Source organism: Salvelinus sp. IW2-2015, linkage group LG8, assembly GCF_002910315.2.
Source record: "Salvelinus sp. IW2-2015 linkage group LG8, ASM291031v2, whole genome shotgun sequence".
In the NCBI taxonomy this organism is placed as follows: Eukaryota; Metazoa; Chordata; class Actinopteri; order Salmoniformes; family Salmonidae; genus Salvelinus; species Salvelinus sp. IW2-2015.
Genome location: NC_036848.1, coordinates 13,684,796 through 13,828,974, shown reverse-complemented (window position 1 = coordinate 13,828,974; position 144,179 = coordinate 13,684,796). Strand labels below are relative to the sequence as shown.

At 43.1% G+C, this 144,179-nt stretch overlaps 4 protein-coding genes across 4 annotated transcripts in view; 1 reads left to right on the top strand and 3 right to left on the bottom strand.

Annotated features, from left to right (window-relative positions):
* LOC111967454 (ligand of Numb protein X 2-like) overlaps positions 1 to 21,225 on the top strand; it is a 25,673-nt gene extending 4,448 nt beyond the window's left edge. Inside the window, 12 exon segments of the mRNA XM_070444749.1 lie at positions 5,441 to 6,084; positions 7,031 to 7,227; positions 9,767 to 9,963; positions 15,835 to 15,957; positions 15,959 to 16,079; positions 16,082 to 16,156; positions 16,159 to 16,271; positions 16,460 to 16,600; positions 17,533 to 17,707; positions 17,944 to 18,184; positions 18,420 to 18,578; positions 19,808 to 21,225. Coding sequence (XP_070300850.1) covers positions 5,660 to 6,084; positions 7,031 to 7,227; positions 9,767 to 9,963; positions 15,835 to 15,957; positions 15,959 to 16,079; positions 16,082 to 16,156; positions 16,159 to 16,271; positions 16,460 to 16,600; positions 17,533 to 17,707; positions 17,944 to 18,184; positions 18,420 to 18,578; positions 19,808 to 19,943 — 2,103 coding nt within the window. The 5' untranslated portion in view covers positions 5,441 to 5,659 and the 3' untranslated portion in view covers positions 19,944 to 21,225.
* A 4,166-nt stretch (positions 21,226 to 25,391) lies between these two features.
* On the bottom strand, positions 25,392 to 30,114 carry LOC111967453 (cysteine-rich hydrophobic domain-containing protein 1-like). The gene is made up of 6 exons (XM_023992491.2): positions 29,902 to 30,114; positions 28,927 to 28,981; positions 27,664 to 27,819; positions 27,251 to 27,307; positions 26,095 to 26,154; positions 25,392 to 25,908 (listed from the first exon to the last, which is right to left on the bottom strand). The coding sequence occupies exons 1-6, from the start codon at positions 30,042 to 30,044 to the stop codon at positions 25,858 to 25,860; spliced, it is 522 nt and encodes a 173-aa protein (XP_023848259.1). The 5' UTR covers positions 30,045 to 30,114; the 3' UTR covers positions 25,392 to 25,857.
* Positions 30,115 to 31,750: 1,636 nt separating this feature from the next.
* LOC111967452 (homeobox protein CDX-1-like) lies at positions 31,751 to 35,379 on the bottom strand. The gene is made up of 3 exons (XM_023992489.2): positions 34,740 to 35,379; positions 32,667 to 32,812; positions 31,751 to 32,555 (listed from the first exon to the last, which is right to left on the bottom strand). The coding sequence occupies exons 1-3, from the start codon at positions 35,176 to 35,178 to the stop codon at positions 32,325 to 32,327; spliced, it is 816 nt and encodes a 271-aa protein (XP_023848257.1). The 5' UTR covers positions 35,179 to 35,379; the 3' UTR covers positions 31,751 to 32,324.
* Positions 35,380 to 50,651: 15,272 nt separating this feature from the next.
* Positions 50,652 to 126,098, bottom strand: LOC111967451 (vascular endothelial growth factor receptor kdr-like). The gene is given in 30 exon segments (XM_023992488.2): positions 50,652 to 51,547; positions 56,025 to 56,125; positions 58,181 to 58,259; positions 59,371 to 59,492; positions 62,746 to 62,851; positions 68,908 to 69,007; positions 71,416 to 71,527; positions 72,048 to 72,170; positions 72,752 to 72,849; positions 73,992 to 74,145; positions 74,836 to 74,924; positions 75,101 to 75,214; positions 77,901 to 78,005; positions 78,537 to 78,660; positions 86,612 to 86,718; positions 88,655 to 88,777; positions 90,018 to 90,164; positions 90,436 to 90,723; positions 91,967 to 92,075; positions 98,814 to 98,928; positions 103,243 to 103,399; positions 104,898 to 105,067; positions 105,276 to 105,402; positions 105,875 to 106,058; positions 106,149 to 106,285; positions 106,386 to 106,545; positions 107,779 to 107,906; positions 109,884 to 110,086; positions 111,448 to 111,535; positions 125,836 to 126,098. Coding segments are annotated over 30 exon segments (3,915 nt in total). The 5' UTR covers positions 125,897 to 126,098; the 3' UTR covers positions 50,652 to 51,363.
* Positions 126,099 to 144,179: the final 18,081 nt, after the last annotated feature.

Here is a 144,179-nt window from a genome sequence, read left to right as displayed (position 1 = left end):
TAACCAGGGGATGTGTAAAGACAGTAGTAATAACCGGGGGATGTGTAAATGCAGTAGTAATAACCAGGGGATGTGTAAAGGCAGTAGTAATAACCAGGGATGTGTAAAGGCAGTAGTAATAACCAGGAGACGTGTAAGCAGTAGTAATAACCCGGGAATGTGTAAAGGCAGTAGTAATAACCAGGAGACTGTAAAGGCAGCACTATACCAGGGGATGTGTAAAGGCAGTAGTAATAACAAGGGGATGTGAAAGGCAGTGTAATAACAGGGATGTGTAAAGGCAGTAGTAATAACCAGGGGATGTGTAAATGCAGTAGTAATAACAGGGGATGTGTAAAGGCAGTAGTAATAACAGGGATGTGTAAAGACAGTAGTAATAACCGGGGATGTGTAAATGCAGTAGTAATAACCAGGGGATGTGTAAAGGCAGTAGTAATAACCAGGGGATGTGTAAGGCAGTAGTAATAACCAGGGATTGGTAAAGACAGTAGTAATAACCGGGGGATGTGTAAATGCAGTAGTAATAACCAGGGGATGTGTAAAGCCAGTAGTAATAACCGGGGATGTGTAAATGCAGTAGTAATAACCAGGGATGTGTAAGCAGTAGTAATAACCCGGGAATGTGTAAAGGCAGTAGTACTAACCAGGAGACGTGTAAAGGCAGCACTATTACCAGGGATGTGTAAAGGCAGTAGTAATAACCAGGGGATGTGTAAAGGCAGTAGTAATAACCAGGGGAGTGTAAATGCAGTAGTATAACCAGGGGATGTGTAAAGGCAGTAGTAATAACCAGGGATGTGTAAAGGCAGTAGTAATAACCAGGGAGATGTGTAAAGGCAGTAGTAATAACCAGGGGATGTGTAAAGGCAGTAGTATATAACCAGGGATGTGTAAAGGCAGTAGTAATAACCAGGATGGTAAAGGCAGTAGTAATAACCGGAGACGTGTAAAAGCAGTAGTAATAACCTGGGAATGTGTAAAGGCAGTAGAAATAACCAGGGAATGTGTACAGGTAGTAGTAATAACGGGGATGTGTAAAGACAGTAGTATTAACATAGTGATGTGTAAAGCAGTAGTAATAACCAGGGAATGTGTAAAGGCAGCACTATTACCCAGGGATGTGTAAAGGCAGTAGTAATAACCAGGAGACGTGTAAAAGCAGTAGTAATAACCCGGGAATGTGTAAAGGCAGTAGTAATAACCAGGAGACGTGTAAAGGCAGCACTATTACCCAGGGGATGTGTAAAGGCAGTAGTAATAACCAGGAGATGTGTAAAAGCAGTAGTAATAACCCGGGAATGTGTAAAGGCAGTAGTAATAACCAGGAGACGTGTAAAGGCAGCACTATTACCCAGGGGATGTGTAAAGGCAGTAGTAATAACCAGGGGATGTGTAAAGGCAGTAGTAATAACAGGGATGTGTAAAGGCAGTAGTAATAACCAGGGGATGTGTAAAGGCAGTAGTGATAACCAGGGATTTGTAAATGCAGTAGTAATAACCGGAGATGTGTAAGACAGTAGTAATAACCGGGGGATGTGTAAATGCAGTAGTAATAACCAGGGGATGTGTAAAGGCAGTAGTAATAACCAGGGGATGTGTAAAGGCAGTAGTAATAACCAGGAGACGTGAAAAAGCGATAGTAATAACCGGGAATGTGTAAAGGCAGTAGTAATAACCGGAGAACGTGTAAAGGCAGCACTATTACCCAGGGGATGTGTAAAGGCAGTAGTAATAACAAGGGGATGTGTAAAGGCAGTAGTATAACCAGGGGATGTGTAAAGGCAGTAGTATAACCAGGGGATGTGTAAATGCAGTAGTAATAACCAGGGGATTGTAAAGCAGTAGTAATAACCAGGGATGTGTAAAGGCAGTAGTAATAACCAGGGATGTGTAAAGCAGTAGTAATAACCAGGGGATGTGTAAGATGCAGTAGTAATAACCAGGGATGTGTAAAGCAGTAGTAATAACCGGGGATGTGTAAATGCAGTAGTAATAACCAGGGGATGTGTAAAGGCAGTAGTAATAACCAGGGGATGTGTAAAGGCAGTAGTAATAACCAGGAGACGTGTAAAAGCAGTAGTAATAACCAGGGATGTGTAAAGCAGTAGTAATAACCAGGGGATGTGTAAATGCAGTAGTAATAACCAGGGGATGTGTAAAGACAGTAGTAAATAACCGGGGATGTGTAAATGCAGTAGTAATAACCAGGGAGATTGTAAATGCAGTAGTAGTAACAGGGGATGTGTAAAGGCAGTAGTAATAACCAGGAGACGTGTAAAAGCAGTAGTAATAACCCGGGAATGTGTAAAGGCAGTAGTACTAACCAGGAGACGTGTAAAGGTAGCACTATTACCCAGGGGATGTGTAAAGGCAGTAGTGAATAACCAGGGGATGTGTAAAGGCAGTAGTAATAACCAGGGGATGTGTAAATGCAGTAGTAATAACCAGGGGATGTGTAAAGGCAGTAGTAATAACCAGGGGATGTGTAAAGGCAGTAGTAATAACCAGGGATGTGTAAAGGCAGTAGTAATAACCAGGGGATGTGTAAAGGCAGTAGTAATAACCAGGGGATGTGTAAAGGCAGTAGTAATAACCAGGGGATGTGTAAAGCAGCACTATTAACCCAGGGGATGTGTAAATGCAGTAGTAATAACCAGGAGATTGTAAAAGCAGTAGTAATAACCGGGGGATGTGTAAAGGCAGTAGTAAATAACCAGGAGACGTGTAAAAGCAGTAGTAATAACCCAGGAATGTGTACAGGTAGTAGTAATAACTGGGGGATGTGTAAAGACAGTAGTATTAACCAGGTGATGTGTAAAGGCAGTAGTAATAACCAATGGACTTTTAAAGGCAGTGGTAATAACCAGGGGATGTGTAGTGGCAGTAGTTATAACCAGGGGATTCTGTATGGTAGCTAGGCTTGTGGCGATATACCGTATATACCGGGGTATATAGACATACCGACGGTATGATTTTCAATACCGTAAAAACAAAATGGGTGCCACGCCACTGCTTATAAATACAAGTAAATTATCTAAGATGTTATATCCAAAATTATATCCAGCTCAGGGCTCCAGCTATGCATTTGGTTTGCTATTTGCTTGCTAGGTGGCAAGATCAAGCTTCTTGGTTACAGCAGAGACATTCAATCCCTTCCTGGATCAAGATCCATGTTGCTTAAATWATTTTGTGCGTCAAAAAATACAAGTAATAATGGCGTTTCTTGTGTGCACATCCGGTAATACRGTATACCCTGGTATGGTACAAAAACTGTATGACGGTATGAAAATCTGTATACCGCCCCAACCCTAATGGTAGCTAGTCTCACCCTTGCCATGAGCAGTGTGCATCCTTGAGGAACAGCCACAACATCGTAAACCACTGCAGTAGTGTGTGTCTAGGGGGGAGTGGACGTTGACACATGGCTTCCCAGCTGTCCCTACTTGGTATATGAGAGGGCCTGCACCATCCAGAAAGAGCTGGAGTGGAGGGGCTAAGGGGCTGAGCAGGCCATCCATCACATCCTGCCTGCCTGGCTCCTCAGTGGCCCACTGCCTTTAATAACAGCAAGTGCTGCCTCCTCAATGACACTCAATGGATCCTTACATTCCTTAAGACACATTCTCTGTCCAGCTTTCTCCTATTAAACATTTATAGACAATGTGCTTTTATGCTATGGCAAATATGCATATCAAAGATTATGAGGAATTWTATTTAGGCTAATCTCTGTCTTGGTCAMGCAAGTCTAAACATGCATGTGCTGAAAAGGAGGCATTCCACTCAAGTGGGTAGTGTTTGTTTTGTTATGTACAGAATTCCAATATAGGACACCCTTGACCTTCATCTGAAGTAGTCTCAGGTCAGATTGATTATTTGTAGAGCCATGGGGCCTGGTCATGTGAATTCCCAAATACTGTAAGTGGGGCAGAACCTTGGTTATGCTTCCTCCGCCCAGCCATAGGATCCATGATCCTTATCCATTACAAGATGAGGGATCACTTGAGTAACAAGAAAGAAAGGCGAGAGAGTGGGCCGTCCTGTTTGACCTCTGTGTGTGTGTGTGTGTGTGTGTGTGTGTGTGTGTGTGTGTGTGTGTGTGTGTGTGTGTGTGTGTGTGTGTGTGTGTGTGTACACCAGCCTCAGTGTAATTGGTCAGCCCTCGGTTTGGTCTCCGAGTGTTTTGCCTGAGCTAGTGCGACATCAGCAGTCTTAGTCCCCCTCCACTCCTCCTCTCCCCCCTCTTCAGGAATCGACGGAGGCAGGCTGAACGCCTCTCTGCCGAGCTCCCCTGTGCCTAGTCACACCACTCCCCCTCAGTTTGCCACACACGCAAACACACACACACACACAGATCCACTGACTGCGTGCCGGGATGTGGAGCTCAGGTTTCAGTCAGGCTGCAGGCAGCCAGTACAGCTGTTGGGTTTGAGGTTCTTGTTTGCATGCGGTGGCTGCCGACCGGCCGGGGTTCTTGACAACGCTCATATCAGCTTCTCAGGTAGGTGGAACAAAGCTAATGACGAACAAGATAAAGAATCCGTCTGCTCTTTCACCTTGCTGACCTCTCAACGGGGTCAGAGAGGAGTGCTGGGACCGGTGAACGCAGGGAATCTGATCTTAACCATGTGACAAAGTGGAACAAGAAATGTTGGCATGTAAACACATCTCAGTATTTGCATCAGTAATGTTGGAGAGGCAATCCTACACAGTGTACTTTGTAAACACAGGAGGCTGYTGAGGGGAGGACGGCTCATAAAAACGTCCGGAACGGAGCAAATGGAATGGCGTYAACGTGAAACCATGTGTTTGATGTATTAGYTACCATTCCACCGATTCCACTCCAGACATTACCACGAGCCCGTCCTCCCCAATTAAAGTGCCACCAACCTCCTGTGTTTGTAAGATGTTGATATATGCTTGTTAGTTTGTTTTGCAGTTTGTGGGTTTTACGATTCATTTGACGAGAGTGTTGATTGAAACGTACAAATCGMCTCCTTTTCTTTGCACATGTGTAGAGTTTGTTGCCAAAAAACCTGTTGCCGAAGAATGCATTTATAATCAGCCTCTCCTAAAGAGAGGGAATTAGTGGAGAGATTAGAAGCCTCACAGAGGGATGGAGACCTCTGCTGATTGGGCATGAGGGGGTCATTAGTGATGGGGATTGCATTTCTGCCCAGTTCATTCAGAGTTCTCATTCTCTCCCAGTGCCATGCCTTTGTTCCTACCATTAGCACAGTTTTCACTTTTAGTCATTTTTTCTCCTTTTCTCGCCTCATTTCATTTCCTTTAGTTCCTCAGGAAACCGGCTGAGAGGAAACAGCTGCGGCTGGCCACCATATTGTTGCCGCTCTGTGGATTTGTAATTTCCTGTTGTGCCGGTCGGTATGAGTAGGAAAAGTACCAACTCTAACAGCAGACCTCTTTGTGCTCCCCTCAACAGAAATCCAGGATGAAGACATGAGGAGGAGAGGACGAACAGTGGATCAGGGTTTCAACCTCAACCCTTTCAATGGATTCAGTCTGGGATGTTTGCCCCCTTATGAAATCATCTAAGCAGGCATTTCCTTTCTGGGATCAAGAGTGAGTGCAGGAACAGAGAAAGTTGGACAGTGGAACAAAAGAAGTTGAACTTGCTAGATAGCTATTCCAGCCAGTGGCCATGACGGAGCCCAATGTCCCCAACAGTAGCAGCAGCATCAGCAGCAGCATCAGCAGTGCTGGCCTGGCATGGGCAAAGATGTGTAAGGACTGTGGCCAGCAGCATGAAGGGGGCCAGGAGAACCACCTSTATGAGTACCAGGATGAGGTAGATGATGAGCTGGTGTGCCACATCTGTCTGCAGCCCCTGCTGCGGCCCATGGACACGCCATGCGGACACACTTACTGCTTCCAGTGCCTCAGRAGCTTCCTGAAGGAGCAGGACTTCTGTCCCGTGGACCGCCAGCGGCTGCAGCTGCACCAGTGCCGGCCTTCCAGCCTGCTGGTCAGGAACCTGCTGGACAAGCTGACCGTGCTCTGCCCACACCACGCTGAGTGCCAGCAGCAGATGCAGCGMTGCGAGCTGCAGCCCCATCTGCACAACAGGTAAAGAGGGTTATGGCCGGGGCACAAGTAAGCGGGAGTTGGAGATGGGAAAGATATTTTGTTTAGAGTTAAGCTTAAAATGTCTGCTTTGCAGCAACAGTAAAAAAGCCAAAATAGGAACTGTCTTTTTACACTGGTTTAAATGTGTCTATTTCCCTCTGCCTGAATTTTTTTATGCCTATACCTGACATGTCTTTTCCTACGCAATTAATTTAGAGTTAATGGGTACACAGGCCTGTCAAATGTTAACCTAACATGGATACACTGACCATAAGTCAGTCACGTTTAGACTTCAATGAAATAGCTTTAATTACATAGTACCTGGACTTGAAGGAGAGGTTCAGTCTCAAATATCATACCCTCCGGGAGGAGTGTAATTTATGGATTAGTCTTCCCTTTCATCACGTGGCCAGTGTGGTGCTTATCATCTTAGTGGTTAGCGAGCAACAATGACGCAGTCAGTAGTGGGTAAAGGTTGTTTTGTGATAGCTGGTCATGCTGCAGCCATCCGCCCAGTGCAAACAGAGAGGAGGCAAAGTTCAGACAGCAGGACCAGCAGCAGTAGCTCTCTCTCTGACTTAATCACACTCGACCTGTCCCCCCCTCAGACTCCCTGCAATGCAGTAAAATAGCCTCCTCATCTGCATAGCTCCTCTCCTCTTCCCATAGTCTCTCTCTCTTTAACTCCCTCACCAGTCACTAAATCTATTCATTTCCACACCTCTAGCTTGAGCCCCATTTGGCATTTTAGAATGATCCTSCTCACTGAAACAAATGAATAAACATCAAATCGTACTCTCTTTTTTTCTGGTGAATACTTTAGGTTACCTTCACTGACTGTTTTGGACAAATGTCARGAGGGTTAAATAAAAGGACTATTGAAGGTTGACCTCTCTTTTTCTCTACCTCYTCTTCTTTCCCTTTCTCCCACTCCTCCCTCTCTCAGATGTCCTGTTTTCAGAAGGCTGAAGGAGGAGGCGGAGAGGAGGAAGAGACCCCACCGGAAAGCTCTTAAGGGGAACAGGGGCGAGGGGGAGTTGGATGCTGATGCCATACACACCCCTACGATGACCCGCACCCCCACCCGGGGTGTCCTGCCAGAGCCTGGCCTCATCAACCCCGCCTTCGAAGAGAGCGAGGAGGGTAAGATGTCACACGTCACTCACTCCCTACTCTGCCCACACCGCAAACAGTTAGACGTCACACTGACGTCACTATGTCTGAAGTCTGATTTTATGTGTATGATAATGATAGTCTGTCAGTCTAAGTAAATAGCAGTGAGCTCCCATTGAAAACATTTTAACTTCTTAAGAATGGAAAAATCTATATCAGTTTAGGGCTGTGGCGGTCACGAAATGTTGTCAGCCGGTGATTGTTAAGCAAATAACTGCCGGTCTCACGGTAATTGACCGTTAATTAACATAAACACATTTAGKATTTCCTGGCTTCCACACACAGCCTACAAGCCACTGATACAGACCTTAGATTTATTAGACMTTTTAAAATGTAGATGTTCCTATGTAATATAGCCTACACCTTCACAATAAATCCATTATTTATTTTAGACAGGTCTAAWGAATCATGATATGAAGAAAATGTAGTCTATTTCAGACGAACAGAATAGCATACTCTGAGTTGTCGTTATGTTAGGTCCTGATATGGCTATGCCATATGGCTGTGGGCTACACTAGTTCATTTAGCAGACAAGATTTGCTTAGAATTCCATGGCATTATTTTATATAATTTTATAGWATGAAGAATAGAATTGAACAAAGCTGAATAAAATAGAAAGGATATGCCCCCTAAAAAAATCCATTCCTTTTGCGGCCAGTGGCCGTTGTGCCCTTGGGCTAAATATAATAATTATAATTCCCTTATCCCTGAGTGCTGCATGCTCCGAAGCACCTCTCACTCWCATMGCTCTCCATCAACTGATCGGGTATTTCTCACAGGCTACAAGTGAAGACAGACACATCGGGGACGCAACTGTGTGCGTCCTTATCCAATTCCGAGGTGCATATTGAAGATATTCGAAGAACTGMCCACATTTACTTTTCGTCAGCCAAGAAGATGAGTAGACCTAACGAACATCAAAAGCACTAGCCTATGTCAATCTACTATCCTCCATAGTACAAAAGTTGACCAATTCTGTGCGAGAAATAAATATTCCAAACATAGTCTGGGACAGTTGTGGAATGCGCTAGATCCCAAATTAATACAACCACTAGCATAAAAACACAACTTTTTTACACAACGTTGATAAACTATTAAGCTATTTCCTCACATTATGAGCGTAGCAATGCGCACACGACTATGATTCAAAACAGTTGCAAAAAAAAGGTATTGTTTCTTGCCTTACGCTGGGCATCATTCACAAGTGATAGGRTAATATTGTCACCCATCAGACTATTATTGATTTAATCTCGTCTTTACATACAGTATATTATTTAGTATATGTGTGAAATTTGTTTTGATTTAGAATGGACCATTATCATGCACCTGTCTCGGAACAGGGGCAGGGTAAAAATACATGTCATCTATGCACTTGAATAGCGAATGGAGGACACTTTTCCCYTGGGTCATTTTCATACCAGCCAGGTAGGCTATACTCCTGTTGTAAAGAAAAGCGATTTGCTTCATATTAGTAAAGTTGAGAAATAAATATAGTAGTCCTAGCCAATAGAAAGCTGATGGGATCCTCCTCTTTGTAATAGAGGCCATCACTCAGTTTTTTTTSGCGCAATTGCATAGCCTATAGAAATGTAGCGCAACATGAGCTCATGGGCTCTCATGAAGTGTTTGATTTGATTTTCGATTACATTTGCGTTGATGTCAAAGTGATTAGAGGGAAAATAGAATGCTGAGTACCAGGCAGTTAGCAAGTTTGGTAGGCTACTAATGACCATCAACAGCATCAGAGCTTGGAGAAGCCTAATTACAGTGACTAAACGGTCACTTGGAATTTGAATGCCTTTGTGACTCGTGACCGCCGGTGWGGCGGTAATACAGTCACCGTACCAGCCCTAACAGTGTTAATTGGGTCAACGAAGATGTAAGGAGTTTATGAACGACCCAAGGGAACGGAAATMAGCYGAAACAGTCTGTCAGCTGTGTTGACTTTAGGGAAAACCCCAAACCCCTTTAATGTGGCCATCCCTGGCAAGAGAGCTGTCTAAGCTGGAGAAGAGGAGTATTCCTGACATCGTTAATTTAGCTGGGGGCTTTGGATTTCAGACACTCGGGCCAAATCATCGTCTGAACATTCAGAACGTGTATCAACCAGTCCTCCTACAGCTCCTCCCACCAGCCTCCCCTGGTATCAAATCTAAACTCTGTCTGGTCTAGCCTTAGAACCCCTTGAGGCATTTTGTAATCCAGTACCGTGGAACGAAGTTCATCAAAACAAAGTTACCTGGCAACTGGCGATTGATATCACAGAAATGATTACCTCATCGTGAGTGTTTCTTGGGGAATAGGTTGCTACCCGCCCTACTTGATTCAAAACCAGGGCTGTGTGTTGGAATCGGACACACAATAAAACCATGGACCATTGATGAAATGTGTTTGAGCATATATGAATCTGTGTGTGTGTGTCAGGTTGTATGTCTCAGGTTGTTTGTCTCTATATATGTAAACATGTGTACCTCCATTTGCCCATGTCCGTCCCCTCGTCTCTCCACAGAGACCCCCCTGCGGTCCAGCCTGGTGGCCGAGACCAACGTGGTGGAGATGTTTCGGGAGCAGCAGGAAGAGGAGTTGGGTCTGCGTATCGTGGGAGGAAAGGACACGCCCCTGGGGAACATAGTAATCCAGGAGATCATCCGTGACTCATTGGCAGGCCATGACGGCAGGCTGGCCCCAGGGGACCACATTCTGGAGGTGAGACAGTTTCTTCACTGTAAATAAGAGGGATAATAGGTCACCTGGAAGATATGTTCAGTCCTCTCCCCTCCTTCCCATCCTCGTGTWGCTTTAGTGCTGTAGCTGTATACTTTGAAATGAACGCCTTGACGATGGTAATGGCTGCACTTTGTGTAGATAGTGCTTGTTAGGAAGCTTTGACCTATCCAGTCAGGATGCCCCCCCCCCAAAAAAAAAAAACATACAGTGCCTTCAGAAAGTATTCATACCCCTTAAATTATTATTAATTTMAGCAAATCTATTGAAAATAAAATACATAAATATCTAATTTACATAAGTATTCACACCGCTGGGTCAATACTTTGTAGAAGCACCTTTGGCAGCAATTACAGCTGTGAGTCTTTCTGGGTACACACCTGGATTGAGCAACATTTGCCCATTATTCTTTTCAAAATTCTTCAAGCTCTGTCGCAAGAAAACTATTTTAAGGTCTTGCCGTAGATTTAAGTCCAAACTGTAACTCAGCCACTCAGGAACATTCACTGTCTTCTTGGTAAGCAACTCCAATGTAGATTTGGGCTTGTGTTTTAGGTTATTGTCCAGCTGATAGGTGAATTCATCACCCAGTGTCTAGTGGAAAGCAGACTGAACCAGGTTTTCCTCTAGGATTTTACCTGTGCTCYGCAACATTCCATTTTTTTTTTATCCTGAAAAACTCCCCAGTCCTTAACGATTACAAGCATACCCATAACATGATGCAGCCACCACTTGAAAATATGGAGTGTTGTACTCAGTAATGTGTTGTATTGGTTTTGCCCCCATCATAACACTTTGTATTCAGGACAAAAAGTTACTTTAGTGCCTTGTTGCAAACAGGATGGATGTTTTGGAATATATTTATTCTGTACAGGCTTCCTTCTTTTCACTGTCAATTAGGTTAGTACTGTGGAGTAACTACATAAAATGCTGTTGATCCATCCTCAGTTTTCCATTYAACTCTGTAARTGTTTAAAAAGTCACCATTGGRCTGTTGGTGAAAGGATGCCTGTATCTTTGTAGTGGCTGGGTATATTGATACACCATCAGATGTGTAATTAATAACATCACCATMCTCAAAGGGATATTCATTGTCTGCTTTTTAAATGTATACCCATCTACCAATTGTTGCCCTTCTTTGTGAGGTGTTTGAAAACCTGGTCTTTGTGGTTGAATCTGTGTTTGAAATTCACTGCTCAACTGTGGGACCTTACAGATAATTGTATGTGTGGGGTACAGAGATAAGGTAGTCATTCAGAAATCCTGTTAAACACTATTATTGCACACAGAGTCCATGCAACCTACGATGTGACTTGTTAAGATTTTTTTTACTCCTGAACTTATTTAGGCTTGCCACAACAAAGGGGTTGAATACTTAATGACTCAAGACATTTCAGATTTTCATTTTTTATTAACTTGTAGAAATCAAAAAAAAAAAATGTAATTCCTCTTTGACATTACGGCATATTGGCCAGTGACATAAAATCTCAATTTAATCCATTTTAAGTTCAGGTTGTAACACAACAAAATGTGGAAAAAGTCAAGGGGTGTGAATACTTTTGGAAGGCARTGTAAACCCACTTTCTTGATAGGATGGGTCTTATTTGGTTCCCTACAAATGAAAGTGGACACTAGTTGGTAGAGTAATGTGGCTATTTGTATATTCTGTGACCTTTCAGAATCTTAATGGTTTATTCAAATGGATACATTGTGGAGAGTAGATCCTGAACTATTTCAAAACAGATGTAAACAGTGCATTCACCTGGTTTTTATCCAGAGCGTACAACTAGGGTACAGAGATAGTACTGTATGTCTTTGAAGGGGGTTTCACAAAGATGCAGCTTCCTTTCTTCCCACGATCTTGCTCCCTCTCTCCTCCTTGGATTTCTCCTCCCCCCGGCTGTCCTGGAATGTGGCGGTGCTACTGTAAACTGAGCTGACACCAGTTCACTCTACTCTGGCAGGGGTGCAGGACAATGCCTGAGCCCATCTCTTCCTCTGAGCTGACCAATCAAAAAGGTGGAATTTGGAATGAAAACTCCTCTCATCTAACCTCACTGGCTGCCTCGGGAGCAGTAATATAACCCCCCACTTTTTGGGTCTTTTGTGGACGGCTGGCTAGTGGCTATAAAGAGATACTGTATGCGTGAAGGAGCGGAGATTGCATTCCTAATTTGTTGCAATTGAATCTCTCGCTTCCCCTTGAGTCGATCCATTGATTTTAAGAAGGGCTTCTCTTGGATGATGTTTGTAAAGCTGGAATTGCTCTAAATTGGGACCAACTATTTTGTACACCTATTCTACAGGAGGTCGGTACAATACAAGGATACCTTTTACCTTCAGTGCTCGGTTGTCTCCACAGGTCTGTCCCCAAACAATTTGATTTGCTGGTTATAAGCATTAAACTTTTAAATAGCTCTTTGTTGACTGTTGCTGGGTGCTATTGTCCTCCATCAGCACCGGCCTGTACCCTTCCTGCTCTAAGCTCTCTCCTGGCCCCTTACACTAAGTCTGAATTTGTCCTGCTTGGTGACCTAAACTGGGACATGCTTAAACCACCTGACCAAGTCCTAAAGAAATGGGACTCCCTAAATCTTTCTCAGATTATTACCAATCCCACAAGGTACGACTCCAAACACCCAGAAAAGGCTTCTCTCCTCAATGTTATCCTCACAAATAATCCTGATAGGTCATTACAGAAAACACCAGACTGATACCTTAGTGATCACTATTATACAGCCTGTGTTCGTAATGGCTGCTCAGTGAAACGACCTGTCCTGATTTGTCATAGACGCTTGCTAAAAAACTTTAATGAGCAAGCCTTCCATCATGATCTGGCCTCTGTAAAATGGTATAGAATCAGCTTGATCCCCTCTGTCGAAGACGCTTGGACCTTATTTTTTGATATTTTCAGTGATATTGTTAACAAACACGCCCCCATAAAGAAAATTAGAATTAAAAACAGGTTCAGCCCCTGGTTCGACCGTGATCTTGCAGAGTTACTCCACCTCAAGAATTGCATTTGGAGAAAGGCTCGGCACACGCATACTCAGGCTGACTGGCTATCGTTCAGGCAAATGAGAAATAAGTGCACTCAGGCTGTCCAGAGGGCAAAAGTGAGTTACTTTAAGGAGCAGTTCTCTCTCTGTGGGTCTAACCCCAAGAAGTTCTGGAAAACGGTTAAAGACTTGGAGAATAAACCCTCCTCCTCACAGCTGCCCATGTCCCTTAATGTTGATGATGTGGTTGTTATTGACAAGAAGCACCATAACATCCATAACCGGAGCTCTTTAATCACAACTTCATTAAGTCAGGATCCCTATTTGACTCAGCTATGCCTCCTTGCCCGTCCAACATGTCCTCATCTCCCACCCTTTCTAATGCGACTATCCCTGATGCTTCTCCCACTTTTTCCCCTGCCCCGCTACAAAGTTTCTCCCTGCAGGCAGTCACTGAGTCCAAGGTGCTAAAGGAGCTCCTTAAACTTGACCCCATAAAACCATATGGGTCAGATTGTTTAGACCCTTTCTTCTTTAAGGTTGCTGCCCCATCATCGCAAAGCCTATCTCCGACCTTTTTAACCTGTCTCTCCTTTCTGGGGAGGTTCCCATTGCTTGGAAGGCAGCCACGGTTCATCCTTTATTTAAAAGGGGGAGATCAAGCTGATCCTAACTGTTATAGGCCTATTTCTATTTTGCCCTGTTTATCAAGTGTGTTGGAAAAACTTGTCAATAATCAACTGACTGGCTTTCTTGATGTCTATAGTATTCTCTCTGGTATGCAATCTGGTTTCCGCTCAGGTTATGGATGTGTCACTGCAACCTTAAAGGTCGTCAATGATGTCACCATTGCCCTTGATTCTAAACAATATTGTGCTGCTATTTTTATTGACTTGGCCAAAGCTTTTGATACGGTAGACCATTCCATTCTTGTGGGCCGGCGAAGGAGTATTGGTGTCTCTGAGGGGTCTTTGGCATGGTTAGCTAACTACCTCTCTCAAAGAGTGCAGTGTATAAAGTCAGAAAATCTGCTCTCTCAGCCACTGCCTGTCACCAAGGGAGTACCCCAAGGCTCGATCCTAGGCCCCAAGTTCTTTTCAATTTACATCAACAACATAGCTCAGGCAGTAGGAAGCTCTCTCATCCATTTATATGCAGATGATACAGTCTTATACTCATTTGGCCCCTCCCCGGATTTTTGTATAAAATGCTCTACAACAAAGTTTTCTTAGTGTCCAACAAGCTTTCTCTATCCTTAACCTTGTTCTGAACAACTCCAAAACAAAGGTCATGTGGTTTGGTAAGAAGAATGCCCCTCTTCCCACAGGTTTTATTACTACCTCTGAGGGTTTAGAGCTTGAGGTAGTCACCTCATACAAGTACTTGGGAGTATGGCTAGACGGTGCACTGTCCTTCTCTCAGCACATATCAAAGCTGCAGGCTAAAGTTAAATCTAGACTTGGTTTCCTCTATCGTAATCGCTCCTCTTTCACCCCAGCTGCCAAACTAACCCTGATTCAGATGACCATCCTACCCATGCTAGATTACAGAGACATGATTTATAGATCGGCAGGTAAGGGTGCTCTCGAGGGGCCATCAGATTTGCCACCAATGCTCCTTATAGGACACATCACTGCACTCTATACTCCGTTGTAAACTGGTCATCTCTGTATACCCGTCGCAAGACCCACTGGTTGATGCTTATTTATAACACACTCTTAGGCCTCACTCCCCCCTATCTGAGATATCTACTGCAGCCCTCATACCCCACATACAACACCCGTTCTGCCAGTCACATTCTATTAAAGGTCCCCAAAGCACACACATCCCTGGGTCGCTCCTCTTTTCAGTTCGCTGTAGCTAGCGACTGGAACGAGCTGCAACAAACACTCAAACTGGACAGTTTTACCGCAATCTCTTCATTCAAAGACTCAATCATGGACACTCTTACTAACAGTTGTGGCTGATTTGCATGATGTATTGTTGTCTCTACCTCCTTACCCTTTGTGCTGTTGTCTGTGCCCAATAATGTTTGTACCATGTTTTGTGCCTCTACCATGTTGTTGTTATGTTGTGTTGCTGCCTTGCTATGTTGTTGTCTTAGGTCTCTGTTTATGTAGTGTTGTGTTGTCTCTCTTGTTATGATGTGTGTTTTGTCCTATATTTATATTGTATTTACTTTTTATTATTAATCCCAGGCCCCCGTCCCCGCAGGAGGCCTTTTTCCTTTTGGTAGGCCGTCATTGTAAATAAGAATTTGTTCTTAACTGATTTGCCTAGTTCAATAAAGGTTTAAATTATTTATTTTTTAAATCAATGGAGGTACCTGCGGTTTTTGTATAGCACATGTCAAAGATAAATGTTTCCCCTATATGCATTTAGCAGCGGCGCACTGCCACTGCTAAATCGTGGCAGCCACTGCAAAAAATAATTAATAATTAAAATAATTATATTTTTTTATAATAATAAAAATGTCATGGCAAGGCGCCCCCATTGATTTTGACTTGTCATTTTATCCCTACCTAAATGTACATATCCACCTCAATTACCTCGTACCCCTGCACATCGACTCGGTACTCCCTGTATATAGCCAAGTTATCGTTACTCATTGTGTATTTATTCCTTGTGTTATTATTATACATTTTCTCTCTGCATTGTTGGGAAGGGCCCGTAAGTAAGCATTTCACTGCTCGTCTACACCTGTTGTTTACGAAGCATGTGACAAATAACATTTGATTGGATTTGAATTATATCTTGAAGAGGAAAAAAGTGGGACCAGTCAATTCCCACAGCTGTTGATACTCTGTGTATATTTAGTCCAGCTGCAGTGTTACTGACCATGTGGTGTTTCTAGGTGAATGGCGTCAGCCTAGCCTCTATCCCACACGGCCGGGCCATCTCCGTGCTGCGACGGCCATGTCCTTTGCTCAGACTCATCGTCATGCAGGAGAAGGGCTTCAACCCCCCGTCACCCACAACGTCCTGGCCTCGAGCACCACCCGCCCCCCTCCCCCAACATGGCCACTGCCTCCCCTTCCTCTCACAGTCCCCACGGCACTGCCCACAGCCAGGGCACGGTGATCCAGGTGACGCTGGTAAAGAGGACCGCTCGGATCCGCTGGGGATCAAACTGATCCGCAAGTCGGAAAGAGATGGAATCTTCATTCTGGACCTGCTGGCGGGGGGCTGGCAGCCAAGGACGGGAAACTATGTAACAATGACAAGGTGCTGGCCATCAACGGGCAAGATCTGAGACATGGCACCCCAGAGAGCGCAGCACAGATCATACAGGTATGTTCTTATGTAGACAAGTTACAGCACGGCTATTTCACGGAGACAAAGAATGGAAATAGGATTCATTATAATCCCTTAAAGAAACATTGACTTTTATGTTAGCAGACGTTCCCAGGATAGATTTGCTGGATGTGTATTGAATGTGAGGCCTGAACGACGTGTGTGTATAATGTGTGTGTCTGCAGGCCAGTGAGGTGCGGGTGAACTTTGTGGTGATGAGGCACCCGGAGCCCCAGGAGGAGGGGCAGCGGTGGAGAGGGGCAGGCCGAGTGGCCAGGAGGGCTCCAGAACCCCAGTACTTCAGACGGCCCTCCACCTACATGAAGGTAAACAATCTCCTCCCCCGGCGTTTAGAACTTACAAATCACTGTACCACAAACTGCTGTATATCTCAGTTAGATTGTGTATGCTAGTGTAAGTTAGTGTGGACACAAATGATTATAAGAGCCTGTCATGTTTACATAGTGTAAGTAATCATGGCACCACAGTCACACCCCAGCCCTCTGTTACCAGTCCAGACTACCTAGCACTTCCACAGAAGCCCTCCTCACTCAGACAGAGGTGAAAGGGCCTTGGGAACAGACGCCTGTGTCCCTGTTCTAGAGATGAAAGCCCTTCTCTGGGGCCTGCTCACTCCAGATCAAAAGGCCCAGGGTGCTGCCTCACTCTGCCGCTGCGGGGCCACCACTACGTTTTGTTTGTTGCTTTGGGTGGCAGAGGATCAAAGCTGTGCAGTTAGCTTTCGCCTGCAGAGCCAGGCTTTGAGTGTTACTTGGGGGGGGGGGGCGGTTCCCTGCTGGGGGAGGAAGAGGGAGGGCTCTCCTCCCCATCCCCTCTGAAGATTTACAGTCTCCAGAGAGCGAGAGAGAAACAAGGAAGCCGGCAGGAGCCGTGGATTTCGGCACGTGCACTCCGCTACGAGAGTCAAGTGTCGACCTCTGGGTTCGAGTCCGCAGCTGCATCCGAGATGCTGCCTCACATAGGTTTGGACAAGCGGTTTCACAAGGAATCAATTAAGTCAAAAGATCCTTCTCACTTCTAGGTAATAGAGAGGGGAAGATAATAGCGGCACAGCCCAGAAGGGATGTAGTGTCAGGCAAATTGTGCCCGTCTTCTTTGACGCCAGTCTTCTCTGTTGGCCAGAAAGAATTCTTATGAAGTAGTTTTGATCTTAAGAACAGGAAGTCAATCTGAATGGACTACTGTATGCACCTAATGATTGTAAAGCAAATTAAGGGTTCTTCCTGGTTTTTCCCAGGATCCTCCAGGGGGCTTCTCCAGCCAGGAGAAGACAGTGAGTCTGAAGAAGGAACCGAGGCTCTCCCTAGGCATCACCATCGCTGGAGGGAGGGACTGCCGCAGCCGCTTGCCCATCTACATCACCAGTGTCCAGCCTGTCGGCTGCCTGCACCGAGACGGCACTATCAAAACAGGTACTCCTGCGATCTTTGCTTTCCTACAACCACATGACAGTTTTCATTCCATACCTTGACCCCATGTAGTATGGCTAATGTTCAGATTTAAATGCCTAAGGGGATATTTATGTTAGTGATGGGGAAGACAATATGCATACCTCTTGCACATTTAACCGGAAGACCTTTTGATGTAAAACCAGCTTTGCATGCAGAGACTACGTTTTCTTGACTCGCTTCTGGTTTCGGTTGCCTAGGGGATGTCCTGATGAGCATCAATGGTGTGGATCTGACCCAGCTGACCTACAATGAGGCGGTGTCAGTGCTGAAGGCCCAGACGGCCCACTCCCAGGTAGTCCTCAGAGTCATCCAGACCATCTCAGAGGAGCCTGAGGGGGAGGGGGAGGCTGGCAAAGAGGAAATGGAGTCTGTGGAGAACCTAAGGGAGGATGATGTCAACTGGGCCCCGCTGTGGACCCACTGGCTGGGTCTGCCAAGGTAAACAACATTCTAATCATTGGTTTGGAAAATAACTCACCTCAAGTTTGCATGCCTTCAGTTCACATTCATCTGTGTCATAGTGAGTGATAATGTTCTGTACAGAATGAAAGAAATGAACCTATCAATTGTTTCAGGTAGCCATTTAAAACAATGGAGGTTTTCATTTTGTGCTTATGAAATGACACTGACACTTTAGAGATTCGAATTGGTCCACTTCCTCTCCTCCTTACAGTCACATGCACTGGTGCCGTAACATTGTGTTGCTGAAGACCAATCAGGAGAGCTGGGGCTTCAGCATTGTGGGTGGCTATGAGGAGAGCCACGGACAGCAGCCCTTCTTCATCAAGACCATCGTGCCTGGTACACCCGCCCACTTCGACGGACGCCTCAAGTGAGTTGCTTCACATGGACGATGCTAGTTTAATAATAAACCTCAGTGAGAAAATACGTGTCGTTACTATCTGTGCGGGTGAAATGAAGGAGAGGTGACGAGTTGTAAGGAGGGGGTTATGTTTCGGTAAGCCTGCAAAGTTCTTTGATAAGTAGTATGTACTCCCTTTCAGGATTGAGATCAATTCCAATTCAATTCAGAAAGTAAACCAAATTCCAATATCAAATTTTCCTCATTTAAAGCTACAATATGTAATGTTTTGGGGGATCCAACCAAATCCACATAGAAATGTAGTTATAGATCTCATTTGTATTGAAAGTAAGTCTAAGCGATAGATCTGTTCTATGTACGCTATCTCTATGTTAAGTTTCATTTTTGCTAGTTTTCCTTTCGGTTTTGTACACCAGCTTCAAATAGTTGAAAATACAATATTTTTTTATTGACAAGATATTGCACAGCAGTTTAGATGGTACAATGATTATCTACACTATACATTACTTGTTTTGTCACATAAACTGTAATTAGGCAAACTATTAAAATCGTTGCAACCAGGAAATGGCAGAGCAATTCTGCATATTGCACATTTTAAAGCACACATCAATCTAAGTAACACAATAAAAAAAAATCCCCTTCAAAATCCCTCTGTTTAAGCTAGAGATATGTTTTTGCATGGGCTGCGTCTCAATCCACCGTATCCTCCTGTCTGCATTGCACATCCGTGGTGGAAGGTGGCAGAGACCACAGCGGTGTTTGTCAGACCATGAGACATCCCAAAAATCAGTCTTCTCACGAAAACGTCTGTAGCGTCTGAACGGTTTGGCCTAGAGGTTAAATGATTGAAGGGAGTTGGAATTGGAATTTCAGTATACTTCCTGAATTTAAATGGAATTGACCCCAAACCTTCTTCTTTTTGTGCAGGCCTGCCTCTCCAAGGACAGGATTTAATAGAAATAAATACATGCTTTCAACATAAATTAAACTGAGTGTAGAGATGGAGCCAGCCTAGTCTCCAGGTTACATTAGATGTGTGATTCTCCTGTAGAAGTCCATTGTACTGTATTTAGACCTTACTGCACAGCGGTTAGGAGACTGATTAGAATTTGTTAACTGACTTGCCTAGTTAAATAAAATATAAAAATTAGGGTGGTGGGTAGGTCATTGTGTTACATGTATTGTACCCATCCCTGCCCCATGTTTACTGACTGTCCCTCCCTCTGGGTTGTCTCCAGGTGTGGTGATGAGATTGTAGCTGTGAACGGAGCCACCACGGTGGGCATGAACAACTCGTCCCTTATCCCCATGCTCAAACTGCAGAAGAATAAAGTTACACTGACTGTGGTGTCCTGGCCGGGGAGCCTGGTGTAGACACACACACACAAACACCCTGCCCTCCTCAGCTCATGTCTCCACTGAGTCTCTTGTCATCTCTGCACACAACACCCTAGAATCTCATTGGTGACATTCTTAGAAGGTTTGTTGTATTGTTATTTTCACTACATAATCTCTTCTGATGTGGATTGTAATATAAATGGTCAATTTGCACATTGCCCTAGCTGACTAGTGGGACTGAATTACACATGAGTTGATTCACTGCGTTGATTATTGTTGTTACTCAAAAGGGCAGTTGATGTGTGATTGTGAACAAATCGGGATAATCAGGGTGGAAGATGAATTGACAATCAATTAACTATATTTCAAGGTAAACTGGAAGGATCTTTATCGTTTGGAAGAATTGTTTTTACCCTGTGTCTTGAACGCTTTATGCATTTGTTTTCAGCAGATTTGACTTACTTGTTCAATACACATTTATGTTTGTTTTCCCACATTAGTTAATGATGATTTGAAAAAATGCTACTGGCCTATTTGTATTAGCCAAAACTGGGATATATATGTAGATCTCAGATTCCAAGTGAAAAGGGCCTAATTTAGGCTAGGAAATATGTATCCCTATCATTTCACAGTTAATGAAGAAAATTGATTTAATATACCAAATTTATTAGGAAAGGGAGACTGTTGACTATGTAGAAAGATGCCAGTCACACATGTACCCATCCTCTCCAACACCTTTACCTTTTGTTTTTGTACTATTTAGATTTTAACAGATACTGTGTTGTTTTATCCATATATAAGGACATTCTAGTGGCTGCTGGTTTTTAATAATGATTTAGTTGCTAACTGTACTGTAGTCATCTCTTCAATTTCTGTGCAATGCATCATACCAAATGTCTTTGATTAATGTGGGTGCCTTGTACATGTTAAAGGACAAATCAAAGTTTGAACACTTGCCTTAATTGCCACAACCAAAAACATGTTCTTTGTTCTTTAAGCTCCCACCTCTCACTTTCTTACCAATGAGAACGTGGAGGATCTGTTCATTATTATCTAGCATATTGTAGTTGTAATGTTCACAAGAGGAGGAGACCAGAGCTGCTGGCCTTAGTTGGAGCATTCATTAGATTCACTTCAACTGTTCTTTTCAGGGTGTCATAAAAACACTAGAGGTCTCTCATTGAATCCTGAGAATGTTATGGGAACCCTCTGTATAGTTTCATATTTCAGTTAAGGGAAATATAGGCATTATATATTGTGTAAATGGACCATCCCCTGTTTTGTAATGTTCTAAAACCTCAATAATATGTGTACTGTGTCTTTTTGTATTTTATACATAATATTTCCAAAGCACTTACAGCATCCCAGAAGAGCTTTACAATAACAGTATGGTTTTACAGTAGGCCTAGGTATGGGATTGAATATGTTTTCAAGTCCAGCACTTAAAAAAACAAGTATATTCCTGCATGGCTGTTCCCCCACAGGCCTGTGTTGTGTTATCCCCTCAATGGGGCTTGCTTTACTATTGGTACCCTGCTATCCTCTCAATGGGAATTGCTTTACTATTGGTACCCTGGCTCTGGCTGTACTGTGGCTGGGGGGATATCAGTCATCTGGAGTGGCATGATGCCACAGGAGCACTTTAGGAAGAATGTAAATCAAGACGATGGAGTCGCAGAGCAAGCAGCACTAGATAGAGGACATTTGCTTTAAATCAACCCTGGCTCTCCAGCAAGGATCATGGCCTCAATTTCAGCTCAGTGAAAACTATAAGGGATGAAATGGTTGGTTAGAAACGGTTATATTAGTATCGTTATTGATCAATGAAAAGATTCTACTTGTTGCCTCTTGTTTTGTATCGTTACTGCAACGTGGTAATGAAAACATCAGGGGTTATGGGTGTTTACTGCAGAGGATGTTGAGAAACAGCTGTTGTGCTAGAATACTGAGACGCCGGTAGAAACAGTTCTTCCCTTAGCTATCAATCATTCAAAAAGGTTGTTCTTGAATTGCGGTGGCATTTGCGTGTTTAGACCTTTATCGTGACTCAGTTCCATTACATTACACATAAGAGTCATTGGACGAAGTTGCGTTCTGTAGGGGGAGTTGTTAAAAAAAGCCCTGACGCTCATTCTGAACATTAACACGATTCGCCTGCAGTACAGGTTTTGAAAGCGTAAGAACAATTTAATATCAGCGACAAAAATTGTTTTTATTGATACGCACCTTTATAGGGTTAGTGTTCACACACTGCCATATCTCCATGTTACAGTGCTTGTTTACGGAAGACGGACGGAATACAGAGGGACTAGCATGCTCGGAACACCTGTGTGTAATCGAGTCACGTTCAGATTTAGTTTTGGCTGCCAAAGCCAGTCAACCTCTGAAAATAACCTATAAGGTCCTTGAGGAGCAACGGTAGGCTCCTTTAAGAGTATATCTCGGGCTATTGCATCCTTTGTCTTTTCAACCATGAAGAACACTAAAATGACAAAAAGTTCTAGTTATTTATATAAGTTTGATTATATTGAACTGTTTTTCAATGATAAAACAATGCAAGTATTTAATATTGTATAGATCAATAAAAACATAAGGCTATTAATATATAGTTTTAATTACTAGTATATCTGTCTTTTTATGTCATTGGTGTTACCGCCTTGAAAGTCACTCATTACAAATATACAAGGACCTTGAGCATTCCCTCCAGTAGCTAACTGTAGTCGGGGGAGGGGTCTATAAAGACAATTATTGGCTAATCACACCCTTTTAGTATGTCATACATTTGAGGACTCTAAATCCAGTGTCACTTGGGTGTTAGTCAATTTAAATGAAGGGACATTACATTGTGAGCTAAATTACTAACCATATCACTTTAGTAAATTATTTTTAAAGGGTTAATTACCTTAGATTTGAGCATCTGTGGCCTCCATTTAAGAACATCCTGAATTACCATTTGTTCATTGGTGTTGCTACTCCTACTGGTGGCACAATGTTATTATAATGGTAAAAATGATTTAAACGCATTATGCTGCCGTGTTAGAGGATTTAGAATGGGAAGATTTCCCATAAGTAATGTGATGCATTTGTTACATAATGATGTGATTGCAAGTACACTCAATTAACTTCAACACTCGATATGTGATACTTTCAAAGCATTTAAATCATGTTTGTGGGGGAATATTGGTCCTTGTTTCTTCTTCTCATACTGCGATCAGGAAATGTGGAAATGTAGCTTTAAGGGTCAGATTTTATTCAACGAGACAATTTAGCCGAGACGTGACATGAATACAAAAGTGTTAGACCTGCGGTGCACTGCTACACACTCATAGCTCATCTCCTCTCATAGTGTGTCAGTCTGCCCTCTGGAGGACAGAGGAAGAGAACCAGCCACCCATCTCCATATATCTGAATTGTCACAAACTGCCTGAACTAAATCCCCCCAATTAGTTGTATATGATCTCTGATGGTAATGTTAGGCTTTTGGAAAGGGCACTAGAGGTCACACAACCCAAAGTGTGGTACTCCATTAGATACAGTAGGTGAAGTGAAGAAAGACAACTTCCCTCGATCCTCTAGACCCTTCAAACTCAACTCTGGACCTGGAAGTCAGTTCCACTGCATTTTTTTATTGTTCCCCTCTAATCAGGGACTGATTTAGACCTGGGACACCAGGTGTGTGCAATTAATTATCAGGTAGAACAGAAAACCAGCAGGCTCCGGACCTCATAGGGAAAGAGTTGAGTACCCCTGCTTTAGACCTTTCCACATCCCAACTCCAATGGGACAATAAATCCAAGAACAAAGGGGTCTATAAAACAACACTACTCATTACAGTGAAGCCCACCACTCCAGTGTATGTATGGGGATTGTGATATAGCAACGTATTTGATTTTGGCCCCAAACTTAGGGGCCACAGTTCCATGTTGTGAAAGTGCTAGCTATTTATGGTAATCGTATTCCAGAGTTTTACAAATGTGTCAAGTAATTACAGGCCATCTTGTTAAGTTAACGATTCAACACCTTGTTAAACATGACAAATAGCCAGGTATCAGTAGCAGGCTCTGGCCAAAGTACATTACCACATGTCAATTAAGATGATCTGTATAACTTAGATGATGCTGAGTAATTCACCATATGGCAGTAAGGTAAGCATGTCAACAGTTAATGTCAGCTTGTGGTTTTCAGTTGGACAGATGGACAAACTTGAAGACTCAAAGATTCAAAATCAACAATATATTTTAGCTTTCCATAGGTATTGAGTTGTCATAACAAACATTTACAAGTACTCTGTAACAGGGCCAATACTGGGAAGAGGGCCAGGGCTCTCCACAATACAAGTGAGCAGATGTCAGTCTTCACAACCACACCACTTCTCTGGCTGCGGTTCATCTACCATTCCAGAGGCACTATAATGCAGCAAAACTCTCAGCTACAAGTGAAGGAGACAACTCTGGACAAAATGAATAACAAAGGAAACGTTTATCTGAATATGTAATGTAGGTTGCACGTGGTTTATAACAACTAACAGAAAGACAAAACACAGTATAGGAAAATAAAAACTATAAAATGAACAAAGACAAAATTGCAATAAAAAGTTTGACAAAAAACAAGAGACATGGAGGTGCCAGGTTGGAGTCTGTTTCCAACAGTACATCATAAAGACAAGAAGCGATCTCACATTGAAATGGATGACACTTTTTTTTTAGTTGGCAAAATCACATAACATGCATCACTAGTATCATTGTAAAATTATTAAAAACCTCAGTTTGAAATCATTCTCTGAAATCCTGACATTTTGATAAACTCAAGTGCAATTTTCAATCCTAACTCTGGCATCACATACATTGTAAATGATATGGCTTACTAAGTAAACAGGTCCATATAAACTGGAAAGAGACATCTTTCATAAACAAAACTATGGTATAGCATTATCTTGGCAAAACAAATCAAAGATCTAAATAACAATGTAAACAACAGCATACCACTGTAGGCCTACAGTTTATACTAACATATTTACAGTTTTCTTTTTAAAGTTCCCTGTACAAAGGGTCATTTCTGAAATGAAAAAAAAAAAAAAACATGATGCGGACTTACATCGTATGTTTGGCAAATTCAAGCATCCCATCTACTTTTTGTCACAGAGACGAATTGATTTGAGGAAAGTAACCCTAATAACCAGCATTTGAACTTGCTGAGCTACAAAATGTTTGTCTCCTGTCTTATATATAAAATGGCTTGTTTTACATAAGGCAAGGATGCTCTAGGATAAAGGGGTGTCAAATTCATTTTGCCCCGCGGGCTGCGGGTCGCACTTAAAATGTATTATATTTCCTTGCCATCAAAATTGGCTAAAAATAGTTTCAATGCTCCCGGACTGTCTAGCTTTCGTTTCAATGACTGTTAGAAAGCTGGACAGAGTGAAGAGACTATAAATGTAGGTCTATTATCATTACTACACAGTTTCCATTAGTTTTCCCTCATTTCAAATGTCCCAAAAATTATAATTACAACAATGTTTATTTTTTTTTACTCAAACCACCCACGGATTGAATGTGCTCCGGCCCACGGGTCGTAGGTTTGACACCCCTGCTCTAGGAGGTGTCACATGTTTTCCCAAAGCAATAATGATATGATACATGGACTCAATTGATGATGGCTCTTTGGGCTAAATGCACTTTTCAACAGTGTTATTTTTTCAATCACTTGTTGTCATATATGTAACAAAAGCAAAGTATTAGTGTGCAACAAAGAGCATTTTTCTACTTCATCAGGAAATGTGCAAAATCTGCTCTAAAGAAAAGTGACAGTGTTGCAATTTGTAATGTACAAGGTACCGGGAGATGTAAGGGACACCGAGACACAGGTGCAGACCCTCATTCCAACATTTATACAAGGCACTAAGGATAGGAGTCAAGGGCCACACTGCAGGTCTCCCAACAGCCTCCTCAGCTCAGTCCGGTCGGAATATAGGATATTTGGGTAAGAATTCTATAAGAATTACCTGTGGAGGGAAAAGTTCATTTCATTTAACACTTTTCTTTCACCATTGAATATTTCCAGTGGGCACTCTTCTATAACACATTAATGCCCATATATTTTGACTCTGTTGTGATTTGAGTTTTTAATACTCAATAAGTTGGCAAGAATCATATTCTGTTTTAAGGGAGCATAAATGTGTTACACTCACGTATTCCATCATATTGCTGCTTTCACATTTCCTTTTGCTGAGTTTCCAGTGCAGGCCCAGCTAAAGAGAAGAGGTGAAAGTAAGGACAGACATAAGAGCGCACACGCACAGACACCCATATACTGTCTGGGTAGCAAATCTGTCAGATCTCCCCTAGTGTGAGGGGAATTTAGGAAAGGCTTTAAAACTACAGTGTGGTCCATATATATTGGCAACCTTGATAAAGATTAGCAAAATATACTTTATAAAACAAATAATACAAATACTTAGCAGGTAGCCTAGTGGTTAGAGCGTTGGTTGGACTAGTAACCGAAAGGTTGCAAGATCGAATCCCCGAGCTGACAAGGTAAATAATCTGTCGTTCTGCCCCTGAACAAGGCGGTTAACCCTAGGCCGTCATTGAAAATAAGAATTTGTTCTTAACTGACTTGCCTAGTTAAATAAAGGCTAAAAAAAATTGTATGCTGAAAACATTTGAAGATTCAATTATTTTATACTAATACGACTGCTCAAATAAATAGATTTGTTTAAGAGGTAATACAAAAATTCTAAAAAAGATAAGCGTCAGAATATAGGCATACGTTTTCAGTACTTCAGCACCGTCCCCTCGCGAGGATAATGACCCTGAGCCCTTTTCTAAAATGTTATGAGATTGGAGAGCACAATGGGAGGGGTTTTAGACCATTCCTCCANACACACACACACACACACACACACACACACACACACACACACACACACACACACACACACACACACACACACACACACACACACACACACCGTCTGGTTAGCAAATCTGAGTGTGAGGGGAATTTAGGAACGCTTCAAACCATGTCTGGCTGGGGTCAGGTAGTGGCCAGACACCCTGAAGAGCTTCCTTCATTCTTCTGCTCAGTTACTAGCTGTCACTCATTGTTCCGAAACAAAACTAAATTAACATGCCTTTTACTGCTGACCTTTAGGTCTGGTCAGCCTCTGTCCACTATGTCAGATGAAAATAGCTTTGAGGGAAATTCGTTTTAAGGGTTAAAGTTGACATAATGAGTTAAAGACCATTATCCATCAGAAACCTGCTACTTTAACATCACTTAACCCTTCACAACTGACATACCTTGGTCTTTCAGACAGGTGCTAATATGCAATTTGTTCTTACCTTGTGATATAATTGGTTGTTTTCCCATTCTAACAACTTCTGAATAGATCTTCTCGCCTGTTGGGAAAGGAGCACATGCAATATCTTCTAGTATTAACCTCGACTTCACACTCTTTTATAATTGACAACAACCTCAGTATTATGACAAATTATGACCTCAGTATTACTTTTACCAGCTCGTAATTTCCACTTTGTTGTCAATAACACTGGGTTGGGGCACCACCTTTCAGTGATGTACCCTTCAGCAGTGCAACGTATCATTTCTACACACAGACCCTAATTCCACACAGGTTGCCTGCTTAAGACCAATACGGCTGATTGCTAAACTAGTCCATGAGTAATAAGTGGACATGCTGATTTAGAGAGAGTGGGACTGTGTAGCACACATCACGCGAGGGCAGACTGAGACTTACTCTCTTGTTGAGGCATATAACGGGCCACAGACTGAAGCCCACCGTACAGCAACAGCACAGGCAGCCGCAAAGAAGCCACTTCACATTGACAGGCAACGTCTTCTTCAAGCAGGCGTTCACTCTGCTGATGCTGGTTTTAAACTCCTCTGGAGACACCTGGAAAAGAAGGGGGAGAAGGGAGGATGAAATGAACAGGAAGAGTCAGACAGAGGAAAGAATGTGGTTGTAATGTATATAGCTTTTCATTTTATTATTGGCAATTCTCTCTCGGAGACAAATCAGATTCTTCATTATTTTCAATTATTTTGCGCTTAAAATCGTTTTCATCTGAAGCAGTAAGCAAAAACAAACCTCAAAGGAAAGTAGGAGAACGACAACCATTCCTTTGCTCTAGTCTAATGTACTGACTGAAGTGAAAAATGGCACCAATTGTTTCAAGAAAAACCTGTACTGTGGTCTGTAGAATCAAAGAGCCTTAGAAAACAAACAGGTAGCCTAGATACTTGGAGATGCTTTCCAGAGATCAGATGAGATCTCTCACTAGTACGGCTGTAACCAAGCTCTTGTCTATTCACGGCAGAGAGGAACTAAAGGGTGAGATAAGCTTAGTGCCTGTGGCAGCGGCCGTCCAAACAACATGAATGGATGCTCATTCCTCTCTGGGTCTGTACGCCATAAAACCGGGGTCGTAATATTTTATGACAGGATGCAAAGGTCTCTTTGCAAAGAGCGAAAGGCCTTAGAATAAGGGCCTACTGATCTGCACCCTTCAATCATCATAATTGTGACCTCTTCCATCACGTCACAATACTGGAGGGACTTTTTATTGCCCTGCACTTCCCTCAGCCTGCTCTTACCCCTTCAGCCTTTTTGTGTTGCAGTGTCCGACCCAGGAAGGTGCCCTTTCTTGTGTATGGCACAGTCTTTATTTCATTATTTTATCACCTGGAGCTGTGTCCTCCTGAACACTGGGCCCCCGACCAACTGGGCTCCAAAGACAGCTTACTCATTGACAGAGCTTCACTTCAGCTTTGGACGCACAGTGGTGTGTTGCTTGAAATGCATCAGCATCAGATAGAAGCCACTCAAGAGACTTGAAAGAGGTAATTCAGGGATGGTCTGATTTGTCAAAGGGGAAATAGAACAATAGAGCCACCATAATAGCTTAAATTGCTTGATTCACAGCCCAGTTTAAATCCGTTGGAAAGCCTAGCACAAGACATTGCTTAGGTAAAGTGCATACGAAGAATTTGGCTACTGTACCTTTCCCGTGAGAACTGAGGGAAACTCAGTGTCAAATTTGTTGCTCAATCCAAACCTGTCAAAAAGAGAAATACAAATGGTAAAGAAATTAAAAACTTTCCATTGAACATGTATAAAGTACTTCACTATGACTGGGCTGTCAAAGGAAACCTAGCAATGCTTTTTTTATGGGGATGGAATTAGACACTTTGTACTCTCAATAAATAAATACCTATAAAATGTAGACCTTGTGCCTAACACTTTACAATGTCTACAGACAGCAGAAATAAACAAATGAATGTCCTGAATGACCTGTAATTTGTTTCATTATGTGAATAGCTTCCCCTGTCGAGACAATTCTATAGGATGACAAGGATACATCATATGCATAATGCAGTTGTGGACACTAGAGGAAGTATACATAAGTATTATGTCATCATTTGGCAAGGTAATAGGTGTTGTGTCCATTGCTGGTAAGCAGGGAACTATAAAACAGTAAACAGAATGTTAGGCTATGGATGGTAGCTAGCAAGCTTGTTGGAAATAATATGCTTGATTCATCACCACCATTTGAATAAGCCAGCTGCTGGCAAAATATTCACTACAGTGGTTAGCTATAGCTACTTATTGAATATCATGCAATTAATATTCGTTTGCTGGCTTGTCATTTTTGTTAAAGCAGATGCTTTCTCATTTCAGGCTAATTTGCAGAAACCCAGTGTACCTAACGTTAGGTAGCTAACTAGCTAGTAAACTATAAAGCAGGGAATAGCAGGTACGCAATAGATAACCCTAGCCTCGTCAATTAAGGCAAATGTAACAGTTAACGTTACGTCCTACGATAGGACCAGACAGCTAGCTGACTGTTATTGCCACGGCCTAGCTAGTAAGTTAGCTAGTAAGTTGTATTTCACAGCAGGCATCGTTGTTAGCAGGCTAGCGTTAGCTAGTAACGGATTATAATGACAGCGTTAACAGTAGCTTTGAATTGCTTACACGGTGATGTGCCCGGACCCTCGCATAATCAGAGGTTCTGAGCAATATCTAACCAGGTGTTCTTCACTCACTACACGTTCATCTTCTTCGTCTAACTCATAGATTGTATCAAAGTCCGCCATGTTGGGTAGTAAGATGCTCATGACGTCTTCTTAACTGGCAGCATGACGTCAACAAGATATGCAAGGTGCTTTCAAGACAACTAGGAAAGCTCGGGGGGGGGGGGGGGGGGGGGGGGTGGGGGGGGGGTGGGGGGGGGGGGGGGGGGGGGGGGGGGGGGGGGGGGGGGGGGGGGGGGGGGGGGGGGGACTAGCTCAAAACATGAAGTCAGAGATCTTCAGGAACTGGGAAGTCGGAAATTTCGACTTCAATGCGTTCATGACTCCTGGGAACTCGAAAAAAAACGAACTTCGACTGGGGAAAAACTGTCTTAAACGGTCATCCAACTCTGAACTCTAAGTCGGAAACTCGGGCATCTTTATAGAGCTCCGACTTTCCGAATTGATGACCGTTTAAAACACTTTTTTCCAGTCGAAGCGCGTTTTTTTTTTCGAGTTCCCAGTAGTCATGAACGCATTGAAGTCGGAGATTTCCGACTTCCCAGTTCCTCGTTGTTTGAACGAAGCATCACACGACCACAAACATCCTCGGAAGCACTCAGTTTGAGTTCTGTAAATCTGTGTGCAAAAGTGAGGGATATCATGTCATATCACATAAGCTTATTATTTGGAAGAATACGATCAAATAGGCTTCCTAAACTAGCTAACAATTGCACAACTATAACTGTAGGCTACACACTCACTTGTTTATAGCATTTCATGGAAACCTATTATTGCCCATGTGACCTACAGATTTATCATCTGATTGAGGGTTAATTTACCCATATTCGATAAAGGATTAGGGCATACAAGTCATCATCCAAATGCCATACAACAATAGTCCACAATTAGTCTATAAAAATTCTCATTTTGCATTTTGGCCTAGGCTAAAGTGTCTCCAACACCTTCTTACCAATTTATAAAATACTGGATTTGTCTTTGTGGACAAGTAAATTGACCTCTGTCCAACAGGTTTGTTGAGGTTGTGCAGCACTTCTATATAGATCTCTTGCAAGTTTTTGGAATAGGCCTCGGCTATTTTATGAGGATGTTAATGTTTAATGACAGTCTTGGGTAACCTTTTTACAGGTTCATGATTGTAATCTATCCATACTACACTATGCAGCCCATCGCAGCCCATAGACCAGACACCCAGCACACAATGGTTGAATCAACGTTGTTTCCATGTCATTTCAATAACATTATGTTGAACCAACGTGGAATAGACCTAGAACTGACGTCTGTGCCCAGTGGGTATAGTCTATATTACATCATAATGGCTCAAAGGTAAACATGAATTGAGAAGACAGTTTGACAGTTGTTAGTTGCTGTACTTGGACGAGCATAGTAGGCCTAGTCTACAAAAATCAAAAACTTGACACTAGAGTCCTTTACAAAAAGTAACTGTCTAAATTGCATGTATATTGCTTTGGCTAAATTAAGTTGCTTGGGCCAATTGCACTTTTTCTGGTGCAATTTATTGGACAATATCTTCCGATTTAATGTTACACACCAACAATCAAATGTTGCCTTTGACACATGCAGGGCTGACAGAATCCCATCCTAATAGTTTGGAAACGAAATAGAAGGTTGATAAACTGACCAATTTTTTTTGCGGTTATAGGTATCAAATAATAAGAGTAGGTAAAACTATAAACAATGAAGTCTGTTTGAAAACAGTATACATACTCAGTCTGTTTTTTTGCAAAGTGAGCTATCCTTTTCCAGTCAATGAAATAAGTAGAAAAAGGTAACGTTAAAACACATTTTATTTACATTTTGAACATCAAACAAACGTTCTACCCGTATCTCACTTAAAACCTGATTCACTTGCCCCTGTAGAAAAAAGTTACGAAAGTGTGCTTTGCAATCAAATTGGAGCAGAAAATGCATAGTTTGTCAAGCTATTATAAAAGCTCCAAATTAATGATATCCCTTTTCATTCCAGATAAACTTCAAATAAAATGTACCTGATTTTTTATTTTATTTACAAACACTTATACACTTCATTACATAGTCTACAGAAAATTATATTTATATCTCAATAACTCAGACACAAACAAACAATTTAAGCATTACATGTCTGAACCATATGTTGATTTTTGTATGTTTTTTTGAATTATTATTAGAACTATTCTATAAAAACAATATTTCAAGAGCCTCCAGCATTTTGTTGCAGTTATAAATCATCTTGTTTCTCGAAATCTCCTAATCCACAACATGTTCTTCAGGACGTTTGAATAATCCATTGGAATCCAAGTCTTGAGGAACGGTCCTTTCAGCGTGTTGGAGTGCTCAGTTATGTTGGATGGTCTAAATTCGATTCTACTGAGTGACAGTAACTTGCTGTATGTTCCTAATAGATGGCAAGTTGTTCATTCCGGGGGGTGGGTAGAGAGAGCCGTGAATATCCGACGGACTGAGTGAGCCTGGTACGGGCAGAGGACTCACTGAACCCGGGTCACTGTGCACTGATCCTCCACTGCCATCAGATCCCATTTTCTTTTTGATTAATTTCCTCTCCTTGGCTCTGCGATTTTGAAACCAGATCTTCACCTGTAAATGTAAAAGGAAAAACTTGTCAAAATTGTTATTCGTTTCGTATTTGATTTATCATTTGATTTGTCAAGTCTAGGGCCCTAATGCTCTATCAATTAATTGGTTTACCTGTCGTTCTGAAAGGCCAAGGTTCCCCGCAAGTTCTGACTTTCTTCTGATAGTGATGTAACGATTAAAATGGAATTCCTTCTCCAGTTCCAGTCTCTGGTGATCGGTGTAAACCACTCTGTATTTCTCCTTCGTTCTTGTTTTGCCTGAAATTGTGAGAAATTCAGAGGATTCAATAGGCTATGCTTCGTATGCCTAATTTTTAAATAGCCGTCACACTGAACAACGAAAATGATGCAAACCAACGATGCAATTTCAGGGCATTCAAATTATTGATAAATACAGGGGCAATTAGCTATTTAAACTCTAAAGTTAATTATTGTTTTAAATTCACCTTTAAATATGTAATTATAGCAAGTAATACTAGAGAGGTAGGATAATCAACAGGCTACTTATCAAAACGCCTATTAAACTTTATACTTCGTTTATCTAATAACTCTCTAAATATGTATGACACGTCTTTAGGCGCTTTCAACTGAAGTGGTGGCTATCGTGTTAATCTAGATTGTGTTGCTTTGTTGGTAGCTATGCTAATCGAGCCACTGATCTTCTTTTGATGTCACTTTTTGAACAAACTGCAGAACAAAGAGTCTCAGAGATTTTACCTAAACTCCATTGATGTGTTAAGAGGCAACACACGACACATAAAGGAGTTACAAGGCAGACATTTCTCTAGCTTGGATCAGGTTGCTCTTGTAGATAAACCATAAACACGTCAGCACCTTTTCAGGTAGAAAATAATATTAGTCGTTTTGAACAACATTGAAACATTTTGATATTCATAGTTATAGCCTAGGTCATGCTTGGTAAGTTTTACAGGGCCAGAGATAGCCTCCTAGAATGAAACACTTGATAACAAATTTGATAGGCTTGCCTAACAAGAAAAATACACCTAGGCTATAAGATGGTATTTTCTGAATATTTAAATGTGGGTGGGGGGGATTTGACAAGTTAATAGGCTATAAAACTAAATTTACGAGTTAATTGAGGCTCATAAGTTACTATGACTTAATTGATAAATATAGTCTACAATTAATGAATTCTATTTTTTTTACACATTAAGAAATGTTGTGGTTTATTGCCCAGTTATAAAGCTTTGTATATATTCGTCAAATACATTTATTTGCTGTGAAAAACGCCACCCTTTCCGGCAATATAACTCTCGAAGAATGGGAGCCGAGGAAGACACTTTGGTGCATATCAAAGTAAAACGAGGTGTTGAAAGGGGTCGCCGCCTGAATTTGACGGATAACCCTCAAAACCAGAGACAATGTAGCAAGAAAAGTAGACCTCGCATCTAGTCGACGGGAGTAGAGAAATTAGCATTACAAGTAGCAACTGGCACCCTTTCTTGACACGTTCATCGTTTCCTCCACAAGGCTATAGGCCTGTATCAGAAAATAACTAAGATTGTTGTAATTGATATCATACTTTATCAGACCATTATCGCGATGGTAGGCTTACAGTTGCATTGCCCATAATTAATTTGATACGTTCGATCTAGTGCCTATCATTTTCCTATTTTCTCTTCTGTTTTGAGTCTGGTGCAATTTCCAATTTAGTGCCTTGAAGTTGCATCTTACATGTTTCAAAATAAGCCTAACACCAAACTGAATTATCAATTTCCAAACATTTCACATGCAACTGTGTAATTATGGTGACATCTCATTTAAAATGTGATTAGATGATTCGTTCTGAGACCACGAACAATTACAAATTAAAGGAGAATTAGCTATTGTTAGCAATTCGTTACGAATATTACCTAAAATGTGCCCAAATGTACTCATTACGTGTTATGCATGAGGTTATTCATTTTAACAGTGAGATTTATCACTTAAATTATGCAATTAATGTTTATATTGTATCCATTCTCTAAATACTACCTGTTGCACACGTTTATGAGCCAGCACAATTATGCATTTCCATGCAAGAGAAAACATAAAATGTCCGGCTCTTCTTAGGTAAATATGAAGATGTAGTTTGACATGAGTTGAGGCTGTGCTCATTGCACGAATCATTTTAACAGTGGCATGCATGTCGTGACACAATATAGTTGCTTGTGACATTTCTCACCCGTAGAAGATGATTGTACCGTTTTGCTCATCCACTGGTAAGAAGAATTGCGCCTTTCTCTATCCGGGGAAAGTTGAGCAACAGAAATATTATCTGGAGGTGGTTGCAATACTGCTGACCCTGGCGCGTGCATGGGATTGTATTCAGGTGAGCAATAGGAAGCTTGTCCCGGTGAGGAGTTGTTCATGGGCGTAGGAATAGTGTTTGGAGGCCCCAGACTATAGGCGCCCCAGTCCTCCCTCGGTGCGACATAAGGAGCCCCCCAAGCCCCCGAAGACTGTGTATGAGTATCCATGTTTGGCACATGATGGTATCCAGTAAAGTCGGAATATTGTGGCGTGGAAACAAAGTTCTGTGGTGGGATGTTGATTCCCGATCGTCTTACAGGTCCTTGGTGATACATGCTGCCTTCTTTATCCAAGAGGTATCCCACATACATGATTTGAAAAAAAAGTTACAAAAGTGACATTCAAGTCGACATAGTTTCCGGGCAACTCCTTCTGTAAATCTAAAAAACAATCCCCTTGCTATGGTTCTGATGTGTATAGTCCAATGGTGCTCCCCGAAATGAAATGCGAACTTGTTCCTGACTTGATACTGTCTCACATAATGTGGCGCTGTTGACAAGGTGGTGGTGCTAAAGGTATATTATGGTCTTCCTTCCTGACGTCAGATGAGTCTTCAAACCCTGACGATTTGCATTCAAAAGAAGAGTCAATAATGCTGCCAAACCCACTGTCCCCTAGCGCATTTTTTTAACCTATCACCCCAAAAAGAGCAAACCCTGCACTTCAACTCTGAAATATTGGCGGCATGCATCAAAATATAATTGCAAAATTGAACTGCAACTTCACCAACAAACAATATGCTTAAATGAATATGCTCCTGATCACGTTGGGCCTTACACCTATATCTTAGGCCTATGTATAATTGAAGTGTGCTTGAAATATATGTTCAATTTTCAACATTTGTATTTATTTAAGCCTACTCTGAAGCTGCATACATTATTCTTTAGAAAGTAAGATGTGATAGCCTGAGCCTAATTTTAATACAGGGCTATTACTGTGCTATAATACACTATAATTGTAGGCTACTAATGATATAAAGTGTAATTGTGGATGTCAGCTTCTTGATTGTGTTATTTTCATTGTGTTATGTGTCAGAGAATAATAAAAGACAGCATTAAACATTTACAGCGCTGTCAGAGCGTGCATGGTCACACTCCTCTCCTTTCGTTGAATGTCTTTGCGAACGCAACGTCTCCCACGCAACGTATCCCATGTCCGCAGCCACGTTTCACGCCTTCAGAGGCCGATCGTATTTGTTAAAGCTATTCACTTACAAAGGAGGTACAGCTAAGTATGATGATATTTTCTCCTGCAGCAAGGCGAACTATTCACATTCCTTCTAATTCGCACTTCATCACTTCAAGGTCGCACTTCGCAGCTAATTCCGGTTTAAAGGAACCTGAAGTATCACCTATGACTCAACGACAATGTGGTCTTGCTCCCGTGCGTGCCATTATATTTTGCATGATCTTGGTTGTTATCCATCCCTCTTTTGCAGAAGAGATTCCGTAATACATCTCAAATTAATTGCAATATCTACCATAAAACAAATCAACACAAATCGAATTTCAATTGTCAAACATATGCCTAGTCCCAGGCCTACTAATAACACATGTACCTTGGCCTACTAGGCTAACAGACATATACAACAAAATATACAATATACAAAATATACAATGTGGACCCACTTCCAAGTTTTAATTAAAACACGTCTTGTTTCCAAAGCGGTCCTCGATGGTACAAAACAACAACACGTGTAACTTGCCTAGTTAAATAACGGTTAAATAAAAAATTAATACAAATCATTATTAAAAGGCAAGACAAAATTACAAACAGCCACATTACATTCATTTATATTGACATCCTAAAAAGTGGCACATTTCAAATCAAATCAAATTTTATTTGTCACATACACATGTATTTCATGTATTTCCCTAACCTTAAAAAAACAATGTATTTATTGCATCATCCCTGCTGCCCTATATTTGTCCTCAAGTGTGCTTTTTTCTGTTCAAAGTATGCAAAGTGTGGAAACAAATAGAGGTCTGTATGGCATCTGAATCTCATTGACCATACACTGATACAGGCCAGGTGAATTGACTGACTTTAAGCAAGAAATTGCTTATTTCCTCAGGCCTTGGTGGAAGGATATTTTTGCTGAGATAATTGATGACCACTGCTCCCTTGTGGATGCATACAGAACTTCCATCAGTGGCCAATCAGAGGTGAAATCCATCCCTAACAACTGTCATGTAGTCCCCTCAAGAGGGCACCATCTACCAGAGAATGAGATACAGTTCACCATGGAGTATGTTTGGCAACTTGTGCGCAAGACACTGATGCCTTCAGCAAAGGTACTTATCGAGAGCCATTTACAGTTCTAAAGTGCTGAATTTATATTACAATTCAAATAATTGCTTTACAGTAGGCCTATATGGTGTTCTCCCAGACTTTAACGGCAAAAATAATATTCATTACATTAAATTAAGAATTTTTTAAAATCCCCTACTGAAACCAACTCATCAGCTGATATCCCTCTGTATGTACCTTGATAAGTGCATTCCATAGGTTTGTACATTGCGTAACCACAGGATGTGTTGGTGTTACTTCGACATTTTTGGGGCACTTTTATGTATGTTTTTATGTGTGGATTTAGTTATAAATACGTGTAAATAGAATCTTCATACAAAGGTATTAATTACAGAACAGTGTAGTTTGTGCAGCTCCCCGTGACAACTGCTTGTCAGTGATTGCCCTCTGCTGGTGACAGAGTGAACCCCTCTTTGCACATTCATTCCTCTGTCTCTGTAAACCCCAAATCACTATGGAAATTTAACATATGTGGTAATGTAGTCTCAAAATGCCAACACTTCCATAAGTCCAATGAATCCATATTCTCTCTCTCTCTCTCTCTCTCTCTCTCTCTCTCTCTCTCTCTCTCTCTCTCTCTCTCTCTCTCTCCTCTCTCTTAATATATATATATACAGTACCTGTCTAAAGTTGGATACACCTACTCATCCAGGGTTTTCTTCATATTTACTATTTTCCTACATTGTAAAATAATAGTGAATACATCAAAACCATGAAATAACACATGCAATCATGTAGTAACCAAAAAAGTGTTAAACAAATCAAAATATATTTTATATTTGAGACTCTTGAAAGTAGCCACCCTTTGCCTTGATGACAGCTTTGCACACTCTTGGCATTCTCTCAACAAGCTTCATGTGGTAGTCACCTGGAATGCATTTCAATTAACTCACACAAGGTGTGCCTTGTTAAAAGTTAAATAGTGGAATTTCTTTCCTTCTTAATGTATTTTAGCCAGTCAGTTGTGTTGTGACAAGGTAGGAGTGGTATACAGAAGATAGCCCTATTTGGTAAAAGACCAAGTCCATATTATGGTAAGAACAGCTGAAATAAGCAAAGAGAAATGAAAAGTCCTTCATTACTTTAAGACATGAAGGTAAGTCAATACGGAACATTTCAAGAACTTAAAAGTTTCTTCAAGTTCAGTCGCAAAAACCATCAAGCACTGTGATGAAACTGTCTCTCACGAGGACCGCCACAGGAAAGGAAGACCCAGAGTTACCTCTGTTGCAGAGGATAAGTTCATTAGAGTTACCATACTCAGAAATTGCAGCCAAAATAAATGCTTGACAGAGTTCAAGTAACAATCACATCTCAATATCAACTGTTCAGAAGAGACTGCGTAAATCAGGCCTTCATGGTCAAATTGTTGCAAATAAACCACTACTAAAGGACACCAATAAGAAGAAGAGACTTGCTTGGGCGAAGAAACACGAGCAATGGACATTAGACCGGTGGAAATCTGTACTTTGATCTGATGAATCCAATTTTTTGATTTTTGGTTCCAACCGCCATGTCTTGTGAGATGCAGAGTAGGTGAACGGATGATATCCGCATGTGTGGTTCCCATCGTGACCGCAGAGTAAAGGAAAAGCAGCCAACAAGTGCTCAGCATATGTGGAAACTTCTTCAAGACTGTTGGAAAAGCATTCCAGGTAAATCCCAAGAGTGTGCAAAGCTGTCATCAAGGCAAAGGGTGGCTACTTTAAAGAATATATTTTGATTTGTTTCACACTTTTCGGGTTACTACATGATTCCATATGTGTTATTTCACAGTTTTGATGTTTTCACTATTATTCTACAATGTAGAAAATAGTAACAATAAAGAAAAACCCTTGAATGAGTAGGTGTGTCCAAACTTTTGACTGGTACTGTAATGTAACAAAATGTGGAGTCAAGGGGTCTGAATACTTTCCGAAGGCACTGTATATACACAGAGTGTTCAAACCATTAAGAGCACCTTGCTAATATTGAATTGCACCCACTTTTCCCTTCAGAACACCCTCAATTCATCAGGGCATGGACTCTACAAGGTGTTGAAAGCGTTCCACAGGGATGCTGGCCGATGTTGAGTCCAATGCTTCCCACAGTTGTGTCAAGTTGCCTGGATGTCTTTATGTTGGTGGACCATTCTTGATACACACAGGAAACTGTTGAGCATTGAAAACCCTAGCAGCGTTGCAGTTCTTGACACAGTCAAACCGGTGTTCCTACACCTACTACCATACCCCTGTTCAAAGGCACTTAAATCTTTTGTCTTGCCTATTCACCCCCTGAATGGTACACACATACAATTCATGTCTCAATTGTCTCAAGCCTAAAACATCCTTCTTTAACCGGTCTCCTCCCCTTCATTTACACTTACTGAAGTGGATTTAACAAGTGACATCAATAAGGGATCGTAGCTTTCACCTGGATTCACCTGGTCAGTTTATGTCATGGAAAGAGCAGGTGTTCCTGATGTTTTGTGTACTCGGTGAACATGTTATATGTCAGCGAGGTTTTGTTGGAGAAACTATGTTTAATATAACTATATTATGTTGCAGGTGTTTTTAATGTTGTGTATTTCGTTTCTGCTACCATCCCAATATTGAACAGAAATGCGTCTTGAGATAAGGTTGGAGAAGCACAAGGTTTTAGTTGGTTGCATAAGTTCAGAGATGTTGTTGAGATGGACCCCAGGACATCACTGCAGGAGAAGTGCTCGAACATGACCCTGTGCTAGTATTTCTAGAGTCGCTGCTCTGACTGACCCATGTAAGGCCGATAGAGCAACAGACACTGGTTCTCAGTTTGTTGATGGGATGTAACGTCTTCACATGCACTCTCAAGTTCAAACAGGATGCTTGTTGAAGCCCAACTTAGGTTCAAGTATTTCAATCATTTTCTTCAGGGGATAACAGGAAAGGGGTGTTTTGCTAGCTTGTTGAAACAGCCTTTCCCTCCCTGTGTTTTATCATGAGATTTACAGTGAACACTTTGTGCGTCTACAGGACAGGATATGACAAGAGAAGTGAAGGATTTTCATAGAGGAAACATGTACAGGAAACTTCAAGTTGAAGACATCCCTCTCAGAGCACAATGTACTGTATGTGTATCAGCAGCTGCGCTTCCACTAGGTCCTGTCCTAGTCACCTATAGATTGATGAAACTTACTCTACACTGTTTAAGTGAGAGAAACAACTTACTCACAGGCTATAGTCATCAAGGAGTAATACAAGTATTTCATTCCATCAAATACAGTGCATTTCGGAAAGTATTCAGACCCCTTCACTTTTTCCACATTTTGTTACGTTACAGCCTTATTCTAAAATGTATTATTCAATAAAAAATGTTACTCATCAATCTACACACAATTTTACATTTTAAAATGAACCTTTATTTAACAGGTGTGTGCCTTTCCAAATCATGTCTAATCAATTTAATTTACCACAGGTGGACTCCAGTCAAGTTGTAGAAACATCTCAATGATGATCAATGGAAACAGGATGCACCTGAGCACAATTCTGAGTCTCATAGCAAAGGGTCTGAATACTTGCTTAAATAAGTTATTTAAATGTGCAAAAAAAAAAAAAAAAAAATAGATTTTCGCTTTGTCATTATGGGGTATCCAGGCTGTATCACATTCGGCCGTGATTAGGAGTCCCATAGGGCGGCGCACAATTGGCCCAGCGTTGGCCGGGGTAGGCCATCATTGTAAATAATAATTTGTTCTTAACTGGCTTGCCTAGTTAATATAATGTCCCACAGTTGACAGGGATTGTCAGAGCAAAAACCAAGCCATGAGGTCGAAGGAATTGTCCGTAGAGGTCCGAGACCGGATTGTGTCAAGGAACAGATCTGGGGAAGGGTACTAAAACATTCCTGCAGCATTGAAGGTCCCTAAGAACATAGTGGCCTCCATCATTCTTAATTGGGAGTCATTTGAAACCACCAAGACTCTTCCTAGAGCTGGCCCCGCAGCCGAACTAAGCAATTGGGTGAAAAGGGCCATGGTCAGGGAGGTGACCAAGAACCCGATGGTCACTGACAGAGCTCAAGAGTTCCTTTGTGGAGATGGGAGAACATTCCAGAAGGACAACCGTCTCTGCAGCGCTCCACCAATCAGGCCTTTATGGTAGAGTGGCCAGAAGGAAGCCACTCCTCAGTAAAAGGCACATGACAGCCCACTTGAAGTTTGCCAAAAGGCACCTAAAGGACTCTCAGACCATGAGAAACAAGATTCTCTGGTCTGATGAAACCAAGGTTGAACTCTTTGGCCTGAATGCCAAGCATCACGTCTAGAGGGAACCAGGCACCGCTCATCACCTGGCAAATACCATCCCTACGGTAAAGCATGGTGGTGGCAGCATCATGCTATAGGGTTATTTTCATCGGCAGGGACTGGGAGACTAGTCAGGATCAAGGGAAATATGAATTTAGTTTTTTATAAATTGATCAACATGACATTACATAACACTAATAACAACAAAAACCTAACACTCAACAAGACAGCAAACAAGACAGCACCTTTCAACCATATATCAGTGGTTGGAATATTAAACAGCAAATAAAAATAAATAACAATACTTTTTTTTAAACGCAAAAAAACCCACAAATTATATATATATTTGTTCTAACTTATGCCCTAGCTTCTCACCCGCACGTCCCTTATATAATTCAAAAAGTGTTCCCATATCTTACTAAATTTCCCTTTCCTCTCCTGTAATTTTGCTATCATTGATTCATAAGATGCCGTCTCCACCATGAGTTTGAGCCAATCTGTTGATTTCGGACTATCTGCGCCCTTCCAGTTACGTAGTATGAGTCTTGCCGCAGTAAGAAAACCCACTGAGGCAAGACCAAACTCTTCTTTGCTAATACCTGGTGGTAAAATATATATATCCCCTAATAAGCACAGCTGTGGGGACTTACAGAGATATTATTGGTGAAAACTTACTCCAGAGCGACAGGACCTCAGACTCAGACTGGGGAGTGGCTTCGGGACAAGTCTCTGAATGTCCTTGAGTGGCCCAGCCAGAGCCCGGACTTGAAACAGATCAAACATCTCTGGAGAGACCTGGAAATAGCTGTGCAGCGACGCTCCCCATCCAACCTCCCCAAATACAGGTGTGCCAAGCTTGTAGCATCATACCCAAGAAGACTCGAGGCTGTAATCGCTGCCAAAGGTGCTTCAACAAAGTACTGAATACATTTCCTTGTTTTTGAAAGAAAGTTTAAAAAATGGTCCATTAAAATAACATCAAATTGATCAGAAATACAGTGTAGACATTGTTCATGTTGTAAATGACTATTGTAGCTGGTTGAGTATCTGGAGCATCAGCATTTGTGGGTTCGATTACAGGCTCAAAATGGCCAGAAACAAATATGTTTTTTCTGAAACTCGTCAGTCTATTCTTGTTCTGAGAAATGAAGGCTATTCCATGTGAGAATTTGTCAAGAAACTGAAGATGTACTACTCCCTTCACAGAACAGCGCAAACTGGCTCTAATCAGAATAGAAAGAGGGGTGGGAGGCCCCTGTGCACAACTGAGCAAGAGGACAAGTACATTAGAGTGTCTAGTTGGAGAAACAGACGCCTCACAAGTCCTCAACTGGCAGCTTCATTAAATAGTACCCGCAAAACACCAGTCTCAACGTCAACAGTGAAGAGGCGACTCCGGGATGCTGGCCTTCTAGCCAGAGTTGCAAAGAAAAAGCCATATCTCAGACTGGCCAATAAAAATAAAAGATTAAGATGGGCAAAAGAACACAGACACTGGAAAGAGGAAGATTGGGAAAAGGTGTGTTATGGAAAGACTAATCTAAGTTTGAGGTGTTCGGATCACAAAGAACATTCGTGAGACGTAGAAAAAATGTCAAGCATGGTGGAGTCAATGTGATGCTCTGGGGGTGCTTTGGTGGTGGTTAAGTGGGAGATTTCTACAGGGTAAAAGGGATCTTGAAGAAGGAAGGCTATCACTCCATTTTGTAACCCCATGCCCTGTGGACGGTGCTTAATTGGTGCCAATTTCCTCCTACATCAGGACAATGGCCCAAAGCACAGCTCCAAACTATGCAATAACTATTTAGGGAAGTAGCAGCCAGCTGGTATTCTGTCTATAATGGAGTGGCCAGCACAGTCACCGGATCTCAACCCGATTGAGCTGTTGTGGGAGCAGCTTGACCGTGTGGTACGTTAGAAGTGCCCATCAAGCCAATCCAACCTGTGGGAGGTGCTTCAGGAAGCATGGGGTGAAATCTCTTCAGATTACCTCAACAAATTGGCAACTAATTTCATGTATGTTTTCATGGAAAACAAGGACATTTCTAAGTGACACAAAACTTTTGAAAGGTAGTGTATGTAAATGTGACATTTCAGTGATTTTATTTTATTTTATTCATTTGCAAAAAAAACAAAAAACTGTTTTTGCTTTGTCATTATGGAGTATTGTGTGTAGATTGATGAGGGGCAAAAAATATTTGATCAATTTTAGAATAAGGCTGTAAAGTAACAAAATGTGGAAAAAGTCAAGGGGTATGATTACTTTCCGAATGCACTGTAGCTTTGTCTAAATACTAGGCCATTGTAGGCCATTGTTGCTTTGGATAGAATGTGCTGGAAATGACTAATGACAACAAGCTAAAAGGAATGCGGAAAAACCGAGCACGATATGCATGTGTTCGACAAATGCACCTTAGAGCCAGCTCATTTCAAGACTGAATACTCTTCCAAATAAACAACAGCAAAGATCTCATTATATGTATGGTTCATCACTACTCATGTGTTGTGTATTAGGGAGATGAGATGGACATAGCTCAATTAGGATTTAAAGAAAGATTTTGAAAAACAGACGAGCGGAACAATGGAATGCCTGTGTGGAAGTCTGTATTTGTATCAGAAAGGCATGCCATTGTGGGAAACACTAATCAACTCAAAGAGATATTGCACAATGTTTACTCTATTCATGGCGTGTTTCCCTCCTGTCGTTCTCTATTTGTGTATCTGCGGGTAAACTGAAAACACACTACATGATTATCAGACAAACTGACTTAATCTGAAGATCTGCTTCCAGTTTTCACAAATATTACAGACTGCAGACTAAACTGGACTTGTAAACCTACATGATGGATTTGGTTTTCGTCCAAGATCTGTCAAAAACATCTTAGTCCTCACCGAAAATGTAATTGACTAAGTATGCCAACCATTAGGCAGAGAGAGAATGCCTGCATATTTATCCCTGCCAATCAAATGAAAAACTCAGTGAAACCAGCTCACCCGTGTTGCCACTGCATCAGGGAACACAGAGAGAACGCAGTGCTGAACCCATCAGGGGGGCATGGGAAAAATGCAGAGACTACTTTGCTATAATCAATTCCGAGGAACGCCGCAGCTATTTATGAGCACAAACCCAAGTTTGTGGCAGGCTGCGGCGCTAATCCTGGTTGCCCAGACCCCTCTGGCTGGGTCTGGTGGTGCTGAGGCTTCCATTCGGAAGACAACACATCCCGGCCGCCAACCCACCAACGCCTGCTCTGTGTCTAGGATGCTCCCTGTCAACTGGTCCCCATGTTGGACATCACATCACTACTTCCTGTTGTCTGTCAGCATCAACCAGCCGTCCTCAGATCTGTGATGGTGAACGTGCGGAGTTCGGTTTAGCCTCAACTCCTCTGGGTCTTATGCTACACAGTGCCAACATTTTCAGCAATTTTGTGTGGCTTAAATGATCATACATAATTCATGAATAAATGAATGAACGTGTAATCCCATCTCTCATTTTCCCTTGTATTGATTTGCAGGCCATTCTCTTCAATGTCAGGCAACAGGGGCGGTCTGTTTAAGACAATGCAGTTACAGTAGAACAGCTTTTGGGGGATTCTGTGGTCCAAATCAAATGATAAATTGGAGGGCTTTTATTTCTAGACCTCATTCTGCTTTGCCTTGAAACACTCTCGCAGATGCAATGCATTTTCTTTGCAGTCTAAATGGATTTTAGGAGTTTAAGTATAAAAAAGTGAAGACATTTATGTTCCCTTTAAGCCCCAAACCTCAGTCACTGTTTGTAGAGGAACCAGCTAATGTTTGCTGGAACTCTGATGGTCTATACACACAGTGATTCTTTCTCACACCCGTACACCTTGTTCTGCACCCCTGGAGTTTCCAAGTCCATTTTTGGGAGGAATCTTTATTTAGTTGCACTTATTGTTGCTTGTGATACTTCCTTGCTGCTTAAAGGTGGGGTGAAGCTCCAGCTAGTCTGTCTTTGCAGACAGCATCCGGGCCATTGTTCTGCTTCTAGGTGAGAGGAGGTGCGGACGTGACCCACAGTCCACCTTCTCGGGGCAAGGGGTCTGGGAATAGTTATTGGGCATTATTGTGTGGTGGATGGCTTCAAATGGGCACATGATAGGATTTCAAGCTGCTTTAATTTTCCCCTGATGAAGGGAATGTGTTTTGGCATGGTTTCAGAAGGCCCTCAATGTGTCGCCTCTGTTATAGTGATTAATGTAGAATTCTGCTACGAGGGGGGCGTCTGTGTTTGTGGAAGTAGGATTTCAGGGAAGGGGGGAAATTTCATAAATACAATAGTTAAAGGAAAGAAAGGAAAACAGAGCTCAATAGGTGAGGCCCTTTAATTAGAGGCAAACTGGATGGGTTTTTTTAGGGTCCGTTTTTAGTTGTTGTTGCAGAGTCCATTGGGTTACCTGGGGCAACACACAAACTGTGACTAACAGCTTGTTTTGTGTTGGCTTACAGTCAAAGCATTGTATTAATGATGCTTCATCACAAGCCCTGGGTGCTTCAGATGGCAGATTTATGTGTTTTTTTGTCATCTCTGTGTAGGTGGTTTATTAGTCATGTTTCTGATCACCAGGCAAACAATATACTCTGGTGATGGTGGGCTATGCTCACGACCTTGAGGAAAGCTGTTTTAGGGGCAACGTTCATGAGGAAAGCTGTTTTAGGGGCAACGTTCATGAGGAAAGCTGTTTTAGGGGCAACGTTCATGAGAAAGCTGTTTTAGGGGCAACGTTCATGAGGAAAGCTGTTTTAGGGGCAACGTTCATGAGGAAAGCTGTTTTAGGGGCAACGTTCATGAGGAAGCTGTTTTAGGGGCAACGTTCATGAGGAAGCTGTTTTAGGGGCAACGTTCATGAGGAAAGCTGTTTTAGGGGCAACGTTCATGTTTCACTGTACTATCAAGATGGATGTTTTCATTTGAGAGGTTCTGTTATGAAAGACCACCGCCACTCAATTTATTTGGTTTCTGCTTTAACAATGTTTTATGTCTTTACTGGCAGAGCAGTTCCAGTAATTACACATTTCTCCTAGATCTATCCACTCATTGCATCATACAGTGCATTCTGAGACTATTCAGACCCCTTGACTTTTTCCACATTTTGTTACGTTACTGTCTTATTCTAAAATTGATTTTTTTTTAAAGTCCCCTCATAAATCTACGCACAATACCCCATAATAACAAAGCAAAAACAAATTTTTGGGGAAATATCAAATTTACACAAGTATTCAGACCCATAACTCAGTACTTTGTTGAAGCACCTTTGGCAGCGATTACAGCCTTGAGTCTTCTTGGGTATGACGCTACAAGCTTGGCAAACCTGTATTTGGGGAGTTTATCCCATTCTTCTCTGCAGATCCTCTCAAGCTCTGTCAGGTTGGATGGGGAGCGTAGATGCACAGCTATTTTCAGGTCTCTCCAGAGATGTTCGATCGGTTTCAAGTCAGAGACTTGTCCCGAAGCCACTCCTGCATTGTCTTGGCTGTGTGCTTAGGATTGTTGTCCTGTTGGAAGGTGAACCTTCGCCCCAAGTCTGAGATCCTGAGCGCTCTGGAGTAGGTTTTCATCAAATAACTCTCGGTACTTTGCTCTGTTCATCTCCCCTCAATCCTGACTAGTCTCCCAGTCCCTGCCTCTGAAAAACATCCCCACAGCATGATGCTGCCACCACCATGCTTCACTGTAGGGATGGTGCCAGGTTTCCTTGGCATTCAGGCCAAAGAGTTCAATCTGGGTTTCATCAGACCAGAGAATCTTGTTTCTCATGGTCTGAGAGTCTTAGGTGCCTTTTGGCAAACTCCAAGCGGGCTGTCATGTGCCTTTTATTGAGGAGTGGCTTCCGTCTGGCCACTTTACCATAAAGGCCTGATTGGTGGTGCTGCAGAGATGGTTGTCCTTCTGGAAGGTTTTCCCATCTCCACAGAGGAACTCTGGAGTTCTGTCAGAGTGACCATCGGGTTCTTGGTCACCTCTCTGACCAATCATGTCTCGGAGCTCTACGGACAATTCCTTCGACCTGATGGCTTGGTTTTTGCTCTGACATGCACTGTCAACTGTGGGACCTTATATAGACAGGTGTGCCTTTCCAAATCATGTCCAATCAATTTAATGTACCACAAGTGGACTCCATTCAAGTTGTAGAAACATCTCAAGGATGATCAATGGAAACAGGATGCACCTGAGCTGAATTTCGAGTCTCATAGCAAAGGGTCTGAATGCTTATGTAAATAAGGTATTTCAGTTTTTTATTTTTGATACATTTGCAAAACTTTCTAAAAACCTGTTTTCATTATGGGGTATTGTGTGTAGATTGCAGAATAATTTAAGCAATTTTAGAATAAGGCTGTAATGTATGAAACTGTGGAAAAATTCAAGGGGTCTGAATACTTTCCAAATGCACTTTAGCTTATTGCAGCAATGGTGTCACATTGAATTCTGCCTGTATTATAGTGCCATCCAAGGATCATGGATGCATGTTAAAGGAATTGGTTTGTCGTATATTTTGAATTAACACAATACAACTTCCATATCCATACTGTACAGTGCACATTATGATAATATTTTTTCAATATTCTGCACATTATTAGCTTCAAATGCAGTTTTTGCAATGTCAATTGTCTTAGGAGATTCCTATTTGACCTTACTCAGAATTTCTGACTGCTTAGTACTCACAAAAGAGGCATTGTCTGTCCGGTGACCAGCCCTGAAGAAAGGCCCAGGGAGGTTTTCCTGCTTGTGTCTGTCTGTGGAAAACTACAGATGTATGATCTTAATTTGAGCCAGTTTGTTACAGCAGGAAAATAATCACACAGTAATAGGAAATGTGAACTATTACGTAAATTATAATTCATGGGCATTTTTGTAGGGTTTGATACAGTTTTTGTTTGGGCAAATCAAGTCTGAAATTTAAAAGTGAAAATGACAAACTTTAGAAGCTTTTGAAAACTTTTGCATTTCCTGATCAAATTAAGATCCTACATCTGTACTAGGTGTGTGCGTAAATACGCAAACCCTGATGTGTTAAGGTCCCTAACCCCCAACATGCTTCTATGTTTGTTTACACCCTATTTTCCAGAATCAGTTTACATCAGAGCTGAACTGCTTGGCTTGAGACTTCAATTATTCACTCCGTTGGTCCTGTACATCAGGAGTGTTTTTGTTAAGCATTCTCGATCACCTATCTGTAAACACAGTGAATCTCCAGAGTGATGAGCGGAGACAGTGGAGAGCCCAACCTGTTCTGCATGGCGTTCCCAGTGGACACACCCTGTGCCAGTAACATGGGTCGGGGGGGGGGGGGGGGGCACCGTGGCCTCGTAGGAAGCCCCCTGCGTGGTGACGTACCAGGATGATTAAGGGCCCCTTCCTTTCCCGCTTCGAGGGGCATTGTCCCGGTGACAGGCACATTTTGCCCCGCTCAGGAAGTGTGTCTCGCTGGTCCATGGAGCAGGACGAGGGGAGAGTAGCCTACTGATGACACACACCAACGGTGGACACACGCCTCACCCATCCCCACATTCCCAGCCAGAGACAAGTTGTGCTACACACATTTTTAGAGTCTGTACCGTTGTGCTAGGTGCTCAAATAGTGTTGATGACCTGGTGCCAGGACTTCAGAGGGTAGAAAACGGTAGAATGTCCTAGAGAAAGCTGAGGGTTGATATATTAATCAATGTTAGCAACTTCAGCAACTAGCAAAAAATATCTCTGGACTAGAAGTAATGCATAAATATATCGATCTTTATTCATTTATTCACTTCTTATGCTTAGTTAATAACACAAATACATTTAGAGTACAAAAATCTATATTTGATAGAAAACAAAATCAGTGCATACACTTTTTTCCTCCACAATGGACACAAGACCCAATCAGTCCACATTAACAATACAAACATCATTTGGCAGTATTTAAGGGTGTAGAGACAGCATTCATAATAAATCTTATAGAATTACGTATTGTGCGGCAAAATATTATCTAGCAGTTTACACACACAAGCTATTCCCTCTCTCATATGTGTAACGAAACACTAGCTGGAGTGACTGGAATTTTGATTGAACCAAACATTTTGAATTATCCAAACCTTTAGACTCTTCATCCTGATCTTTTTCAGCCTCGTTTTAAAGGCAAGTACGTAGGCTAAACGTGCTAAAGGAGTCACCAGTATAGTGACCAGCCTGGTGATAACAAGGAGGATTCCTGGAGCCTGCCCTGCAAGCTTTAGTCACACTTTTAGCACAACAAAATGCATCAGTAACAGAAGATTTCCATTACAAACATTCCTGCTTACAAACAGTACATTCCTTCATCTTTACTAATGTAATTATAGTGTATTCAGCAGTGCAAACGGAATATACATCTGGAATTAAATACTGGAATGTTACATATCGGGTTGTCAAGGAGGCAGCGGGTACAAATCCTTTGGTTAAATCTTCAGTGTGAAATTAATAAGTGACATTGTAGAATATAAACCTAAATAAATATGCATTGTTTATTTCACTGGTGCTTTCATAGACACTCTTCATATGAAATTGTAACCCAAGCTCATGTTTTTAACTAGCTTTGTACACATACAAATAAACCAGTCTCTCTCGTATCATCCAATTTCCCTTTTTCCACTCGGCCATAACAATAATACACAGAGTTAGTCCCATATCGGGATAGGGGAAGGAATCCAAATATAACTTTTCATTTCAAATGGCTTCACGGTAGAGATATAGTATTAAATCCAAAGCAGTGTGGTCTTCCTCTCTGTTCTGCCCTCTCCTGTCCTCTTCATGCCTTGACCCCATTCAGAGACGCTGGGAGCTGGGATTCTATTGGCTGTTTAAGCTATTACTACTCAGACTGAGCCTAAGGGACTATGGGCCATATCCATCTACTGTAGACAACCCTGTCAACCCATGTGTCTCTCCATCTGAGTTGAAGGGGAAAAAGATTCCAAACAACAACATGTTGACTGGGAATACTGGAGATTGCAGTACTCAGGTGAAAAATCTTTTCAGACGGGCACATTCGATTATTCACAAACTGTTCCTGTAATCTGTCTGACGGGCTCTTTTTTAAAATCAGGAGCTTTAGCTCAAGTCAACCTGAGGAATATGCTTGAAAAGATCAACTTTGTGACACAAATATTTCGTCAACCGTATATCAATAATCATTACATAATAAAATAAAATAGCACATTACTTTCCAGTTTTCAATTCTATAAAATATTTGTACAGAAATAAAATAGTATCAATGAAAACACCCTAATTCTCCCATCTTATTTCCTTCTCATCTACATTTTGTATCCCCATGGTAACACATTTTTCATTTACACTACAGTATAAACTGCCAATAATACATTTCATGGGACTGTCATTCGTTACAAGTCTGGAATCGGTTGTGCTTCTTGGTGTTGTTCACAGTGGATTATAGGAATACCTGAGGCTGTCTATAGGTCTACAGAAGTCTATAGGGATCTTTCTATAGGTAGCTGTATGTGTGGCTATCAGAGTGAGCTATGGAGAAGGCCAGCAGTACATAGGCGAACCTCTGGGTCAGGCTGAGACCTTTACAGAAGAGGGCAGGCTCTTCTTCCTCCTTCCTGCAGAGTGGGCTGATGGGAAGCAGGCAGGCTAAGTGCAGATCTACAGTAAGTTGTCTCAGAGTGTCCCTAAGTAACAGATCTCACGTTGTAATAAAGCGTCTCAAACGTGTCTCTCTCTCAAGCCTCGGGGAGGAGGAGAAATGGAAGAAGTTAAAAAGAGGGAGGCAGCAGCCATTTTACAGTGCGCTGTGAGGCCCGGAGACAGAGTCAGAACAGAGGAGAACAAAGGAAAGGCCTCGAGGCATTTAGTCAGATAGATTCTCCCTGGGGCGGAGGGTGGACGGAGGGGCGTCTGCCACGGCGACAGCGTGGGGCTACACAGGTGGGGTGGAGTAGCGCACTACATAGCTGTAGTCAGGGGGCGGGCTGTGGCACTCCAGACCGGGCTCCAGGGACGAGTCGTCCAGGGTGAAGTCCAGAGAGGAGACAGGATGAGGGTACTTGTCCTTCTCTCCCTCAGTCAGCACCGACTCCTTACTCCTACTCACTGCCTTCATCCTGGAGAGAGAGAGAGAGATGCAACGAGAGAAGAGAGAGAGAGAGAGAGAGAGAGAGAGAGAGAGAGAGAGAGAGAAGACAGAGACAGACAGACAGACAGACAGACAGACAGACAGACAGACAGACAGACAGACAGAACAGACAGACAGACAGACAAGACAGACAGAGACAGACAGACAGACAGACAGACAGACAGACAGACAGACAAAGAGACAGAGAGACAGAGAGACAGAGAGACAGAGAGACAGAGAGACAGAGAGAAAGGACAGAGAGAGAGACAGAGACAGACAGCGAGACAGAGAGAGAGACAGAGAGAGAGACAGAGAGAAAAACAGCACATACATGGTTAATAACAGACTCAGTAAAATATAATTGACTTAGCTGCTGCCTTGGCAGGAACTAATGGGGATCCGTAAAATACAAAAATATAACAATAATGCATTTCCATGGTAATTGTTCATAAAGCATATCATCAATCACGTTCTCTGGCCTCTCTCACGGATGTTGACTTCTTCTACTCCCGTAAATGCTCCAAATATGAGTAATTGACTACTATTGTCTTCTGGTTGCTAGGAGTTTTCCAGAACCTCTCTCACAGGGGCCAAGGTCGGCTCTCAGTGGGGTAAATCGCATGACTGACTGGCTGCATTGACTATGAGAGTGGTGAAATGACAGGGTGGTGTATTACAATGATTATATTTCTAGAATCGATCAGTAAATGTTAGATTGGCGAGTCAAGTACTGACAAATACTATCCAAGATTTCCACCACAATCTACAAGTGAGAGAGGAGAGATAGAGAGAGAAGATAGAGCTATAGAGAGAGGGAGCTCTACAGAGAGAGCTACAGAGAAGCGTATAGAGGAGAGCTATACAGAGAGAGCTATAGAGAGCTATAGAGAGAGCTATAGAGAGAACGATAGAGAGAGCTATAGAGAGGAGCTATAGTGAGAGCTATAGTGAGAGCTATAGAGAGTTATAGAGAGAGGAATAGAGAGAGCTATAGAGAGAGCTATAGTGAGAGCTATAGAGAAGCGATAGAGAGAGTTATAGTGAGAGCTAATGAGAGAGCTATAGAGAGAGCTATAGAGAGAGCTATAGAGAGAGCGATAGAGAGAGTTATAGTGAGAGCTAATGAGAGAGCTATAGTGAGAGCTATAGTGAGAGCTATAGAGAGAGCTATAGAGAGAGCTATAGTGAGAGCTATAGAGAGAGTGAGCGCTATAGAGAGAGCTATAGACAGAGCTATAGAAGAGCTATAGTGAGAGTTATAGTGAGAGCTAATGAGAGAGCTATAGAGAGCTATAGAGAGCAAAAAGCTATAGTGAGAGCTATAGAGAGAGCTATAGTGAGATCTATAGAGAGAGCTATAAAGAGAGCTATAGAGAGAGCTATAGTGAGAGCTATAGTGAGAGCTATAGAGAGAGAGCTATAGAGAGAGCTATAGAGAAGTTATAGAGAGAGCTATAGAGAGAGCTATAGAGAGAGCTATAGAGAGAGCTATAGTGAGAGCTATAGAGAGAGCTAGTGAGAGCTATAGAGAGAGCTATACTGAGAGCTATAGAGAGAGAGCTATAGAGAGAGCTATAGAGAGAGCTATAGAGAGAGCTATAGTGAGAGCTATAGAGAGAAGCTAGTGAGAGCTATAGAGAGAGCTATAGGAGAGAGCTATAGTGAGAGCTATAGAGAGAGTGAGCGCTATAGAGAGAGCTATAAAGAGAGCTATAGAGAGAGCTATAGAGAGCTATAGTGAGAGCTATAGAGAGAGCTATAGTAAGAGCCTATAGTGAGAGCTATTAGTGAGAGCTATAGAGAGAGCTATACAAATAGCTATAGTGAGAGCTATGTACGTGAGAGCTATAGAGAGGAGAGCTATAGAGAGAGCTATTAGACAGAGCTATAGAGAGAGCTATAGAGAGAGCGTATATAGTGAGAGCTATGTGAGAGCTATAGTTGAGAGCTATAGAGAGAGCTATAGAGAGCTATAGAGAGAGTGAGCGCTATAGAGAGAGCTATAGAGAGAGCTATGGTGAGAGCTATAGAGAGAAAGAGCTGTAGAGAAAGAGCTATAGACAGAGCTATAGAGAGAGCTATAGAGAGAGCTATAGTGAGAGCTATAGAGAGAGTGCTATAGAGAGAGAGCTATAGAGAGACCTATAGAGAGAGCTATAGACAGAGCTATAGAGAGAGCTATAGAGAGAGCTATATAGAGAGAGAGCTATATAGAGAGAGAGCTATAGAGAGAGCTATATAGAGAGCTATAGACAGAGCTATAGTGAGAGCTACAATGAAAACTATAGAGAGAGCTATATAGAGAGCTATAGACAGAGCTGTAGTGAGAGCTACAGAGAGAGCTACAGAGAGTGAGAGATATATATAGAGAGCTATAGTGAGAGCTACAGAGAGAGCTACAGAGAGAGCTATATAGAGAGCTATAGAGAGAGCTACAGAGAGAGCTACAGAGAAAGCCATAGAGAGAGCTATAGAGAAAGAGAGGGCGCTATAGAGAGAGTGAGAGCTATAGAGAGAGAGCGCTAGAGAGAGCGCTAGAGAGAGAGACAGCGCTATCGAGAGAGAGAGAGAGAGAAGAGAAAGAGAGAGAAAGAGCAGAGAGAGAGAGAGAGAGAGAGAGAGAGAGAGAGAGAGCTACTACAGCCCTCCCTTGTAAACCTCCAGAAGGGCAAAGGTGACAGTGATCGAGCGGCGACCCAGTGAGGGTTCTCTCCCCTCAATAAATAGATCATTCTCTGTATACCTCTGGTGACTGGTTCTCCCATGGCAGCGGCCATGGCAACATGGGTAAGGCTGTGGCTGTGATCACAGGTTGTGGTCTTGTCGCTCTCTGCCCAGCGTTGTGCATCACATAGGGGCACAGAGACGAGGGGAGCACTGTAAATGAGTTGATGGGTGTGTGGGGGTGGATTGTGGCTGGGAGGGTACAATGGTTGCCGAGGGAGAGGATCCAGAATGTTTTTAATCAAACCAACACCTTCTGGTATGTTCATTTGGGGTTCGGAAGAGTTTCATTAATCGTGGTGAAAGCCACCGGCCGGCCCCATAAAAATGATATCAAACTCCCTTTTATTTCACGCTCCCTTTCTGTCAGTTTAGGATTATTGCATAAAAAAAAAAAATCCTTTGTTAGCTGTCCTTGCTCATTTGAATATGCATTCGTACTAATCTTTTTTTTTGTCCAGGGAAGAGGTGTTTGTGAGCTGGGCATTTGAAAGATCTATATATCTATTTTTCACGCAATTCTGCTCCTTCAAGTACACAATGGATAATGTGTCATTTATGGCTGGGAGAGTATCTGCAGCATAACCTGTCCTCAGCCCTGGTTCCTCTCTATTCCACAGGTACGACGGGTTATGACAAGGAGTGGTAGTAACTCTAAAAGTGGGTGGTTGCTCGCTGTATCACGAGAGTAAACTCTCTATAACCCGAACGCATCCCCTTGTTTACTCAGCTTGAACGCTGCTCGTTCTCTGAGCATGTTGAGGACCAGAGTGTAAGGAGAGAGAGCCCAGGGGTGTGACCTGCTACATTAACCCTGCGATTGGCCGACATTCAAAACGATAAACAATCTCTCAGACCTAAATCATCCACACAATGTACAGGCTGATCTTGGACAGTGGGTGTCCAGTACATGCATAATTGAATGTTTTCTCTATCTGAACATCAGCTCTCAGGTCATTGCATAGTGGAGCCTCAAAGACGCAGGGCGATGGTAGACGTTTCCTCAGACACCACAGTCTGTTTATACCAGACCAGATAACATCCAGGGCGATAAGACACCTGAGTCCACAACTGTTCCTCAACCAATGACAGTGTTGTTCTGACGACATCTGTTATATTGACTCTGGACAGAGTCTGTATCACAAACCTCTTATGTCATCTCAAACTATGGCGGTTGATTGACGTATGAAAGACTGCCTCTACTCTGAACCTTGACAAGTAAGCTGTCGGAGGACGTCTCAATCAGGCCCGGGCAGCCTTTTGGCGAACGCCAAAGCGAGTTTTAGTGTGTGCTCTTAAACCACCCAGGCACTGAGTCACACTTCCACTGGGCTTTTGTTCCCTGTCGTTTGGGTTGTCACCTTGGGGCAATATTCCTCCCCCCAAGTCCTTTGTCTCGCTGGGGCTATAGCACGCTTTCTTTTGACAAAAGTGAAGACCAGTCATTGAGGTTAAGGGGGTGAGAGGGACTGTGTGTGTGTGTGTGTGTATGAGTGTGTGTGTGTATGAGTGTGTGTGTGACAATTCCAACATCGACATTCCAGGCCAGCAGGTGGGTTTCCAGGGCAGGGCCAGCGGCCTTCCTCTCCTTTTCCCCCTGGCACTTTCTGCCTCCCCTAACTCTTTATCCTGCTTCTCTACCCCTCCCTGCCTCCAGTGCCTCTGCATGTGGCTCCTCTGCCTCTTTCTGCCTCAGCCTGTGTCTCTGGATGCTGTCAGTGACAGGGATAATGTGGACTCACGCCAGGGCCATGATGCTGAGCGGTCGGGCCAAGGACTCCAGGCGCTTCAGGGTGTTCATATCATCAGACGACAGGCCCATCCCACTGTCCGACTGGCCCCCCTGCACGTGCAGACAGAGGGAGGGAAATGGGAAAGAGAGGGATAGAGAGAGAGCGCGAGAGAGAGAGAGCGATAGAGGGAGAAACAAGGATGAGAGAGAGGAAGAGAAAGTGTCAGAGTCCACCAAAATGGTCTTACATGTCTATTCTTATAGGCCAGATGTTTCACACCTTACTAACGGGGCAGCTCTGTACGCGTGGTTCAGAGAAATCACCATGTTAGCACGGCAAACCAAAATTGGTTCTGTGAAAGTTCCCAGAACATTCATTAGGTCGCGGCAAATGTTCTCATAAGGCAAAAACTTTCCAGTCTGCTGATGATCATAGAATGTTTGTATAAAACATTCGCCCGATATTGCGAGAACGTTCCTAGAAAAACATTTAATCTGTTCTTTAAAGGTTCCCATAATGTTTCATCAGGTGAATATTTTTTGCAACCTAAAATAAACATTGTAAATTCAGCAAAAAAAGAAACGTCCCTTTTTCAGGACCCTGTTTTTCAAAGATAATTCGTAAAAATCCAAATAACTTCACAGATCTTCATTGTAAAAGGTTTAAACACTGTTTCCCATGCTTGTTCAATGAACCATAAACAATTAATGAACATGCAGAGGCTGGACTGAGGGCTTGTAGGCCTGTAAGGCAGGTCCTCATCAGACATCACCGGCAACAACGTCGCCTATAGGCACAAACCCACCGTCGCTGGACCATTCAGGACTGGCAAAAAGTGCTCTTCACTGACGAGTCACGGTTTTGTCTCACCAGGGATGATGGTCGGATTCGCGTTTATCGTCAAAGGAATGAGCGTTACACCGAGGCCTGTACTCTGGAGCAGGATCGATTTGGAGGTGGAGGGTCCGTCATGGTCTGGGGCAGTGTGTCACAGCATCATCGGATTGAGCTTGTTGTCATTGCAGGCAATCTCAACGCTGTGCGTTACAGGGAAGACATCCTCCTCCCTTATGTGGTACCCTTCCTGCAGGCTCATCCTGACATGACCCTCCAGCATGACAATGCCACCAGCCATACTGCTCGTTCTGTGCGTGATTTCCTGCAAGACAGGAATGTCAGTGTTCTGCCAGCGAAGAGCCCGGATCTCAATCCCATTGATCACGTCTGGTACCCGTTGGATCGGAGAGTCAGGGCTAGGGCCATTCCCCCCCAGAAATGTCCGGGAACTTGCAGGTGCCTTGGTGGAAGAGTGGGGTAACATCTCAAAGCAAGAACTGACAAATCTGGTGCAGTCCATGAGGAGGAGATGCACTGCAGTACTTAATGCAGCTGGTGGCCACACCAGATACTGACTGTTGCTTTTGATTTTGACCCCCCCCCCTTTGTTCAGGGACACATTATTCAATTTCTGTTAGTCACATGTCTGTGGAACTTGTTCTGTTTGTCTCTGTTGTTGAATCTTGTTATGTTCATACAAATATTTACACATGTTAAGTTTGCTGAAAATAAACGCAGTTGACAGTGAGAGGACGTTTCTTTTTTTGCTGAGTTCATAATTATCCACACCACTGGACAGTTTTTTGTGTTTTGGGAACATATCTTTTGTGATGTTCCCACAATGTTTCCACCAGACTCTTCCCACAACCTAATGAAACATTCTGGAAACTTTTAAATTACAGATAAAATGTGTTCTGGGAACGTTCTTGCAACATCAGGCGAATGTTTTATACAATCATTGTATAATAATCAGCACGACTTGACAGTTGTTGTGTTATGAGAACATCTACCGCAACCTAACGAATGTTCTGGGTACTTTCACAGAACCAATTTTGGTTTGCTGGGAAAACATTAACACTCGGCTCCCGAGTGGCGCAGCGGTCTAAGGCACTGCATCTCAGTGCTAGAGGTGTCACTACAGACCCTGGATCGATTCCAACATTCTTTGAATGTTTTTGGGATGTTATCATGCTAATGTTAGATACAACCCTAACTAGAACTTCATGGGAATCTTAGCTAATGTTCTGGGAATGTTCCCGGTTTGCTGGGAGGTTTGGGTCACTTGGTGTTCAGCGTGAGAGTGGGATAGGGGTGATGGGTTAATTCACCTCATGGTTGTCGTTAGAACCGTTCTCCATGGTAACCTCATCAAAGGTCTTCACACTTGCTGGACGGATCTTAATGTTCCTGAAAGAAAACAATTTCTAAAGTCAGATCCTAATGTAGGAAAAATGTCCCAGTCAGGGAAATCCAAGATTACACAGGCGCCAAAAAGCATTGAAAAAACACAATAATCGGGAACATAATCAATTCAATCAACAATTACATAGTGTCGGGGGAATTGATCTTTTAAAATAAACCCTATTTTCTTGGCTTTCCAACACAGAGAGAGAATCAAATAACTGCTTAATTCAGCTTAAGGGATAACTGACATTAAAGCATTTTAATACATTCTCAATAAACCCACTCGTAGGACCTGTGAAAATACGAGGGTTTAACAAATATTATTTTAAGTGGACATATATCCTGGTGCAGGGTCTGTGGTTTGGGAGGAAAATCTTCGAAGGGGCCACAATGCTTTGGGCTCCCTCACCATCAGACTGCCAGGGTATATAGTTCTCATCCCAATCTTTATCAGGTCTTTCATTGTCCTCAAGCAGATCTACTTGCACTTCTTTAAGAGTAAGTACCTGACCCGCCAAGCAAAGCATATGTAAAGAAAATGGAGTGTGCTTTGGACAATGTACTGTATAAAGAGTGGGGAAATGATTGGTTGTTATCTTAACACTCAGTTCAGTTAAATATAACACAGATTTAAAGAGAGATTAACGTTACCATTAAGCCAAGATGCCCGTGGAGACATTACATTTCACTGTTGAAATTTCTCTATTAAATGGTATATAATGTACATAGACTTACGGCAGAATTCTTCAACTAAGCGCTCTTCAATATGTATATCGCTGAAGCGTTACAGATTGCGTGATAGAAATGTTAAGATAATTTCCCATTGAGCCGACTTATGCAGTGTTTACCGCGAATGCAGTCTCCACTAATGCGGGAACATTGCCTTTAGATTTCAATCACGCTGTAATGCTGAACTTCCACAATGCAGATTGACTAGAGCCCTAAATTGCAATACAATAAATGTGAGAACCTTATTCAATACTGTTGTGAGCCACAGGTGTGAGTGTGATCTTGTGTGTTAGGTTGAGGGTAATATCTCTCTGTTAGGTTGAGGGTAATATAGCTGGGTAATGTAGTGTACCGACTGGCCAGCTGACAGACTCATCCTTCTTACCAGGTGCTCCCTGAGTCGCGGTAAGAGAGTGGCCTGGTGTTGGTCTCCTCTGACAGGGCCGTATTGGAGGGGTCTCCCTCCTTAGACAGCAGGGCTGCTATAGGGATGTAATGCTTTCCCTCCTGAATGGACAGAAAGAGGAGAGAACACAACATGTCAGACCAGAGGCCTAGCTTGCAGCTATCATAGATGAGAGGTCTAGCTAGCAGCTATCATAGACCAGAGGCCTAGCTAGCAGCTATCATAGACTAGAGGCCTAGGTAACTGCTATCATAGACGAGAGGCCTAGCTAACTGCTATCATAGACCAAAGGCCTAGCTAGCAGCTATCATAGACCAGAGGCCTAGCTAGCAGCTATCATAGACCAAAGGCCTAGCTAGCAGCTATCATAGACCAGAGGCCTAGCTAACTGCTATCGTAGACCAGAGGCCTAGCTAACTGCAATCATAGACCAGAGGCCTAGCTAACTGCTATCGTAGACCAGAGGCCTAGCTAACTGCTATCATAGACGAGAGGCCTAGCTAGCAGCTATCATAGACTAGAGGCCTAGCTAACTGCTATCATAGCATGACGGAAAGCACATGTGTGTGATAAGCGTGTGAAGCTTAGGGAGATTTGAGCTTGATACTATTCGTGTGCTTCACAAAAATCCATCCAGGACTATCAGGGAATGTTGCCAAAGAAACCAAGGTCATGCCTAATAAATCCAATGTGGAATGTCTGAGGAGGGGGTGATGATGCTGGTGGAGACAACATCGCTGACTGGCCTGTAAAGGAATTAGTCTGTATGTAACAGACCTATATTAATGAAAGGGTTGAAATCCTCCCTGTTCAGCTCTTTTCTGTACTGTCAGGATGGGTTCCCATGAGGTTGGTTTTCAGCGAGAGTGATCTGTTATGTTATAGAGTGTTTTAGTTCTGTGGTTTTATTCTGATGGGAGGTCTGGCCTGCTATCATCTCTTTACTATCCCCACCACTGTCTGGTCTCATTTTAGTCCTGTCTGTGTGTGTCTGGTTCTGTCTGCAGTTAATGAACTATCTGGACCTGGGCCCAGTTGCATAAAACATCTTTTTTTTACATTTTTTTTTACCCCCTTTTTCTCCCCAATTTCGTGGTATCCAATTGTTAGTAATTACTATCTTGTCTCATCGCTACAACTCCCGTACGGGCTCGGGAGAGGCGAAGGTCGAAAGCCATGCGTCCTCCGAAACACAACCCAACCAAGCCACACTCCTTCTTAACACAGCGCGCATCCAACCCGGAAGCCAGCCGCACCAATGTGTCGGAGGAAACACCGTGCACCTGGCAACCTTGGTTAGCCCGGCCCGCCACAGGAGTCGCTGGTGCGCGATGGGACAAGGATATCCCTACCGGCCAAACCCTCCCTAACCCGGACGACGCTAGGCCAATTGTGCGTCGCCCCACGGACCTCCCGGTCGCGGCCGGCTGCGACAGGCATAAAACATCTTAAGTGTTACCTAAGTGAATTGTTTAATGACGTTGCATAGAGCCCCTCAAATATTTCCTTAGGTAAGGGCATACTTAAGGGGTTTTACGGTAGTTTCAAGGCATGTACGGCAGAAAGAGTATCTGTTTACCATGGATACGGCCTGAGATCGCATGTATTTTGTGAGATGGCAAAAAAGTACTTCTACAATCAAGACAGGATAACCAAATTGATTCAGAAGATAATAAAGCATGTTCTTGTAGGGATTTTTTCTCTCAACTTGTTTCTATTACTTTCTAGCACATCAAGTGAACTTACAGAGTAGCTAGCTATCTACGCAGCTACTATAGCTTTGTAGCCATGGATAGTGCACCTTCCATTGTTTAGCTAAGTAGCTAACTGTTAGCTAACTAGCTAGCTGGTTGATGTTTTCCTTTTGAAACCAGGGCAGAGGAAAGCAAGATTCACCTCCATTCTGAATGAAGCACCCGTAACTTGTTAACTTCATTTAAGGGGGAAATGCACCTTACAATATTTTGTGCAACTGACTTAAATTTAAGGAAACTTTAAGTTAAAATGAAAGCTAACTTAGGGTGTTTTATGCAACCGGGCCCTGGGCCTTATGTCTGGGAGAGAGGTGAAACTGGGAGCACGGCTGTAGATATCTGAGGAAGTCTCTTCCATTCTCTCAGTGACTTTGTTTTAAACTGTCTTTTAAACTCAAAGTTTTGGGCATTATAAGGACTTGATGGGAACCTATTGTTTTGTTCTCGCTGGGGAAACAGCCAATTTTCCATCAGCACTCACAATCGCTAATTTCCTTCTCCCTCTCTTGATTCCATCCCTCATTGTCAAAATCATTCCATTACCACAAAAGCAGCCCTTTCTTTATTGATAGTGAAGGAAAGTATAGCACAAGACTATGTTTTTGTGTCATGGTTTCATGGCCTAAATGATTTAGATGTGTTCAATCTGGTCATCTTTCAGCTGGTGGTTGGGGCTGGTGATGAGGAGTGATGGTAATGTGAAATCTGTAATCCTCCAGACCTTTGAGGACGATCTGTCAGTTTTTACGATAAAAAGTGATCCTCCTCATTCCCTGCTGGGTTTGGGATGTTTCCATTGTCATAAATGACCGTTGTGCTCAAGTTCTCCAATGTTAAATCCTCCCCAAATGTACAGCCTCCCTCCCACATATACTACTGCTGCACTAAATTGACCACATTGTGAATACCTTAATACAGAGCGTATGATATTGCATCATATTAGTATTACTGTTGTTTTTCCTACAGTTTTGAAGTGCGGTTCCTCTTACGCGCTAGCTACTTTTTCAAAGGGAGCCAAGGGGGTTGTTGAGTGTGACTTCCCCTCCAAGTTCCCGTGAGCACCCCCCTGGGCCAGACTCCTTCGCATCATCTCCAGTCTGTAGTGCTTTACTCAGAGGAGCCTGAATAGTTGCAATTTGTGTGAGTCACCATCCAGAACCAGGGACTAATTTCATTGTTAAAAGTGGTTTTGTAAGGACAATGTGGCTCAAGTACTTCACTGGGTTTTAGCTTACCCCACGGAAGTGGTTTTGAGCTATTTGCCTAAACTTGACTTACTTAAACCCTTTTACTCTGTGAGGAGCATACGTCATCCACAAATGTTCTCCTCCACACTGTTTTGGCTCTTGCCTCAGCTACAGACATTTACTGGTCAGAAGAAAAACAGTACGTCACCACAAGCCTTAAGCACTTAGATGAAACAAGGCCCTTCCACAACTCTGCTGACCTCTGATCTCCAGGTCACCTTGAACCTGGTCTTCATCATGTGACACACCTTAACCCTTCATGGGTTCAACCACCTTCACCTAGTCACTCATTTCAGATTAGTGGTACCCTCACGGGTGGAAGGAATGATAGAACAAAGCCATGGGGATCTTACCTGCTGTACGCTGGCCTGTAGCAGGTCTCCTAGTCTCTCCACCAGTTCAGTGAAGGTTGGCCGGTCTCCTGGCTCAGCCTGCCAGCAGTCCAACATGGTCTGGTATCTGAGGAAAAATACACATCATGTAATTATGCTGGCTCGCAAGTGCACATTAATAACAAAGACACACTGTGTAGCTATACTGTTGAGCTAAACTCAAATAAATTATGGTAATAACATGATAATCGCAAGTATTCACATCCATATGGGTTGCTAGACTTGCTTCGCTCTGCAGTGCCTTGAGAAATTTAACCATAAGGCAAACAATACTCAATCTTTTACAATCAGGAGTGTTTTGACATTCATAGAAACCCAATGCTCTCCTCCTCCACCAGACAGGCCCTGTGTGTGTGTGGACGCTGACTGACACGAGAGATGACCTGTAGCTGGCATTCACCCAAATCAACTGTCATCTACAATACTCATATACCAAATATTTCATTTTCCAACGATCATCTGGTCTCTGGGGCTGTATCTCGTTCTCTAGGTCTCGGTGTGAACATTAGGAACCCCCACCCCTCAGCTCTTTGACGAGCTGTCAGCGTCTCTGCCCATGTGGGAAGACTCAGGGCCGTTATGTGCTGTGTTTTCACTGCAGCAGTGGCCTGTAATAATGGCCGGACTCGGACGTGGAGGAATTCAGAGACGGAGCGCCGGACGCTGCTGCTGTTTAAATCAAACCCCATAGCCAACGTGGTGAACGAGCTCGGCCGGGGTGTTGATGAATCCCTAGCTCGCTTCATACTATGGAGCGCGGCCCCCAAACACAGAGGCCCTTACGTAAACACAGCCAGGTGCCCATTAGCTCCATTATGTTCCTCTGATTGGCACCAGATTGAGTCAATTTGAGTTTGGAGAAAATTACAGTAAAAAGCAGATGGTCCATTACGCCCTCGATCCTCCCCCATACCCTCGCCTTTTGCCCTCTCCATCTGTGTTTGTATTCAGGACACCTAGACCTTGGCTTGGCAAGACGTCTCCTCTCCCCTCTGTGCGGTGGAGATTGGCTGGAGGAAGCGGCTGGGCTGTGATTCCCATGTTCATGAGTGTCCTTGGCCAGGTGGAGGGACTCCTAACATCCTCAGTGACAGGATGGAAGCCCAGAGTAGACCACCATGGCCCACATGGCCAACAAATCAAGAGGAGGGGATGTAGACAGCATTGTAGACAGCACAATTTCAACCCTGCTTCCTGTCTGCTTCGTAATGGGAAAAAATTGGTTCCACCCCTCTTCTGTCTCTTTAGGGAATACGCTGCCGTGGGGGGCCATTGTGGTGGTACGAATTCCAAAGTCCACTTCTCTCTTCCCTGCAGGAAAGCTGTGGGACGTTGGGAGGTGGACATCCGTTTTTCTTGATTCCTGCGTCTTGAGGAGCGTCTTGCACATTCTGATGAGGATGCATGAGATCGGAGCGCCGTTAGGCTGATGGAGGAAGTGGACCTTCCAATCTTCTAAACGGAGGGACACATTCCTGATGAGCCAGTGCAGCAGCAGCAGGGTAGATTTACCACCCCATATCGCCTGGCCCTACGGCCCCTTTCATCATCCATATAACGGGGGGTTGGGGTCAAGGTCAGGGGCTCTGGATCCCAGGCTCCCACACACATGATCAACATCAGGCCTGGGAGGCTCTGAGGAGAAGTGTGGGAGACAGGGGGGTATTACCCCTGTAGAATAGAGTGCGTACCGTGTGTACAATAGAGTGCGTGCGTTTCCATTTAAACTGATATCAGCAGGTTGTAGTTCATGGTTCCTTGGCATGAGCTTAGCAGAGTGTTATCTGCTCTCTCTATCTTAATTTGGTCAATGGAGCACTTTGCTTTGAACCAGAATTGAAAGGATCTTAGAGAGGAGAACTTGGCACCAGTGGGTCTGACTGGGTCTACAGAGCTGCTATTTAGTTCTATTCCCAGTCCCCACGCTCTAAGACTCCAGTCTGGATCATATTTTTGCAGGTCAACTCTAATCACCATCTCCCATGTCTCCGTGATACATCCATTCAATTGGCTGCAGTTGGCACAAGATGTTTTAAACATTCTGGACATCCCGGTGGTAAAGGGTTATAAAACATAAGTACAGGATTGATCCTTTCCAAATGAATAAGACAGAGGGAGTTTAACTCCACCACGCTTTGTCACAAATTAAAACCAAACGCTACGCACAGAGACACACACACACATAGATTGAGAGCAGTGCTCAGGGTGTGAGAGCGAGGGGTCCGTTGGGAGTAGGTTGTAAAACTCGCAGGGTTGGGTGCGTTACTTTCTAACTGTAATCCGTTACAGTTGCTAGTTACATATTCAAAATTGTAATTAGTAACGTCATTTTTGGATGACAAAAACTCTGTAACATAATCTGATTACTTTCAGTTACTTTTAGATTACTTTCCCCATAAGAGGCAATATTACCAATTGAAAAACATCTATTGCGGGATACATCAGTGTTAGAGTTTAGGATTCTTCTAACCCATTGCTTTCTACTACAGATAATAATATATTAGCTAGGTAATATCTTTACATTAAAAACCAAAGTCTCTCAGATTTACAGTCATTCCAATTAATTTAACACACCTTGATCTTCAAGAATACGAATTGGAAATAAAATAATAAATAAAATGATTTGGGGCGTGCTTATATTTCGACTATTTCACACATGTTCAAGTGTGTATTAAAGCACATGTGTGAATTGGACATTTTTTTATATATATATATTTTTTTTTTGCATATTCCACTCTCCCTGAGACACCCTTGGAGAGTGGGGTCACAACCAGGGGCTGACATTATCAATGGCAGCCCTGGAGCAATTAAGGCTATGTGCCTTGCTCAAAGGCACATTGACCTATTTTCACCTTGTTGTCTTGGGGATTCTAACTAGCGGTCTGACCTTTCGGTTACTGGCCTAACTTTCTCACTGCTAGTTTACCTGCCACTACCTGGAAATACAGATTAGCCAAATTGTTTTACCGGAGCATAACCCCAAAACTAAAGACTAATTATACTACTCTGTTGTTTATGATTTTGTTGTCATGGAGCAAGGTTTCCCAAACTCAGTCCTGGGGCATCCCCTAGGAGCATGCTTTTTTTTGTTGCCCTAGCACTACACAGCTGATTCAAATAATCAAAGCTTGATGATGAGTTGGTTAATTCAAATCAGCTGTGTTATGCTAGGGCAAAAAAATAAAATATGCACCCAGGGGGGCCCAGGACCGAGTTTGGGAAACCCTGTCACGGAGGACTGATTGGACTCATTGCTTCAAGTTGAAAAATAAATGCTGCTCTCATGGAGTGGCATGCTTTGAGCAGTACCGATATCTCAATCATTTGCAGCTGTTGAAGTCTATCAAAAGTGTGCGAGTTTGAGCATTTGTCCATTAGGCCTATGGATATTAAACAAATTATATCAGCAAGAATTAGATTGAGCAATAAAAGCCCCACTCGTGGTCTTCTTAAATTAAACTTGTTGTTGACACTGTGGAGCACAACACCACGGAGGAGTTTAGAAGGGAGGAACTCCCTCAAACTTTGATTCCACAGGCTGGGATCCGCACTGTGCAGCTGTTGCAAAAGCACATTTTTAAATGTCTGTCCACTGGTTGCAAAAACAATGATTGATAGGCAGCTTAAACTTCTTGAATTCAACCATCATTGGGTTAAAATACACTTTTGTGAACAGCCATCCACAACAACCACAATTTGCAAGGCGCAAAAAATAGCTAAATGAGAGAGTAGCAGAGTGATCCACATATTTGCACTATGTACAGTTGAAGTCAGAAGTTTACATACACTTAGGTTGGAGTCATTAAAACTCGTTTTTCAACCACTCCACAAATTTCTTGTTAACAAACTATAGTTTTGGCAAGTCGGTTAGGACATCTACTCATTTTTCCAACAATTGTTTGTTGGAGGTGTACCTGTGGATGTATTTCAAGGCCTACCTTCAAACTCAGTGCTTCTTTGCTTGACATCATGGGGAAATCAAAAGAAATCCGCCAAGACCTCAGAAAAAAAATTGTAGACCTCCACAAGTCTGGTTCATCCTTGGGAGCAATTTCCAAATTTCCAATTTACTAGGATTAAATGTCAGGAATTGTGAAAAACTGAGTTCAAATGTATTTGGCTAAGGTGTATGTAAACTTCCGACTTCAAGTGTAGATACTATATCAATAATAAGGGATATCTGTATCGGCTGCACTCTTAGAAAAAAGGGTTCCAAAAGGGTTCTGCGGCTATCCCCAAAGGAGAAGCCTTTTTGGTTCCAGGTAGAACTCTTTTGGGTCCCATGTAGAACCTTCTGTGGAAAGGGTTGTACATGGAACCCCAAAAGAGTTCTACCTAAAAAAAACTAAAGGGGTTCTTCAAAGGGTTCTCCTGTGGGGACAGTCGAAGGACCCTTTTTGGTTGTCGTGAGCATCTTCTTTTTCTAAGAGTGTACACCACTGCTGTCGTCCTTACCTCCAAGCGTTGTATAAAGTGTATGTATAATCTTTGGACGCCGACATCAGTCGTAAGACATTAGCCTAAAAAAGGCTATTCCTTCTCTTTTCACTCGATCCATCAAACGCATTTTGTGAGTCATCATAGAGGTCTCTGACTTGTGGTCACACTTGCTCAGGGGGACCAAACAAAAATGTTTGTCTTTTTCAATTACGCTATTGTCTCATCGCTGCAACTCCCCAACGGGCTCGGGACAGGTCGAGTCATGCATCCGTGACCCGCCAAACCGCGCTCCTTAACACCTGCCCGCCAGCTGCAGCAATGTGTCGGAGGAATCACCGCTCAACTGACGATCGAAGTCAGCCTGCAGGCGTCCTACCCGCCATAAGGAGTCACTAGAGCATGATGAGCCAAGTAAAGACCCCCCGGCCAAACCCAACTGTGCGCCAACCTAAGAGATTCCCGGTCTCGGGCCGGTTGTGACACAGCCTGGGATCGAACCCAGGTCTGTAGTGACACTACAAGCACTGCAATGCAGTGCCATAGACCGCTGTGCCACTCGGGAGGCCAATATTTTCCCTTTTTTTCAATGTTGATTTGAATGTCATTGAAAAAACAGAAAGGTGTCATAGGTTCCTTTCTGAATTTAAAAGTAATCCTAGAAGTAATCACCTAGGTTTTCAAAAGTATCTGTAATCTGAATACAATATTTTTGCTGGTAACGTAACAGATTAAAGCTGCAGTTTAAAAGAAAATCTGTTACATGTAATCCATTACTCCCCAACCCTGTAAACTCGGACGTGTTCCATAGCCTGGGACAGTGAGTGAGAGAGAACCCCAGGACTTAGTCCTCCCTGCTGAGAAGCCACCCAGTCACCTCATAAAGGCAACAACAACCCCAGATCCCCCTGTCCAGTGACCTCATAAAGGCAACAACCCCAGCTCCTCCTGTTCAGTCCATCTCTCTGCTAGACTAACAGCACTGACACCACAGGGGCAGGAGAAACCACCCTAGACTCCCCCAAAGATATTCTGTTTCAGCAGCACCGTCCACATCTGCCCTGCGTCTGATCCCCCTTGTGTGGACAAGGGAGGGGAGTCTCCCGCTCCTTGCTCTCATTACCCTGTGTCCGGCTACCCCCTGGCCACTCCCCACTCCCACAGTCTTTAATGTGGGGCTCAATTACGACCGCATCGATGTCAGTCTGAAAACGGATCCGCACCTCGCCGCCCACCACACCCCTCGGTAAACTGCCAATCAGCAGCACCTGTCTCCCCTCCGCATTCAGAGCTGGATTACCCATGATGCCTATCAAGCCCTGTCACTCATTCAGACGAATGAAGGAGCAGATACAAGCACTCTTTTCAGCTCCAGTATATCGATATGGGAGGCTTTTCTTTACTGCCCTCTAATGTGTTGCCCTGAGTAAGAGTTCCTGGTGGATAATTACCCTCAGGAGAGGTTGGGGGATACGTTGAGAGGACTAGAGGCATGCGTCGGGGTCTTTACAAGTTTCACGAGCCAAGGGAGCTCGATGCATTATGCACTGCCAAGAGGTGAGAGAGCTTTCTGACATGGGCCACTCTTCAAACTGCAAGTGGGTTCTTTTTTTTGCCCTGAGTTAGATGGTGAGATTGGGGTTTGTATGTTAAGTAATGGAGTAACAAAGATCGCTTGATCCTTACATTTCAGAGGAGGAGTATTCCGGAGCTCTCATCCTGGTCCCTTCCTTCAGTCGGCAGCAGAAGTCCTCGTCGATGTGTAAGCCGGGATACGGAGAGGCACCTGGGGGGTGGGGGATTATCAGACACTTCAATCTCCCACACAGAGAGGGCCCGGATACTTTTCACAGATTAGACAAGAAAGCTTCATAAACAGTCAGTTAAGACTTCAACTGATTGACCTTGCACATGGACAATGTCATGACTCTCCTCACGACAACAATGATATTATTCACTGAATAACATCTAGAGACAGAAATATGATTTAATTGGACTATTGGGGCTGAAGTAAGACTCTTTCTAGAATAATTTGAATTTATGCTTGGCTCAGCCGAAATGAAAACAATAATACACGACTAAGCCAACTTGCATCGAATATCCAATCCAGTTGTGGTTTTGGAAAATATTGCCCACGCCATCTAATCCATAAAAATGTCCAGACTCATGAACCAATATTTTCATGTACCCGACTGACATCCCTGACACAATATCAGATAGCATCGAAAGCTCCAGAGCACTATGTCGATACGATGTAACATCTACTAGTACGCCATGTTATACTTTCTCTCCATCACATCAACCGAACATGCTAAGTAAATAGGCAGATTACCGCGTAACACATGTCTAACACAGAAACCGAAGTGTAGTTGAACGTTTGGCACCTAAACTAACAAGACGGTGAAATCCAAAAACACAAGGCAAAACTCAAGCTGCTAGACTGCGGGTCACGTTGCGATATGCATGTTCCAGCACCTTGGGACTGCAGCAAACTTTTGACCTCTAAACACCTATCTGTAACAGATTGCCAGACTTGAGTGTTTGAATTTTTTTTGCAGTTGTTTTCGTGTCCTAATTTATCTTTCTGAGACCATGTTAACACCACCCAGATGTGTGTGTGAGTGAGTGGTTCTTTGAAGGTATATGTAGTTCTGTGTGTGTGGTTCTGACAGAGAAAGATTACGGGAGAGTGAGAGAGAAAGAGAGAAAGAAAGAGAGCGAGAAAGAAAGAAAGAGAGAGAGAAAGAAAGAGAGAGAGAGAGAGAAAGAAAGAGAGAGAAATAGAGAGAGAGAAAGAACGAGTGTTTGAATGCCCCCCATGTCTTGAGGTATTTGAAATGTCACACTTTCTTTTGGACCGAAGTCTTCGAAAATGATTGGCTTCATGGCAGAGGTTGAAGTGTAGATGCCCAATGAATCCTCAAGCCCTGAATCGATGTACTGTTCTTTCCTTACACTTTTGTAACATTTACTCTGAATGTTGTCCTTGCTACCTATGGTGACATTTGAGCATACAATATGTCATGTGGAGTCTTGCTATAGAACAGCTTGGTCGGGTGAGGTGCACGGTGCATAGACAGTCATGGACCTACATACAATGGCATTTTAAAGGTGTCAGTGGTTTCACAGCAGTGGCAAACATTTACATTGATCGGCTGCTTGGATACACGGCGTTTGCATTGCCAGCTGGGAAGGCAACGGCCGGCTTAAATGGGAGGTATTCTTTCTTTTTAATGGCCCTTGCCTGTGATAGAATTCACAGTCCAAGTTCACTAATGTTTTTGCAGGAGCAGCATGAAAATAGTTTTCCAAAGCTGACAATGTGCCCCTGTTTGTCCCAGAGGCACAATTACGCAGTAGCAGAAGCCAGTTATGACCCAGTGCATCTGGAGGAGCTCCATGGCTGGGGGCACCTTGCCTCGCCTGGCTAGCTGACTGGAGACTCGTCTCCTCGCTGAACCTTGCTGGCTGATGACAGAAAGAAACCTCTCCCTCCTTTGGAAGGAATACTGTGTGCAAAATTTTAAGATTATGTGTGCAAATAATTATACAGACAATAGTTTTTTTCAAACTATTTTGTGACTATTTGATAAAAACTAATTATAAGGAGTAACATTTTTACAGAGTAATAAAAAAATCATAAATAGGGTCATAAGAATTCTCTGATAGAAATCCATTACAGGCCAGAAAAGATCAAGTGTGCACCAAAGCAGTCTATGTTTGCAGTTTCATTAACAATCCTAAAACAATAGTCCTCGTAGACGTGATTCAGGACCTACACAACAGAGGAAATTTGCATTGAATAAGTCTGTATTGTTCCAAATGGCTGTGCACAGATGTTTGTTAATTTTTGCTCATTCATTCTGCTAACGGGGAGGTCAGGTGAGGTATTTGTTTTTGTATTTGTATTTATTATGGATGACCATTAGTTCCTGCCAAGGCAGCAGCTACTCTTCCTGGGTGGGGTCCAGCAAAATTAAGGCAGTTATACAATTTTAAAAACATTACAATACATTCATAACAGATTTCACAACACATTAAGTGTGTTCCCTCAGGCCCTACTCTACTACCACATATCTACAACACAAAATCCATGTGTACGTGTGTGTATAGTGTGTATGTTATCGTGTGTGTGTATGCATGTGTCTGAGGGACTACAAGGCATGGTGAGTCATTCCTGGTATGTATATTTACCCAGAGAGAAGATCTCCCACATCAGAACTCCAAAGGACCACACATCGCTCTGAGTGGTGTAGATCTTATCAAAAATGGCCTCTGGCGCCATCCACTTGAGGGGCAGTCTGGCCTGTGAGGGGAGAGATGGAGATAAGAGACGAAAGCTCTTTTAAATGAGTATCTCATCTCACCTGTGTGACTGGCTGTCTCATCAATACCATCAATAACCAACCTGTCACATCTGAAGAGAAGCAGAAGGGCTTGTTGAGTAAAGTAGGGTAAATGCCCTCATGGCATAGTACTACCAAACATCCTCAACAACCAAACGTCCTCTAGTCTATGTAGACAGACACGTTTAATAAATATTCAGACAAACAGTGAAATCTGCCCAGAATATCTGGCATTTCCCAGATCTCCTGCATTTATTCGATCGCTCTTTTGTTTTTGCCAAGCCGGTAGTAACAGAACACGTGTTCTGGTTCTTTTCCATCAAGCTGAGTGTTTTTGAATGTCTCTCTCTCTCACACAACAGGCGATAATCGACGTCAAGTCGTTGGTGCGTTTCATCACGTGTAATTGACTTATTATGTCAGATGAATAGTAGCACAGCATAGCATTGTAAAAAAGATCAGATTGCTGTTCATACTTACATCTCCTTTGCGAACGTAGTCTGGGTCTTTGTAGATGTCTCTGGCCAGTCCAAAATCGCATATCTTCACAACATTATTCTCAGACAGTAGGATGTTTCTTGCAGCCAGATCACGATGAATACACTAACAAAAGGAAGAGAAATCATCCAGTTAGATTTGGATTGACATCGATGCATGACTTTACATGAACGTTTGAGTTATGTGGACATATCTCAAGTTACGATTCAGCCTAATGTGATAAAGCATGGCTAGGACTATTTCCTGACCATGTGACCTGATAGGAAACACTCAATGCCCTGTGCATGTCAGCTAAGACAACCATATGGAACAGTCATCAATTGTATTCGGAATGCGAAGTGTTCCATACCCAGGTTAAAGCCTTCTCTCTAATATTGACAACAATGGGTTCACTAATTAGTACCATCCGCTCTCTCAGAGCTTGTGACAGACCTTTAAATCTGAATGAGTTTTAGACTGATTATAGCCAATAGACTCGCAAGGAACATAGTGTTCTATGAATAAAAAATGTGAACAAAACAACTTCCCCAGCTGTCAAAATACAACAGCCTTTTATTAAATCTAAAGTCAACTGGACTGAATAAAGCTTTATAAAGTGGTATTAGATTAATACCCAACATGTGTGTCACAAGACTACCTTTAGCAAAGTATTTTGATACTGTCATTTGCCTGGAGGAGGTGCATACCTTGCGTGAAGCCAGGAACTCCATGCCTTTTGCAACTTGGAAAATGTAGCAAATCAAATCTTCCATTGTCAGCACTCTCTTGTACAGATCCTCTGGCTCTGAGGGCAAAACGGAACATAAAGTGGAAATGAATACAAACTATTTTCATGAACATGATTTAGTACGGTGTAACACGTACAGTGAGCTCCAAAAGTTTTGGCATGAAATTATATGATACAATGACTATGAGGTTAAAGTGCAGACTGTCAGCTTTTATTTGATGGTATTTTCTTTATCCATATTAGGTGAACCGTTTAGAAATGACAGCACTTTTTGTACATAGTCCCCCATTTTAATGGAGCAAAAGAATTGGGACAAATTCACTTATATGTCTATTAAAGTAGCCAAAAGTTAAAATAAAAAATGTAAATATAAAAATAAATAATAAATAAATTGGTTCCACATTCCTAGCACGCAATTATCACATTTGTCACATCAAGCTTGTGACTTTACAATTTTTATGCATTTGCAGTTTGTTTTGGTTGTGTTTCAGATTATTTTGTGCCCAATGGAAATGAATGGTAAATAATGTATTGTGTCATTTTGAAGTCACTTTTACTGTAAATAAGAATATACTTCTACATTAATGTGGATGCTACCATTATTACGGATAATCCTGAATGAATCGTGAATAATGGTGAGTGAGAAAATTACAGAGGCATAAATATCATACCCACCCAAAAATGCTAACCTCCCCTGTTATTGTAACGGTGAGAGGTTAGCATGTCTTGCAGGCATGACCTTTGTGTGCCTGTAACTTTCTCACTCATCATTATTCACGATTCATTCAGGACTATCCGTAATCATGGTCGCATCTAAATTAATGTGGAAGTGTTTAGAAACATATTCTATTCTTATTTACAACAAAAGTGACTCCAAAATGACAATACATTATTTACCATTCATATATATTGTTATATATTATATTTAAAATGGCCGACGCGCCAGCAGGCAAACAGTCAGGACAGAGGAGGATGTCAACAGAGGCCTCCTCCTCCACTCCTTCTTTTCCTCCAGGCCCAGTGGGTATCAGCCCGGGGTTCCTGTCCTATCGATTTAATTTATGAATAGGAGGAGGAAACGTCCCATCAGGCCCAGGGAAGAAAACAATCAGGGGGCATGGGAGTGTGGGTGGAGGTGAGAGGGAGGGGTGAAGGGGGCGGTGAGGGGAAGGAAGACGCTGTTGGCTCATTTAGTTTACCTTCCTCCTCTTCCTCTGAGTCGCAGTAGCTCTTATCTTCCACAAAGCCGGAGCTGGCCGAGCTTCCGGTGCTGGCCACGCTCTCCAGGCGCCGCTTGATGAGCTCGCTGAGGTCACAGCCCGACCCCGACGTCACCACCTTACCGTCCTGGCTCTGACATACGAGACACACACCAGATCAAAAATACAGATGCAAACCTTGAGTCACTTTAGAAAACGGTTCTTCTGACAATCTGGGGTTTTCCTATTAGGTTGAGAAATGTACTGAATCATGAAGGTTTTGACAGCTAAGTAGACTAAATCATGAAGGTTTTGACAGCTAAGTAGACTAAATCATGAAGGCTTTTGATTTGATGAGAAAGCATGTCACGCCCTGGCCTTAGTTATCTTTGTTCTCTTTATTATTTTGGTTAGGTCAGGGTGTGACGAGGGTGGTTTGTGTGTTTTTGTCTCGTCTAGGGTGTTTGTACTGTCTAGMTTTTTTTTMTAGAGTTATGGGGTTGTGTTCATTATAGGTGTTTATGTAAGTCTATGGTTGCCTAGATTGGTTCTCAATTAGAGGCAGGTGTTTATCGTTGTCTCTGATTGGGAACCATATTTAGGCAGCCACGTTCTTTGGGTATTTTGTGGGTGATTGTTTCCTGTGTCAGTGTTTGTGCCACACGGGACTGTTTCGGTTTGTTCACGTTTATTGTTTTTGTATTTGTGTTCATGTTCAGTTTTCTATATTAAAACATGGACACCTACCACGCTGCGTATTGGTCTGATCCTTGCTACACCTCTTCAGAGGAAGAAGAGGAAGAGAGCCGTGACAAAGCAGGATTTCTGAAAGCTGCTGATTTACCTTATAAACGATGAAATCAGCCCTCTTGCTTCTCAAGTAGTTTGACAAGTTTCCATATTTGCAGTACTCCACTATCATCATCAATGGACCTGAGAAGAAAGAAGCACGGAATTCAAATAAGATTCCAAACAAGTAATGATTCATAAACAGTAAAAACAGGATTTTCTCTGAGATTCCAACAATTTATAAACGTACTTCACAAATTGTATGCAAGTCATACAGTGTGACTAAGTTTAAACATAAGAGTTAACCCTCTCTCTCTCACCTCCAGGCTTGGTGCAGGCTCCCAGCAGGTTGACCACGTTCAGATGATGACCAATGTGGATCAGGATCTTCAGCTCCGACATCAGAGCCTTGCGCTCATTTGTCGTAGCTCCTCCTGTTTCAACATAAACACAGACTATTTACAGGGATGAAGGTTAAATGTACATGTCCTACTGCGGGGATACTGTTTCATACAACTCCACAAAAGAGTGGATGTATTTTGGACTTTAAATTAAATGTCATATAATTTTTTTATCTTCGTTTAAGATTACTCCAACTGATGTACGTTCATGGACGTCTGGAAACCAAGCAGTATAGATGGAAAATAAAGAACAGATTTGTACGCATGCGGAGGAGATTTTAGATAGGCAAGACATTTTTCACATAAGGTAACATGATTATCTGCATGAGAACATTCAATGTGCAAGGTTAAGATGGTATGCAAAGATGGACAGCGGAAAATAAATTAAGTCATCATGGGAAAAATATAGGACTTAAAACACAAACATCAGCATTCTCTCACTTTAAATGAGATACTTGCATACACGAGGGCACAACCCAAAGCACAGCAATACATTACATCACAATAAACACTGCAGCACACATGGAGAGTCAATATGACAGTAACATTCTTTTTTCCCAGAATATAAAATGCTGTTTTGTTTCTCAGTTGTATAGCCAGTCTACACATCATATAAGAGGCCGATATCTTGGTCAGGAATGCTATGAGGTCAGAGGGAGGGTTTTTCTTAACCACGTAAACTAAACACCATCAAAGTGACTCATCCTTTTTGGGGGGGGGGGGGCATCGACGCAAAGATTAACGGTCCCTCTAAACCTCTCAGTAACATTGATCTCAAAGACTGTGGAATACCAACTAGTCAATGTTGGGTGGCAGCCTAATGCGTCCAATGTGCCTGTGTAATATCTCTCTTTTATTATCTGAAAAGCTCTTCTGGACACAGGTGGTTGGAGTTAGCAACGGTACCAATAATGTCCCTAACTGATAAACAGAATGAAAACATTGACTGAACAAAATGGTGTTGCGAAATAATCTTGCTCTCAGCCATTACGGACTCCCTGGATGTGATTTACTTTAACGGGGATTTTGGTCGATTTAAATAATGAATCAACGACTTGAATTTAAAAAATGAATGGAGAACTTCCGATGACCAAATTACCAAAAAATGGAGGGGAAAAAACGACCAAATTGTCCTCTAGTGGCCTCATGGGTGGAAGGTTATTCATATTTTCCATAATTTCATAATTAATAAACATGAATAAACATGTTATATTTCAGTCTTCTGTGATGTATATAAAGTGTAATATTGGGATGCAAACTCACAACTGAATACATTTCAACTCTATATCTGCCATGGTACAGGTGTCTTCTTTTTAAAGCCCATAACCATGTGTGTGAGGTGTATACTTTATTTGTTTAGAACTACCAAGAAACACTCTGTGCGACCCTGATTTAGCCCCATGCAGTAAAAGGTTTTAAACAATGAATCAATTACTTGGATTTAAATAATAAATGGAGAACTTGTGAATTGTGGGACTGTACTTCTGCTCTATCTTATGTTGGCTCATCACAGTGGTCCCAGTCTGCTCTGGAAGCTGGAGCTGACTGACGGTGAGTCTGCACGGAGGGTCAGTTTAGGGAAGTGAGCTGCTTTTCATTATGTTTGACCTGGGGGGCCCGGAGTAGAGCAGTAGAGCAGCGTAGCAGCAGCCGGCCTGGTGAGCTTGGTTCCTCCATGATTAATGGAAAGAGATGATTAATGCCTTGACACTGACAGAAATATCTAACAAATGGCCTGATTTATCATCCCCATGTAGCTAGATCTTTCACAACACCATCAGCATCCATCTGTGGTCCCATTACTCTACAGAGTTAGAGTTGAATATCCTAACAGAACCAGGAGGAAAGTTAGTTGGACCACATCAACCCTAAGGGGATACAGCCAGTGTCAGTGATATTGGGCTGAAATGTTTATTCTGCTAAGATCACTAGGTAAAATTCCTTGGACAGTCTCTCTCTCTCTTCCCCTCCCTCCCTCCCCTTCTCTCGGAGTCTCTCTCCTTCTGCATTGCTTTTTACTGCTTTTTACTCAATTGTTGATGGGATAAATATGCTCTGCCAGATTTAGAAAGACTGAAATGACCATAATTTATGGTGAACATAAATCATATGTGGGAAGGAGGGGGGGGGGGGGGGGGGGGGGTCATTGTTTCCAATTGTTTGTGTATCTCCAAAGCTTCTGGGTTACAATTATTAATAACCACTTTTATTTTTCAAACCTTTATTTTACAACTTTTTTATTTTTTACACTTTTAAACTTTTCAATCGCTAACACCAAATATAATGCTATCCTGATTCCTGTCATATCTGCAGACTGTCATCCTCATCAGGGACACCAAGGTCCTAATCTCACTCAGGCCAAACAGTGAGAAGCAGCCAACGCACGCCTCCTTTGAACAAATAGCCTGTGCGCGACTGTTAATTACACGCACGTGTGCTAGCACGGCTTTTGAATCCATATCATGCACGAGAAACCAAATTGTCTGCTGAAATGACAGATGGCTGTTTTACATCTGTTACACCCAAAACAATGGATATTGTGTTTGTATTTGGCGAGGAGCACCTTTATCAGTACCATTTCCACCAGGTGTGAGCAAAAGGAAGCTATGTGGAAGACTTTTCAACATGGTTTTTCAACAGAAGTGCACATGAGAGTACTGTAAATTAGCATATAGAAAATGTTCAGATGAAAGTCTTGATAATAATGTTTCTTCCATACCTTTCAGCATTTTGACGGCCACAGTCTTGCAGGTCGAGAGCTTGTCAATCCCAAAAGCAGAGGCCTCCACCACTTTCCCGAAGGCTCCATGGCCCAGAGTTTTGCCTGGAACAGAGAGCAAGAGAGAGAGAGATGGGCCAGTGGGTTACAATAGGTCTACATGTAAATGAAAGTGGCTGGCCCCTGGGGAGTAGTAAATCTGGTTGGGTCCTCTATCAGGGGAATTATGGGTAATTAAAACAACCTGCTGAGGTTCTGACCACTGGGCCCGTGAAGCGCTCCTCCAGGGGATTTATAGTGCCGTTAAGTCCAGGCGACAGTGGAGGGTCGCTAATGAGCAACGACGCTACACCCTCTTCACAGGGGGGTGACACCTCTGCCACATACCATCCTCTCTGGCACTATATTTCAATGTAATGGGCAAACAGGGTCACACAGTTTAAGAGGACCCACAGTTATGGGTGCCACCTTATCACCATGACATTAACCTGTGGATGTGAAATGTAGGCTGGACAAGTAAATACGCTTACAGTAGGTGCCAATTCATGGTGCGTATAGGCCTTTGAGTTACAGCGTGGTCATGGTGAGTGACTTCTTAGACTGTACCGGTGCTGTATGGTGTAGTAAGGTACTCACCCAGTCTGAGGCGGTCTCGGGGAAACTCCCACTTGCTGCCATCGTACTGCAGGCGTTCACACTGCTCGTCCAGAGGACACTCGTCTGGGTCAATGATGATGGATGGACCCATCATGTAGTCCGGCTGGAAGGGGGGAGAATAAAATAGAATGTAATAGAATATAATAAAATGGTGATGGAGCGCATTGTGCAGTAAGTATGTTAACTAAAAGACAAGAACACATGCTCTACTATCACTGTTAACATCAATATACTATTACGGAAACTATTCAAATCAAATCAACGTTTATTTGTCACATGCACAGAATATAACAGGTGTAAACCATTCAGAGAAATGCTTCCCCCTCCAAAATAAAATCCAGAATAGAATCTAAAAAAAGCATGGACTGGCCTCCCAAGTGGTGCAGTGGTCCAAGGCCCTGCATGGCAGTGCTAGCTGTGTCACTAGAGATTCTGGTCTTCCAGTCGCAGCCGGCCGTGACCAGGAGACCCATGGGGTGACGCACAATTGGCCCAGCGTCGTCCATGTTAGGGGAGGGTTTGGCCGGCAGGGATGCCCTTGTACGATCGCGCACTAGCGACTCCTGTGGCGGGCCGGGAGAAGTGTACGCTGACACGGTCGCCAGGTGCACAGTGTTTCCTCCGACACATTGGTAACGGCTGGCTTCCGGGTTAAGTGGGCATTGCGTCAAGAAGCAGCGCGGTTTGGTTGGGTTGTGCTTTGGGGGACATACGGCTCTCGACCTTTCGCCTCTCCCGAGTCCGTACGGGAGTTGCAGCGATGGGACAAGACTGTAACTACCAAACATATTTTCCAGATGTTATCGTGGGTGTAGCGAAATGCTTACATTCTTAGCTCCAACAGTACAGTAATATCTAACAATACAAAACAATACATGCAAATCCACCAAATCTAAAGAAAGGAATTAAGAAATATATATATGTATATATGTTAGAACGAGCAATGTCAGAATATAAATACAGTATACTGTATATGTACAGTGCATTCGGAAAGTATTCAGACCCTTTTATCCCAGTTTGATACGTTCAAAGGAATAGTCCATAGAGCTCCGAGACAGGATTGTGTCGAAGCACAGATCTGGGGAAGGGTACCAAAAAATGTCTGCAGCATTGAAGGTCCCAAAGAACACAATGGCCTCCATCAAATGGTAGAAGTTTGGAGCCACCAAGACTCTTCCTAGAGCTGGCCGCCCGGCCAAACTAAGCAAATGGAGGAGAAGGGCCTTGGTCAGGGAGGTGACCAAGAACCCGATGGTCACTCTGACAGAGCTCCAGAGTTCCTTTGTGGAGAAGGGAGAACCTTCCAGAAGGAGAACCATCTCTACAGAACTCCACCAATCAGGCCTTTATGGTAGAGTAGCCAGAAAGATGTCACTCCTCAGTAAAAGGCACATGACAGCCCGCTTGGAGTTTCGCAAAAGGCACCTAAGACTCTCAGGCCATGAGAAACAAGATTCTCTGGTCTGATGAAACCAAGATTGAACTCTTTGGCCTGAATGCCAAGGAAACCTGGCACCATCCCTACGGTGAAGCATAGTGGTGGCAGCATCATGCTGTGGGGATGTTTTTCAGCGGCAGGGACTGGGAGACAAGTCAGGATAGAGGGAAAGATGAACGGAGCAAAGTACAGAGAGTTCTTTGATGAAAACCTGCTCCAGAGCGCTCAGGACCTCAGACTGGGGCGAAGGTTCACCTTCCAACAGGACAATGGACAAAGCCAACAGCCAAGACAACGCAGGAGTGGCTTCGGGACAAGTCTCAATGTCCTTGAGAGGCCCAGCCAGAGCCCGGACTTGAACCCGATCGAACATCACTGGAGAGACATGAAAATAGCTGTGCAGTGACACTCCCCATCCAACCTGACAGAGCTTGAGAGAATCTGCAGAGAAGAATGGGAGAAACACCCCAAATACAGGTGTGCCAAACTTGTAGCGTCATACCCAAGAAGACTCGAGGCTGTAATCACTGCCAAAGATGCTTCAACAAAGTACTGAGTAAAGGTTCTGAATACTTACATAAATGTGATATTGAAGTTTTTTAAAACTTTGTCATTATGGGGTATTGTGTGTAGATTGATGAAAACATACATATACATATATATTACATATATATTACATATATATATATATATGTATATATATAAATAGTTGAAGTCAGAAGTTTACATACACTTAGGTTGGAGTCCTTAAAACTAGTTTTTCAACAACTCCACAAATTTCTTGTTAACAAACTATAGTTTTGGCAAGTCAATTAGGACATCTACTTTGTGCATGACACAAGTCATTTTTCCAACAATTGTTTACAGACAGATTATTTAACTTATAATTCACTGTATCACAATTCCAGTGGGTCAGACGTTTACATATACTAAGTTGACTGTGCCTTTAAACAGCTTGGAAAATTCCAGAAAATGATGTCATGACTTTAGAAGCCTCTGATAGGCAAATTGACATCATTTGAGTCAATTGGAGGTGTACCTGTGGATTTATTTCAAGGCCTACCTTCAAACTCAGTGCCTTTTTGCTTGACATCATGGGAAAATCAAAGGAAATCAGCCAAGACCTCAGAAAAAAATTGTAGACCTCCACAAGTCTGGTTCATCCTTGGGAGCAATTTCCAAACACCTGAAGGTACCACGTTCATCTGTACAAACAACAGTATGAAAGTATAAACACCATGGGACCACACAGCCGTCATACCGCTCAGGAAGGAGACGAAAAATTATGTGGATATATTGAAGCAACATCTCAAGACATCAGTCATGAAGTTAAAGCTTGGTTGTAAATGGGTCTTCCAAATGGACAATGACCCCAAGCATACTCCCAAAGTTGTGGCAAAATAGCTTAAGGACAACAATGTCAAGTTATTGGAGTGGCCATCACAACGCCCTGACCTCAATCTTATAGAAAATGTGTGGGCAGAACTGAAAAACTTGACTCAGTTACACCAGCTCTGTCAGGAGGAATGGGCCAAAATTCACCCAATTTATTGTGGGAAGCTTGTGGAAGGCTACCCGAAACGTTTGACCCAAGTTAAACAGTTTAAAGGCAATGCTACCAAATACTAATTGAGTGTATGTAATCTTCTGACACACTGGGAATGTGATGAAATAAATAAAAGCTGAAATAAATCCTTCTCTCTACTATTATTCTGACATTTCATATTCTTAAAATAAAGTGGTGATCCTAACTGACCTAAGACAGGGAATTTTTACTTGGATTAAATGTCAGGAATTGTGAAAAACTGAGTTTAAATGTATTTGGCTAAGGTGTATATAAACTTCCGACTTCAACTGTACATATAAAGTGGGTAAAACAGTATGCAAACATTATTAAAGTGCCCAGTGTTCCATAACTATGTACATACTGTAGGCCAGCAGCCTCTATGGTGCAGGGTAGGGTACCGGGTCGTAGCCAGGTAGTAACAGTGACTAAGATCAGGGCAGGGTACAGAGCGGAGGCTAACTAGTGGTGACTATTTAACAGTCTGATGGCCTGGAGATAAGAGCTGTTTTTCAGTCTCTCGGTCCCAGCTGTGATGCACCTGTACGGTCTCCTCCTTATAGATGTTAGCAGGTGAACAGGCCGTGATTCGTGTGGCTGAGGTCCTTGATGATCTTTTTGGCCTTCCTGTGAAACCGGGTGCTGTAGATGTTCTTGAAGGCAGGCAGGCAGTGTGCCCCTGGTGATGCGTTGAGCAGACCGCACTACCCTCTAGAGAGCCCTGCGGTTGTGGACGGTGCAGTTGCCGTACCAGGCAGTGATACAGCCCGGCAGGATGCTCTCAATTGTGCATCTGTAGAAGTTTGTGAGGGTCTTAGGGGCCAAACCAAATTTCTTCAGTGTCCTGAGGTTGAAGAGATGTTGTTGCGCCTTCTTCACCATACTGTCTGTGCGGGTGGACCATTTCAAGTTGTTCGTGAAATGTATGCCGAGGAACTTGAAGCTTTTCACCCTTTCCACTGCGGCTCCGTAGGTGTGGATCAGGGTGCCTTCCTCCTTCTTTCTCCTGAAGTCCACGTTTAGCTCCTTCATTTTGTTGACATTGAGGGAGAGGTTATTTTCCTGGCACCACTCCGCCAGGGTCTCGTCGTTGTTGGTAATCAGGCCTACCACTGTTGTGTCGTCTTCAAACTTGGTGATTGAGTTGGAGACGTTCGTGGCCATGCAATCATGGGTAAACAGGGAGTTCAGGAAGGGGCTGAGCATGCACCCCTGTGGGGCCCCCGTGTTGAAGATCAGCGTAGTGGATGTGGTGTTGCCTACCTTTACCGCCTGCGGTCGGCCCATCAGGAAGTCCAGGACCCAGTTGCACAGGGAGGGGTTCACACCCAGTGCCCTGAGATTAATGATGAGCTTGGAGGACACGATGGGGTTGAAGGCTGAGCTGTAGTCGATGAACAGCATTCTTACATCAGTGATCATCTTGTCCAGATGGGATAGGGCATTGTGCAGTGTAATGGCTATTGCCTCATCCGTGGATCTGTTGGTGCGGTATGCAAATTGTAATGGATCTAGGGTGTAGGGTAAGGTGGAGATGATATGATCCTTAACTAGCCTCTCAAAGCACTTCATGATGACAGAAGTGAGTGCTACGGGCGATAGTCATTTAGTCAAATCAAAATCAAATCAAGTGTTTTCCTCAATGCAGTCGAAGAAGGTGTTTAGCTTGTCCGGGAGCAACGCGTTCATGTTCACGACATGGCTAGCTTTCCCTTTATAATCCGTCTGGAGTCCCTGCCACATACGTCTCGAGTCTGAGCCGTTGAATTGCGTCTCCACTTTGTCTCTGTACTGACGTTCAGTTACCTTCGCTTTCTTGGGTACAGGAACAATGGTGAACATCTTAAGCAAGTGGGGACAACAGACTGGGATAGGGAGAGATGGCCAGCGGCGGCGGCGGCACTGTGTTTTCCTCGAAGTGAGCAAAGAAGGTGTTTAGCTTGTCTGGGAGCAAGGCGTCAGTGTCCGCAATGTGGCTAGGTTTCCCTATGTAATCCGTGATTGTCTGGAGTCCCTGCCACCTTTGTCTGAGCCGCTGAATTGCAACTCCACTTTGTCTCTGTATTGACGTTTTGCCTGTTTGATTGCCTTACTGATGGCATAGCAGGACTGGTTGTACTTGTCCATGAGTGTGTGTGTGTGTGTGTGTGTGTGTGTGTGTGTGTGTGTGTGTGTGTGTGTGTGTGTGCTGGTGTTGTGTGTGGTGTGTGTGTGTGTGTGTGTGTGTGTGTGTGTGAAAGTGTTAGTGTCTGTATCGTCAGTGTGTGTATATGTGTGTGTGTGCGCGAGAGTGAGAGTATAAGTGTTCAGAATAATGGAGCTGTTTGTAACAACTTTTACGTCTGTTAAGACGAGGGGTGGGGGTGTGTGTCTATTTGTCAATAAATGCTTGTGCACGATGTCTAATATTAAAGAAGTCTCGAGGTATTGCTCACCTGAGTTAGAAAACCTCATGAGAAGCTGTATACCAAACTATCTACCAAGAGAGTTCTCATCTATATTATTCGTAGCCGTCTATTTACCACCACAAACTGATGCTGGCACTAAGACCGCCCTCAGCGAGCTGTATAAGGGCCTAAGCAAACAAGAAAATGCTCATCCAGAAGGGGCACTCCTAGTGGCCGGGGACTTTAATGCAGGCAAACTTAAATCAATTTCATTGAGGAGTATACCACCTCAGTCACCGGCTTCATCAATAAGTGCATCGACGATGTCATCCACACAGTGACTGTACATACATATCCCAACCGGAAGCCATGGATTACAGGCAACATCCCCACCGAGCTAAAGGCTAGAGCTTCCGTTTTCAAGGAGCGGGACACTAATCCAGATGCTTATAAGAAATCCTGCTATGCCCTGAGATGAACCATCAAACAGGCAAAGCGTCAATACAGGACTAAGATTGAATCCTACTACACCGGCTCTGTCGCTCGTCGGATGTGGCATGGCTTGCAAACTATTACGGACTACAAAGAAAAACCCAGCTGCGAGCTGGCCAGTGACGCGAGCCTACCAGATGAGCTAAATGCCTTTTATGCTTGCTTCAAGGCAAGCAACACTGAAGCATGTATGAGAGCATCAGCTGTTCCGGACGACTGTGTGATCACGCTCTCCATAGCCGATGTGAGCAAGACCTTTCAACGGGGCCAGACGGATTACCAGGATGTGTACTCAAAGCATGCGCGGACCAACTGGCAAGTGTCTTCACTGACATTTTCAAGCTCTCCCTGACCGAGTCTATAATACCTACATGTTTTAAACAGACCACCATAGTCCCTGTGCCCAAGAAAGCGAAGGTAGCCTGCCTAAATGATTACCGCCTCGTAGTACTCACGTCGGTAGCCATGATGTGCTTTGAAAGACTGGTCATGGCTCACATCAACACCACCATGCCAGAAACCCTAGACCCACTCCAATTCGCATACCGCCGCAATAGATCCACAGATGACTCAATCTCAATCGCACTCCACATTGTCCTTTCCCACAGTGACAAAAGGAACACCTATATGAGAATGCTGTTCATTGACTACAGGTCAGCGTTCAACACCATAGTGCCCACAAAGCTCATCACTAAGCTGGGACCAAACACCTCCCTCTGCAAATGGATCCTGGACTTCCTGACGGGCTGGCCCCAGGTGGTAAGGATAGTCAACAACATATCTACCACGCTGATCCTCAACACTGGGGCCCCTCAGGGGTCTGTGCTTAGTCCCCTCCTGTACTCCATGTTCACCCACGACTGCGTAGCCAAGCACTACTCCAACACCATCATTAAGTTTGCAATGACACAACAGTGGTAGGCCTGATCACTGACAACGATGAGACAGCCTATAGGGATGAGGTCAGGGACCTGGAAGTGTGGTGCCAGGACAACAATCTCTCCCTCAATTTGACAAAGGAACAAGACAAAGGAACAAAGGATCTGATTGTGGACTATGGGAAAAGGAGGGCCGTACAGGCCCCCATTAACATCGACGGGGCTGTAGTGGAGCAGGTTGAGAGTTTAAAGTTCCTTGGTGTCCACATCACCAATGAACTATCATGGTCCAAGCACACAAAGACAGTTGTGAAGAGGATACGACAACACCTTTTCCCCCTCAGGAGACTGAAAAGATTTGGCATGGGTCCCCAGATCCTCAAAAAGTTCTACAGCTGCACCATCGAGAGCATCCTGACCGGTTGCATCACCGCCTGGTATGGCAACTTCTCGGCATCTGACCGTACAGAAACTCCAGCTGCTACTCGCTGCTTATTATCTATGCATAGTCACTTTACCCCTACCTACATGTCCAAATTACCTCGACCAACCTGTGCCCCCGCACATTGACTCGGTACCGGTACTCCCTGTATATAGCCTCGCTATTGTTATGTAATATTCTTGTGTTACTTTTTTATTATTTTTTTTACTTTATTTTATTTAGTAAATATTTTCTTAACTCTATTTCTTGAACTGCATTGTTGATTAAGGGCTTGTAAGAAAGCACTTCACGGTACACCTGTCGTATTCGGCGCATGTGAAAAATACAACTTTATTTTATTATATTTGAAGTGTGTGTGAGTGTGTGGATAGAGACCTATAAGTGTGCATAGAGTCAGTGCAGATAGAGTCAGTGCAGATAGAGTCAGTGTGTAGGTAGCAATTGATGAGCTATTCAGCAGTCTTATTGCTTGGAGACAGAAGCTGTCTCTGAACCTATTATTTCTCAACATGCAGTACACAAGCACTTCTCCAATGTCAGGAAATGTGGAAATCGTAAACATAGAGATAAAATTATCCAAAGTAAATTGCATTTCGCAAGAGAAATGACTCAGTGATGGCTGTTTGTGGAATTTGTATAACGAGATTGCTTCCACTCCTGAAACACATACAAAAACCTCAAAAATGTAGTGTGGGTGTTTGAATAGGTCTTGAGAAGAACATTTTTTAAAATGGCATGATGCAAAGTGCTCAGTGCAGTATCCAAACAGTTTACACTCTCAAATGTCTTCACAGTCAAGAAGAGTGAGAGACGCTAGAGAACTAGCTGTGATTGCAGGGAGATCTCTTGTTACCTTCCTCAGCTTGCGGATGAAGAGGATGAGCATGAGCCAGAGGAAGGTGGCAGCAGCTCCTGTACACACCAGGACGATCACCTCAATGTTGGGCTTCCCCTCATCACCTGGAAGGAGACCACAGGAACAATTAGTCAACTGTTGTTCACCGAGGAATTCTGTGTTTTCGATGATTCTTGAAAAATGTATAAGAATTGATAACTGAGAATAAATATAAACGGATGTACACAATAGAGGAACGGTTTTGTTTGTTTAACATATTAGAGTAAGACATGGCACTGGCCTACTTATCCAGTACTTGAAAGTCAATTTCGCTAATTGAATCCAAGGACGTGAATTACACCACTGCAATGTTGATTTTTTTAAAGTCCACTCTGGCATTTCTCTCAGTTATTCATTTTTTGCTAGATGAAGTCATTTCCGCCATGTTGTGTACACGCTACAAGTGGAAACACATTCCATTGCGTATCCCTAGTTTGCTTAGCCTATACATCCCACACTGTTGCACATTCATCTCATATTAAACTATTTTCTTAACTAACAATGTCAACATTCACAGTCAGCCATCTCAAAACTGCCTTCCTTAATCTTTAGGAATTTTGTGACATAGTTTTGTTTAGAGTAATGCCTAAATAAGGGTTTGGCAATGCATGAAGCAAACTGTCTAATGTTGGACATGCTCTAACGGATGATGCTGACATCGGGGTTGGACTTTGAGGAAAATGGGACATTTTTGGGGGAACGGGAATTCATGTCTGGTGCCAAGTCTAGTCGTCAGAATACCGTCGCATGACCTTGCCCCCCCCCCCCAGTCTGTGTCATCATGTTTCCAGTCCCATGGTTCTTTAACGAGAGGACTTCTCCCCTGGCCGTGCCCACAGTCATTAGTGGGAACTCTTCACACATCTATCTTTATTGCAGGTCACGTAGCCGCACATGGGTGGAGACCTAGCTAGCTCAATGAGCGCGCCCCAGCCGAGGTGGAGGAATATCGTGGTGGCAATGGTGTGTTTCTTGTTGCGACGTTCTTATGCTGGTCTCTCTTTCTGGTGTGCATGTAATGTATATATATATATTAGAATAGTCTATGGCAGAGGGCTTATATTAGTTTGCTGGTTGTACTGGTGCTAATGAGAAACATAGCTCCAGTTAGGGCCACAAGAAGCTGGTGATTGAGTCCGGCGCTTTGGTAGCTGTTGCGGTTGAGTTCATTAGGTGTGTTTGTTCACTGGTGTGTGTTGTATTCCATGGTGTGTTTGTTTCACTTGGTGTGGTTGAGTTCATGGTTGTGTTGTTATGGTGTGTTTTGTTTCATTCCGATGGTAGTTATGTCTACCTGGTTGTGTTTTGTTCATACAGGTGTGTCTTGTATGTGGTTGTCATATTGGTTGTGTGTGGTTGAGTTCATGGGTGTGTTTGTTCATGGTGTTTTGTTCGTGGTGTGTTTGTTCAGCTGGTGTGTTTTGTTCATGGTGGTGTTTGTTCCATGGGTGTGTTTTGTTTCACTGGTGTGGGGTTGAGTATGGTGTGTTGTTTCATGGGTGTGTTTTTCATGAGAGAGTGTATTGTTCACTGGATGTGTTTGTTCATGGTTGTGTTTGGTAATGGTGTGGTTGTTCACTGGTGTGGTTGGAGTTCAGGCTGTGTGTTGTCATTGTGTGTTTTGTTCATGGGTGTGTTTGGTTATGGTTGTGTATGTTCACTGTGTGGTGTTTGTTCACTGGTGTTTGTTCATGTGTGTTTGTTCAGATGGTGTTTTATGTCACGTTGGTGTGTTGTTTCATGGTGTGTTTGTCTCATGGTGTGTTTGTTCAATGGTGTGTTTTGTTCATGGTGTGTTTGTTCACTGGTTGTGTTGTTCATGGTGTGTTTGTTCATGGTGTGTTTGTTCACTGGTGTGTTTGTTCACTGGTGTGTTTGTTCATGGTGTGTTTGTTCATGGTGTGGTTAATGTACTGTAGTTGGGATTCATTGGTTTCGCTATCAGCGTGACATGGTTTCGTAAAGCCTCATTATGATGGAAATAAAGAGTAAGTGACTCACCCACGACAGTGACGACAGCTGGCTTTCACACTCCCTCACGTTGCTGGCAGACACTCGTACAAGCCCTCATCTCTTTCTTCACTCTCTCGATCGTCAGCACCCCATCCTCCCTCAGAGTAATACCTGGAACACAGCATGAAGTCTACAGCTCAGATTTTATGGAGAAAATTATAATAAAACCATTTTAGGGGATGGGGGTAGATATATATATATATATATATACACAGTATATAACACACACATATATATATATTATATATCTACCATTCAAAAGTTTGGGGTCACAGAATATGTCCTGTGTTTTCCATGAAAACATACATGAAATTAGTTGCAAAATGAATAGGAAATATAGTCAAGATGTTGACATGGTTATAAATAATGATTTTTAATTGAAATAATAATTGTGTCCTTCAAACTTTGCTTTCGTCAAAGAATCCTCCATTTGCAGCAATTATAGCCTTGCAGACCTTTGGCACTCTAGTTGTCAATTTGTTGAGGTAATCTGAAGAGATTTCACCCCATGCTTCCTGAAGCGCCTCCCACAAGTTGGATTGGCTTGATGGGCACTTCTTACGTACCACACGGTCAAGCTGCTCCCACAACAGCTCAATCGGGTTGAGATCCGGTGCCTGTGCTGGCCACTCCATTATAGACAGAATACCAGCTGGCTGCTACTTCCCTAAATAGTTATTGCGTAGTTTGGAGCTGTGCTTTGGGCCATTGTCCTGATGTAGGAGGAAATTGGCACCAATTAAGCACCGTCCACAGGGTATGGCATGGCGATGCAAAATGGAGTGATAGCCTTCCTTCTTCAAGATCCCTTTTACCCTGTACAAATCTCCCACTTTACCACCACCAAAGCACCCCCAGACCATCACATTGCCTCCACCATGCTTGACAGATGGCGTCAAGCACTCCTCCAGCATCTTTCATTTTTTCTGCATCTCACGAATGTTCTTCTTTGTGATCCGAACACCTCAAACTTAGATTTGTCTAAATGGACAACAATACTTAGTCTTCTACTTCCAGCTTCAGCTCCCCTCAAACCCCTCCCATCTATCTCTGAAGACCATCCAGTCCCACCCTTCAGCTCCCCTCAAACCCCTCCCATCTCTCTGAAGACCATCCAGTCCCACCCTTCAGCTCCTCTAAACCCCTCCCATCTATCTCTGAAGACCATCCAGTCCCACCCTTCAGCTCCCCTAAACCCCTCCCATCTATATCTGAAGACCATCCAGTCCCACGCTTCAGCTCCCCTAAACCCCTCCCATCTATCTCTGAAGACCATCTAAAAACAATGAGTAGGGCCCGACCATGGAAACCTCAGGGCCCCTAATCACGAGTCATTTCCAGCAGTCCTTACCTGGACCCTCCTGTACTGGTAGCTTGTCTTTGTACCAGGTGATGTAGGGTGGCGGCACACCCAGGGCGTAGCAGGCCATAGTCAGAGTACTGCTGCTGTTTACATCCTGATTGGTCAGGTTCTGTCTCAGCCACGGCCTCTTCCTCTCTGAATCAACCACAAAAACATATCTGAATTAGATCACTCTGCTTTTCAAGACTTTCCCAGACAAACTCATCCCCTTACTGGGTTGCATAATTACGAGTGTGATTATATCCAGCAACAGTCACCTTTTACCGAAATACGATGTAATACAACCATATTACTCTTAGAAAGAGTTGAGCAATACCCGTATGACATGACAGTGGTGCGGCAATTACTGTTCTGATAGATCTCATTGATCACCCAGCAGGCAATACTCCTCCTGTCTCCTACTCACCATCCACAGTCAGCACAGTCTGGACTATGACCCTCTTGCTGTGGAGGTTACCCGCCCAGCACTGGTAGCCTGTTGTGTGACTCCTGGACACGTTGTGCAGGGAGAGGGAGAGAGAGATAGCGTAGGGGCTGAGCTGCAGGGCCGTGACGTTGTCGGGGGTGACAGTGTAGTTCTGAGAGTTGTGCCACTGCAGGTCTGTGTACAGGTACCGAGTGCCGCGACAAGTCAGAGTGACGTCATCACCCTCGATGGCAGTCTGGGGCTCGATGGCCAGGTGCTGAGGGTGATCTGGTGGGGGAGAGGGGAAAAACACATTAGGTCATAAGGAGTGTTAGAGCATCTTTTTTTTGGGGGGGGACACCCCATTTGGGTACCTAGTAAAACTATCAAGCATAAGTATTGGTTAGATTATGCAATACATGAACACATTGTCCAGTATGTAAGTGGGTTACAAGAGCATCAATGTTACTACAACTCTCTCTTCTCACTCAGGGAGATAGACACGTAGCATGAGATAGTCAGCTGACTGAAGCTGTCCTATCCTGGGAAAGTACATCTCTAAAACATCAAGCTGCACATCACCATGTTAGGAATTTCAAATTTGCAGTTATTTCCTGTTTCATCACTGTGTTAATTGGAAGCAGGTTGGCGGTGTACAGCTGTCCATTAGGAGTCAGTCTGGGGGCCGGGCCTGAGGTGAGCCAGACTGCTCTGGGAAGCATTCTGTGTTCCGTAAAAGAAGACAGCTGTTATTACAATTCCGCCGTCCTCTTTTTCAGCAGCAATCCAGCGCTCTCAGTCACCTCCACCTCAGGAATGGTGGTACATTTCAGCGCTTCTTCCTAAATAATGATCTATATTCTCATCCGGGTCTTCAGAGTTTGGCATCATCAGCAGTGTCCCCAATCACAGTGTCACCACCATTCTCAATTCCAAACTATCATCAATCAGCTTTCAACTTCAAATCGTTCAAGTTTGTAATTTTTGAGGACAAAAAGTGATGACTGGTTGCATGGCCTGCCAGCTGATTTCTCTTGTCATTACACAACTGGACTAGATGGAATTTTCATTTCATGAACATTTGGAACTGTTCAGATGCATATAACAAGTGAATTATGCAGCAGCAGGCTCAAAGAAGAAGATGAATGACCTGCCGGCGCTACAGTGAATGCTCAAAGCTGTTTTTAGACTGTAGCATATGGCTCAGGACGTTTGACCTCTTCCGTTCGGTCCTGAAGCCTGCCTGCTCCGGAGGAAGACGGTTTCAATTAATGTCCACCCGGAGCAGCTCTCCTTATTACACAATACATCCTGTGCATTCTAGCGATTGCCTTGCGATTCATTACAGTGCATATGTGTAAGTCATTGGAAACCAAACGTCATGTATGTTACAGCTATTCTGTACGCCTGGCCCGTAGAAATAAAAACCAACTAGCATTTTGCCTTATGCTATACAAAAAATCTCTTAAAAAAAAGAGAAGATCTTTCAACCACCTCCCCATGCTTTGTAGTGTTAGGTTGACCCACTTACCGTCCACATAGAAAGGGGTTCTCAGTGTGCAGGTGCCAAGTACATTCTCGGCCACGCAGGAGTAGATCCCCGAGAAGTGAGCCACTCCCACCACTAGCGTACTCACAGTCTATGGAGGAGAGAGAATACGTCAATCATTAGATCTACAGTACAGCCAGCGAATGCTGTACCTATCTGCTGTACATGTATCTCCTGCAAAATAGATTTCACCTCAGTGAGACCAACCTGTAGAAATAAAGGTTCATTAACATGTACCAGTCAAAAGTACCAGTCAAAAGTTTGGTCACACCTACTCATTCAAGCATTTTTCTTTATTTTTGGTATTTTCTACATTGTAGAATAATAGTGAAGACATCAAAACTATGAAATAACACATATGGAATCATGTATCAACCAAAAAAGTGTTAAACAACTCAAAATATATTTTATATTTGAGATTCTTCAAAGTAGCCACCCTTTGCCTTGATGACAGCTTTGCACACTCTTGGCATTCTCTCAACCATCTTCATGAGGTAGTCACCTGGAATGCATTTCAATAAACAGGTGTGCCTTGTTAATTTGTGGAATTTCTTTCCTTCTTAATGCATTTGAGCCAATCAGTTGTGTTGTGACAAGGTAGGGGTGGTATACCGAAGATAGCCCTATTTGGTAAAAGACCAAGTCCTTTTTATGGCAAGAACAGCTCAAATAAGCAAAGAGAAATGACAGTCCATCATTATTTTAGACATGAAGGTCAGTCAATCCAGAACATTTCAAGAACATTGGAAAGTTTCTTTAAGTGCAGTCGCAAAAACCATCAAGCGCTATGATGAAACTGTCTCTCATGAGGACCACCACAGGAAAGGAAGACCCAGCTTTACCTCTGCTGCAGAGGATAAGTTCATTAGAGTTACCAGCCTCAGAAATTGCAGCCCAAATAAATGCTTTACAGAGTTCAAGTAACAGACACATCTCAACATCAACTGTTCAGAGGAGACTGCTTGAATCAGGCCTTCATGGTCGAATTGCTGCAAAGAAACAACTACAAAAGGACACCAATAAGAAGAAGAGACTTGCTTGGGCCAAGAAACACAAAATCTGTCCTTTGGTTCCAACCGCCGTGTCTTTGTGAGATGCAGAATAGGTGAACGGATGATCAGCGCATGTATAGTTCCCACCGTGAAGCATGGAGGAGGTAAGATGGTGCTTTGCTGGTAACACTGTCAGTGATTTATTTAGAATTCAAGGCGGACTTAACCAGCATGGCTACCAGAGCATTCTGCAGCGATACGCCATCCCATCTGGTTTGTGCTTAGTGGGACTATTATTTGTTTTTCAACAGGACAATGACCCAACACACCTCCAGGCTGTGTAAGCGCTATTTGACCAAAAAGGAGCATGTAGGAGTGCTGCATCAGATGACCTTATTTAACACTTTTTTGGTTACTACATGATTCCATATGTGTTATTTCATAGTGTTGATGTCTTCACTATTATTCTACAATGTAGAAAACAGCAAAAAAATTAAGATAAACCCTGGAATGAGTAGGTGTGTCCAAACTTTTGACTGGTACTGTACCTCAGAAGACTTTCCATCAACACCAGTGTGGTTATTTGCCATTAGCAGGTGGGTCAGAGGTCTGCCTTAAGCCTGTTTTATTCTCTTGAGTTAGTTCACATTAATGGAAGGATACATCTGGACTTTTTAAAACCTGCCGCGTCTCTCCTAGCAGCACCGCTCCACAGAACGAGCGCCTGGCCCTCCATGTCATTTCCTGAAGAGCATTTACAATGCCACACTAGATTCTATCGCCGTTGGAGTGGAACCCATTTAACGGCTTAAGTAGACATAATAGTGAGTAAGATTTGGGCAAGGGGCCAGATTGCGTGGGGTTCTGTTTTGTGTTCAGAACGACATCTGTTTTCAGAGCAGCTACATCAAAGGTGCTGAATGCTGTGGCTGTATTGTCTAGGTGGTGTCAACTTCCTGGGTTTCTAGCGGCATTGTGCTCTGACCCTCAGAAACAGGGCTTTGGTAATGAGACTTGACTGTGTGTGACACATTTTCACTGTTTCAGTACGTTTTTAACGTCCCAGCTCATATTGTGCGGTGTTTAAACATCTTTGGATGGAAAAGCTAGCTAAGTTGTTTAAAGTTGTGTTACGTTGTCTACCCTGAGTTGCGATGACATTGGTCAGAGTATTGATGGAGTAGTTGTGTGGTGTTGCGTTACTGCCATTACCAATGATAATGTAATTTGAGCTGGAAAACAGTTGTTTCAGAAAGTGCACTCTGTCCCTAAGTGGTGACTTGACCAGACGCACTGTGACCCTCTGAGGCCAGCCCTGCAGCCCTGACCAACACTTTACTCTCGTTCACGGGGCACAGCGATTTATGAGGGGTGACAGAGAGGAATTCACTCCCAACAAATCCCTCTCTTTTAAACCGCCGCTTGTTATCACTGACCCTTAGTCCTCACCCCTATAAAGCACCGGTGTTTGGGCCGCAAGCGCTTGTAAATAAGGAGAGCCTCCCTATTTATGTCAAACAGAGATTGGTAGTGCTGGAAGTGAATGAGGCCTAGGCTCTCTATTACTACTTGTGTATGTATACAATTAGCATGATTCTAAATGCCATCAACCATGTATCATCAGCCGGGGGAAACGCCTTCATAAATCTCCCTTTAGGGTAAAGCAGGAGAAATACCATTTAATAAAAGTTTACTACACCAGTATATGTGTTTGGGTAATGGCTAATTACCAGTATTTTCTTCACTGGTTGGTTTGCTTGTGCTGTTGAAATATTTATATGCTGACTGGATTTATGCCCCAATTTGACCCAGTGTGTTGGAACGGCTGTCTTTCAACTAATCCAATAGGCTTTTGGGGAAAGCAGTTGAGGCCTGCACTTAATTATGTTTGGGGTGAATGGTTTTGGTAACAAGCTCCCCTAGGATATGTGCTGCAATGTCTACAGTCTCCATGTTCAGCTTTGGGAACGCATGCCAAGATGTGGGCCATTTTCAGTGAGAGGAGATGTAACCATTACCTTCAGCTATACCATAATAATACAGATATGACAAAAACTATGAAAATAACATATTATTCCAATTTCCAAACTTAGTTTCAATATTTTCAAATCAAATCAAATGTTATTTGTCACATGCGCCGAATACAACCCTTAACCAATAATGGAGTTCAAGAAAAATAGTTTTTACTAAAGAAACTAAAGTGAAAAATCTAAAATCTAATAGTAACACAAGAAAATTACTTAACAATAACTAAGCTATATACTAGGGATACCGGTACCGAGTCAATGTGCAGGGGTACAGGTTAGTCGAGGTAATTTGCAAAGTGACTATGCATAGATAATAAACAGCGAGTAGCAGCAGTGTAAATAGTCCGGGTGGCCATTTGATGAATTGTTCAGCAGTCTTATGGCTTGTGGGTAGAAGCTGTTAAGGAGTGCTTTGGTCTTACACGGAACCCAGACCGGCTGCGCGCGTGCGCCATCGTGCATAAATGTATTTTGTCCCCCCACACCAAACGCGATCACAACACGCAGGTTAAAATATCAAAACAAACTCTGAACCAATGACATTAATTTGGGGACAGGTTGAAAAGCATTAAACATGTATGGCAATTTAGCTAATTAGCTTGCACTTGCTAGCTAATTTGTCCTATTTATCTAGCCTGCTGTTGCTAGCTAATTTGTTCTGGGATATAAACATTGAGTTGTTATTTTACCTGAAATGCACAAGGTCCTCTACTCCGACAATTAATCTACACATAAAACGGCCAACCGAATCGTTTCTAGTCATCTCTCCTCCTTCTCGGTTTTTTCATCTTTGAACTTATATGGTGAATGGCATCTAAACTTTCATAGTATTACCACGACAACCGGCAAAACATTTCGTCTTTCAATCACCCACGTGGGTATAACCAATGAGGAGATGGCACGTGGGTACCTGCTTCTATAAACCAATGAGGAGATGGGAGAGGCAGGACTTGCAGCGTGATCTGCGTCAGAAATAGGAATTACTTCTATTTTAGCCCTTGGCAACGCAGACGCTTGTTGACGCGCGCGAGCAGTGTGGGTGCAATAATTGAATAACATAGATTTCTAAATTTATTTTGCAACGCTCGCGCACGCGCGCTAGCGGTGTGGTCAGCCTATTAGGCTTCAGCGTATTTGGTTTCAGCGTATTACAGCTGATCTGTTCACAGGTCAGTGGAGTTAGGAGGGAACCTATTAAAGGCCATTCTCCTCTGTCTGCACACGCATGGCTTGAGCCGTATGGCTGTATTGTGCCATCTACACGGAGCGCCACAGCCCTCAGTGATCCAACAGACAATGATCCAGTGATGTCAGAACAAACGCTGCTCTCTGGCTGAGCAGGCAGAGCCTTGGCTGGAGCTTCAGGCCTAGCTTCTTTAGATCCAATGACCTGCGTTTTGTCTGAGGGTGTTTTTCACTCCAGCAGGGTGAAATTAATGGTGTCTGTCAGTTGAAGGGCAGACGAATGAACGACTCAGGAGAGCAGCCCTGAAGAGAGACAAAATGCTTTTTCTTCATGGCAGTTCTGGCGCTCAACTTGCTTTGACTATAATTGAAGGCTAAGGGGCTTCTTTTAATCAAAAGCAAATAATGACAGATTTGATGGTCTATTTGTTGCTGACTATATATGATTTGACTTTTGAGTTGCTTATAAATGCCTGGCAGTTAAGACAGCGTAAACAATAAAGTGGGATTCCTTGTCATAAATATACCTACTGATATACAATAAATGTCCTTTACCATATATTGCTTTCCCCCTGTACATACTGTATTTTATACAACAATGTATAAATTAACTGTATTTACGATGTACTGTACTATATTTCATTATTGACCCTTGTGACCTAAATAATTATGGCCTTATTTATAAACGTTCTTGCCTAGCTAAAATATTAGAATCCTTGATTAATTCTCAGCTAAGATCTTCCTTATCTAAGAAATGTAATCATTAATGTACATCAGTCAGGTTTTAGACCAGGTCATAGCACTATCTCTGCTGCATCCCTAGTTATAAATGAAGTGGTTAACTGTGTGGATAAAAGGCAACATTGTGTTGCCCTCTTCATTGACCTGTCAAAGGCCTTCGATACTGTTGATCACTCGCTGCTAATTCAGAGGCTTTCCTTAATTGGCCTAGACCAGGCTGCATGTTATGGTTTAAAAATTACTTGACAGAAAGAACTCAACCATCTACCGATGGTGTTAAATTAGGTTTCCTGAATATTACAAAAGGTGTCCCGCAGGGGTCGATTCTGGGTCCTGTACTTTTTACTGTTTACATTAACAATATCGACTTGTCTGTAAAAAATTGTAACCTGTACTTGTATGCCGATGATACTGTTGTGTATGCTATTGCCCCCTCGGTTGACTAGGCTCTATCTGAACTACAGTCTGCCTTCATTGTATTAGAGAAAAACATGATTGACCTGAAATGAGTATTGAATGCAGGTAAAACTAAGTATATGTTGTCCTCTAGAGCGCATAAAAATAACTGATTATTTCAGCATATGTACTTTGGATGGTGTCCATATTGATCATGTCCCTGCATACAAATATCTGGCCATATGGATAAATAAAAAGCTGTCTTTTAAAAAGCACATTGATGAGTTAGTTAAGAAGCTGAGAATAAAAATGGCTTCTTCTATAGAAATAGGTCCTGCCTCTCGCTAAATAGTAGAAAGCAGATTATTCAGTCGACGTTCCTATCGGTCCTAGACTATGCCACTTCATTCAAGCCGTTAGATGCAGTTTATCATAGAGCACAGTGCTTTATTACGGGCAACAATTTTAGTACTCATCACTGCATTCTCTACCAGAAAGTTGGCCTTCTTTGATTTCATGTAGGTTGATACATTGCTGTGTTGTCATCTATAAAGCAATTGTACAAAAACTCCCACTGTACCTAACGTCATTACTAAACTTAAGACAGGATTTACCACACCTGGTCTCAGGGACGGCTGCCTCTGGACATTCCTTTGCTCTCTACTGAGTTAGGTAAATCAGCTTTTAGTTTTCTTGCACATTATTTGTGGAACAATCTTCAAAACATTCTTAAAATGTGATGTTCTGGTGCCTCTAGGGCAATTCAGAAAGATGATAGAGGACCTTATTAGTGATGAATATGTTAGTTTTTTATGCCCGTGCTTTTCTTTCTGCTTACATTTTGTATTTATATTTTGATCTGTCTATTTTCTGTCATTTACGGTGCATTCGGAAAGTATTCAGACCCCTTGACATTTTCAACATTTTGTTATGTTACACCCTTACTCTAAAATTGATTTAAAAAATGTTTTTACTCAACACGCTACACATAATACCCAATAATGACTGATCAAAAACTGTTTTTTATTTATTACATTTTTTAAATAAAATAAAACAATTATAAATGCATATTGATGTTCCTTCCATAACTTTTGGCTACATTTACATAAGTCTAAACTATTGCAGATAGAATGAACCATTATATAAAAGTGAAATAATAAGGCGTATTGTAAAGTGTAGATGTTGGCGTCTCAAAGAGAACGATCGTGGAGAATCCCACTTCAGTGTTGATCTCTCAGAGCGCTCTCTCTCTCTATCTGGACATTTAATCTAGATCCCTTTTTCATATAAATCTTAAAGTAATTGTTGTATTGACTGACCCTAAAGGACTATTTTGTCATGGAAATTGATGCTCAGTATCAAACATGCATCATATATGACAAGCACACATACATGAATCATTGTTCTATGTTGTCCAACGTTAAGAAGTGTCAGTTTCTCTGAGTATATAACAAATCTAATGACATCAAAACTATACTATAAGCATACCTTGTTTTTCCCTTTTACCAGTTCAGTTTTGTTGTATATGTTCTCAATCCAGTTGTGTGAGTAGTTCCCCTTATCGTCCATTTGAACTGGGATTGGCTCAGTGTAAAGGATACACCTATAGGACAGAGGAAACCAGTCATTACTGATCTAGATGAAACGGCTGCAGGTTACCTAAAGTATAAAATCCGTTTCGAAAATTAGTACAGAACAGTGGACAAAACAGAAGACATCCTTTCCTATATTTCATTAGGGGGAATCAGAAATGACACTATGGACCAGCGAAAGCGGTACAAACAGTTTTACAACGTGTCGCTCTGAACGGTCAGGCATTTAGCCTTATGAGGCTCTGACTAACATTATAGATTTTGTGTGGCCTTTTAGGGCGGGTAACAGCCCAGGCTGCCTAGGCTTGTTAAACCAGACAAACACCAGCCAGCCTCTCCTCCTCTCCTCGCTTTCCTCCTGTCTACTGAGGGGAACAATCAGACTGATGAGGAGTGAGGCGGCCAGGCCAAGCGGGCTGGGAGGCAGGAGGAAACGGCAGGGTGATAGGAAGGGCTGTGCTATGCGTCACCTCGCACAGGAAACCCCCTCATTCTCTGACTAGAGAAGATAAGGCTAATCCCCAGACCTTGGTGGGTCAACAACAGACAGCTGATACCTTCTTACCCTGCTGCTGATAAAGAAAGAACCCTTCCTGCCTCCTTCACCTCTTCCATCCCTCTTTCTTGCTATCTAAGACGTTACGCTTCCCCAACCACAAGGGGACTGTGATTTATACGAGGTCTGATCCTGAAATGGTAAATGGTAAATTTGCAATGACAGGTACTGTACTTGAAGGGGGTCTGAACTGTATAAACAAACATTTGGCTCAATCTGCCTCCAACTAGGCTGTGGCTGGGCTGAAACCTCTATTTGATGCACCTCCCTCATTAGCTGTTGAAAAAACAGGCCCTTTTCAGCTTCAATCGTTTATGAGCAACTTTTTCCAATGCCAGAGCTGATTATCTTTAGGGCTGCAGAAATGAGGCACCTTGACACAGCTTGAACCTCCACCATAATTTCTGTTACAAATTTGGCAACCAGGAGTGTTATTTTATTATTTTAACGATATGATGGATAATTAACAGAAGCATTTGTCAAGTTACAGCGCCTGAAGTGTAACATAATTCAGGCCCTCCATTGTGAGGCCGCCCCGAGCCCGTGTTTTTCTAGCGGTGTTGGGTCCTGATAACCAACACTTGATAACCCCGCGGTAATGGCCCATTGTTTGCCTGAGTTTTCGCCTCAGAAAGGACCCCTGCTGTCACTGACAGGGGTATGGCAGCTCTGGCTCTCAGGGAGTGTTCATGTTGTTTATGAAGGTTCACTAGCCGCCCAATCACTCATACCACAAGCTCTGTCCCGTTCAGCTCTATAAATATGGAACGCTGTTGGGTCTTTGCATGTCAAAAAACATATACTTCAAATAAGCTTGTTGACCAATCAGAACCTGGATATGACTACACGCCACATAATCATTTAACACGTTGATAACATTTTAAAGTGGTTATTACATATTGATTACACTATCACTCGTATTTCATATGTCACAGCGATTTACCGATACGTATGCTATGATGCTGGTAAAGTTTTGTCTCACACACCTGCCGCTGCGGCACAAGCTCTGGGACAGTGCTGGTCAGAAAAAAAAGATAGCTAGTTGATGGACGCAAAAATGTTCTTCCCCAAAAACATAGCAAAACGACATAATCTGTTTCAGTAGCTATAGTTAGTTAGCTGACTATCTAGCTAGGTGTCATCATCTAAAAGACCCCTAATTTATAAAACAGTTTGTATTTGATTAATGATGGTCGGACCCACCTATGTGAAGCTAGCCAAAATAATGATTCCACCAAAAGTGGAATTTGTATTTCGCCTTCAAAACAAAAGTCCCTCATAGAACGTGATGCAAATTAAAACAAATCGTGGAATCATGCCATAATGGAATAGATCATACTAAACAAGGTTGGAATGTTTGTTATATAAATTCAACAAAGGACAATGATTTGTTAATTTGACAAAAATCTGTTGAAATCACACTGGTTGTATTAGACTTTAGAATTGCATTGGGGGCGTACTTATTTCACTGTACAGCCTTATCTATGGATTGTGGATCAATGACATGGGGTATCAGTCTACTCAGTGACACCCACAGAACACAATTGCGAAGAGATTACACAAATATTAGCATTTTAGCTGTTATTGCAGGACTCTCCAGAGGAAAAACAATACAACGTGGATGTTTTGGAGTCTGAGAACTCTGAGGAAGACTTTGGGGAAAAAGCACTTGGGTACAGAGTAGACTGATATGCCATTTTATTGACCCCCAATCCTTATGTGAGGCTGTACAGTGCAATATGAAAGTCAATACGCACAATAGGGTGACTAGAGAGGTGATTTCCATTAGTCAAAGTCTCGCAATGAGAGCTAATATTTGTGTAAACTCTTCACAGTTGTGTTCTGTGGATGTCACTGAGTAGACTGATAACCCATTACATTGCTCCACATACCAACACCCCAACCTTGTTTAGCATTATCTAGTCTAAATATGGCATGATTCCACTATTTGTATCCATTTGCATCACGTTCAAAGAGGGACTTTTACTTGGAAGGCAAACCACAAATTCCACTATTGTGGCTTATCCTTATTGTGGCTAGCTTCACATAGGTGGGACTGCCCATCATTAATCAAATACGAACTGTCTTATAAATTGTTCATGTTGTTTATGAAGGTTCCCTAGCAGGTCGACATTCACGCCCATACCACACGCTCTGTCCCGTTCAGCTCTATAAAAGCTTGGGGAGTCTGAGACTAAAATATCCTCTCTCCCCACCCACAGAGCCACTGGCCACAAATGAGTGGGGAATTCTCCGGGGCTGCATTTCTTTGACAAATGTCTGTATTTTGGGACAGAGTCAATTAAATGGATGCAAGCCTGTTTCTGGAGAGGGAGCCTCGGGCTAGCCCGGTGGTTCTGGACTCCAGACTCACAGACTCAGTGTGTGTGTGTGTGTGTGTGTGTGTGTGTGTGTGTGTGGTGTGTGTGTGTGGTGTGTGTGTGTGTGTGTGTGTGTGTGTGTGTGTGTGTGTGAGTGTGTGTGTGTGTGTGTGTGTGTGTGTGTGTGTGTGTGTGTGTGTGTGTGTGTGTGTGTGTGTGTTTGTGTGTGTGTGTGTGTGTGTGTGTGTGTGTGTGTGTGTGTGTGTATGATCCAGTTCCAATACTCTGACAGCTGAGCTCAGCATCAACAAACCCTAATGTAACGCAGCAGGCGTAAAAGTCCTGATCAGAATAAATAAACTGCCGGGGGAGGTTCTCTTCTGCACTGTTGAACCAATCCAGTAAATGTGGAGGAGGAGTTAAGATGGAGTGTTGCCTTGTTAACACCCAAAAGCGTAAGTCGCGTCAAAGGCTCTCTTTCCATTTCCCCTGAACACCTAATGCATCCGCTTGTTGCCGGCCCCCCTGAGGGTGATCAAACGTAAACACTCATCCAAAACATAACCAGGATGTGCGCTGGCAGGGACAATTCTGGTCTGCTTCACTAATCATGTCCATTGATAGAGACCAGAGAGAGGACAATAAATCTCAGGGTCTGTGTGGACATATGGACGATACGAGGATGTATGACTGTCTTGCACTTCCAAGAACCAAAACAATAAACTCAGAATACCCAGTTTATGTTACAGAAATAACTAGAAATGCGCAGTGACCCTCCCCGTGATCCGGTAGTTTCTGTCAGTCAGATGATTCTAGTGACTCAGAACATTTTGATTCATAGACTGGATTTTTGAGAAAAAAGATATGACTTCATCACAGTTCGGAATTTAGTGCTTTGTTTCCTGGAAGTGGTGCATTATGGTTGTTTCTTGGAAGTGGTGCCTTATGGTTGTTTCCTGGAAGTGGTGCCTTATGGTTGTTTCCTGGAAGTGGTGCCTTATGGTTGTTTCTTGGAAGTGGTGCCTTATGGTTGTTTCCTGGAAGTGGTGCCTTATGGTTGTTTCCAGGAAGTGGTGCCTTATGGTTGTTTCTTGGAAGTGGTGCCTTATGGTTGTTTCCTGGAAGTGGTGCCTTATGGTTGTTTCCTGGAAGTGGTGCGTTATGGTTGTGCAAGATATTGATACTACACAGTTCTAACATATTCTTATGGTTTACAATAAATAACAGAACATATCGAAGTACATCAGGAACGAAGGAACATTGTGAAAACTTAAAACAAGAAGTGCAGAACACAGAATTGTGTAACTGGAAGGCTCAAAGGCACTGACACCGTAGGTGAATACCAACAAAATGGTCTTCACAGTTTAGTTAACGATTTAGTTAATATAACCACCTGGATTGCCCAAGATAAACAGCCTAGGATGGCTCACTCTTTGTTAGTGACTCACTCTTTGTTGGTGGGGTCAGGATGGCATGGTTGCCAGAGCCACGTGATGTTGGGCATGGGCACTCCAAAGGCGGTGCAGGTTAGCTGGTGCTGCTTGCCGAACATGTAGGGCTGCACGTCCTCCGAGGCCACCTCCTCTTCGGAGATCTTTGGCATCACTGTGGGAGACACATACACACATACAGACAAAGAGATCAGACACTGTTGCATCAACAGTTACACCTGGCCATTGGCGGTAATAATGTCTTTATAATGAGAGAGAGGTTTGTCATCATGATGAATAACCATGGAAAAGGTCCCATGGACACCAGTTGTCTTCTAACCTCTGAGAGTCGGCTGTGAAGTGCTTGAAAAAGGTTGAGTAATTACATAGCCCTGATACCCTGGGGGTTGTCCATCACATCAGGGTGTCAGTGTCTCAGAGCTTGGTCCAGTCTCTACCCAGCTGCCTTTGGGCCAGATGTGGCCCTATGCCCCGTCCCAGGTCAGTGGATCAGCAGTGTGGGAGAGCACAGCAGTAATCAAAACCAGACTGACGGACTTACTGCCTGGATGCCACCTCAAGAGGAATGCTCTGCTCACATCAGTTAATCATTCTCCACCAGTCAGTGTGTGTGTTGTGTGTGTGCGTGCGTACATGTGTGCGAATGTGCAAAGTCGTGACATGGTTTCTCTCAGTAATGTCCTCAGTTCAAGCCCCGGCTGCTGAATCCATTTGAGATCTGGAACACTGGGGCTGGACTTCAAACGCTTGATGAACGATGTTTAAAATAGTTCCCTAACTGTTCCCAGGAATTTCCTTTATATTTCTCCTTCCATTGTTTGTGTCTGTGAGAGTGAGTATTTTTTTTGTCATTCCAATAATAATGATTCGTGGAGCAAAAGGGAATGCGAGGGACTATAAATACAATTTATATGGGGCTGACCTTTACACTTTGGCAGAGTAAGGGGATTCTTGGATAATGTGCAGGGAACGGAATGGAATACTTTGTGATGCATTTTTTTGCCCCCCCATTGACAGCTTGGAGTAGTATCTGAGTGGCACATGTGTTGCTCAACACAGTTCTTAACGGCAAGCACATTGCACTCCCCGACTCTCCATCCAACACACTATCAAAGCCCCATAACATAATACCGACCACGTTTATAACCGCTAGTGTTAACGACCATCAGTATTTACATGGCAATCATTACAATATATTTGTTTCAAATGCTATGCTAAATCATATACAGTACACATATAGCCCTGTATCATGTTGTTTACATGAGCGGTGCTGTAGGCTACATACACATAAATAAATGTAATAAATGTAAATAAAGGTCTAGAGTGGGTAGAGTGAAGAGACAGGGCCGTTTACACAACCCGCGAAGCCCCTTCAAAAAGAGCTTGGCTAATTAACACCAGCTGGCCCGGCTACGTCAATCCACTGCTGGAAACAACAAACCCCACAAGCCCCCAGGTTCCTGTCATGCTGGAGCTTTTGCTACCTGCAGCCCTGCACCAACCAGGGGATACACAACCCAAAGTGCTGAGACTGCTCGAAATGCTGAGGCCCAAAGTCCAGGGCATTGCTTCATTTCCTCAGGATCGCCAGTCATTTGGAGGGATAAAGGACGGATATAAGACGGGATATCATGGGGATATAAGAGCTTTACCTTGGACTATCAGAGTGTAGCTGAGATTCCTGTAGAGGCCTCTCTCTTTGTTGCCCAGGGCGATGGTGAAGACCCCGGCATCCTTCTGCTTCAAGTCCTTGACGAAGAGGTTGTAGCCTGAAAACTCGTAACAGGTGGAGTTCTCGTTGATGGGGATGCCATCCTTATACCTGGGAATGGGATACACCCACATTTACTTTAGAAGTTCAGCAAATCGTAACATACTGATATGAAAGTTGTGATGATAATAGATCAGCAACTCTACGTCCCAAATCGAACACTCCAGTTTAGTGCACACAGTCACAACAGTGCCATTATATTCATCAGGAGTTGACAATACATTCAGTGAATAGTCCCAGCAACTGAACTCAGTCTTACCATGTCATAGTGTCGGGTGGTGGCAGTGCATTGACCTTGGGTTCAAACATCAGCTTGTTTCTACCCTCGGTGTAGACCACTCTCCTGGCGTGTTCATTCTTATAGGACACATTCAGGTATGGATGTTCTGAAATCACACAGAAGACCAATAGTGAGAGCATGAAAACGACTGTTGAAAAACAACACCATAAATGTATTATAAATGAGATCATAAACTAGGTGGTTCGAGTCCTGAATGCTGATTGGCTGACAGCCGTGGTATATCAGACCGTATACCACAGGTATGACAAAATATTTATTTGTACTGCTCTAATTGCGTTGGTAACCAGTTTATAATAGCAATAAGGCACCTCGGGGGTTTGTGGTATATGGCCAATATACCACAGCTAAGGGCTGTATCCAGGCACTCCGCGTTGCGTCGTGCTTAAACATGCCTTAGCCTTGCTATATCGGCAATACACGACACCCCCTCTGGCCTTATTACTTGATCACACAATCGTTGCCGAAGATTAACATTACGATGGAGTTATGTCTGCCTCTGCCTTAGCTCAGTGAGACCTTGCCTTCACGCAGTACCAGTTCCTAACACAGTGACCCACCGTAGATGGTGACTTTGGCTGTGGCCTGCTTCTTGTTCCGCATCTCAGCGTTCCCTATATCAGCCGTGCACCTGTACACGCCCCTGTTGTCCATGGTGATGTTGGACAAGGTGATTGCTTTGTACATACTGGTGACCAAAGCTGGATCTTCTTTGGACTTGTTGATGATAGGGTTCCGATTGACCTGGGGACACAAAGGCACTCATCAACAACCCTGAAACAGCGGATTCATCGACCAGTAATCTTAAAGGATGTTGAGTGACTTAGAACTTACCATCCTCTTTGGGTATTCCCAAGTCAAGTTGATCCTTCCATTGAAGGTGGTCTCTGCAGAGCAGTTGAGGACCAGGCTATCTCCCACTAACAGCTTGATACGTCTTGGGTTGATCTTCACGTTCCTCAGCAAGATAGCTATGCAAGCAGAGATAGAAGGGAAGACACAGTGAATTAACACCATCAGTAGTTTCCCTGTCGCTCTAAGAGCTCAACAAGAAAAGGAGAAGATACTCACTAGTCCTCAGAGGGATGTATTTGGACTGGACCCGTTGGCCGTTGACGCTGGTGACACAGGTTAGGAGATGATAGGATTCGTAGGGACCGTATGGGATCTTGAAACCCATTTTAGGGTCCCATTCCTTCCCTTGTTCAACCTCCTTTGATAAGGATGGCCACTGAAAGAAGAGACAGGTAGAAAGGTGTTTATGAAGGGGCTTATCTGTTTAGTGGAGCTTCTAGTTCTGCAGTCTTTAAAAAGCACTCAGCCAGTCAGACTGAAGTACGATGCGGGCAACTGGGTTTGGTATGAAACTCCACGCTCCAATGAGCTCAGCTGGCGACGCCTGCCCGTCAGAACCGACATCTAATTCCTTTTTGCGGTTTTATGGAGTGTAACCATCGCAATTATCCACGCAGTGATGCGCGGAGCACTGTTGACTTTGAACAAAGGATGAAATGGATGGATGTGGCCAAGGCCTACTACTGCGGCTGTTTGTTCTCCAGCCAAGTGTTATGCTGCTAGGAGAGAGAGGGGAAGGAAGGAAGCAGGCAGGAAGGAGAAATGCCATAGATCTTCCAATAGCAAGGTCACACAACCCACTATCTTTGCCCTCTGAATAAGACTTGTTTGTCCATGTCCAAGGCATTGTGACACGCAGCTATATATCAACCCTGTGAATACAAACACAGCCATCTATTGTTGAGGGCGGTGGCTCTGAGCTGTGGCATCGTGAAGGAAAAGAGACACTCTGTTCACTGTTGCACGTGATTTATAGGAAGGCCGTCTCGTGTTAAAGGCTACTGCAAAAAGACAAGGAGCTTGGTCACATCGAGAGAGATTTCCTCCTAATATAATTGTATTAAAAATCACTTAACTATACCCAGGAGCATCATCGGCCTATTGTTTCCTCTGATTGGATATGGATTGTTTTTTAGATCCGCATTTCCTGGACAAGATGTTTAAAAAGAGGTTGTCTATATTTAGAGAGAAAATCTGTCTTGGAGGACCTTCCTGTTCTTAACAGGAAGCAGACAGGATGACTCCCTTTTCTGTCCCTGCCCCTGAGCCTCCCTTCTCCCTGGCCACTGTCCTCCGGCCGTTTCCGCATGTCTGAATGGCCTACCGTTTGATGGGTGTGAGAACTCCTATGTTGTCCATTGTGCAGAGGTCCTTTGTTTACCATGTCTCTTTGCAATCTTGGCTTTATAGATGTCTTTCAGACATTGTCAAGGTACACTCTGGTAAAGTAATCAATCTCACGCCCATACTATCTCATACAACTGGTCAACATTGCTAAGTCTCATAATAAATGTTAACATTTGCTCTACTTTGAAAGACAATGTGAATGATATGCCCATTTCAAATCACGTTTTAAGGTACAGAAACAAATGATCATGAAAAGTCTTACCGCTTCAAGAGTGACGATCTGGTCAGGAGAAGTTGTCCTACAGGGAATCACTAGGGTGGCTTCATGTCTGTAGCTAAACAGGGTGGATGGATTGCGGAAATGGTGCTCCACAAACGGATGTTTTTCATCTGTAGAACAAATCAGAAAATATCAATAATTATTTAAGGTCATAAGTTTTTAATATCGTTTAATTTAACTAAATTATTTTGCTGTATTAAGTTGAAAGTTGTGGTCCTCAGCCTAAAGTGAAGCAGGAGAGAACATTTTCTTTTAAAATCAGGTTTTAAAAATCAGAGTGAGGGTAATGTTAGGCCATCCATCTCACACAGAGATCAAATAGAATTTTCCAGACCAGTGAGATCCGCTCCTACCCTAAACCCCCTCCTGCTCCTCCTGCTAGGTGCAGATCTGGATAAAGAAACAGGGTGGAGACGGAGCTATCATAGCTATCACAGCTCCAGTCTTTCTCACCAGGGCAGGCATCCAGAGCCTCTCTGACTGGCTGTTCCTTCACAGACCTGCTGTGGGAACTTCGTGGTTACACAAATACTTGAGTGATTTGTGGCAGGCTGAGCTGTTTAGGCATGATAAAGGGACTAGTATTTGAAAAATAAACAGGGAAAATGATGTAATAAACAGTTGAAGGGCTTTGAAAGAGTCCTGGTTAGACTAAACACTTGGCTACCAGGCTGTCAGATCGCCAGGGGAGACAGAGAGAGGAGTCAGGCTAGGACCTCAGTAGGAAGACACTCAACCTGTCCAGTGCTTTTCTGCGTCACAGTGTTACTTTGGCCACGAATATCAGCATTTGTTCTAAAGGTCAAACATTAAGAAAAAGTAGTGCACGCACATCACAGGAGCTGGAGAGAAATATGTGCTGGACAGAAATGTGTCCTGGAGAGAAATATGTGCTGGACAGAAATGTGTCCTGGAGAGAAATATGCCCTGGAGAGAAATATGTCCTGGACAGAAATTTGTCCTGGAGAGATAGAAAGGACCTCTCTGTTTTTCTTCTAGAAACGGTTATTAATCAGGCTTGACATTCATATCTCTCTCTGCCCAGATATTCTCTGCCCATGAGACGTATCCCCACCACAGTCCCTCAGACTAAGACTACGATCTTTAAAGGGACACTGATGTCAATCTCAACTATGACAATGTTTTAAGATATTTAGTGTTGTCCTGCATTGCTCTCACAGAGTAGAGCCAATTCTCCACGTTTTAAGGGAGGACTAGGCCTGTAACATGGGAGAGACCATAGCCGGTATCGTGAGAGGCTCCAGGACAGACTGACTGGAAAAACAGAAGCCGGAGGGAGCAGGAAATAATAGTCAATGAACAGGGCTTCCGATGCGATCACACTCTCCTTCCCTGTTCCAGAAGGAGTCGGGCAGCGGAGGAAAGCCTTCCTCTCTCTGTTAGAAGCACAACTCCTTCTGCTTGGCTTTGACTAAACCCCCCCCCACTTTTACATATACTCATATACCTGTAGTGACATCCTCTTTATAACATGTGGAGAGCTTGGCTTTTGTTGCTAGACTAAATTAGGTGTGGAATGGATGGAGCCTCTCCTTTATAATTATTATTTTTCTCTTATTAAAAAACTTTTTTGGGGGGGGGAAATCATGCAGGAAAACGTCAGGCTGTTCAGTGACCGTGGCCCTACCCTGGCCGTTAAGAGACTCTAAGTTTTGTTGTATTTGTTGGCTCTGTTTACATCACACTGCGCTGGAAGGTGTCGGCCCATTTAACATCACCACCCATTCTTAGAGAGAATGTCTTGAACTTATGTTGCTGTGAAACAAACCAACTCAAACAAAAAAATGATGGAGGAAAACATCAAAAATGTGAAAAAGGTCCTTATCGGCGTTAAAGTTAACAGAATCCAACAACTGATTTAATGTGAGATCCCTTTCATTTCCATTTTCACGCGCTGGATTTCAATGGACTTCATTGGAGAATGTCATTATAGAACTCAACAATGATGATCTACTCTGTCAGCATGTACATGTAAAGCAATTTGGGATGCAAATACAGTATTGTATGTATGAAAGGTGCTATACCATCATCGTTACAATGTCTGAACGGTATAAAGCGGGTCTCACCTTTGACATATACGTAGGTAGAGCTGATGTTGGCGGAGGACTGGGCGTACCTGCAGCTGTAGAGCCCCGTGTCGTTGGGGATCAGGTTTCTCACCAGCAGCTTACTACAGTGGGTGTTCACCCGGGGCTCACACTCCTCCACATGAACCCCCTCCGAGGTCACGTTCCGCCAGGGCAGCCTCCAGTGCAGCTGGGCCGCACCTCTGATAAAGACAGCAGAAGTTATCCATAAGAACTGACACAGGATCAGATATTATTTATTATCCCTAATGGTTAAGATTTAGATTGAGGATAGGGACATCTGATTGGAGATCTGTGGTTAAGGGCAACCTCTAAGTCAAGTGACAAAGTAAAGAGGGTCCATCTGAGAGGGTCAGCCAGACCACCTGCATCATCACTATCTTATTACCCTCCTACACCCCCTAGAGCTCTGGGTCGTCATCCTCAGGTCAGCATGCCATCACCAGGTCAAACACCTTCATTGTCTCACCTGATTTATGCACATAAACATGCTCTTACAGGGCACAGGCACCAGCTCTCAAGATTCAATCTCAGTATTACTTAGATATAGAATTGATAGTGAAATCAGTGTTAAATGCTGGCTTTGACCTGACTTGACTTTGATAGTAGCCCCTCCCCTCTGGACCTCTCAAGTTGTGTTTATTTGGAAGTGTTCGAAGGCCGTTCCAATAACCTGGAGTCATCTTGAGAACAGGGACTTTTACATGGGAACATGGCTGGGATCTCTGGGACAATGTGTTCAAATAACACATTATCTCTAGTGTTCGTTTTTAAGGTCCCATTAAAAGCGATCCCGGTGGAGCTTGAAACATGTCTCACTGCATACCACTGCCTCTGCCTACATTGCCTGGGGTCAAGAAACTCTCATCCAGAGGCCAGAACCCATAGACAGTTATCGTCCGGGGCCTTTTTAGCACATGGCCTTGTAGGGAAGCGTTGCATTGGGCCACAGGGGTTAGCATTCCTGGCGTGCCTAGAAAATGATGCAAGGCTCTCTAAACGCTTAACAAATGTGTGAACTTCAGACAGACAGGGGTCCCACCGGCCCACCGAAGGAAATTGGAACCGATTGATAAATTGGGTCCACACTGGTTGCCTGGCTGGGAGAGTCACTGCCTATCTGCCTCTGTGGTCTGATGCTCCAGCAATCCTTTTCATATATACTCTCTCCTCTCTTTATCCTGGCCTAGCTGTCTAACGGGGCCAAATCAGAGCCTGGGTCTTTATTGCTTCAGTGATAGTCCAGAGAACAGCCATCAACTGGAGCAGGACCAGGCCTCACCTCCTGACTGACCCTGATCTAATGAATAACGGGGGAGGGGGTTGCATGAACCTGTTGGTTTTTTGATGAAAGCCTTGCCAGGGAGTTGAGATTATTTCCTTTACCCCTGTCATCTAAATGAATGACACATTTTAACAGTCATCTCCCCCTTTGTTCTGTCCATATGACCTGACCAAGAAAAACTTGTGTGGTCAGGAACAACTCTTGTTGTTGGGGAACTTGACATTAAGTCTTTTGGTTCAGTGTGTGTGTGTATAATACCTGCAGGTGAGGTTGAGTGAATTCCCTGTGTGCAGAAGGTGTGTGTCCTCAGAGGGCAGCAGCAGAGGGGCTGGAAGGCTGACCTGACCTGTACAACAGAGAAACACACACACACACATTCAGACATTGGCTAACACTCTGAGTCATTGGATACAAGAACACACTCTGAACACTTCAAAGTGGCGCTTCATAGTACTCTCATACAACAAATTACACCATGCCTCCATTTACAGTCAACCAGTTCCTCTCTCTCTATGAATCCTACAGTCTGACTCACCAGTGGTGTGATAAATGCATTGGGAGTTTTCTCCTGAGTACAACCCATGTGTATTCACTTAGTGCTGGTCTATTCTGCTGTGAGGGGGTGGGAGGTGTTTACGGGGAAGTCCGTGCAGAGTAGGGTGCTGGAGGATACTGGTCTGGTCTGGTCTGATAGTGATGAGTTATGTGAGTGTGTTTGAGAGGAGTGGGTGTGAGGCAGATGAGAAGGGGAGGGGGGAGTAGGGGGGACATGGGGAGCAGCTGTGCCCCTCAGCCAGAGAGGTCACTCCAGTCAGAACCGGGAAGAACTGGGCAGACCCAGATGAGCTCCGCAACATGTCCACAAGTACTTCCTCCAGCTCAATCAGTCAATCTAGTTTGGTGGGGACTCTCTCTTCCTTTCTTTTTCCATTATATAACAATGCTGACACACACTTACAGTATATGGGTAGATTCACTTTTTGATTGACCTCTGACCTTGCTGCATGCGCTGTATTCTATTATTACATTTATAGAGAAGAGGAACAAAAGGGGAAGTTGAAACGGTGGATTAAAAATCCCAGTTGTTGGTGGACCGGCTGAAGCTGTTGATAGGTGCTGCTCGCGGTGCTCAGCATAGGAAGCACTGTCATTCTCTCTGCTGTCCGTGAGTTGTGACCGTCTCACAAGTGATTTCCTTCTTTTGACTCTCTACTCCCCAAGCAGCTTGTGTACAGTCAACATGTGGTTTCCAGGCAAACACGTTTATAAAATGTTCTCTTTAAGAGCAAATGTCTGCCTGCCCAGCGCTGACAGTATCCAGAAAGACAATGGAATTACACAACAAGGCCAATTCCCTGGGTGGACTCCAGAAACATAGACACACACAAATGCAGGTGAACACACCAAACACACACGCATACACACTCAAAAGTACACAGAGTAGCAATTTGTTTTATTGTGGGGGTCTGAACAGCTGTTGTCCAAGAATGAACTGCCCATGCCAATGTTGGCACTCAATATCAACTTCCTTCCAAAATGTTGTAACATCATTGTTTCATAGTCCAAGGTTATTTGGAGGGGAAGGGATGTGGTCAAAGGTTTTCAAAGTGATGAAAACATTCCTCTCAGTATGACAGAGTACTACCAGTATAGGGTCTAAGTATACTACGTCGCTCTCTTTAATACTTCTACTTCTGCGAAACATAATCAGAGATCAGAATCTCCAGACAAACACGTTATTAATAGTCTGTAGATATTACTCAGTTGTTATTGCCCATGTGTGTATTTACATATGGATAGATCGATGTACATAAACAAAGGCCTTGAAGAACTTGCCGGTGCATACACACATATATACACACATTTGTGTGTATATATATATATATATATATATATATATATATATTCCTAAAAAGCTTTATTTACGGTTCACAAATTGCCTCCAGGATGTTTAGGGTTGGACATGCATGGGTCCTTATTGGTGTCTGGGACACTACTGTTGATATTACGTTACCACACTAAGGGATGGAGCTAGAGAAATGCAACCACTATCATGGATGGTCATGGACTGAACATCCATGATATCAAAATGAGAGTTTTAACCATGTTTTGAGGTTATACAGTGTTTGTTTACATTTACATTGTTTACAAACATTGGAGTAAAACAAGCTTATATTTGGGGTTCTGATCAGGTACAACAGTTGAACTAAGCTCATGAGGCATTTATAAGTTATATTATTCAAGAATCAATGTGTATATTTCATGCATTTATAAGTTCAAAAATGAAGTCCAAAAATGAATGTAGCACTTTGGAACCAAAAACAGTGATTCCCCGCTCTGCACTATAACAAACTACAGATGGATGGTTCAGCAGGGCCCCCGGCAGCCCACTTAAACCCCCCCCCCCCCCCCCACAGCTTACCCCCTTCATCAAGCCCTCCACTCCCTGCCCTGTCCCTGTCCTCTCCACCCACAGCCTGCCCATCCCATCCTACCCCCACCTGCCTGCCCAGCGCTGACCTCAGCAGGCCCCCCGCCACAACCCCCCGCGAACAGCTGTGTGCTGCATTCCTCCAGTGGAACGCCTGAAAATGCTAGAAATTGTGCTTGTTGTGCTGGTTCAGTTCAGAGGACCTGGTTCTCATTAGGAGACATTAAAGAAGAGGACAGACATGGAACCAGACCATGCCTCCATTTACAGTCAACCAGTTCCTCTCTCTCTAGGAATCCTACATCAATGCATTGGATTTTATGGACATGGAACCACTATCTGATGTCTCTCTAGGTTGCCATACTCAGCTCACTCTGCTGGCTGGTGTTGGGCTCTTGTGTAAGGTTATCAAACAGCAGTTGACATTGTCAGTGTTAGTCTGGGACCCCCATTCAAGCCTCCTGTGCAAGTCCCAAGCCTCCTGTGCAGAGCTGGGGCACCCTCAGCAGGGTCGGTACAAACTGGAAGCATCAGATTTTCAGAAGAAAAGCAAAGAAGATGCTTCCGGTTTCATTTGACCCCGCTCAGGTGTTTCTTTTACGCCTGGTACGTTACAGATGTAGGATTTTCATTTGATTACTCCTTTGTTGCTTTTGTTGCTGAAAATTTTCAGCAGGAAATGCTAACTTGTACTATAGGTTTAAAAAGGCTTCTAAAGTTTACAATTCCCACTTTTAAATGTCAGACTTGATTTGCCCTATCAACCCCTATAAAACAAGTCCATTAACTATAATCAACATAATAATTCACATTTCCTGTTGCTGCAGGATTATTTTCCTGCTGAAGCAAACTGGCTCAAATTAAGATCCTACACCTGTAGGTTATGTCACGTCCACCCCAGCTCCCCCTCTCCGGCGCTCGATGTCACCAGTTTACTCATTATTACACACACCTGCCGCCATCGTTACACGCACCTGCACCTCATGAGAATCACCTGGACTCCATCACCTTCCTGATTACCTCCCCTATATCTGTCAATCCCTTTGGTTAATTTCTGTTTCTGTGTTTCATGTCTGTACTCTACTCGTGTTTCTTGTTTTGTTTTATGTTCCGTTATTTGTTACATTTAGTCTCTGTACTTGCTTCCCGATTCTTAGCGTACACGTTACAGGTTAAAGCTGGGAAAACAGCACAGGACATTGCAGTCGCTACATTTCCAGGAAGGACTTTTGCTCCCAAATGATGTGATTCCAAGTTCTATTCTGAAGTGTTTGTGGTCAAGCCAAATAGAAAACAAAGAACAGAGAACAAACAAGGCCTCCAAACAATGACCAATTCCAACATTGCTAATTTGACCGTTTTTAAACTAATCCAAACCCTATCTTTGTGTCTAGTCCCCATGGAAATCAGTGTGCTCTTGAAAAACCCCAAAATAGTTTCAGCTGTGCTGCCAAACACTTGTGTAATACAACAACTATCTCATGATGTTGAATCCTTTGGGTAAGAAACTGCTGAACCCAATGTGAATCTGCTTAAAGAGGAAGAGAGAGAGACAGAGAGAGAAAGAGAGAGAGAACAAAAGCAAGAGCGGGTGAGAGAACAAGAGTGGGAGTCTGAATGTGGCTGTGCCAGGCAGTCCGGGCTAGCGGCCAACAGCTCATGTCTGATACTATGTAATAAAACCCTATTTATTACGGTATGAGATGACTGTACTGTCACTGTGTTTGTGAGGAAATCCCCAGTCATACCTTAAAGTGCAGGGTATAATGTACGGAATTCCCTCATCTGCGGCTGGTACACGTCTCCCTGTGCTTCCCGTCCTACCATGTACCAGCAACGCCATCTCTGGAGTGAGGAGGAAAGGATCTTTTTTGGGGTCTTCAAGGCAAAAACAACAATGTGGAATAATGACTCCCTCGTTTAACCTTGCCACTCCATCTCTTTGTATGTCCAACATGGAGAACAAAGGGAGAGAGAGGATGGTGGGGGGCGCACTCCTTTATGAAAGAGAAAGGTCAGAGGCGTGTGAGTCATCTTCGCTGCAGTGTGTCCATGGATATAGCAGAGAAGCACAACAGTAGTCAGCGGTAGTCAGTCAGTGGCCACTGACATGATCACTGGCTTCCTGTATCGCACTGTGGTGCTCAGGGCCACCATTTTTACCTCAATGGAACATTACAATATTTCCACACATTTATCACAATATATTTTGGTTAAGCAACTGGCTTTAATGCTGCTGTGAATTTCCCAGAAAAGGAACTTAAAATGTTCCATTTCCAGGCTTTACTGGCTCACAGTTGGTGGGCTATACTGGTTTTGTAAGGTTACATTGGGGTTAACCTGTCCTGTACTGTTATATTCCTCATGTTCATTGCCTCATAGTGTGAGGATACAGCCATCCCGCTGAGATGTTGTTCTGAGACAGTGGTATTTCACGGTGAGTTGTCTCTAGTTTGAGTCTTTCAGAACAGAAAAACAGAAAGACAAACTCACAAGATGTTTTATGCTCTGGTGGCAGATGTACAACGGAGACCTGAAAACCATGACAAGAGTACTGCCAAAAAAAGAAGTTGCTACTACTATTTACTGTGCAGTTAAGAGTTTCTAACTGTTGTGACTGCACTCTCACGCTGGGTCCTTCAGAAAGCACTGCACTCTGCCAACAATATGGTTAAGACAACAGTAAGAGAGAGTGACTTTTTTATTAGTCCGTAGATTAGCTTTGGGAGTTTGGAGACAGAATGCCCTAGCCTCCCCTTTAAAAAAGCTGAATAAAGGAACATCTGGCCAAGATGGGTGGCCAGTCAGCTTTTCCTGGTTATATAGAATTAAATGTGGTTAACTATAGGAAGATCCTGTATATTGAGGTTCCTACAAGCTCTTCCACTGTGTAAGCCAGGAGGATTCTTGAAATTGAAATCCCATGCAGGGATTAAAACTAAATATACAGCTGGCTCAGCAAGAGAGATATATGTCTTATAGAGGGGGATGCTGCTATCATCCCTGTTAACAACAGCAATAGCAACTGAACATCCAGATTCAACTGAAGTGCTTCTGCTGTGCTGGTAGAAATCTCCCAATACAAGAATCCATCATGCACAGGAGAGGTAAGAGATCTGAGGATCCTGCAAACACCAACAGCTCAGTTCATATTTCACCTTGGAATGACACTGCACTGGTGGCTATGTTGGCAGTCAATCAAAGAGAAACAGAGACGCTTGGTGTGTGTGTCAGGAGGAAAAGCAATAGGAAAGAGGATTTACCAATTTCAAGCATCTACAGTGTAATCAACGCTTCCTATTTCACCTATCACCAGCATTGCCTTACAAATCCACCAACAATCTCAATGCTAAACAAAGTAGCACCACCAATACTATAATGGGAAGGGGATACCTAGTCAGCATTCAACCGAAATGTGTGTTCTGCATTTAACCAAAGGAATAGATAGATGCCTGTTATTCAACTTAGTTGGGTTTATTTCAGATTGTAGAGGACAAATCACCCCCCCCCCCCATCTCTGTGGTGGTGTACCGTACCTGTCCCACTGACCAAACCTCTCCACATCTGCCTCAGTCTTGAGATGAGTTTACTACGAATAGCTCTACCATACAGCCTACCGCCATGCAGAAACAATGGTCCACCTTTGCTCAGCCTCATTGTCTTGAGATTGGGGCTTGACATACATTGGTGCTTCACTGAGAGCATAGCATGTCACGTTTCCGTGACCTCTATTGGCCAGAACAATTCCAGGGTGCCTCCTGCCCTCCCCACCCCTTGTCTGTTTCTTCCTTGTGTTTTTCCCATGCTCTGCGTGTGGACAGTGAAGGAAATCTACTTGGAAACAGTGTAGATAAAGCTAGAGGGACTGAAAAATATTTGGACATTGGGAGGAAGACATATCTGTGTTGCACACCGGGCAAGACAGAATGTAGAGAAAGTACTGCTCCATCTTGTTTAGGGACAGATCGAAATGTACAGAATGGTTACCTGGAGGAAAATGGGGGAGGGTCATGCTTTTTACATTTCAGTCAAGGGGAGGGTTTAGTATTTTTTTTTTTATCTAGTCAAGGGGAGGGTCATGCCATTTTGTAATTGATGAAATGTCTATATTTCTCAGTGTTTAAAAAATTGTTGCTTATTAGGCTATATATTGATGTGTGCCCTGATCTCTGATTTTCCGCTGGCCGCGAAATATCAAATGCGCCTATAGGATATTTAGTGTGGTCTCAATCAAACGATTACATAGCCTATAGGCTATAGGCTACGAAGTGCATGCATTTCTAAAATAGCTGCTTTGGGATGGTGTAAATAAAACTAGGCTGCATTACACACTGCAATGAGTAGTCCAATCCTGGGCCCCGGCCTGCTCTGCTCATGCTGATCAAAGAAAAATGTGTGTGCTGCCTAAGCAATGTCTGTGCTGTGTAGGCCTACTGTAGCAGTTCAGGAGGAGAGTCAAAGGCTTCTTCTGTTTTTATTTTATTTTTATTAGACCTAGTTCAAAAAATGCTATTTAAGATATAAGAGGTAGGCCTACCTCTGTGACAGACAAAATTAGGCTATAGTGCTATATCCATAGATTTGTCGGTCAATTCCTCCACCCACCATGCACTCTTTAAATAGCCTACCTCTGTGTCAATGAAGGGCTGTTAAGTTAAAACCGAGACTTGAATTTAGGCGGTATGAGAGGGTATGCCATTGGTCTACGTTTATATTAAAGAAAATGGCAAAAAGCATTTGCTAGCTTAAGATTTATAAGAAAATAAAACGGATCCAATTTAATGAAGTGATCTATAACAACGCTTTGGTCCGCAATACTATATTCTAGAAACAACCTGTAAAATACTCGGGAAAGACGTGACTCCGATGCATATGGGAACATATTGCTCAACATTATTGCTCAATGGGATTGACATCCAGGCTCTTCGCTGGCCATGGCAGAACACTGAGATTCCTGTCTTGCAGGAAATCACGCACAGAACGAGCAGTATGGCTGGTGGCATTGTCATGCTGGAGGGTCATGTCAGGATAAGCCTGCAGGAAGGGTACCACATGAGGGAGGAGGATGTCTTCCCTGTAATGCAGTGTTGAGATTGCCTGCAATCTCAGACCACGACGGACCCTCCACTTCCAAATCGATCCCACTCCAGAGTACAGGCCTCGGTGTAACGCTCATTCCTACGACGATAAACGCGAATCCGACCATCATCCCTGGTGAGACAAAACCGCGACTCATCAGTGAAGAGCACTTTTTGCCAGTCCTGAATGGTCCAGCGACGGTGGGTTTGTGCCTATAGGCGACGTTGTTGCCGGTGATGTCTGGTGAGGACCTGCCTTACAGGCCTACAAGCCCTCAGTCCAGCCTCTCTATTGCGGACAGTCTGAGCACTGATGGAGGGATTGTGCGTTCCTGGTGTAACTCGGGCAGTTGTTGTTGCCATCCTGTACCTGTCCCGCAGGTGTGATGTTCGGATGTACTGATCCTGTGCAGGTGTTGTTACACGTGGTCTGCCACTGCGAGGACGATCAGCTGTCCATCCTGTCTCCCTGTAGCACTGTCTTAGGCGTCTCACAGTACGGACATTGCAGGGACACTGGGCATCTTTCTTTTGGTGTTTCTCAGAGTCAGTAGAAAGGCCTCTTTAGTGTCCTAAGTTTTCATAACTGTGACCTTAATTCCCTACCGTCTGTAAGCTGTTAGTGTCTTAACGACCGTTCCACAGTTGCATGTTCATCAATTGTTTATGGTTCATTGAATAAGCATGGGAAACAGTGTTTAAACCCTTTACAATGAAGATCTGTGAATTTATTTGGATTTTTACGAATTATCTTTGAAAAACAGGTTTCTTTTTTTGCTGTGTTTATATAGCTAGGTGTCGTCATATAAAATAACCCTTGTTCATAAGACAGTTCTTATTTGATTAATGGTGGTCGGACCCATCTATGTGAAGCTAGCCACAATAAGGATTAGCCACAAAAGTGGACTTTGCGGTTAGCATTCAAAATAAAAGTATGGCATAATTCTACTATTTATATTCATTTGCATCACTGTCAATGACCCACTTTTATTTTAAAGGCAAACTGCAAATTCCACTATTGTGCCTAATCCTTATTGTGGCTAATCAATAACCCGGTCCGGTCGAGCCTCACTAGCCAGATGAAGTTAGCTAGCTGCTTATAACGTTACCTTTGGGCAACAGGGTTAAGGAGCTGGCTAGCTATTTATTTTCATGAACTGAAGTTTAATTTCAATAGGTGAACAACAAGTGGCAACCTAGCTAATACTTACTCGCAAGGATTCCTAAATCATTGCTAAGAATAATGAAAATGACTGCAGTTTCTACTGGTCATTGTTTTCAGGCTGGTTGTATTGGTGCTAGCTAGGTACCAAGCTAAAGCTAGCTATCCCAGAAGTTGCGGTCGAACAAATAATGCTGTATTACCAACGCGTAATTGTAAACACATCTTTCGTGGCCGGTGTTGGCTTATTTGCAGACTTTTTTGTACAGCTTTGACAGTGCTACTGTATCTTATACCCAAACGGCGTTCCATAGTATGTATGTCGTGAAGCTAATAGCAGTGACGCTATTACTGTGTAACTCCGGTAGGGCAACATCTGAAAAATAGCGCACTTGGTAGTGTGTACTGGTGCTTGACCAGTCGGCGAAGGCCAACATCACCCACGACAGAGAACGGTTGATTGTCAAGGGCAATGAATTCCATTATCTTGGCTTTAATGGATTTCGACTTTGAGTTGTCTTGCTGAAATGTTCTTCCTCTTTCAAATGACTGCTCGACTTGTTGACTGCTCGATCCACACAGCAGACATTGTGGGCTAGGTTAGGGATGCTGTGTTGCATGTGTAGAGCAAAATGTTATGTGGCGTTATTACGTCATGTACCTACATTATATAAGCATGCACGGCAGCTTTGACATCGGTTTTTAACATCCGCGTTAAACTAGACATCGGGCAGATACCGATGTTGGCATTTTTAACTAATATCGTCCGATTCCAATATGTTCACCGATATATCGTGCATCCCTAGTTTAAACCCAGACAGTTTTTGGGGAAACACTTCTCTCATTGGGTTAAGCAACGGAAGAAGAGTAGCCAGCAGTTAAAAATTAAATGTTTCTGTGTCTAGGCCTACTCTGTCTGGGGTGGAAAGGTAGGCATAACTTTTGAAAGTACCATGCACAGATTCCTAATGACATCTCAGATTTAATTATTTTTGTTGCAAACCAAATTTGGCATTAGAGAAATATGATGAGATGAACACATAGGCCTAGCTCTCTGTTCATTCTTAGCCTGTGATTTCGGTAATTTTTGTGATATTAAAAAGATACTGCTAATATGTAAAATAATGTAGAATTGCATGAAATATTTATTAATGGTCCTGTGTTCTCAGACATGCAAATACAAGGATAGATTAATTTAATGCTTTTACAGATCTTTCCAACCCTTTTCTTGTGGTGGTCTGCGAACCCACAACCTTCTGGCCCAAAGCCCTGTGTGCTATCAAAATTCCTGCAATGCCATGTAATGCTTACAGGACAAAAAACTGTTTTTAAAACTGCATATCTAAGGCTCTGGTCTGTCCAATAAGTGAGGATAAACAGTAGGCATGTTCTTTGCTATCCAATTTATGTGTTAATTATTATTTTGGTATAGGGGAGGGTCACTTGTTTTTTTTTAAGCGTTCAGGGATTGTTTGCATAAAAGATATAATTTCCATTTCAGAGGTCCAATTTTCTCCATGTAAGCCTTATTATAAATAATGTTCACTCCCTTATGTGGAGAGGCATCACGATCCTGGAACTGGCAAGTGATAACAATGTGGCTTACTTTGTGAAACACATTCTATTCTCAAGATGTTGAACAACCTTTCACTCTGGAGATCCCCATGACAACAATACTGAAATAAATATTTTCACCATAACTGTAAACACTGGTTCTGTTTTCAAATATATTTCACCTCCTCCAGGGGCCTAGTTAACTGTAACACATCTGAGAACTCCACCAATGTCCAATACAGATTCTTTATACACAAAAAACTACATGAACAAATTTGAGATTAAGTGGGAACAGTCAACTTAATAAGGTGTAGATAATAAACTCTTAATTATATGTAATAAACTCATAGGTAGGGTAGGTATAGGTAATAAACTCATAGGTATAGGTAATAAACTCATAGGTAAGTATAAGTAATGAACTCAGGTAGTAATAAACTAAAAGGTAGGTATAGGTAATAAACTCATAGGTAGGTATAGGAAATAAACTCATAGGTATATGTAATAAACTCATACGTATAGGCAATAAACTCATAGGTAGGTATCGTAATAAACTCATAGGTAGGTTTAGGTAATAAACTCATGGGTAGTTATAGCTAATAAACTCATAAATAGGTATAGGCAATAAACTCATCGGTATAGGTAATAAACTCATATGTATAGGGAAAAAACTCATAGGTATAGGTAATAAACTCGTAGGTATAATTAATAAACTCATAGGTATAGGCAATAAAGTCATAGGTAGGTATAGAGTACAAGTCAAAAGTTTGGACACACCTACTCATTCCAGGGTTTTTCTTTATTTTGACTATTTTCTACATTGTAGAATAATAGTGAAGACATTAGAACTATGAAATAACACATATTGAATCAAGTAGTAATCAAAAAAAGTGTTTTATATTTGGATTCTTAAAAGTAGCCACCCTTTGCATTGATTGGCATTCTCTCAACCAGCTTCATGAGGTAGTCACCTGGAATGCATTTCAATTAACAGGTGTGCCTTGTTAAAAGTTAATTTGTGGAATTTCTTTCCTTCTTAATGCGTTTGAGCCAATCAGTTGTGTTTTGACAAGATAGGGGTGGTATACAGAAGATAGCCCTATTTGGTAAAAGACCAAGTCCATATTATGGCAAGAAAAGCTCAAATAAGCAAAGAGAAATGACAGTCCATCATTACTTTAAGACATGAAGGTCAGTCAATGTGGAAAATTTCAAAAACGTTGAAAGTTTCTTCAAATGCAGTCGCAAAAACCATCAAGCGCTATGATGAAACTGGCAGGAAAGGAAGACCAAAATTCACCTATGCTGATAAGGATAAGTTCATTAGAGTTCACTGCACCTCAGATTGCAGCCCAAATAAATGCTTCACAGAGTTAAAGTAACAGACATCTCAACATCAATTGTTCAGAGAAGACTGCATGAATCAGGCCTTCATGGTCAAATTGCTGCAAAGTAACCACTATTAAAGGACACCAATAATAAGAAGGTACTTGCTTGGGCCAAGAAACACGAGCAATTGCCATTAGACATGTGGAAATCTGTCCTTTGGTCTGATGAGTCCAAATTGACATTTTTGGTTCCAACCGCCGTGTCTTTGTGAGATTCAGAGTAGGTGAATGGATGATCTCCTCATGTGTGGTTCCCACCATGAAGCATGGAGGAGGAGGTGTGATGGTGTGGGGGTGCTTTGCTGGTGACACTGTCAGTGATTTATTTAGAATTCAAGGCACACTTAACCAGCATGGCTACCATAGCATTCTGCAGTGATACACCATCCCATCTGGTTTGCACTTAGTAGGACTATCATTTGTTTTTGAACAGGTCAATGACTCAAAACACACCTCCAGGCTGTGTAAGGGCTATTTGACCAAGGAGGGTGCGTGATGGAGTGTTGCATCAGATGACCTGGCCTCCAAAATCACCCGACCTCAACCATATTGAGATGGTTTGGGATGAGTTGGACCACAGAGTGAAGAAAAAGCAGCCAACAAGTGCTCAGCATATGTGGGAACTCCTTCAAGACTGTTGTAAAAGCATTCCTCATGAAGCTGGTTGAGAGAATGCCAAGAATGTGCAAAGCTGTCCTCAAGGCAAAGGTTGGCTACTTTGAAGAATCTAAAATCTAAAATATATTTTGATTTGTTGAATACTTTTTTGGTTACTACATGATTCCATGTGTGTGATTTCATAGTTTTGACGTCTTCACTATTATTCGACAATGTAGAAAATATTAAAATAAAGAAAAACCCTGGAATGAGTATGTGTCCAAACTTTTGACCAGTACTGTACAAAATAAAATCATAGGTAGGTATAGCTAATAAACTCATAGGTATAGGCAAAAAACTCATAGGTACATGCAATAACTCATAGGTAGGTATAAGTAATAAACTCATAGGTAGTCATAGGTAATAAACTCATAGGTAGGCATAGGTAATAAACTAATATGTAGAGGTAATAAACTCATAGGTAAAGGCAATAAACTCATAGGTATAGGCAATAACTCAAAGGTTGGAAAAGGTAATAAACTCATACAGTAGGTAGGTTTAGGTAATAAACTGATAGGTAGTTATAGGCAATAAACTCATAGGTATAGGCAATAAACTCATAGGTATAGGTAATAATTCATAGGTAGATATAGGAATAAAACTCATAGGTAGGTATAGGTAATAAACTCATAGGTAGGTATAGTAATAAACTGATAGGTAGTTATAGGCAATAAACTCATAGGTATAGGCAATAAACTCATAGGTATAGGTAAAATTCATAGGGAGATATAGGAATAAACTCATAGGTAGGTATAGGTAATAAACTCATAGGTAGGTATAGGTAATAAAATCATAGGTAGGCATAGGTAATAAACTCATAGTAGGATAAGTAATACAATCATAGGTATAGGTAATAAAGGCATAGTGTATAGGCAATAAATGCATAGTAGGAATAGGTAATAAACTCATAGGTAGGATAGGTAATAAACTTATAGGTAGGCTTAGGTAATAAACTCAAATTATAGGTAACAAAACTCATAGGTAGGTAAAGGTAATAAATTCATAGGTATAGGTAATAAACTCATAGATATACATAATAAACTCATAGGTAAGTATAGGTAATAAAATCATAGGTATAGGTAATAAACTCATAGGTATAGTTAATAAACTCATAGATAGGTATATGAAATAAACTCATAGGTATAGGTAATAAAATCATAGGTATAGGTAATAAAACTCATAGGTATGCATAGGTAATAAACTCAGGTAGGTATAGGTAATACAATCATAGGTATAGGTAATAAAATCATAGTTATAGGCAAAAACTCAAAGGTAAAGGTAATAAATGAATAGATATACATAATAAACTCATATGTATAGGTATTAAACTCATAAGTATAGTTAATAAACTCATAAGTATAGGTATAAACTCATAGTTAGGTATATGTAATAAACTCAAAGGTATAGGATAAACTCATAGGTATAGTTAAAACACTCATAGGTATAGGTAATAAACTCATAGGTAGGTATAGGAAATTAACTCATTAGTATAGCAATAAACTCATAGGTATAGGTAATAATCATAGGTATGCATAGGTAATAACCTCATAGGTAAGTATAGGTAATAAACTCATAGGTAGGTATAGGAAATGAGACTCATAGGTATAGGTAATAAAATCATAGGTATAGGTAATAAACTCATAGGTATAGGTAATAAACTCATATAGGTAATACACTCATAGGTAGGTAAAGGTAACAAACTCATAGGTTGGTATAGGTAATAAACTCATAGGTGTAGGTAATAAACTCACAGGTATAGGTAATAAATTCACCCAGGTAACACACTACAGCAGCGTTTACTCAATTACATCCTCTCTTCAATGGAAAGTGACTACCTCTACTGGTGACAAGTTGTACTGCAATGTCCATACGTGTATGGACTCCTCACTGCCGAACCTCAACCTTGGATTGTTGGACGTTTCAATGAACTTGAATTATCATATTGACTCAATTTCAACGACATGGAATTTCAATCCCAAGAAACAACATGTGCATTCAACTTCAGCAACAGGTGACATTTTAACTCAGTTGGATTGTGTGATATGGTCATGCTTTTTAAGCAAGATTATCCTTGCCGCATCAACATCATATTTCGTAAAAGGGTACAAGTTCAAAACAAATTTAGTTAATCTCTTCAAACCATTCGAAACAAATTGAATAGAAAAACGCCTTCTACTCATTAATAAGCTGCATTCCAGCATAATAACAGACCAAATGTGAATATCAATCTTCATTTATTCATACAGGAAAATAAATCACCAAATGTAGAGGCATTAACTTTAAGTGACTTCAAGGAACATAATTATACTGCGGTCCAACTCGAATAGCCAAATAATAAAAGGAGAAACCTTCTCTGGATACATATGGAATAATTCTTACCGCTTATAGTTGTGATTAAATGAAAGACGACTGAGAGTTTGGCACAGTTGAGCGGGGCCATTCTATCCACCACCGATGATACCCCCAGAAAATCCCAAGAAAGAGCCACAAGTGTTGGCTGAGAATAAAAAGCGATATAGTCTCTCAGGTAACAGTCCACAAGTGATATAAATGAAAATATGTCCTTTTAGTTTTTAATCCAAAAAAATCCTTAGATCAAAATGTAAGAAACTCAGCAGTTTTCCACGTATCCCATAGCTTGTTTTGCACGACAGCTCCCCTGTGCAGTTTTGGTTCCACTCTGACTAGTACTTGCAACTGAAGAGACAGATGAGTGCAGTCCCAGAGGGCAGGTGCGACCTGTGCGACGTTTTCACTCCACTCTTTGGAACTGAGTGAAATGAATTTAAACAAGCATTGCCACCAAGTGGGTGATTCTTAAAATATTTGGTAGAATAAAACAAAAGCCTCAGATTTCAAACAAACACAGAGCAAAATCAGCCATTCATCCACTGAACAACGGTAGTGTAGATTAATTCATGTGCAACTGTCTGAGAATTTATTATCCCGCCCCTGTACTCAGCACTGCTTGCAGTCCACGCGCTGAGTCTTTATAGTGAAAAACAGAGGAAGGACGCAACGTCAAAGACAAACTGCAGTGACAGTGTGACGTTCTAGAATCACTTTCTACATTATTTCACTGTATATGACATGTGAATAGCCTACATTATTTTTTATATTTATTGATGACGTGTTGGCCTCACCTATTCTACATCAAACATTTGTATTGTTTTATTGGTTTTGAATGACGTGAAGAACCTTTGAAAGAATTCACTGACAGGAAGAGAAAGAATTTTAATGAACCAGTCAGACACCACAAACAGATGCATTTAGTGCAACATCAACATTACAGTGAATTTCAATTCTTGAATTTACTGTTTCACAATTCACCAACTTACACAGCCCTTTATTGCCCAAAACAAGTCACAATGTTGTATAAAGTGAATGTAAAACCAGCTACTTTGGTTTTGTGCTTGCCCTTGACCTTGATCAATTGAAAATAGCAATCCTAGTATCTAAAAGTAGAGATGATCTTGTCTGGGGTACCCATCAGCATGTCAGAGGTGTTTTTTTCTTTCAAAAAGTAAACAACCATTGTCATATCTGATAGAAGGTATCGGTCCGAATGTTTACAATAAATATTTGCTGGATTTATTTTTAACTTTGGAAACAGGATATGCAGCTTTTTATATCAAATGTAAATACCGGTAACACTCTGTACATGGCAGGAGACCTCTGTTCCCAAGCAGCACCCCATGGTGTGTGGATGTGCAGCAGACTGTTTTCCTCAATCACTGCAACAAATGGCTCTGGCAGCTCTCTGTGGCAGGAACTGTAAATAAGAACATCCTGCCTCACCTTTCCGCCCATCACAACTCAAGACCTGCATGACCTACCATTCTGAGGAGTTGAGCAGCAGTGCAGTACCGCAGAGCCAATCTGGGCTGTGTTCCCTCATGGCCCCTGGACAACTGATAGGTGAGACCCACTACTTACGCCGTGATCTGTGAAGAACAACATTCTTCCTTCCCCTGCAGTGGCAAAAATGGTGATATGGTACATGAGAACATGGGAAAGAATTGATAAAGCTCGAATTGTAGTGGGAGTAATGCCATTTGCTCTGCAAGTGTGTGTGATGACTTAACTCTCCCTCTAGATAGAAGGAATTAATCATGAATGTGACAGTATAATAAATGTCAAAACCCTTACCAGATTATTGAAGGTAAATAATATGTCCAGAAATGCAGGTTCAATCACTTTTACTGACGCACATAAGTCAATCATACATCAAGAATACCCTGTCCTGTGGTATGTTTTATGTCTACTTTTTCGATTTTACGTTTCAATAAAAAAATCTAAAAGGTTGAAAAAAATAACTCATAGATTGGCCTACCACAAGATTATGGGCTACATAATCCTCTAAAGAGGCCATGATTATGGGCTACATAATCCTCTAAAGAGGCCATGATTATGGGCTACATAATCCTCTAAAGAGGCCATGATTATGGGCTACATAATCCTCTAAAGAGGCCATGATTATGGGKTACATAATCCTCTAAAGAGGCCATGATTATGGGATACATAATCCTCTAAAGAGGCCATGATTATGGGATACATAATCCTCTAAAGAGGCCATGATTATGGGCTACATAATCCTCTAAAGAGGCCATGATTATGGGCTGAGTGAATAATAAATAGAGACATCTCACTGACCACAGATAATGGAGAGGACAAAAAGGCAGGAGCATATATTCAATTTGTATGTAATCTGACTTCATAATATGATGAAACAATGTTATTTTCTTCATCAAACCTTTTGTTCCTGACCACATGAGAACGTGTGAGACTGGTCATGTGGTCACCATGTTCCACCCAGAGTGAGGATCTAGCTGCTATGCAGTGTGTTCACTAATATGATGGAGTCTTCAGAGAACAGAGCACATTACCCTTGGGAAAGGGAGGGCAGCAAGATAAGACTCAGGCAGAAACAATTGGTGGAAGTGGAGAGCTGAAAGGAGAGGGGTTTTAAGACGTGTATTTTAGAATCTGCGGTAGGAAACACAATAAGGCCAGCTCTACACACGCAGCTTGCAGTCTTTCCTCTGTTCCAACAATAAAAGGCTTAGTAAAATGAGCACAAGTAGCAACAAAGACTTTCTTCAGTGAGGCCCTGACCGCCGGTGACCAAATGACCATGATGGGAATAGGATGTAAATGATACCCCTCATTCAAAAAGCCTCTTTGTCATACGATGGCAAAGGAAGGTGGAAAACCTCTTGACATATGCAGTACACTGCACTATGTCCTGGCCATCGGGTTATGTTCAGTTTGTTTTGATTGATGTTTACAAAGCATCATCCAACAATCATCCCTTGATTAATATGTAACTTTTACCTGTTCTAACCTTGACCTGGAGTAATTGGGAATTGCATTTTATGTAGGCGATGTCAAGACGTTTATATTAAAGTTATATTAAAGCCATTTGATAAAAAATATAAACATGATTAAAAGGTTGTTGTTTTTTCTTAATAGTTTATTATCCTCGTTGCATCTTTATTAACCTACATAGACCATGGTGGATAGCCAGGCTCAGGGATAGGCAGCTGGTGGCCGTTGCCCCCTTTTTGTATTGCCCCCCCCCCCCCAAAAAAGAAAAATACTTTTTTTGGAACTGAGTTGGGGTCTCAACATACTGTTGAGAGTTAGAATAGTAGAATACACAAGGTGCAATTTCAAAATTTGGTAGTGCATCAGCAGTTTTCTTGTTATGACAGTCAATTGGTGAATTAGTCTAGCGGCAAGCTACCTAAACTTGCAGTAATCATTACCGACCAGGTGGCCCCCATTGTTTTAGTTAGCCAACAAAATTTCACATATGAATGAATGTGGGTAAGAAGACCTGCGAGCCACTGCGGCCCCTCATGAGTTCTTAATTTTTGTGGCCCCCACCCCCATCAACAATGCTCATCCCTGGCCTAGCTCAATAGACTGTATTTTGAATCAGAGCAAAGATAGGCTACATTAATGACTGCCGTAGGCTGTTCAGTGCTCCAGTATATGACACCATCTTGTGGGTGTAAAATAGAATTGCACCAAAAGTTTTCACTAGAAGAGGGAAAGAACAGTATACTTTATTTTTCAGCTCTAAAACGTTTACATTCAATTTAATTTACAAAATAATTTTGACAAAGATTAACACTATTTATATAAAAAGTGAATTAGGCCTGCCTGACAATTTGATGCTTCAATCATAAAGACAAATCTAGATTTCAGTCTGGCAGGTGGCTCACCTTCATTTTGGCTGCTCTCCACATCCCTGTGCAGTTCTTCATCACCTCACGAGAGTAGCTCGTGCTACGCCAAGATTACAGCTGTCATTGTGACATCTGACTGGAACATTAGCTAGCAGTTAACATTGGAAAGCGAGATAATAGTTACGTTAGCTACTTAGTTACATTATTTGTATTTTTAACGCCATGTTACATTGAAACCTGACCCTGTCTGTCTCAAATGGGAAATGTGAGTTCATAGCTACTTTTTTCGAAATTTGAGAGCTAACTCTGGGTAGCCTAGCTAACTAGGTAGTCAGAGATGGCAAATTAGCATTTAAAGCTACCTTCACTTTTTTGCTGTGAATACATGATTCATGCCATTGTCGTCATCACTGACTTCTCCCTTTGTGACGTGTTCCTCCCTCCCTTCCCCCCCTCCCTGTCTGTCGTCAGTGCTTCATGTGTCTTACAACAATATATCCCTTTATTTTAGTCACCACAGAGTGGAGGATGCAGAGGATTTGGATGATGACGTTTGGTAGCCACCCCTCCCCAGCAAGCGCCCTTTCCGGTCAAGATCTTCACCCCCCACTGCTATGTCAATCATCCCGTCTGATGGCTTTACATCCACCACTCGACAAAGACCCCACTCCTCTTCAACCACCCCCACTGCAGGCCCTGGCACCACTCCCCTCTCTGCAAGATCATCTGGAGGTGCGGGGGCAGGGAGGAGATCTAGGCCTCAACAGAGAAGAGGGAGAGGCAGTGGAAGCAGCACAACAGAGGGAGATGAAACTGAGGACAGGTGGCATACATTCCTTGAAGATGATGAGGAGCCATAACAATTTAGGTTTAAACCCAAATGACCTGAAGGCCCAGTTGGTTAGTGATGAAACATACACCCCCTTACAGCTGTTTCACCTCTACTTTACCACCTCTGTACTAGGAACACAAATTAGTAATACCAACAAGTATGGGGACAAGAAGCATCAGGGGGGAAGGAAGATGTCCTGGAAATCTGTCACCATGGGTGACATGCTCAACTACATTTCCTTGGTGATTTACATGGGACTGGTAAAGGTATTAAGACTAGAGGACAACTGGAGCAAGTCCCCACTCTATCGGTTCCAGTTCCCCACCTCCATCATGAGTGAAAACCGATTATTGGCCATCAACCGTACTCTTCACATGAGTGACCCACAAAAGGATTAGGAGAATGACCAGAAGAAGGGGACTGCAGGGTATGATCGTCTTGCAAGAGTCAAGCCCCTTTATCATGACATGGTAGAGGCATGCAAAACGTACTACCAGCCTGCTTAAAATCTATCTATCACACCCACTGGTATGGGCCTTAGTTATCTCTGTAATGCATCTGATGGACTTGCCCTTACTTGGAAGTGGGTACAAGCTCTTTGTGGACAATTTTTATACTCCTCCCATGCTTTTCATAGACCTCTCGAAAAAGAAAAAAATAGGGGCTTGTGGCACCATTCGTCCTAACAGAACCGGTTTCCCCAAGACCAAGGTAAACAACATGACACAGACATCGGAGAGGTGGACCATGTGTTGGATCAGGACTGACAAGCTGCTTTTTGTGAAATGGAAGGACACTAGGGAAGTAACCATGCTCACCACACAGCATAAGGCATTCAATAACAACCATGTCTCAAGGAGGGTGAAAAATGTCAATGGGGCATGGGTGAGGAAGAATGCCCCCATTCCTGTTTCTATGAAGGACTACAATGCCAGCATGGGCGGTGTCAACCTATCTGATGCTCTGATAGGCTACTACCAGGTCCTCCACAAGACAAGGAAGTTGTATAATACTTTTTTTTTTACCACTTTGTGGACATTGCTACAGTAAATTCAGTAGGGCTCCCGAGTGGCGCAGCGGTCTAAGGCACTGCATCTCAGTGCTAGAAGCATCACTACAGACACCCTGGTTCAAATCCAGGCTGTATCACAACCGGCCGGGATTGGGAGTCCCATAGGGCAGTGCACAATTGGCCCAGCATCGTCCGAGTTTGGCCAGTGTAGGCCATCATTGTAAATAAGAATTTGTTCTTAACTGGCTTGGCTAGTTAAATAAATCTCCACAAGCAGATAGCTAAAGCAAAAGGTCAAACCCCTCTCCCCCAGTTGGCCTTCCGAGAGCAGCTGGTATTGGTAATGGCTGAATTGGGGGCCCAAAGCAACCTCACAAACATTACAATACCCCCCCAATCAAAGTGAGCGCCACTATCCAACACACATGCCAAAAGACAAAGAAAGAACTGCAAGCATTGCACAAAACACAGGGGTAAAAAAATTGTGAAATTAGTTTTTTGTTTCTTGGCAGAGAGGGACTGCTTCAAAGACTATCACGACGTGCACAAGCTATGGTGAAAGTGAAATCTAATCATCTACACCTAAAACCAACACGAATGCCATTTGTAAATAGTTCAGCTTATTTCTATTTTCAGTGAGGAACACGTGTGTAACTATCATGACACAAGGCGAGACCCAGATGCAGACACAGGAGGCAGATGGTTGGAGTATTACAATATTTATTAATCCAATAGGGGAAGGCAAGAGAATGGTCGTGGACAGGCAAAAGGGTCAAAACCAGTTCAAAAGGTCCAAAAGGTACCGAAGGGCAGGCAGAATCAAGGTCAGGGCAGGCAGGATGATCAGGCAGGTGGAAAGTAGTCCAGAGTCAGGTAGGGGTCAAAACCGGTCAAAACTATCAAAAAGAGAATAGCAAAAGGAGTACGGGAAAAACACGCTGGTTGACTTGACTAACATACAAGACGAACTGGCACAGAGAGACAGGAAACACAGGGATAAATACACTGGGGAAAATAAGCGACACCTGGAGGGGGTGGAGACAATCACAGGTGAAACAGACCCAGCACCTCTCCTCCGGGCCATAACCCTCCCAGTCAACCAGGTACCCCCTGCCCCGTGGTCAAACCTTCAGGTGTCTCACCTTATACGCTGGCTGGTCACCGATAACCCGGGGGGGAGGGATGGGCCTGGAAACAGAAGACAAAGGACAGTGAGATACAGGCTTAAATCGTAGACACATGAAAGCTAGGGTGAATGCGGAGGGTACAGAGTAACACAAGACAGACAGCAGTGGAACTCAGGACTCTGGAGATAGGAAAAGGACCAATGAAACGAGGGGACAGATGCAGGGTCTACCTGAAGGGGCAGGTCCCGTGTGGACAGCCATACCCTCTGCCCAATGTGGTAGTGGGGAGCTGGGGTCCGGCGACGGTCCACTTGTCGACGATACCTGGAGTTAGTCTTGAGAATAGCCGCCCGGCTCTTCTCCAGGTACGTCGACAGCGGCGGACAAACATCTGGGCCGAGGGTACGCTGACCTTCTGCTCTTGTTCAGGGAAGAGTGGAGGCTGATACCCCATGGAGCACTCGAAATGGAAGAGTCCCGTTGCAGAACTGGGAAGAGCGTTCCAGGTATACTCCACCGAGACCAGTTGACGGCTCCAGGTAGTGGGGTTGGTTGAGACCAGGCACCTTAAGGTGGTCTCCAGATCTTGGACTGACCGTTAGCTTGGGGATGGAATCCGGATGACAGGCTGGCCGACGAGAAGGCAGAATGCCTTCCAGAACTGAGACGAGAACTGAGGACCCCGATCAGAGACCATGTCTACCGTGAGTCCATAGATCCGGAAGACATGCTGCACCATAAGCTGGGCCATCTCCTTGGCAGCAGGTAGTTTGGGGAGAGGGATGAAATGGGCGGCCTTGGAGAACCGGTCAACTACCGTCAGAATGACAGTGTTGCCATCAGACGGAGGGAACCCAGTGACAAAGTCCAGAGATATATGAGACCAGGGACGATGAGGAACCAGTAGTGGCTGCAGGAGGCCAGAAGGAGCTTGCCGTGGAGTCTTGTTTTGAGCACACACAGTGCATGCAGTGACGAAGGCAGAGACATCAGGGACCATTGTGGGCCACCAGAAACGTTGTTGAAGGAAGGCTAGTGTACGACGGGACCCTGCCCCTCCACAGTACAGACAACAGTTATTATTCATCCTCCGTGAAGGCTCCCAAACTGATAGCCTAGTTCTTCCCAACTGCATAGGCTCAGGAGTATCCAATTCACCCGTCGAAGATTCACGAGAGAGCTCAGGTGGCTTCGACTCCTCTCGGAAGAGCTGCCTTCGGAAACTTCCGGATTCTTCCGGATTCCATAGGAGGTGAACACGCCATATCGGGTGCACGAGTGTGCCCGAGACCAGACCTCCTCTCACTCTTGCGTTCCCTTAGACGTCCATCAATTTTAATGGTTAAGGCGATAAGGGAGTCGAGGTCCACCTGCTGTTCCCGAGCAGCTAGCTCATCCTTAACCTCCTCAGATAATCCGTGCAGAAAAGTATCGAAAAGACACTCCGGATTCCAGGCATTCTCGGCGGCCAACGTGCGAAAGTAAACCGCGTAGTCTGCCACACTACGGGAGTTTTGACGTAAGTCGAGCAGTTTGCTGGCCACCTTTCTCCTGATTACCGGACTCTCAAAAACTTTTCTCACCTCTGCTATGAATTCCTCCAAATGCCCGCAAATGCCAGATTGTTGTTCCCAAACTGCCATAGCCCAGGAGGGCGCCCTTCCCGACATAAGCGTAATTATATACGCTATCTTCGATCAGTCTGAAGAAAACGAAGATGGCTATAGCTCAAAGATAAGCGAGCACCGAGAAAGAAAACCCCGGAAGGCACCAGGATTCCCCGAATATCGCTCTGGAGGAGGAAAGCGGGGTTCACAGGGAGTCAGGATAGGCTGTACCAACTCACCACAGATAGGGGAAAATTACTGGGTGATTGGGGTTTATCAGAGGTGGCAGACAGTCTCTGAGCTAGCTCCCTGATTTGCTCCATAATAGCCTTTAACCCATGGTCGTGGCGTTCCGTCAAGGAACTGAGCCCTTCCAAAAGGCTCTGTAGCAACTCCTGATGTCTCCCAATGGTGGCTTCCTGCAGGGAGACAGCGTGGCGGAGCTGGTCAAAGTCTGCTGGGTCTGTCATGGCCAGTTTGTACTATCATGACACAAGGCGAGACCCAGATGCAGACACAGGAGGCAGATGGTTGGAGTATTTCAATATTTATTAATCCAATAGGGGAAGGCAAGAGAATGGTCGTGGACAGGCGAAAGGGTCAAAACCAGTTCAGAGTCCAAAAGGTACCAAAGGGCAGGCAGAATCAAGGTCAGGGCAGGCAGGATGATCAGGCATGCGGAAAAGTAGTCCAGTCAGGCAGGTTTCAAAACCGGTAAGACTATCAAAAAGAGAATAGCAAAAGGAATACGGGGGAAAAAAACGCTGGTTGACTCGACTAACATACAAGACGAACTGGCACAGAGAGGCAGGAAACACAGGGATAAATACACTGGGGAAAATAAGCGACACCTGGAGGGGGTGGAGACAATCACAGGGACAGGTGAAACAGATCAGGGCCTGACAGTAACCAAGTTTGTGTTTGATGATGGTCAAAGATCAAAGTAAAAAAAATAAAGTCAGGGTTCGAATCCAGGCTCTGTCGCAGCCGGCCGCGACAGGGAGACCCATGGGGCAGCGCACAATTGGCCCAGCGTCGTCCATGTTAGGGGAGGGTTTGGCCGGCAGGGATTTTCTTGTCCCATCGCGCGCTAGCAACTCCTGTGGCAGGCCAGGCGCAGTGCACGCTGACATGGTCGCCAGGTGTACTGTGTTTCCTCCGAAACATTGGTGCGGCTGGCTTCCGGGTTAAGTGGGCATTGTGTCAAGAAGCAGTGCGGGTGGGTTGTGTTATGGAGGACGCACAGCTCTCGACCTTCGCCTCTCCTGAGTCCGTACGGGAGTTGCAGCGATGAGACAAGACTGTAACTACCAATTGGATACCATAAAATTGGGGAGAAAAAGGGGTAAAAAAATTAATTAATAAATAAAGTCCAAATAAAACATAACAAAATGTAAGCTTGAATGACACTGTGTTGTTACAGTGAATGCTGGTTTGCCTGAGGCTGATGCCGTGCAGGTCTTTGTACACATGCAATATACACACACTCTCATTCAAATGCACACATGTGCACATACACGGACACACATGTAAATAGTGCCATACATGCACTCAAACATATTCAGTTGGCCTTGCTGTTATGATTTTAGTTGTCCTTGATGTCTTTTGTTTTTTGCATTGTTGTTTTCTGTTTTCACTTTGTCTTTCTCTTTTGTTCATTTTGTTGGTTGTTGGTGCATTGGGGGACGGTCTTGGGGGGTGGGTAATTAATTTATTTTAAAAATTCAAGGGGAGGGTGGGTCTTGGATGGTTGAGGGGCAGCTCTTGGGGAACTGTGAGGAGGATCTTGGAGGGCTGATGGATCGCTGGTTCGGGTCCCCGTTTTTGACCTTGTAGGAGATCTGTCGACGTGCCCTTGAGCAGGGCGTTGAACCTTGTTGCTTCTGTGTGTCGCTCTGGATGGGAGGCTGTTAGATGACTAATGTGATGTAGTTGTTGAGCGGCTTCACTGCAAGTATATTGTATATTTTAAATATTCAATAATATATATATATTTTATAAAAGATGACATTTTTATATATATTTTTAATGTATATCTGTTACTTTTATATTGTTTTTGTAAACAGTTCATTTGTATGTGGGACTAATACTTTGGATATGCCTAGGCTAAAAGTTCAGGCAATTTGGAGAGGTTGAAACACTTGGATATCCCCTGTATGTCCGTGACACAACCACAATGTTTGAGAGAGGTTGGTGTTGTAGAAATTTTGTTTTTAATAGTGAACAATAACTTTTAGGCACATCCAGTGTGCAAAACCAGTGCAATTACCACATTCGGACACTTTGGAGAGGTTGAAAGGACACTTGAATGTACCCTGGATACAGCCCGTAGCAGTGGCATATTGCCATATACCACAAACCCCTGAGGTACCTTATTGCAATTATAAACTGGTTACCAACTTAATTAGAGCAGTAATCTTCTCAAATTTCTGTCATAACACTCTGCCATAATACTGAATTCACATAATATATTCCATAACATTATTTGACCAGAGTTTGCAGACATTATACAGCCAACTTACATCCCGAGGCGATGGAGGGACAGACATCAACACATCGAAAGGAGATGTGGAGAAGGACCTGGTTTGAGTTATGTCTAATCAAGCAGAGGTACAACAATGTTAGGCTTATTTTTTTTACTAAAAGTGACATTTTCACACACGAATTCAGTATTATGGCAGAGTGTTATGACAGAAATTTGAGAAGATTATCAGCTCTCTTATCTACTGTAGTCATCATAGGGTATAGTTTGACATATTAAAGTTTACTTTGACAGCAAGACTTATGAAGTTATCAACTAGCGGGGTTCTTTTTTCAATCTAGCCAAGTTCTTCCTGTCTTGCTGGCCATCTGTAAAGAAACAAGAATTCGGAGTTTTAGTATAATTACAGTAACACAGACGTATGCCTTACAGCGCAGCGGTTTATTTCATGTGAGACGATTCACTGACAGGATGTTTGCGCATAGCGCCCTCTATTGGATTATCAGGCACACAGGAGCAGGGTTGCCATGTTCGCGGTTTTCTTGAAATTGGGCTACTTTGAAAATGATGTCGCGGGTGAAAATGTATTAGTTATAGGTTTTGGGCTACTTGTATGTTGCCTTTTCTCAAAAAAAAAAAAAATGTATTCCACTGTGAACTGCTGCTGCTGACTATCAGGCAAGTGGACATTTCTAATGGAAGTTATGGAACTCCTTCTCGTGCTTCTGTTATGGTGGAAAGTCCTCAATGAAACAGACCTTGAACGTGGAGAATTATACATCTGCATCTGTTGGCCATCAAGTAGGCTATTAATTTATATTCCATTGTAGGCTACCATTTGAGACAATAAATATGTTGAAATGACAATATCACTGGAGTCATTGCAAATCAATTTGTGCCACTTGTGTATCCTACCTGGAGCTGGCAAACTGATACAATAAATAGCCTATAACTTCAGTTTATTGCTGTTGTAGCCTTGTGTTATTATGCTATTATTAATGGCTATGTTTAGTTGATTAAATTGGAAGTTATCAAAGCTCTATCGCAATTGCCGATCAGTTGTTAGAACGCATTAGATTGAAGGTAACAGTCAATCAGATAAAACAATTAACTAGAGATGGATTCACAATCCAACAAGTACAACGTTAGGATTATTTTTGAACTAAAAGTGACATTTTCACACACCTGTGTGAGGCAGAAAATATGTATTACCCAGCTATAAGAGGAAATGTGTTTTCTGTTCACATATAGCTTTAACTTACTGATGTACTGGCACAAGATAAGTATCTCTCTCGTGCTATAACTTCGAAGTGGATTGTCCTACAATCTGTAAAAGTGTGAGGCCAGTTCCTTTTGGTTGAGATAAATAGCATTGACTGTAAATCAATTATGTTACTACACATAAAAGGAGGCATTACAGATGCTCAACATCTGAAATACGTTACTTATTTTAATTACAGTATATGATAAATATCTACACAGTTTTCCAGACAGTTATGATATAGGGGAGATTAATATAAAATAGTCCTCTGGTGCTGAAGTGCAAGTAAGAGAGTACTGCAATTTATAGTTCTTTCACTAGTACTTCCTAGTTATTAGAAACAGCAACAGTTCCAATGTTTCTAAGTAGTCCTTAATTACAGTGCAGTACAGTAAATTGCTGAACCCTTTCCCCTAGTCCAAGGTCCTGAGGCTCCTTGTCACTGACTATCTAGAGTAGGGCTCTTGTTGATACTCTTTAATATTAAGCTAGATTATTTTGCTTTCTATTAATACTTTGCAATTTGACAGGAAAGTGTGAATCCCTCTGGCCTCTAGCTCGAGATCAGAATTCTACTCAGATGTGGGGCTCAGGATGATCACATAAGAGCTGGTGAGTAGGACGTTACCCTGCTTCTCTCTCTTTCTGCTCTTGAATGGCTTGGGTGGGAGTTTTATATCAATTTAAGGACTCCAAGTCCTCCATTTACAGTACTATATAATGCATTACCCTTTCATATTGCTGTCTCCACTCAGGAGTGACATAGCTGCTGGAGTCTGAGGTTCCTCTGGAAGCCTCCAAGAACTTTGGGTACAGTAGAACTGCTGAAAAAAGTGTTATGTCATAGTCTGTTTGTGTTGTGATATAAGTCATTTTCCTGTCCCAGGCTAAGAACTTCTCAGAGGCTCTGGAGTGGTATTACTACTCAATGAGTTTCTACAGATAGAGCCCAACCTGGCTAAGCTTCAGAGGAACAAAGCCTCCTGCACCTGCTGGACAAGGTGACTCAATACTGTGACAACACATACACACACAGCATATTGTAATGGTTACGTAAGAGATCATCAACGAAGGGCAATGCGTTCTATAGAAAAACATTCACGACGTGGAAGGTGCTTTCCACAACGTGGTAGCGTAGTGGAAATAACTTTCCACGGAGTTGCATTATTTTCCAGAGAACGCATAGAGCCCCGAGTTGATTATCCCTTTTATACAATGGCTACAATTTAACACATTTGTCGCTAGAAATGTGTTCATTTGTCCGTATAAATGTTCAACATCCACTGAAGTAGCTAGAAAGTTTAATAGAGAGCTGCAGTGGTTGCCGTGGTAACCAAACAAACATACTTGCTAGTTTAGATAACCAAACCATCAGTCCTAGCTTGCCATTACGAGAATCGAATTCAACAATACCAATAATGTTTTCAATTCGTCTTTTGCTTTCAAAGGCATCTCAAACATAGAACATGTAAGAATGAACTATAGCCATTGAATTCTACCGTGCAAATATACCGTACATTATAGGGAAATATACGTTCTTATGCACAACGCAACAGAGTGCCTGGACACAGCCCTTAGCCGTGGTATATTGGCCGTATATCACAAACCCCCGAGGTGCCTTATGCTATTATAAACTTGTTACCAACGTAATTAGAGCAGTAAAAATATATGTTTTGTCATACCCATGGTATACGGTCTGATATACCATGGCTTTCAGCCAATCATCATTCAAGGCTCGAACCACCCAGTTTATAATGTATAGTAATCTTTCTGTGTGTACTTTGTGCATCCCTGAGTGTTCGTGTGTGCCAGGCCAAAGAAGCCACAAAGGAGGCAGAGAGACATGATCCAAACAGCATCTTCACTCAGTTCAGTGTTTACAAGACAGCATATTACATGTGTGGTGAGTTTGGGAGTTTTGGGATTAACTACATGTATCCAGGCCCTCTGTACTGCTCAGTCTGAAAACCTGTTTCTATCAGCTTCAGGGGCAGTGAAGGCCATCGGGACTCTGGCCCAAGGTCCTGTGACTAGCGAGGACAGACTGCTGGTGGCTGAGAACGCTGACTCCAACTACCATCAGTCTGGCTGCTCAGATCGCTCTGGAGGTGAGTCCCCATTAGTGACCTACCTCTGGGAAGTATGGTGATAATGTTGGTGATTATGGTGATGATAATGATGATGATGACAATTCTTGAAGGAGAACATACCCATCATCACCATGAACAACAGGACACAGCCACGAAGGCTCTGGAGAGTTTGTGTGAAAACTCAAAAGATGAAGCTCAGGTCGTCACTGCTCTCAGGACAGTTACTAACACACAAAATCAGTGAACTCTTGTCCAGCAAGATCGAAACACTTTATGTGAATCGTAATGCATACATTATGTTATCATAAACATGAGATAACCTACAATGACAGTTGATTATGGCCATTTGTGTCACCAGTCTCCCACCATAAATGCATTATAAAGCATGCAAGCATTTCGCTACACCTGCAATAACATCTGCTAAACATGTGTATGTGACAAATAAACTGTGATTTGATGACACATGGTGCTGTGTAAGGTTTCAGTGAGGTTTCACTGTCTCCCAGATCCACTGACCTACATCTTCTTTCTCCTGTGAAATATGTGCATCTCAGTACAGTGTTAGTAGGTGAAAGCAACTAGGTCCCCAGTCCTCATCATCGTTGTCTTTTATAGGCATTTGGTTCGACTGGTGCCATCAACAATAGAAGAAGCCAGTAATGAGACAAGGCGAGATTGTATAATTCATCATGTTTAACGATATCTCATCAATGGTGTTTAAATGCTTAATTTCTACCAGGAGTGTGACATTTAAATACATTTGAGATTGTTAACGTTTAGAAAAAAATCCCTAACCCCAAATCCATTTTCTTTAAAAATAAATAAAATCAGTGCCAAAAATGTAACTACCACTAACAGGTCCCGGTCATCATCATAAAGGCAACAAAAAAAATTCTACAAATAATGCAAAAATGCTGTAAATAGGATCAATTATTTGCCAAAGATATAAAGCGCTCCGCACGTCATCGTCGTTAACAGTTGGGAAAATGGCAGAGAGTGAGACAGGGCAGCGACAGCAGCGAAGTCCTGTAGGGAAATACGTTGAGAAGTTAAATGAGAAGAAGGTGATGAATTGCAAACTTTGTGAGGTGGGATTGAGCTACAGTGGCAGTACAGGTGCAAACGTGAAAGGGAGGCACCGCGGGACACAACCCGTTGCTGGCTGCAGTGCGGTAAGGGACGGAGTGAGAAAATCACAGGGCTGATTACAGAAATGATTGCAGTTGATGGTAGAGGATGTCGGCTTCAATACCCTAATGGCATATCTAGAACCAGACTACAAGAGGCCATATCGAAAAAAATGTGAAGGCCCTGGTGGAGAAATTGTACAATGATTGCTCTGCAAGTACAAAGCGCAAGCTCTCAAACACCATACATGGTGTTAACAACAAACTGTTGGATGTCTATGAACACAATGTCATACATCACTGCAACGAGCCAACACATTGATGAGAACTGGGACATGAAGTCCCGTGGACTGACAACTGAGAACATGGAGGAGAGGCACACAACAGAGAACCTAAAACAGCATTAATACCATCGTTGTTGAGTGGGTGGGGGACAGCAGTAGCGCCGTCAGTTCCTCTACATATAGACATGCAAATCTGGATGTTCTGCTGTCATATCTAAAAATGGGTGAGTACAATGTATAACAATCCCACAGCTACCTTTTTTCTCTTCATATATGAGTTGCCTGAGGTAATGCTTTAGCACCGATTCTATTTTTATCTGCTGTGCAATACTTGGTTTTCACCACAACCAGTGTTTGTTGTCACCAGCACAGAAATGTAGAAAGTATCACAGCTCATCCCTGGGCCTAGCATGGCTGTGGAGCAGCAGTGCAAAGAGGGAGGCCAACTGGTTCACTAGCATGGCTGTGGAGCAGCAGTGTAAAGAGGGAGGCCAACTGGTTCACTAGCATGGCTGTGGAGCAGCAGAAAACAGAGGGAGGCCAACTGGTTCAATAGCATGGCTGTGGAGCAGCAGAAAACAGAGGGAGGCCAACTGGTTCACTAGCATGGCTGTGGAGCAGCAGCGCAAAGAGGGAGGCCAACTGGTTTCTCGATCCCTTGCTGCTCGCTCCACAGCCGATCCAGTGAACCCAGTTGGCCTCCCTCTGTTTGCTGCTGCTCCACAGCCATGCTTGTGAACCAGTTGGCCTCCTCTTTGCGCTGCTGCTCCACAGCCATGCTAGTGAACCAGTTGGCCTCCTCTGTTTGCTGCTGCTCCACAGCCATGCTGTGAACCAGTTGGCCTCCCTCTTTGCGCTGCTGCTCCACAGCCATGCTAGTGAACCAGTTGGCCTCCTCTTTTTCTGCTGCTCCACAGCCATGCTAGTGAACCAGTTTGGCCTCCCTCTGTTTTCTCTGCTCCACAGCCATGCTAGTGAACCAGTTGGCCTCCCTCTGCGCTGCTGCTCACAGCCATGCTAGTGAACCATTTGGCCCCCTCTTTGCGCTGCGCTCCACAGCCAGTTGTTGAACCAGTTGCCTCCCTCTTTCGCTGCTGCTCCACAGCCATGCTAGTGAACCAGTTGGCCTCCTCTGTTTGCTGCTGCTCTACTGCCATGCTAGTGAACCAGTTGTCTCCCTCTGTTTTTCTGCTGCTCCACAGCCATGCTAGTGAACCAGTTGGCCTCCCTCTGTGTCTTGCTGCTCCACAGCCATGCTAGTGAACCAGTTGTCTCCCTCTGTTTCTGCTGCTCCACAGCCATCTAGTGAACCAGGTTGCCTCCCTCTGTTTGCTGCTGCTCTACTGCCATGCTAGTGAACCAGTTGTCTCCCTCTTTTTCTGCTGCTCCCACAGCCAGCTAGTGAACCAGTTTGGCTCCCCTCTTTGCACTGCCTGCTCCACAGCCATGCTAGTGAACCAGTTGGCTCCCTCTTTGCACTGCTGCTCCACAGCCATGCTAGTGAACCAGTTGGCCTCCCTCTGTTTTCTGCTGCTCCACACCATGCTAGTGACCAGTTGGCCTCCCTCTGTTTGCTGCTGCTCCACAGCCATGCTAGTGAACCAGTTGCCTCCTCTCGCTGCTGCCTCCCACAGCCATGCTTGTGAACCAGTGGCCTCCATCTTGCGCTGCTGCTCCACAGCCATGCAGTGAACCAGTTGGCCTCCCTCTTTGCGCTGCTGCTCACAGCCATGCTAGTGACCAGTTGGCCTCTCTGTTTGCGCTGCTCCACAGCCATGCTAGTGAACCAGTTGGCCTCCTCTGTTTGCTGCTGCTCCCACAGCCCATGCTAGTGAACCAGTTGCCTCCCTCTGTTTTCTGCTGCTCCACAGCCATGCTAGTGAACCAGTTGGCCTCCCTCTTTGCGCTCTGCTCCACAGCCATGCTAGTGAACCAGTTGCTCCCCTTTGCCTGCTGCTCCACAGCCATGCTAGTGAACCAGTTGGCCTCCCTCTTTCGCTGCTGCTCCACAGCCATGCTAGTGAACCAGTTGGCCTCCCTCTGTTTGCTGCCTCCACACCATGCTAGTGAACCAGTTGGCCTCCCTCTGTTGCTCTGCTCCACAGCCATGCTAGTGAACCAGTTGGCCTCCCTCTTTGCACTGCTGCTCCATCAGCCATGCTAGTGAACCAGTTGGCCTCCCTCTTTGCACTGCTGCTCCACAGCCATGCATAGGAACCAGTTGCCTCCCTCTGTTGCTGCTGCTCACTGCCATGCTAGTAACCAGTTGTCTCCCTCTGTTTTCTGCTGCTCCACAGCCATGCTAGTGAACCAGTTGGCCTCCCTCTTGTGCGCTGCTCCACCAGCCAGCTAGTGAACCAGTTGGCCTCCCTCTTGCGTGCTGCTCCACAGCCATGCTAGTGAACCAGTTGGCCTCCTTCTTTGCCTGCTGCTCCACAGCCATGCTGTGAACCAGTTTGGCTCCCCTGCGTGCTGCTCCACAGCATCTTAGTGAACCAGTTGGCCTCCCTCTTGCTGCTGCTCCACAGCCATGCTAGTGAACCAGTTGGCCTCCCTCTTTGCGCTGCTGCTCCACAGCCATGCTAGTAACCAGTTGGCCTCCTCTTTTGCTGCTGCTTCCACAGCCATGCGTGAACCAGTTGGCCTCCCTCTGTTCTGCTGCTGCCACTATGCCATGCTAGTGAACCAGTTGCTCCCTCTGTTCGCT

Coding starts and splice junctions, on each gene's coding strand:
- LOC111967453 (XM_023992491.2), bottom strand. CDS start 30,044: ATGAGCATCTTACTACCCAACATGGCGGACTTTGATACAATCTATGAG. Junction 28,982..29,901: donor GGGTCCGGGCACATCACCGT/GTAAGCAATTCA, acceptor TCTTTTTGACAG/GTTTGGATTGAGCAACAAAT. Junction 27,820..28,926: donor CCTCAGTTCTCACGGGAAAG/GTACAGTAGCCA, acceptor CTTCTTTTCCAG/GTGTCTCCAGAGGAGTTTAA.
- LOC111967452 (XM_023992489.2), bottom strand. CDS start 35,178: ATGTATGTGGGATACCTCTTGGATAAAGAAGGCAGCATGTATCACCAA. Junction 32,813..34,739: donor GGTACAATCATCTTCTACGG/GTGAGAAATGTC, acceptor TCACAATTTCAG/GCAAAACAAGAACGAAGGAG. Junction 32,556..32,666: donor TTGGCCTTTCAGAACGACAG/GTAAACCAATTA, acceptor TTACATTTACAG/GTGAAGATCTGGTTTCAAAA.